The following is a 144,179-nucleotide window of genomic DNA, read 5'->3' on the forward strand; positions in this document are numbered from 1 at the left end:
CCTGGGAACGCTCCTGCAGAGTCAGCAAGTCTGCAAGAGTGGTGATGTCTAGACCTTTGGATTCAGCCAGACTGTGAGACTTTCTGTGATTGGAACTGGGACTTGAGACATCATGAACACTATTTTGTCAGCTTCGAAGCTGTATAAAACGTGATGAATTGTCCACTCATCACTACAAATGTATCCTGACTTTCTGTGCGCTGATGCCCCACTGCATACATCTGGCACCCTTTTTATTTTTTCGCCCCTGCCCTCAATCATCCTGAGTCTGCCACTGATCATGCGAAACACCAGGAGCAGCATTTCCACTGGTAACATTCATCATCTGATCCACTCCCTCAGTATATACATGGTCATTGTTGTTTGTTACTTTTACATTTGTTACCCTACCTGCAAGACCTGATCCACACAACCCTCTCCCCTAGGATAGGAAGAGAAAGTGAGATGGTGCCTGGACGCAGGTGACTGGTGACTCCTGACCAGATGATCATAGTTTTTAAAAATGCAGCGTAATGAGGATACAGCCAATTAATGCTCAAGACATAGCCTATATAAAAAGCTATAGACTCTAATATGTGCTAGCTGTCATTCTGTTTTTCTGTTGTAGAAAATCCAGTCCAGAGTTCACACATTTAATTGATAAACCAGTGACCTGTAGAGTAACACTGAGCTTAGAAGGTTTTGGTATCACATTGCACCTTCCCCTGTCTCTTGTCCACATGAGTGCTGCCTCTCTCTCTCTTTATCACTCTCTCTCCTCACCTACGCTCTCTGAGTGTACACAGCAGTAATAGCGGCTACCTTATGCACTCTCTCCAGAGGTCTGTCTGACCCTGTTGTCTGGTACTTGGAAAAACTTCCTCTAAAATGCCTTAATGTTTGATAAAGATCTCATCACAAGAGATCTAATAATGGACTAATATGTATGATAAACGGATAAAATACAAAGCAAATCCTCTTCCTTGTCTGTATCCCAGTAAGAAGGGGAACAGTTATAGTTATAAGACTTTTTGAAGACAGTTTGAATTTTTTGTTATTAATTAATGTTTTTTATATTTGGTTTTAGAAGGTGCTGCAGCCCCCCTTTGAAAAGTCATGGAAAATGACTTCCTCTTACAGCACTTTCTGACTTTATCATCTGCATTAAAACAAAACAGTGTTATGTCTGAAAAATTGTCCATCTGTGCCAAAGCATTTATCAGTAAGATTGAAAAAATATGGATGTATTACATTGCATGAGATTTAAATGGTGCTCCTAAATTTTTTCTTAGTGCTCCATAATTTCTGGTCCGAGGATCAGTGCAATTAGTGGAAACAGATCTGTGGCCTGGACATGCCTGTATTTATACTTTTACTTGTTACTCAACTCCTATTTTCAATATATACTTTTGTAGTCTAGGTAGGTCCTTTTTATGACTATGTTTAATTTAAGTAATTATTTTTACAAAAGTAACAGCACTTTTACTTAAGTGCGTTTTTTGGCTAATCTACCCATCTCTTGTGTCTAACAAGTGTGGGGTTTTCGAATTGTGGAGAAGTTGAAAAGGTTTTATTACTTTGTGGTGATTCTGAACTTTAGGACAGGAAAGTGTAACCCACTTGGCACAGGTAGCCAAGTTTAAAGGGTGGATCTAAGTGTCTAGGTTCTAAGAGGAGACTGGTGCATGATGAAACAGTGATGTACAAAATGACATATCTTAATCCCTCCCTTAATAATAACTCACACCAACAACTGAATACTTTTATGTTTAACTGTAGTGTATTATTTGTTCTTATTTCCTGTCAGTAGAACAATAACTTTGCATATGTTCGTTCAGTTATGGCAACACACACTCCGTTCTGTTACAGGAGTCATTGAAATAATACACCCATTGGGCTTGAAACAAAAAAACAACAACTGTAGCCAATTCCAAATTAAAATGATACAAAATAATCATTTTTGGCTCATTTATAAATCAGTTTTTTCAGAAAAAAACCTAATATGGCTTATTCATTCATTCAATAATGCAACAAATTTAGCTAGGCTATATGGTTCAAACCCAGTGTACTTCACACAGTTATGAAATGCTGTGATTCAACCAAACAACAAATTAACCAAAAGTTTCAAAATGAAATAGTCTCTCAATAAAATAAAAAAGTGTGTTCCAATATTGAATCAGTCTTTAGATGAGTTAAACCCTTTCATGAATCTCTTTTTGAGTGCAATGGAGTTCCTACCACCACCCTTAGTAGGGAAACTGTCCGTCCCGATTTCCACGAAGATGGAAAAGGATGAAGCAGGGGGAATCTGGTGAGTTATGGGAATGGGGAATGAAGATGAATAGAATGAATCCAATGAGCGGTGAGGAGGTGGAGATGATGGGTGAAGATCAGGAGGCAGTGGGATGACGGCGACTCGAGCAGCACAATTCTGTCCGTGGAATAGTCTCAACAAAAAACCAGCCTGCACAAAACGTGCAGACCAATCACTTAGTTATCCACTTCAACAGTTCACTAGTGTTTCTCCATCATTACAACTAACATTACATACATCTCAATAACCATACATTTTAACAACATTTCACTTACACATTTTAGATATGAACTTAACCTTGTCTGTCCGGTTTAATGAACTAGCTTACCGGGAACATAACAACAAAAGGATTGGCTATATGTAGTATTCATGTGATTCACCCTTAAGTTAGCTGAATAAGATATCAACTTCACATTTTTTAGGTGCACAGTATCCATAAAATCACACCATTATTATCTAAATCAGGTTATGAGCTTATACCGACTGTTTTTTTTTAACATAAAAAAATCAGCAATTGTCGAGGTTAGCAACAACCAGAGTGCTAATTAGTGGCTAAGCTAGAAGCTAACTCACCGGGACACACGATAAACATGCCGTTTAGACGGGTCGGCAGCTCCGTGGCTGTTGTATAACTCTTCTCTCCAGCTTCCAAGAATGTCTTCTTAGTTATTTTAGTTAGTTTCAACTCTATTAATTTATCGTCTTATTTCTAATTCTTTACACAGGAGCTGCCTGCTGGCACTGCCTTGTGATTGTGTCGGTCTCTCTTTCTCTCTCTCTCTCTCTCTCTTGACGAAAAAACACGTCAATATGAGGTCTTACTTCCCTCTCTCAATTACACCACTAGGGCGTGCCAATGGACTAGAATAACAGAGGGAGTAATTCTTCTAATACTATCATACCTTTTCTGATTAATTAGGTTTTACAATGACTGTTCAGACATACTGGTTACAAAAGCAAAGAGTAAATAGTCTTTGTTTGGTTTCACTGTCTCCTCTGTTGTAAGTCTCTGCTGTCTCCTCTGTATGGAGACTGACGAGCTGCCAGCCCTGTCTGCAAGCTGACTAGGAGGATGATTGAGTCCTGTGGTGAGCTAGTTGTTAGTGGAAAACGAGGCTGCGGGATTAACTATCTGACAGTTCACCTCCTTCCTGCATGTTGACAAATTAGCCTGCATCTGCTGCCTGCCAGTCTGACAGACACTGTCAGCTAGAAAAAGTGATTAGATAATAAAAAAAGAAGAAAGAGAATAAGCAAAGGCTGGTTGCGGACAGGATGAAACAACCAATATTTATTTTAAATAAGATAAAACATTAACTGTTTAGTGGAAGGACCAGGAGGTTTGCAAGTCCTATTTCAAGTGAGTTTAGGTTTAGAAAGGTTTAGGTTTGGGACAGTTTAGAAACGGTGCAGTTGTCCATCCTCACCAACACAAATCTCCCCTATATCAGTGGCTTGAAGCATTAGAGGAACAGAAACCACCGCCTGGAGTCAGAGGAGGCTGATGAGACCTCTGATATTGCTGTGTTGGTGTTATTCCACAAACATCTTAATTATCGTTGATCCAGGACTATCATTTGTAATTATGAAAACACGAGTCCACATTTCAAACAAACCATTGTGGCTTCATTGGTTGAGTATGGGATTTTCACCCAGGAGAGAGGGGTTTGTACCCTGATTGTTCACTTATTATTTTTACACACAAGTTATCTTTTTTTTTTTTTTTTTTTAATTATGTTTCTTTACTGTATTCTGTTGCTGTTTGGTTAGGTTTGGGCAACAATAAACTTGGTTAGGTTAAGGAAACAGAAGTACTTGGTTAGGTTAAGGAAAACATGCTTTGGGTTAAAATGTACCCTTTCAAAACATTAAACACATGTTACATAGGATAACTTCTCCCATGAGCATATTTTTCCAGTGTCCTTCTGGAGTCACAAAGCTGCAACAGGTGATTGGTGAGTTGCAATGATGGTTATGGAGCAACATTAAGAAGAAGCAGAAGAAGAAGAAGTGGCTGAGTTACAACAGAAAACCTGCAGTTTGGTTTAGTCAGGCCAAACCCATATATTCCACCTGTTGGTGTTGCTGGGGAGTGTTCTTCTTTCAGTTGATAGCAAACCCCAACCTGCGTAGATGTCGAATCAACTGGGTTGTGTGGAACATGGCCCGTTCTTTTGACTTGGGGAGGTCAAGGTCGTGGAGATAAAAGATCCTCGTGCCTTGGCTTCGCAGACTTACATGTCACTTCATCTGACTTTACTTGACTTGTCATTTTATGTCTGCTGAATGTGAAAATAGGAAAATGTTTGCTTATATGCTAACAACTTTATAAGGTGATAATACGTCAATCTCAGCAGGAAGAAATGAGTTTGAAACTGAGTACCACAGACATGGTAAGAAAATAAAATGAAACATCATATGATCTAGTATCTGATCAAAATATCTGTGTCCTAAAAAGAAAACGAAAAACTGATTTGTTTGTTGGATAATAGTTTAGGTTTCTTTATGTTTCAACTCCACGTTTCTTTTCAAGGTTCCGTTTTCCATTTTATCTTGTGACAATGCTGTGTGTATGCTCTGGTTAGCTTTAGGCACACAGATCACTAGGTTAGGTTTAGGAAAACATAATGTCTTGGCTTAAAGTGCCTGTGTTGGTCGGCACAAACACAACTGGAAATATCCTGGCCTCACTTCAAAAATATCAGTTTTTTGTTGCGACAAACACATCTGGAAATTGTCCCGACATCTCCTGAAAACTACCCAGCGGTGTCACACTTACAAATGTTAAAACATAGTCTTGAACTGTGGTCACTGGCTCGCTGGCCTTCTCTCCAATAACTCAACCACCATCCTCTCCATCTCCAGATATGAAAGTCAGGTCATTATTTAAAATTAATGTAAAATGACAAGTTGTAGCAAAGTCATTATGGGGTATAGCCTATAACACGTACAATTGGGAACGTATCAGTGGTTTGTAGAAATATTAACAGCCAACATTTTACCCTGGTGACTGGGCTGACCACTGGACATTTTTATTGACCAAGTGCACCTGAAATCAGCTGTTCTCATCATATTTGATGTGCATGATGTGAACATATTTTTAATGAAGTGCTTGTTATTGACATGAAAATATGCTTTAGCTTTTTGTAAAACACTGATACAGATTGCTTTTATGTTTTAAGTCAACATAACATATACACAGATCAGTCATAACATTATGACTAGTGATGGTATACTTGATTCCTTTTACTGACTCGAGTTTGTATGAGTCACTCACTAAAGTGAATCGGGTTTTTGAGTCACTTGAGTCAGTCCCCCCGAGTGTGCGCCATGGAATGCGAGTTTCTCAGGTAAGGGAGGGGCTCTACGAGCTGGGAGGGAGAGCGAGTTAGCTGTGAGCTACGAGTTGCAGCTACCGAGTCCTGAACGCTGCGGAGCAACAAGTTTCATGGGTAAGGGAGGGGCTCTACGAGCTGGGAGGGAGAGCGAGTGAGCTGTGAGCTACTGGGTCATTCAATCGTTCTTTTTCTGTATCAGCCTGTGATACAGCTCAGCTCGGGGCAGAAAGGAGAGGAGACAGGGGAGTTGAGTTAAAATAATGACCAGAGCCGTTGCTTCAGCCACGGAGCTAATACAGCAATTACCTTGATACATTTACGCAATTGCAGTTAGAATAACAGTTGTGTGGCATGTCTCCTTTTTGCAGTTAGCTGGCGGTAGCAGCGGTGAGTCAGTGAACTAGTTAATGGAGACAATGACTCGTAACTACCGAGTCAGTAAAAAGAATCTCGAGTTTTGAACGATTCGTTCTGACTCGCACATCACTAATTATGACCACCTGCCTAATATTGTGAAGGTTCCCCTTGTGCAGCCAAAACAGCTCTGACCTGTCAAGACATGGACTTAAGACCTCTGAGGGTGTCCTGTGGTGTCTGGTGGATCCTCTGGGTCCTGTATGTTGGGGTGTGGGGCCTCCATGGATCAGACCTGCTCCAGCATGTCTTACAGATACTCGATCAGATTGGGATCTGGGGAATTTGGAGGCCCAGTCAACCCCTTGGGCCCTTTATTGTGTTCCTCGAGCTGTTCCTGAGCAGTGTTTGCGGTGTGTCAGGGCACATTGTCCTGCGTGGGGGCCACTGCCATCGGGTAGCGTTGTTGTGATGAGGAGGTGTACTTGGTCCACAACAGTGTTTGGATGAGTGGTGGCACACAAAATGCATTCACATGAATGCCAGCACCCAAGGTTTCCCAGTAGAACATCGCATTGTGATGAGATGATCAATGTTATTCACGTCACCTGTCAGTGATTTTAATGTTTGGGTCCAGACAGAAAACCCTGACATAACATTTCAGCTCTCCTCTTGTTATGACTCTTGGCTTTTGCTCATCACCCTTTTTGGGCTCTCTGTGGAGAAGACCCCCTGCTAAGCCAATGCGGCCAACAGACATGTATGGGTGTCAGTGCTTGTTTTTCATTTTTTACTGAGAGCAAAGCAAAGCTCCAGAATGAACTCTGAATTAAGAAAAAAGATTGCAAAGATTCCTTCAAGCCATAAGTGAAGCCTGCCATTTGCTATATGAATAATCATTAATTTTGTAATGACTGTGACTATGACTGTAAGGCTGTGTGTCTCCTCTCCGGCCTTGTCTGAAGACCAAAAGTTTAATAACTACATTTACAATTCAGTCATGCCTTATCATTCATCCACTCTAGTTGTATATATGTACATATGTTTAGTGGTCCTTATTCTTCATCCATGTCCCTTAGTAGTTTTATACATATTTCGAATTAAGTCGTTGTATTTGTGTTTTCCCTTATGACAGAGATGGAGGTCAATGTAATCAGAATTTACAACTTTCAGATACAAGACTGATTCATTTGACGTGATTCATTTTCCTCATTTCCATCAATCGATTAATTAATCAATGGAGGTGGTGCCCCTTCCAACAAGTGCTTAATAATATCTCATATATGTGGTGAGGATACTACACATTATTGAGCCTGACAAGTACAACAGCATCAAACCAGGCTGCTGTAATTGGTGCGCTGGGAGTGAGGACAGACTGGCAATTATATTTACTCTGGTATTTGTATTCTTAGATGTCTTTAATGCCAACATTGTGTGTGTGTAGGTAGAGGATAGCCTAAATAAATAATCCTATAAATATAATAAATGTTTTGTGCATCTGTTGTCATGTGTTGGACCTCTGTTGATAAATGCATAAACACATCCAGCCTGATGGTCACCTTCACCAAAGTGGACTACCTATGTGGGCTGCCATGTGATGAAGAAAGAAACCGGAGCTGGCTTTTGCTTGTTTGAGTTTGCAATATCAAAACAAATGAAGGCAGGCTATTTCTTGTGCTCGTCTTACTCTATCTCCTACTCATTAAACAGAGCCGATGTCAAAAAAATACAGAAGGAGAAAGGAATATAGGAATGGAAACAGAGAGTAATTAAGAATGATAGGGATAGATATAGAAGATGACAAGAACAACCTATCAATAATCTAATTTCAGGAGTTTGTATAACAAAACAGGAATCACTTATTTTAACACATAAATCCATTGATTGTGTTTACATGAGTCATCATCTCTTGGCAACCAACGAGACAAGCCGCTGTCAATGAGCGACCGAAAAGCATCTCCACGCAGTGAAGAGTCTCTTCAGAGCAACATAGAGTGTGTGTGTGTGCATGTGTGTGTGTGTTTGTGTGTCTGTGTGGTTGTTTGTGAATGTTTTGGGTGCGTGGAGTTGGATTTGAAAACATAAAAGTAGTGTGTGTGTGCAGCACATTTGTGTGTGCACTTTTAACTCTACCTAGTTTTCTAACCTATATATATATAGTACGCGTGTTCTTCTATAGTGACCAGTATATAGTATCACCAAATACACACACTCACACATACAAATACAGTATATAGACATTGCAGACACTACCTTTGACTCGCTCTGACAGTCTCCTGACAGTCTCCTCCTGCCTCTTCATAGTCATGACAAAACATTTTTACTTTTACTTAAGCATTACAGCCTGCAGCAAAAAAAATGCTGTTATTAACCTGATTAATCTGATAGTATCCAGGACTGGCTTCAATAGATTGGGTAAATACTACACAGATGATTCTGGCTTTTTGTCGTGTCCAGATTCTCTGATCAATTACTCAAAGGATTTTGTAATTGTGAAAACCATAAAAACAATTTCACATGTTGGGCTACTGGTTAATACCAGTAGCCTACCCAGTAGATGATTTGCAGCGGTACAAGGGGGTACACCGCCTCCCTTGTTAGCAAAATGACCACAATTCGTCCGCTTCACCCGCCATCCGTCTCCATCCACCAGAGGTCACTAATAGGCTGACTGCTGTCTGGGTCTGGTTGCACCAGCCTGAGCCTAACCCTCCTTCACCGCAAGCCAGCTCAACATTATCAATAAATTCCTTATCTACTATCTCCCTGTTTGGTGACCACTTTTGGGTCCTACAAAACACTCTACTACCAATTGTAACACACTCATCCAATCAAATCTGTGGCCGTCCAGCATTGTGATTCAAGTCAGACATACACAGACCAGACAAGCCAAAAGACAATAGACAGCAAAATCAAGAATGGACTCATACATGTTCATTCTTCCCACAGACAGTTCACAGTTAGTATGACTCATATCTGAAATATTTGGCATGGCAATTATTAAAAGTGTTTGCTGTCTGTTTGTGTCTCTGTGCTTCTTCTCTTCTCTGCACTCAAGAGGAGAGATCAGGTCCTGACATGCACCATGTCCTTTGATCCTTTGACCTGATCTGGAGATAACAAGAGAGAGCCTCAAAGTCTGAGTATGACAGAGATTTGTTATTAAGTGTGTGTGTCTGGGTCTCATGCTGTGATATGAACTGGTGCAAATCGCCTCAGTCCAGCCCTGAAGTTAGTCTAAGTTATTGGAAACCACACACACACACACACACACACAAACACACACAGACAGCTCTTTCCCATGATGCCCTGCAGGGTGCCATTTCTAAACAGAAAATGAGCAGGCAGTCAAAGCGGCAGGAGCAGACAGGAAGTGCTCTGAGTGGAGAGTCAATACCGTCGCTTTTCTCCATCAGATCTGAGTTCAAACAGGGCAGAGAAATGTCACAGTTTAACCCTTTAATGAGATGAATGCTTGTACACTTTCTTAGTTCAACATTAGAAAATGAGCATGCAGCTTATTAATTACTACTAATTTGTTTTGAATTAAATTTATTTACGTTCAGTGGCAACATTTTTTTTCAAGTTCAGAAAGTCAGGAGCCCCTATGGGGACATGGGCAAAAACAAAAAATCATTGAGATTCTGAAGAGCACGCTATAATATTGCAAGAGCAGTAGAAAAGTATCTCGTGCTCAAGAGAAAAGTATGCTTAAAGGTCCCATATTATACTGTTTTTCATCAATTTCACACAGCTGTCAGAGGTCAAACAACACTGTATTCAAAATGTATTGCCCCAAACCCATCCGTGGTCCTGAATTTCAGCTGTCTAAAAGTTGCTCAAGTGAGCTCTACTGAGCTCTACTGAGAGCAGCCTGTTTCTGTGCCTGCACCTTTAATGCTAATGAGCTCCGTCCTGCTACGCGCCCCTCTCAGGGAGAGGATGCTGCTTACGCTCGCGGTAGTATGTGCTAATGTTTACGGTAGATGTATCACTGTCGTTCAACCATACCAGTTTGACCCAGAATCGGACTAAAAGGCTATTGGGGAAACCCTGACCCTAACCCTAACCCTATTGGGAAGTAATTTGAAGTTGAAAGTCGGAACAGCGTGTTTTCGGGGGAGGGTCGGAACAGCGGTGTTTCGGAGTGGGGTGTTTCGGAATGGAGGGGTTTCGCAATGGAGGTGTTTCGGAATGGAAGGCTGTCCCCAATATTATTAACATTAAACTCGCTTCAAACGCCACTGCATAGTGGGCCGAAGCAGAGCTAACTAATTAGCCAATTTCAAGCTGACTTCACCATGCTTGTAGGCAACTGTAAATACTATCAAAAGGTGGCGAAACTTACCTGTGGCTCGGGTGCAGTTGCTGGGTCCCGTATCGTTGGGACTGATCCTTTTACGAGGGTCAGTGTTGAGGCAAAGCCAGCTTTGTACTGACCTTCGTTACTGAAGCAGTCCAATGTGAATTGGTTAGCACACACAAACAAACTTACAGGAACCGTAGCCGTCACGTTGTCGTTAAAAATGAAACGCAACCACTGTCTCTTCTGTTCTTCTGTAGCTGGGACAGAATATAGGCACTTATGTTGATTTTTACAACCAACAACAGAACACTTCTCGTTGCGCTTTGACATGGTGTTTTCGATAGCGTAATGGCAGATCTCCGAGATGGTAATGCTGTACCTGGTGGGTGGACACTGTGGGTGGGAATATTCAAATGGTAGGTCAATGACGTCGGTGACCGACGCCGAATTTGACTCGTTCATCTGGAAACTGCAGGCAAGATACCGTCAGAAATCTGTATCTCACTCAAAAAAGCATGGATGGTCTTTTTTCAAAGTTTTTATGTGTGTGGCAGCACCATAGACCCAAAATAACACCCCAAATCCCAGAAAAAGTGAGTTTTTCATAATATGGGACCTTTAACCTCTAATTGCAAGCGATCAGAGGGAGTGATAAAGTCATGAAACGTATCAAAAATCATGAACAGAGCATTATGTATTAATCAAAGCATTTATAATAATCACTCTGACATCAGCAGGGAAAGGCCGTAAAAACAGCTGATTATAGCGCTCTCTCTCATTTGCTCTTTCCTTCTCTCTCCCTTTACTAAGGGTTAGGGTTAGGGGTGGAATTATGGAATTATAAGAAATGGAATTATCATTCAGAAAGTGGGGATTTGTGCTAAATTGTGAACTGAGTAGCATTTAGGTTGGTTCTTAGCCTACTGCTTTTTGTGGATGTAAATAGAACTGTCAGCCCTAATTCCATTTATCCCCTACATTGTAGCAAAACACAGGAAGGAAACAACAGGATAGTAAAGGGAGACAGAGAGAGTGCGCTATAATCAGCTGTTTTTACTAATCCGCTGAGTGATTATTCTGAATGCTCTGATTAATAAACAATGCTGTTTGTGATTTTTGATGTGTTTCATGACTTTATCTCTCCCTCTGATCACTGGAGCAGCTCCCTGTCTGTGTTCTGAGACCTCCCCATTTACAAATTAAGCACAAGATACTTTCTCTTGAGCACAAGATACTTTTTCATGCTCTTGTGATATTATCTGTGCACACCAGAAACTCAATGACTTTTTTTTTCACCCATGGAAAAAGGAACTCTGAGAAAATCATCTTATGGGACCTAGAAAATTATTTGTATGATACAATACAATCGGTCTTGGGTAAAACTTGATTAACTGAGGCATTATTCTACCTTTTGTCTGGTACATTTGCTGTTGACTTTATGTCATGATGTCAATGATGCATCTTCATGTAGAGGAATTAGTAAATTAGAGAAATTAATAAATCACTTATACTTACAGATTTTTTCTTGTAATAAATCCATATAAATAATTTAAAGTCTCAAAAAATGTTGTTTGTTTAAAGCTGGGGTTGGGAATTTGGTTCAGAAGCATTTTTTATTATATTTGTATAAAATCTCTTAACATCCAGACAACAATCAAAATATAAAATGCATTGGGGAAAAATATGAAAAAAATAATGGCCTGTGGCAGCAACAGGGCTGTAATAACTTCATCCAGTCAATTTTAGCAGCCTGAAGATATTGTATGGACAGCCTACGTGTCTATCAATCTGTCCTTACCTGCCCACCCTGCGCTGACTCTGCCCATCACTTATTGCGCGTGATCGGAGTCTGTTCACCGCTCTGCTGGAGCTGTGGTGGAGTGAGCTCATTGTTTACGGACAAGAATGTCAGAGAAAGTACGGACACATTTTTCATTACCAGCTGTACCTACAGCAGCTTGTACTGCCAGACAGAGCAAGAAAAGAAAGACTGAACTGAAGAAGGCTACAAACAAAAAGAAGTTGGAGAGCTCAAGAGGTGAAACGAGAGTCAACATTGGAGTGGCTGTTCAACGATGGAGACAACTGATGGAGTCAAAGGCCTGAAAACGGACGCCATGGTAGCTGTGTCTCTGTTGGACAGGTAATGAGCTGGTTTGTTATGGTTGGGGAAATGTATTATTACTCTGCATTATGTAGTCAATGCAGCTAACGTTAGCTCCTTATGTCACTGTTGTATGTATTAGCCCAACACTAACATTGTTAGTTAGCTAGCTATGATTGACTCCTGCCATATGAAACATATTTACATATAATATATATATACACCATTTACACGCAGGCCAACGTTTACATGTACTGTGGATCTAATCCATGTAGCAGTGTTCACACATGTACTGCTACCCTGGGCTGTTTGGACATGAGCCAGACAAGCTGTATGTGAGAGGCGGACTAATTCTTGTGTGCTACACGTGTGAAAGGCCAAGTCCACTGTTTGGAGGTCATGGGAAGATTGTGTATACCTGTGAATATTGTTTGTATTGCATTTGTAAGCCGATGTCGTTAGATGGTATTTATGTGGCATTCATTCATATAGCCTTTGAACTGGACGTTTTACAAATGTGCTGATGTATCTTATTTCTGTGTTCTAAGTGCTGTGTCGTAGGCAGCTAGACCTGTTTCAGTTTCTTGAAGATGTTTCACCTCTCATCCAAGAGGCTTCTTCAGTTCTAACTAAGTGGAAGGGAGTTGGCAGGCTTTTAAACTCTGTGTGGGAGTGTCCTTACAGAGTCGTTAAGGACACGTGTGAGTTCTGAGTTTCAGAGTGGGCCACTTGTGGGTCGTTGACCCAACCGACCTTCATGTGGGTTGCTAAGGCTATGTGAGCCCAGGTGTGAATGGTTGTTAAGCTGTCTGGGTAGGGAACTCAGTAAGGCATTGTAAGTGGGTGATAAATATTGTCTTAGGCCACCTTCTCTGTTCAAAGACGGTCGTTCCACTTTGACATAGATGGATTCCTTTACTCCTCTTTCAAACCATCTGTCTTCTCTGGACAAGATGTTTACATTGTTGTTATTGTCAAAGGAATGATTTTCCTCCTTCAGATGTAAGTGGACAGCAGAGTCTTGACCTGAGGAGTTGGCCCTCCTGTGTTGTGCCATTCGTTTATGGAGAGGTTGTTTTGTCTCCCCAATGTACAAATCTGTGCAGTCCTGGCTGCATTGAACAGCATAAACTACATTACTCTGTTTATGCCTGGTCCTTAGGATGGACAAGTTTCTGCCTCAGTGTATTGGTAGGTTTAAAGTGAACCGCAATATGATGTTTATTATATCCTCCTGAGTTTCTCAGATGTTCCCGCGAAATAGAGAATGACAATGTTGTTACGTATTCTTGTCTCCTCCTCTCTGTCTGCTCTGGATCTTTTAGTGGTTTTGACAAAGGTCCAGTTTGGGTAACCACAGGTTTTAAGTGCTCCCCTGATGTGCTTCTGTTCCTTCTCCTTCCCCTCTGACTTAGTGGGCATGGTCTCAGCCCGATGGTTTAAGGTTCTGATGACCCCCAGCTTGTGCTCCAGTGGGTGATGAGAGTCAAACAGCAAATATCGATCTGTGTGTAGGTTTTCTGTACAGCTCAATGTTGAGGCTTCTGTCTTCAATGTGTACTGCACAGTCCAAGAAGGGAAGACTGTCTCCTCTGACATCTTACCGTGTGACCTTGAGGTTATTGTCCACAGCGTTTATATGTTCTGTGAAGGCTTCCACTTCCCTTGCTCTGATTTTGACCCAGATATCATCCACATACCTGAGCCAGTGGCTAGGAACAGTTCCTGTGAAGGTTATCAAGGCTCTGCTCTCAACTTTTTCCATGTAGAGGTTGGCCACTATTGGGGACACCGGTGAGCACAGCCATGCTTCTGTCTGTAGAAACCTTCACTGTACTGGAAGTACATGGTCGTCAGACAGAGGTCAAGTAAGGCACAAATGTGGTCTGGGGTGAAGTTGGTTCTAACGAGTGGCCCTAACAACTCTGAAACTCAGAGCTCACACGTGTCCTTAACGACTCTGTGAGGACACTCCAACACAGAGTTTAAAAGCTTGCCAATGCCTCTCCAGTTAATTAGAATTGAAGAAGCCTCTTGGATGAGAGGTGAAACGTCTTCAAGAAACTGAAACAAGTCCAGTTGCCTACGATACAGCACTTAGATTTACCATGACCTGGATGACTGAGAACCTTCATCAACATCTTGTTTCTGTCTTCTATAGTTATGAGAGGGATGTCAGTTCACAACAGAACCATGCCCTGATGTTTCAACTATTTCTGCAGTCTCTCTCTGACAGCTGAGTGTAACTTGATGGTGATAGCAACATGGATCAGACAGCTGTTATTCATGTAATATGCATCTTTGATGGATATATTTCATACATGTCCTTCTTTCATATTATATTGGTTTGCTTAACGTGCATGAATATGCTCCTTAGCAGGGATACAAAACAAAAAGGAATGGCATCATTTCATTAGCTGCACCATGAAAATGCATCAAAGTAATGGTCCTTACAGTCACATGTTAGCCTACTGCTTGAGACTATTACATTTTAGTAACACATTTCTTTAAGAAAGTAGACTTTGCATTTCAATTCATGATCTGACTGTCTGCTGACCACAGTAGAATGTGGGAAACACACAATGCACCTACCAACCCCTTCAAATAATCACATGCCACCCATCACATAAGCTTCCCAGAAGTCAACCCCAGACTTCTTTTTTTTTTCACTTTTTTTTACATAGCAACAGTCCTGTGTTGTCTTTGAGAGAATCACATTTCAATAGCATTTTTGTGCCCAATAAACACATTCAGATGTAACTTTGTGTCCTGTAAACACATAGAAATATACCTTTATGTCCTTTAAATACATTAAGTTCTCCATCCTTATCCAGTTTTCTGTAATTATTATATTTTTTGCAGAGATGATGACTTTTCAGTCACAGGAGTTGAGGAGTTGGACAGGTAAAGTTGTAAAGTAATCTGTACTCAACCAGAAGAAGAGGGCTTTCAGAGGTGGCAACAGAGGTGGTCCCTTTCAGAGGGACCTGAATGCCAAGATCAAAGAGGCTAAGGACGTCTACAGAAGGAAGCTGGAGAGGAAACTCCAGCAGAATAACATGAGAGAGGTCTGGAGTGGTATGAGGACCATCAACGGTTTCAGACCAACTAGAATTGGAGCTGATGGTAGTGTGGCTAGGGCCAATGAGTTAAATCTGTTCTTCAGTAGGTTTGATACTGCAGCCCCGGCCCCTGCTGGCTCTCCTGTTGACTGTCTCCAGCCACCACCGCTTCTGACCCCCCCTCCTCCTCCTGATAGCACCCCATCCAACTTTATGAGCCCCTCACACCCATCCCCCACTCCTCACAACTCCTCTGGCTCCCATGCTACCTGCCCTCCTCTCACTACGGACTCCAACTCTCCCCCTCCTCGACCTGCACTGTTTACACCGCTTTATGTTAGGAGACAGCTGAGCAAACTCCCCGCCGGTAAGGCTGCAGGCCCTGATGGTGTCAGCCCACGGGTTCTCAGAGCCTGCGCCAAACAGCTCTGTGGAGTGCTTCATCGTGTCCTCAACATGAGCCTGAGCCTCCAGAGGGTCCCTGTGATATGGAAGACGTCCTGCCTCGTTCCAGTGCCAAAGATGCCGCAGCCCAATGGTTTCTTGGACTACCGACCGGTGGCACTGACGTCACATATCATGAAGACCCTGGAGAGACTCGTCCTGGAGCAGCTCAGGCCTATGTTCAGGCTGCACCTGGATCTCCTCCAGTTCGCCTACCAGCCCCGGATTGGAGTTGAGGATGCCATCATCTACCTGCTGAACCATGTCTACGCTCACCTGGACAAGCCGATGAGCACTGTGAGGGTCACATTCTTTGACTTCTCCCGTGCTTTCAATACCATCAGGCCTGCTCTACTGGGTGACAAGTTGACGGCGATGCTGGTGGATCCCCCCCTTGTGTCCTGGATTGTGGATTACCTCACTGGCCGACCACAGTACGTGCGCTTGCGGCACTGTGTGTCAGATGCAGTGGTCAGCAACACCGGGGGCCCACATGGGACTGTCCTCTCTCCTTTCCTCTTCACCCTTTACACCACGGACTTCAGCTACCAGACAGAAGTAGAGACAGAAGAGTCTTGCCATCTTCAGAAGTTTTCTGATGACTCTGCTGTCGTTGGATGTATCAGCAAGGGTGAGGAGGCTGTGGTGGACAACTTTGTCACATGGTGTGAGCTGAACCACCTGCAGCTCAACACAACAAAGACCAAAGAGCTGGTGGTGGATCTGAGGAGAACCAGGACACCAGTGACCCCAGTTTCCATCCTGGGGCATACTGGGACAGCGTTGAACACTACAAATATCTGGGGGTGTTCATTGACAATAAACTGGACTGGACTAAGAACACTGAAGTCCTTTACAAGAAGGGACAGAGCTGCCTCTATTTTCTGAGGAGGCTCCGCTCCTTTAACATCTGCCAGACTATGCTGAGGATGTTTTATGAGTCTGTGGTGGCAAGTGCTATTCTGTTTGCTGTTGTGTGCTGGGGCAGCAGACTGAGAGTAGCAGATGCCAACAGACTCAACAAGCTGATCAGGAAGGCCAGTGACATTGTGGGGGTGGAACTGGACACTTTGACAGCAGTGTCAGACAGGAGGATGCTGTCGAAGTTGCGGGCGACACTGCAGTATGGTTCTCACCCTCTCCACAATGCTCTGGTCAAACAGAGGAACACCTTCAGCGACTAATTGCTCCCAAATGCATCACTGAGCGCCACAGGAAGTCATTCCTACCTGTGGCCATTAAACTTTACAACTCCTCCCTCTGATGATCGGACTCAAATGGCTATATACATACATATACATACATACATATATATATATGTGTGTCTGTGTGTGTGTGTGTGTGTGTGTGTGTGTGTATCTATGTATATTTCCCATATCATATATATATTGCACTGTATATATGTAAATACTTGGAGTGGACATTGAACACTTGAGATTGTCTAGTTTATTATTTATTTTGTTGTCTACTTTACTATTTTATTTATATCATTATCTTCATCTCTTGTTTCCATTCATGCTATATTTCTATTTCTACTTTGCACGGAGCATCTGGAACAAAAACAATTTCCCCCTGGGGATTAATAAAGTATTATACAACACGTAGATCCGACCGAGCAATCTGATTGGTCAATCAGACATTATAGACTGTGCTCAAATGAGCATCACAGCACAGCTAGCCATGTTAAAATGAAAAATGCCTCATCACTGAAAATATCACTCCGCCTGTATTTTAAAGTACGCAGGAGCAGCTAGCAAGAAACACAGCTAGCTAACGATAGAGCTAAAATGGCTGTATTGACACAAAATGGATCATTTTGCTGTTAATTTTGATCTAACTCCTTCTTGATGAGTTACTGGATACTAAATGGTGTGTAAAAATGAGATAAAATATGATCCAGGACAACACACATGTACGACCACAAATAAGAATCTAAGACATAAGATAAAATAGTGAAGTTGCATACAGGAATGAGATGTGTGTACATAATAAAGTAGAAAATAAAAGTGTTATGTGGTTTAACAGTCTGGATGTTTCCTGGCTAATATTTTCACCTTGTGGTATATTAGTTCAGTAGAAGAACAGTAAGATTAATATAGCTATTGTAGCCTATGCAGAATAAGCAGAAGTAATAAATATTTAGATGTAAGAGACGATGTAGTAAATGTCGCTGTTAAAATAACTTCTTGATAATTTTGGATCAAGAGGAAGGAGATCGGAGCCAGCTCAAAGTTTAAAAAATTTAATCTTGTACAAGAGGAGAAATCACAAAGCAACAACACAGGATTGTTACAGAGGGAGAACTCAGCGCAGAATAGGAAATGCTTGGAATTTATTTTGTCATACACTGTTGGTGTGACTCTCGCTCTGTTTGTGTAGCTGTTGTCATGTCTTTTGCACATAAAGATACAGGTCAAGAAGGGGTGAGTGGAACATTCAGTGATTATTCACTTCCCTAAACTTAGATAGAAAAACAGTTATATAGAGGTGCAAGACTTCAATTTACATGTCTCGATATGTGAGTGCAAAATTTCCATTACATATCCCTCCTGTTTATGCTGATTCTAAGCATAATTATAACATAAATGCTGTGGCGTGTGAGAGTGACAACCCCATCAGGCAGATCAAAACATCCCAATTAACCATAGTCCTTCTAGATGGGGAAACTGTCTCACGGTTCCGCTGGGGGGGGCGCTCGTAGCGGTAGTTTCAGGTGGAGTAACCAATGGCTGTGGCCCAAGATACGGCGGAGGATCGGGATGGAGACCCAGAGGCATGTACTCGTTGTCTTCCTGTTTATCTCGGTGAGAGTACAAAACAGGATAAAGGTTATTACCTCCTGGATTCTTTTCTTTTTCTTTTTTCTCTTTATCTTCCTGTCTTTTTCTGTCTCTTTTCTCCCTTTCTTCTCTACACTGTTTCTCTTCCTTCTCTTTCTGCTTCTGCATTCCTCTCTTTCTTGCTTGTGCCTCAGTTAACCACGCTTTTGCCTGTGTGTAACCTTCCTTCTTCTGTCTTTTCTTATTCCCCTTTGACTTTGCCTCTATCTTTCCTACTAATTCTTTGCATCCTTCTACCTGCAATTATCCTCTAAATCCGTACTTCTTTTCCCACTTTTTAAGATATTTTACATATCTGGTGCTCTTTGGCCCATTCGTTTTGCATCTCCCTCATGCTGAACCTCGTTGGGTTCACAAAAACAACATTTACAACAGCTGTTACAGTTTCCCATTTTAATTCTACATGTAAGTTTTAGTGTTTTTTACTGATATTTTTATTTTAATGTTTTTATTTTTATTATTATTATTATTATTATTATTATTTATTTATTTATTTTTTATTTTATTTTCTATTTCTTTCCCTGTGAGTCCCTGACTCTTTCTTATGGGGACTCTAACCCTGACTTTTTCCTGTGGGGACTCTAACCCTCACTCTTTCCTGTGGGGACTCGAACCCTCACTTTTTCCTGTAGGGACTCTAACCCTGACTTTTTCCTGTCGGGACTCGAATCCTCACTTTTTCCTGTAGGGACTCTAACCCTGACGTCTTTTTGTTTACTCAGGCCTGAGGGATTAATTTAAACCTTGTCCTTCCAAAGACAGATTATTAGGTTCCAGCCCTAATTCTAAGAGATACCTGCTCTCCCAGGTCCCTGACTTGCTTTATTTATTTCTAGGAATGGTTGTTTCTTACCCTTTTGATGATTTGAGTCCCTGACTCAATGTTTGCCTGGCTGGTCAGTCTCCCCTCTTCTGGTTAGCCCCGTCACTGTCCCACTCTCCAGGGGACCTGGCCTCCCTGGCCAAACGAGGCTTTAGGAGCCCTGCGGTGGAGGTCTATTCAGGAGTCTTTAACTCTGCCTTGCAAGGTCTTCAGGTCCTCTAGTTTGGAGAGAGAGACAGATGTTGGGGCCCCATGTTGGTGCGCCAAAGTTTTGTTAAAATAACTTCTTGATAATTTGGATCAAGAGGAAGGAGATTGGAACCAGCTCAAAGTTTAACAAAGTTTAATCTTGTACAAGAGGAGAAATCACAAAGCAACAACACAGGATTGTTACAGAGGGAGAACTCAGTGCAGAATAGGAAATGCTTGGTATTTATTTTGTCTCTGTGGGTGTGTCTCTCGCTCTGTTTGTGTATCTGTTGTCATGTCTTTTGCACATAAAGATACAGGTCAAGAAGGGGTGAGTGGAACATTCAGTGATTATTCACTTCCCTAAACTTAGATAGAAAAACAGTTATATAAAGAGGTGCAAGACTTCAATTTACATGTCTCGATATGTGAGTGCAAAATTTCCATTACAGTCGCCTAAAAATGGGTCATATAAACTATCAAACTGCTGATTAATGAAAGCAGTATAACTGTTAATCATTGTAGATAAAGATCAGCTGTGCTGATGAGTCATTGACACGGCACCTGCTACCGTACAATAATAGCTTAAAATGACTGTAAAGTCGGCAGACGTAATAACTATATCAGTCCATGAAAAAAATATTTTTTCCAACGGATATCTTAGTTACAACATGATTGAGCTAGCAAAGCAGTTGTGTGTTGCTATGTATGGTATTTATTCAGTTTTGGGAAATTGCAATGTTTTGAAAGCATAAGCTGAAGTTGGCTGCAGCTGACAGGGACTAGTTAACGCCAGACGTCATGAAACGGGGGACAAACACTAGCAAAACACTTATACTTTGAGAGTGTATTGTTCCACATTATGGATACATTTTTCTAATATATTTTATTTTTATTGGTGGTTGTTGTATAATCACATTATTACACGAGAGTGTGTGCTTTTTTTACTTCAGTGATGCTAACGGAACTCGGCGCAAGTGCCTCATTCCTGACCGCATCACTGTCGTGACAGTAATGACGGTAAAGCACACCTTCTCGTGTAATAATGCTTAATTTTGATTCTGATTCTGAAGTTCCACAAAGCTGGAACTCCCTTCTCTTATGCCAGGTGCTCCAAGGTGTGCAACAAAAAGTCCAGAAAGTAGAGCTTGTTCACACCACTGTCAAAATGCATAGTAAAAATAATACAAATGTGAAACTATGTAAATTACTCTGAAAGTGAAATTTTGCTAACCCCCAAAAAAGTAGAATTGGCAAATATGACATGACTGTAAATGCCACAATTCTGATGTAACAGAGGCTATTTGGGGGTTTAACCCTTAACCCTAACCCTATATTGTCTAAACAATATAAGGTATACTATTTTTGTTGTGTTATTTATTTACATGAGTTCAAAAAATTTAATAAGCAAGAGTCTTACATTGTTATTATTAGTGCATCATGTAAAGTGTAAGAACCGTAATGGGTTGGTTGTTTATGCTGGAAGTGTAAAGAAAAGGCATTTATCATTTTCAAGACTTTATTCAAACAATTTAGAGCTAATGCAAAACAAAGAGTAAATACAGAACGACAAATAAATAGGTGTCAGGCAGAGTTCCAGCACTTGATGTGATTGCTCCAAACATAGTCCTTGAATTCTGGCCTGTAAAGCAACAGATGAGCAACATGGTTAGATATTTTTTAACAGAGCTCAACTGTCCTCAGCATACTGTGAACATATACACTTTCAATGGTGAATACCTTATACATTCCTGGACAAAACTGTACAGATGTCTTAGTTTATTTGACATTTTTTTAATTTTATCTATTCATGCTTTTGACTTGAAGTACCAGCCCTTATCTTGCTTTACATTTTTCTACTTACTTTGTTTATTGTTATGCACCAAAACACAAATTCAAATGGTGAAAAACTACTTGGCAAGAAATGTGATTCTGTTAGGGCACTTGTGTGTCCAAGTTACATGCCTGGTCAATATACTGTTCCAACACAAATACAAACACAAACACAAACCCTTTAGTTGTAGGTGGTGCTTATCAGAAAAAAGCACCAGTAATGTTCTACTTTAGATGCTGACCTGCTCATGTGCAATCCTTTGAGCTTGAAGATCTTCTCGACGTATGAACATCTGCTCCTTGACCTGTCGTACTCCCACGTCCATGGCCTCTGCCTCCACTTCCTCGGACACTGCTGGTTGTCCTCCTGTCGTCCTCTCTGACGTGATGATGTGCTTCGCTCTGGCGTGTACTCGTCATTAGAGTCAACGATGCTCTCATCGTGGAGGCTCTAACATGCAAAACATCATATCATCATGAGTCCAATACAATATTCACGTTCGTCTGTGAATCACTGAGGGAAACAAAAAAATAAAACAGGTAGCAGGCCCACCTCTAATCTTGATGCTTTAGCTTTGCCATATCTCACAGTACCATAGCCAGCTAACCAGCAATGAGTTACAACATCAAAATACACTTTCAAAAAATTTCTGAATGCTAACAAAGCTAGCTTTACAGCTATCAGTACTAGCAATGGCTATGTTGTTTGTTTATGCTCAATATAATAATATTAGGTGTTTACTTACAGGTGATTGAGACATGAGGTAGCTACTTGTAGTTAGATGTTGTGATGAAAAAGATGCACCGATACACTCTCCTTCCCACCAGTTGTGAGGACTCAGGACTCTGATGGCAGCATCTGGCAGTTGTTGGACAGTGCAAGTTCATGGTTTTGTAGGAGTGGCTTTGGAGAGAGGCCTGAGTGCAGGGTGTGGGATTTACTGGCTGGATACTTTCAAAATCTATCCTGAGCTTGACGTTTTTTCCATCTTACCAATGCCAGCTTTAAGTGTAGTTATGCCAGGACATTGAAATTAGTTCAACCGGGATTCCAAAACAGTTCAGACACTGAGAACATAAATAAAAACATAATGCAACCATTTTCAAACAAACTATGTTGACTAACAACAGTTTTACAAAGTTTTCCTGAGCCCATGTAGTAATATCCTTTATAGGGTCATATGTTTGACAAACTGGTGAACCTTGCTCCATCCTTGCTTGTGAACGATTGAGTCTTAAAGCTGAAGTCTGTAACTATTTTTTTGTTATATTTGATAAAATTGCCATTATGATCTGACAGTAGAATAAGATACAGATTAACTGTGAAAAAATCCACTGTCTGTGGGTCCACTCAGTGGCCATAATTTGGTTTGCAAGAATCCACCGCTCCCGAATCAACACAAGCAATCAAAGCCAAGGGGAGTGTCTGAGAAGTGTCAATCATGCTTTGTCTTTATGGCTACTGGTTAGCAAAAGTGTCTTTCAAGTGACCAGGCAGTTATAACGTTGGTGTTCAGTACGCTCTGAAGTGGTGGAATTAGTTTAGAGAAATAATGTTACTCATGCTTCAGAAAGGCAGCATGACAAAAATGTAAGGTAATGATTACCTGGTAACTCCGTCTACCGCGATGTAAGGAATATTGTTTGTTACTCGAGATATCTACAGTGACTTGGCATGAGGCACTAGTCATTGTAATTTAGTTGTATTGATCAGAAATAGAACAATCAGGACTTATTTTGTTGCCAATGCCCTAGCAAAGCAATGAGCATTCAACCCGATGTGTGAGCTATTTTAACCTGAACACCATTAGTTTTTGTTAGCGGGTTGTTTTTTCCGATTTATGTGTCCTTTTGCTCACTCCGCTAAATGAGCTCACAATCAGTGTTGTACTTATTATTTATGAGAGTGTTTGTTCTGTAATACCTAAGCACTGAACAATGTGTAGTAGTTCTTCTACCAAGTAGATAATTACATTACATGATTACTTCATGTTGAAATTTCATAAGAGCAATGTGTAGCCTTGTTAGCTTTGGCCACTTTCACCATGTGTAGTGGCAAAATAATCCTGGGTCTGCTTAACATTTTGTCTGTAAACCAGCTTTTTATAAGATATCAACAGGTATATGTTAGGAGGCTTTAACCCAAAGTTATGTATTTATAATTTTAAAACAGGCTGATGAAGTATGTTTTGCATGGTGTCTTGCAGATATCAGGCAGGTTCTTCCACCATTACGCCAACACCAGTCAAATGTTGGATGATCACACCTCCAATCTCTGACCTTTCCAGTGTTTTTGGCAGGTCATCCTCTGATGGGTAAGAAAATGATTGTTGACTGTGTTTTTACAGCCTCAGCTGTATGGTTTATTATTAGATGTCAGGTCAGAATCTGACCATGACCTTCTACTCAATTGAAATTAAAAACTAGAGGCAAAATGATAACAGACACAGCATATAAAGTCAATTTAGTCTTTGTGTTTTACTTAGGAATTTGTTAAATGGAAAAAAAATCTTAGTATGGTTTGACCTTATTTTATTTTTATGCAGAGATGATGACTTTGCTGAGAAGGATCTGGGTTTCAGAGAAGTTGAGGAGACTGACCCGCAGATTCCACCGGATACGTATCCGCTGCGTTACGGCTGCGTTACGGCCCTGCCACGGCAGCGGAGCTGATCGGTTTCACTCTAGTCTATGTGTTAACTTCCACCAGGTCCGCTGCGCTGCGTGTCTGTTGCGTCCCAGTTTCGGCAGTCCACAGCCCTGTGGAGCAGATACGCAGGACTTCTATTTCTGCCGGATGCTGCAGCACAACGCAGCAATTCAGCCAAATTTAGCACAAAGCAGACAGGAAGTCAGACACGAAACAACAACATGACATCCGGTTAATTTTCAAAATAAAAACACTCAAACCTCAAAGAAGAGACAAATACAAGCTCTTCGGTTGGTTGCTACATACATCTTGTGATGCAGTTTCTTGGACACATCCTCAGTGATAGTACCTGGGGTCACGGGGGGTTTCGGGTCTTTCAACTTCAGACCCCCTCACCCAGGCGACCCGACTGGGAGTGATCAGTTCCCGGCCTGTGTCCAAGAAGCTGTCGCCCACTGCTTGTCCCTCCTGATCCACAGCCATCGTGAGGCTCTCTCTGCAGCCTCGGATGCTGTACTGATGGCTTTTCTCTTGCGTGCTCCGGTGATGCCCAGGAGGCTGTAGGCCTTACAGAGTGACTTTCCTGCAAAGCCCCTTCCTCCAACTTCAACAGGAAAGCACCTCGCACGCCACCCCCATCTGCGGCACTCCTCCACCAGCTCCGCGTATTTCTCTCTCTTCCTCTCACTGGCTTCCTCCATCCTCTCCTCCCAGGGCACCGTTAGCTCCAACAAAATTACCTGCTTGGATGACTCTGAGAGCAGGACGATGTCTGGTCTAAGGCTGGTTTCCATGATGTTTTCAGGGAATCGAAGCTGTTTTCCCAGGTCCACCCTTAGCTGTCTAATCCTTTGGTCGGGAACACTTCGTGTTGTTGTGTTTATAACACATACGTATAACTGCGGTCATGCGTGATTATGTAATTATCACAGGAATTCCTCGGTTTCGTAACTCCAGCCGTTCGGTGGAGCTGTGCCGTGGCGGACTCAAAATGCAGCTGGTGGGGGTTGCCAGACGAGGACAATGGAGCAAAACCGTACTGGAGCCGTAATGCAGCGGACACGTGTCCAGTGGAATCTCAGGGTGAGATTCAAGTTTTGGAAACAAGGTAAGTGATCAAAGGTTTTCGTTATTTATTGCAAACTCTGGAGTGTACTATCATAGCTCTGACGGCAGTTGTGGTGACAGGACAGAACTTGATGGTATACTGTCCAGTGGGTAGGGTGTTGGTTTATTCAATGCTTTACATATAACAGATTTCAAACACACACAATGCACTATGGTAGATTGAGACAAGGGGCAAAGTATATATATATATATATATATATATATATATATATATATATATATATATATATATATATATATATATATATATACATATATATATATATATATACATTTATATATATACATACACACTTGCCCCTCCAGGTGAGGAAACAAGGGATATTTCACATTAAGAGGAAGAGGAAACCATCAAGGAGGACAGTGATGATGATGACAGTGATGATGATTACGTCCCCTGTTTATGTGTTCGGTAAGGTCCTAACCAAAAGTTCAGTTTAATGACAATCATTATCTTTTCTCATTGCTTTTTCTATTCTTATAGCACTGGTGGTGCCATGCAAAGTAGGATATGTTTGGATGCCCTTCAGCCAATCAGCATGGAAGACACTGTACATAACACAGAAGACACAGAGCCAACTGATGCACAAGTATTACCAGACAGAATTAAAGTCAACAGTAAGGATGACATCATTGGTCAACCAGCATCAATTGCCTATCATGTCTGCTTGCAACAACTTGCAGAGTATCTTTTACTTCCAATTCCACTTTGTACAGTCAAGGACCGACTGACATCTGTGGGATGTCGGGCTCCTGGACCATTCCAGATCCAGACTAAGTGCAGAGGAACAGGTGTCATCATACAATGGGTATGTTAAAACAATGCACACAACTTCGTCTTTGATTTACTACTTCTTTGTATCTTCATTAGTTTTATAGCTACAGTGTAATGCTAAATTTGATCTTGCCTTCTTACCTTATGTCTTCCAGATCTGTTCTAACAATCCCTGTGCCTGGCAGTGGAACTCCCAACCAACATTCAAATATGGGATGCAAGCTGGGGACTTCATGTTGGCATCAAATATAATCCTCTCTGGTAACAACTATGCAAAAGTTGCACTGTTGTTCAAGTTCATGAACGTCGGAATAGTGGCTCTGTCATCATTTTTCCAAATACAGGACACATACTGTGTTGATACAATAAAATACTTTTGGGAGGACAAAAGAGCAGAAATAGTGTCAAGGCTACAATCAAAGGACAATGTTGTAGCACTTGGTGAGTACAATAGTCAATTCTAGCTCCCCAGGTAATGTGCTCATGCATCTCTGCTGTCGCTGTTGTCTCAAGATTTGAAAACATGCCTTTGTTTCTTGTTAATCTGTTACTGTTCATAGCTGATGGCTGTATGGACAGTCCTGGGTTCTGTGCGGAATACTGCACTTACAAGGTTATGGTAAATGACACCAAAGAAATCATGTCCATAGTCAACATTGACAAGCGGGAGACACAGAGGAGCTCCGTGATCATGGAGAGGGAAGGCATCATCAGGAGTTTTGACAAGCTCCGCCAGGAGGTTAAACTTGCTGAAATATGCACAGATGCCCATTCACAGATATCTGCTCTCATCAGTAAGTCCTAGTTATTTTGCCTGACTCAGTAGCTTTACTGTTTTGCTTTACAACTCATATGTAACACAGCTGTAACATAATAACACTTTCTATAATTAACTATCAACCCTGTAGGTACCACACACAACTAATACTTGTAATAGTAAATGCTGGCTTGCCAGAAGTAGGATTTCATTTGATAATTAAACAGTATCCCCCATTACATTTCTGTTGAACTCTGATTCTACAGACCCACACAAAGGAAAATTCAAGGATAGTGGAGTGCTCCACACTCTAGATATGTGGCATGGGTCAAAAAACTTGGGCAAGAAGATACATGCAGTTAGTGTACTTATTAAAATTTTGACAACAGAAATCTCTAACACACTCTTAACACCTGTATGTTTTTTTTAATCTTTTTTAAAATTATTATTATTGTTATTTAGGCAGGCCAGCGAAGGGGTTGTTCCATCCTACTGCAGTGGTCTAAGGATATCTGCAATCATTTCTGGTTCTGCTGCAAGTTGGCTGAAAATTATGATTACTTTTTTGTGAGTAATACAATTATTCACTCATACATACTAGGTGTTTTTTTTTTTCTACTACTTTTTTTTTCTACTACTGAAAGTACCTTTGTGTGTCCAAGTGTTGCACACTTGGACACACAAAGGTACTTTCAGGCGTGCATGAGCTTAAAATAAATTCCTTTACTTGTCTTTCTTTCTGGAAATACAGAAACACAGGTACATCAGCACAACGTGGCTACATACTGCAGGCTGTTAATGTTGACATTTCTTCTAACATAAACGCAAATGTCCACTTTTAATACAATGCTCAAAATACATACGCACTGATGATATTCTGCACACTCACACAGCCGATATTTTAGCGGGCTACAGGTGGTTACACTCCTGCTTTCCTCATTAGCTAAGTACTCGGTGAAGCACTGTTTAACACTCATTTAATAATAATAATAATAATAATAATACATTTTATTTGTACAGCGCTTTTAAAAACTCTCAAAGACACTTTACAAGAATAGAATACATACAAGAATACATAAAATCAAGTGCATGGTGCATAAACACAGGTGCATGGTGCGATAGAGGAGAAATATGTAGTAAAAAGAGCAGTGTATGAGGATATGGATCTGTGTAGGTTTTTTGGGAGAACAAGTTGAGTACAGCAAACAGCTACAGGTGCAGATGAAAAGCGAGTTTGAAGAGGTGGGTTTTGAGTAATGACTTGAAGGTGGATGAGTCTGGGCAGTCACGGATGTGTTTGGGGAGGGAGTTCCAGAGGGAGGGGGCAGCAATGGAGAAGGCTCTATCCCCCCAGGTACGGTGCTTGGTCCTGAGGGGGGGTGAGAGAAGGTTAGCGTCTGAGGATCTGAGGTTTCGAGAAGGAGTGTGGTGGTGGAGCATGTCCGTGAGGTAGGGAGGGGCCTGGTTGTGGAGGGCTTTATGGGTGAGTAGGAGGAGCTTGAAGTTGATTCGGTGTGGGACAGGGAGCCAGTGAAGGTTTTGGAGTACGGGGGTGATATGTTCACGGGAGCGGGTCTGGGTGAGGAGGCGGGCAGCAGAGTTTTGGATGTATTGAAGTTTATTGAGGACTTTGGAAGATGAGCCATAGAGGATGCTGTTGCAGTAGTCCAGTCTTGAAGTGATAAATGCGTGGATGAGAGTCTCAGCTGCAGAGAAGGAGAGTAGTGGGCGGAGGCGGGCAATGTTTTTTAGATGGAAGAAAGCAGTTTGGGTGAGGCGGCTGATGTGCTGTTCGAATGAAAGAGTACTGTCCATGATGATGCCAAGGTTACGGATGGAGGGAGAGGGAGACAGGTTGATGTTGTCAAAGCTGAGGGTGAAGTTCTGGGTCGTTGTGGTGAGATGTTTTGGGCCAATGAGTATGATTTCAGATTTGTCACTGTTTAGTTTCAGAAAGTTTTTTTGCAGCCATGATTGTAGTTCTGACAGGCAGTTTGTGAGGGTAGAGTGGGTGGCAGGGGTGATGGATTTTGTGGAGATGTGGAGTTGGATGTCGTCGGCATAGCAGTGAAAACGGAGACCATGCCGACGGATAATGGAGCCAAGGGGGAGTAGATAGATGATGAAGAGGAGTGGGCCAAGCACTGAGCCCTGGGGGACGCCTTGAAGCAGGGGGGCAGTGGAGGAGGAGCAGTTGTTGACATGGATGAACTGTTGTCTGTCTGAGAGGTAGGATTTGAGCCAGGAAAGAGCGGAGCCGGTGATGTTGAGAAATGTTTGTAGGCGGGACAGGAGGATGGAGTGGTTGATGGTGTCGAAGGCTGCAGTGAGGTCAAGGAGGATGAGTATACTGAGGTGGCCGGAGTCTGCAGAGAGGAGGAGGTCGTTGGTAATTTTCAGGAGAGCGGTTTCGGTGCTGTGTTTGGGGCGAAATCCAGATTGAAAAGGTTCGTACAGTTCATGAGAGTGGAGGTGGGTTTGGATTTGTGAGGCGACAACACGTTCCAGAATCTTTGACAGGAAAGGGAGGTTTGAGATAGGACGGAAGTTTGAGATGATGTCAGGATCCAGGCCGGGTTTTTTGAGGATGGGGGTGACAGCGGCCAGTTTGAGGGATTCGGGGACAGAGCCAGAGGAGAGGGAGGAGTTAATAATGATGGCGATTAATGGGGAGATTGTAGGGAGGCAGGATTTCACGATGGAGGATGGGATAGGGTCCAGAACAGAAGTAGAGTTTTTTATCTTGGTGATAATGGGGAGGAGTTCCAGGGGAGAGACAGGGGTAAACTGTGACAGAGGTTGAGTAGTGGTGGTGGTGATGGGGGGGGTGAGAGGTGGAGAGGCTGTAATGGGGGGGGAAGTGCTTAGTTGATTGTAGATAGTGTCGATCTTAGACTGAAAGGATGCCAGGAAGGAGTTGCATTTGTTGACTGTGAAGGAGGCGAGGGTGTTGTCGCAGGGTTTGAGGAGTTTGTTGATGGTGGAGAAAAGAGTCTTGGGGTTGTTGGAGCCAGAGTGAATAAGCTGAGAGTAGTAGGTGGACCGTGCAGTGGTGAGGGCGTTTTTGTAGTCTGAGAGGTGGTCTGTGTAAATGTTGAGATGGACTGTGAGACCGGTTTTCTTGTAGAGTCTTTCAAGCTGGCGCTTACGGATTTTCATTTGACGGAGTTGGGGGGTGTACCAGGGAGCTGAGTGGGTGAAAGAGACTGATTTGGTTTTGAGGGGGGCCAGGTTATTGAGGCAGAGGGACAGTGTGTCATTGTAATGGTTGACCAGGTCAGTGGGGTTAAAAGTTAAAGGGGGGGTGGACAGTGTGTTGGCCAGCAAGTCAGAAAAAGCTGAGGGGGAGATGGATTTAATGTTCCTGAAGGTAATGTTGCGTTTGAGTTTTGGGGGACGCAGGGGGGTGATGAAATCCATGATGATGGCCAGGTGATCAGAGATCTGTAGGTTGAGGCTGGAGAGTTTATGAAGGGTGAAACCGGCAGAGCAGACTAGGTCCAGGATGTGGCCGCGACAGTGGGTGGGGAAGTTGACATGCTGGGTGAATTGAAGGCAATGAAGCAGTTCCAGGAGGTCTGTTGCACTTTTGGAGTTAGGGTCATCGATATGGATATTGAAATCACCCATCAGCAGAATTGCGGGGGATATGGCGGCTAGCTGGGTGCGGAATTCGGCGAGGTCTGAGAGGAAGGAGTGGTTTGGTTTGGGGGGACGGTAGATGATGGCGATGACCAGGGGGGTGGGACCAGGCAGTTTGAGGGCAATATGTTCGAAAGACTGAGCAGGAGGGATGGGGATAGTGGATGCAAGGAAATTTTTTTTTTAACTTGCAAAACTCCAATATAACCCTTGTATTTGCATTACCGACGGTCCGTTATTCTTACACACTCATTGTACTTGTGTCGCTACGTTTATACATCGTTTCATCACTTTTGCTCACCTGGAAATACAGAAACACAGGTACGTCAGCACAACGTGGCTACATACTGCAGGCTGTTAACATTGACTAAACAACATACATGCCCTCCTGAGCCACAAAGGACCCCTGGTGCCCAAAGTGCCTGCGTGAGCCTTACTTATTATAACCACAAATTTACCTACCAAAATATTATAGCTGTTATTGCACATGGACATATATCAGTTTATGAATGAACAAAATAAGAACAAAATAGTAAATCAGAATGGGGGTTTACACTGTCTATTGTCTATTACTATGCCCCACATTACTGTGGGTTCCACAGTAAGCATGCTAGCGTTGAATTTTATATTGGTCTCATTCTCACCTGCATGTTCATTAGTTTGTTTATTCATTCAACTTTTGTTATTCTTGGAAAACTACTGAGGGTAGCCCTCTTTTTCAATGACGGCAAGATAAATATAAACTAAAATCTTATATGTATTTGTTATTATCAATTTATTACACATATTCCAACAGTTAAAATTTATGGATGAAGTGTGACAACTACACAAATTATATATACTTAATAATTATAAAAGTAAATTCAACTCAGGCAAGTAGACTAGCCTCCTTTTTCGAAGTTTAAACTGCCATTTTTCTGTTCATGTTCTGCCTTAGGAAATGTGGATTGGCCTTCTGCACCATGTCACAGGAGAGCATGAGTGGTCACTGGGTGCCTGTCTACATGGTCGTTTGGAACAGGACAGAGAAAAGCAATGGATAGAGAAGGGGTCCTTGGCTCATGAGGTTTTATCAGAAATCATTCTCAATGAATGCTGGCTGAAGGAGCTACACAAGTTCTTGCACTTCAGGTATGATTGTGCATATTAATTTTCCCCTTGTCGCTTCTAAAACAGTATAAAGTGGTTTTACCTAGAGCACTCTTCTGAAATAAATGATATAATCTGGCTGTTCTCACTGAATTTGTAGGTCAACTGCAGAGCTGGAATCTTTCCACAACCATATATTGATGTATGTGAGCAAGAGCTTCAGCTTCAGCCCTCCTGTCTATCAAGCTCGAATTCTACTGGCTGGCTGACTCCACCAACCACCATGTCTACAGACCACCCAAGAGAAGCCCTGATGGCTCCATAGAGTATGTAATGTGCATTATAAATTGGGGGTAGGGTGAGAGATGATGGATGAAGAGACATCGGGGGCTGGGGTAGAGTGTAGGTAAGCACACAGAATGTTTTGAGTTTCACAGCAGCCATAATGCTAATTTACTGGTCAGAACCACCTTTTCTTTGAATGAAGAGGGGGCAAAGCACAGAAAAAAAAATTTGGATGAAATAATGCTGATAATACAAAATGACCAATCTCTAATTTCAGATACCGCTAACTCTACAATAAGAAGTCGAGGAAGTGGAGTTTGTATCCCATTAAGGAAGAGAAGGACTACAATTACATCCCTGATCTTCAGAGTGCAATCGCACGGTAACGGATGTCATAAGGACGTGGACTCCCTCAACTGATGACCATGAGGCCAGATGACCCACGTCAGCATGGTGTGCTGTCTGGTGTTCCAGCTCCAATCACCCTAGAGCTTTTGGAGACCCAAGTCAGCAGGGGCCAGGGTAAGAACTTATAACTGTATAAGAAGTAAACTGTTTATCACTTGATAAAAAAATACCAGTATTGTTAGTGGTTGCATTTTACACTATGGTCAGTGCTACATTCTGCCTTCCTAAGTTTTACTGAAAACTGGAAAATAATGTATTAAAAAAGACATGCCTCAGTTTTTTTCCTTCAAAATGTAATGATTTAAAAATCAAACTAATTAGAAATCCAATTCTTGAGACACTGCATGACTAATGTTGACTCTGTGATTCTACTTGTTCCAACTGAAGGTTATAGTGTTTTAAATTGGTCCAAAAGGTAATTCAATAATGTAATATGTAAAGTGGTGTATTTGTTTTCACATTTATGCAATTACAGAAAGAACACGCTTTATTGAATAATAAATAACAAAATAACAAATTTTGAAATATAACTGTAAGATATAAATGAGCAAAATGTCAACACAAAGCTATCAAAACTGTCAAACTATATACAATTAACAAGGGCAACAGCAGTTACACTCTGCGAGGAATGAACCCCCTATATTGTCCTTGAGGATCTGGAAAGCGGTCGCGAATGGAACACACAGCAGCTGGGGATGACCACTCTGTGACCAGGACCCAAAATGCCATACTGCCAAGCCACAAATTGTCTGTAGGCAGCATGTCTGAATTGTCTGTTGTCCTCCCCTGGATCTGGGAGGTCAGCAACTGCACGCAGGTCGTTCCAGATTCTCCTGGCCAGACACAAGACTCCACCCTGCAAAATGTATGCCTCCATGTGTGGCAGGGTTGAAATGCAATCAGGTGGCTGTTGGTTGCAACATGTTCTCTTCACCACAGTAGACATTTCTCTGCATCTCTGGCAGATACACCATGTGGGTTGCCCTGGGACAGGAGGTACTGTTGGTGGATCAGCAGGTCTCAACTGGCTGATGACATCAAAAATCAGGCTAGGGTCCCATGCCAAACATAGCTCCAACACTTGTTGTGCTTGGGGCAAATCCAACTGTTGGATTTGGTCCGAGTAACAATAAGATAAACAGAAAAATATGTTTACTGAGGCTCATTACAGAGAAAAAGCTGTCAACAACTAAGACAGGTGTAATGGGCATTGTTTGTGTTTACAATAAATGCAATTGAGGCTACTTACACGTTCATATGCAATCCTCTCTGACCCTAAATTTTCAACCCGTGTAATGTCCTGTGCGCTGAGGTCCTCTGCAATTTGTCCCATACTGCGCCCTCTGCCCCGTCTTCCACGGCCCCTGCCTTGCCCACGGCTTCCTCTTCTACCTGCCTGTCTGCTCGTAGAAGGAGATGTCGGCGTGTATTCTTCTTAGATTTTGCACAGCGACAATTGTAAGCTGCTAATGTAGTAGCTTTTCATGTAGCTGAAACAATGTGCTAGCAAACGTTACCTACAAATTTACCAATTCTTAGGGTGTTCCTAAATTCAACCTGGCAGTCTGAGGGTTTGACACTGAAAAACTAAACGGCAATTCTAGAAATATTCCCAATTTACGAATGGTTTCAAAGTGCCAGAGTAAGCCCAGAGTGGCAGTTTACCTTTACATCTAGAACCTATGTGAGCATACTAGCAATAACATTACTTTCACAGTAACGTTACTTTTATCAAAAAAGGTAAGATTATGTATTGCAAAATAAATAATGTAATTTCGTTCTTACCTGTGAATGCGCCATCTTGGTTATCTGGCTTCCTCTGTTACTGTAGTTACAAGCCTGCTTGTGCATGGCAGGCTCCTCTGTGGGGAGGGGATTTGAAGGCAGGCCTGCAGCGCAGCAGAGAGGAAGAAAGAGGGACCTGGGAGCTGTATTCATTCAAATTGTCTGACTAAGTCCACTTTTTTCTCATAACTACAGACTGCAGCTTTAATCACCAAGTATGGTCTAGACCTGCTCAATTTGGAAAATGTCATGAGATGACTTTTTTGTGAATTGACGCGATACAAATAAGATTGATTGATTCATTGATTGATGCCCCTTTCATACTCAATCATGAATCTGTTTACCTTTGGAATTTTCCAAACAGGTGTTTTTGGAGCATTGCACAACTTTCCCGGTCTTTTGTTGCTCCTCTTCCAAATTCACAACAACCACATATTTACAAAAAACAATGAAGTTGATTAAGGAAAATATTAGATTTATTATCTTTGTACTGTTTTTAATTGAGTATATGTGTTATGCTCCTAGAAATACGTTTGCCAATGCCATTAGAAACACAGTTCAGTGTGATTTGTTTATTTTCATAACCATAGCAACATAGAAGCAGTGCATCCTGGGAAAACAGGGAGCTGTGTTGAGACATTCACCGTTAGCGTTCATCAGCTCCTCGGTTGAGACGCTGCTCTTCATTTTCCCTCTTTGCTAAGGCAACGTCTGTGAGTATTATTCGCACAGTAAATGAGGCTGGAAAGTTTTTTATGTTGTGTGAATATTGAAACACAGTGGGACGCTAATTGTGTTGCTAAACTAAGTTAGCCCATGCTAATCGCTTAGATACTGCTGTAATATGTTTATTTGTTTGAAAACGTTGCTTAATAATGCAGATATTTCATTGTATTGTGCTTACAGTTTCACAAGATTCCCAGTAAACTTCAAAGAAATGAATCATCTGTGTCCTGGAGTTTTTTGAGAGTGTTTAAACTGATTGGAAAGATAGCCCATGATAGTGAAAAGACGGCAACATAGCCAACGGGGTACAGAAGGATAGGCTTCCTACGGATCTACTCAATATCAAGAGGTAAGTGGCTAATGCTACGGCTTCCAGACAACTTCACGGCAGCTTATTTCTTTTTCCGATACTGAAACCACGCTATGTCATAAAGTCACAAAATGGCAACAGTAACAAAGGAAATGGAGATAACGATTCTGTACACTCACGGAGCAGTCACTCATCTGGCTCGTCTTCCTGCTCAAAGACCAGCATGGCGATCGCCATGGCAAAGGCAAAAGCCGTAGCAGTGCAGGCTAGAGCGGCACATTCAAAAAGAGAAATTGAACTTAAAGTGGAGCAGGCACGCATTCAAGCCAGTTGAGATGCATTTAACGATGAAAAAGAAAAAGATGCTGCCATAGCTGAGGCGAACACACTTGTGGCTGGTTTATTAGATCTCGGCCTTGAAGTACGCAGTGAGGCTAACGACCCTGTCCCACAGTCTGTCTAAGATCAGCATATCGCTGCCTATGTGTCAGCGCAAGCCAGCCAACTTAGCAATAATTTGTCCATCATAATGGGGAGCAACAACGTTTCGCCAACATTCCATCCTTCGAGTCTTCAACCAACCAAAGTTGCCCCTTCAGTACTCCACCCACTCGATGTCAGCCAAAGCCAAGCTGCTGCTTCTGCTGCCATCACGCCTCACCACTCCTCTCGAGCTCCTCAAACTAGTGGACCACGGCGGCAACAGAGCATCAAAAAACATTCCCCATTTCCAGCGCAACCGCCCGTTCATGGGACGCCTAATGGAGCTAGCAAAGACCATTCAAAAACCACCAGTGACTTTGCCAAAAATCTTGCCCGCAGCCGCCTGGTGACCTCAGGTCTCACCACGTACGATGACCAGCCAATGAACTATTGGGCATGGAAAACATGCCAAAAATGCTATCGCTGACCTCAACCTGTCTGCTATAGAAGAACTCGACCTCCTAACCAAGTATCTTGGAAAAGAGTCAACAGAACAGGTAAGAAGAATAAAAATGTTCAACATCAGAAATCTGCCCACTGGAATGTTCATGGCATAGGAACGGCTCGATGAAATATACGGCTCGCCAGAGGCTGCCGAACAGGCTCTTTTCAACAAACTGGAAAACTTACCTAAAGTCACAATGAAGGATCCGCAGAAACTCAGAGATTTAGCGGACCTGTTTACAGAGCTACAAGCTGCCAAAGAAGATGGCTACCTCGCAGGCTTGTCATACTTGGACACCTCCAGAGGAGTAAATCCTATCATCGAGAAACTCCCACATAACATTCAAGAAAAGTGGATATACTTTGGGACAAAGTACAAACGTGAACATTTTGTCAGCTTCCCTCCTTTTTTCTGTGTTGGTAAACTTCATTCACACAGAAGCAAAGGCTTGCACAGACCCAAGCTTTAACCTCTTTATGCAAGCTTCAGCAGAGAAAAAGAACAAATGGGAGAGGCCCATGAAGACATCTGTATGTGTTTACAAGACACAGGTTTCCACAACCGACAAGTCTGAGTTTAAAGAAAGTAGGAAACCAGCTGACCCGAACAAACATTGCCCCCTGCACAAAAAGCCCCACCCTCTGAGAAGATGCTGAGGCTTTTGTGAAAAGAGCATAGAAGACCGCAAACAGCTTTTGAAAGAACATTACATCTGCTTTCGCTGTTGCTCCTCCACAGAGCATCTCGCCAAGAACTGCACCGTTGATGTAAAATGTACAGAATGTGAGAGCACTGCCCATGTGACCGCATTTCACCCCGGCCCACCAAACTGAAAATCTAAATCATCCCCTCTCGCTTCAGAGTATGGCGGGGAGGAGGACAAAGCGGACAACCAGGAGGTCTCTTATAGCTGCACACAAGTGTGTGGTGAAGGCTAAAGTGACCCTTGCACGGTCAGAGTTCTTTGATGTCTTCAAGATCTCCGGGTGCTCCTACTCATATATGCTTAAGACACATGCGGGACTTTGGAGACAGCAGGGAGGAGAGCCAGTGGTTACACCGAGGAGTCAGTTGACAAGAAAGTAAGCATTCATTTACCTACGCTCCTCGAGTGCAACCAAGTCCCTAACAACCGTACTGAGATTCCTATCCTGAACGCAGCCCACCATACAACCTCTTGATCCGAATGCCAACATACTCCTCCTACCATGCAGAGACATCCTGCAGGTACACAAGGTCAGAGAGCAGAGTCTTGACCTAGGATTAGAGCTTAGATCGGGCCAAAAAAATCAAGCTTAACCCTACCCGAGCCCATGCATGTTGTGTCCGAGCCCGGCCTGGCCTGGTACATTAACTGTAATTATGAGCCCGAGCCCGATTTAAACCCGACAATTTTTTAATACGTGGTGTAACAGTCAGAGTTATTCAATGTAGCGCCACTAGGTGGCCCCTCCTTTTGTTTAGTGGGTAATGTAACCTGTACGATGAAGAAGAGCAGGTGTACTTCCGCTCCCCATGAGAAAGGATACTGCAGACAGAGCGAAGACTCCCCATTTTATTTTGTCTTTATTTTGTAAAGTGTTGGTGCAAGAACCTCGGCCTGTGTTCGTTTGCGTGTATGCCTGTAACATCTAGTGCCGTAGAGACCTGGCATGGTATGGTCAGTATTATGAATAAAAGTGCCGTGCGGAAACCCACACATGTTGCCTGCCGTCTCTTGAGTAACCGGAGCTACCCGCACTAAAGTGGACCATCACCAGCTGTTATAACTGACGTTCTCAACTACAATTCTGAGTTGTTTGAACTACAGAAATCTGTTTAGAATTATCTTAATAAATAATGCAACAAGGACGAAGCATGTAAACTGCATTGTTTGTTTATTCAGAATAGAATGGATCGCAAATGAATAAAGTAATGATTAAAAAAAACAAAAAAAACTACAAATGTTTGATCAAGGGCCCAGCCCGGCCCGAGGATAGTGGCGGGAAATATCGACCCGACCCGACCCGGCCTGCATCAAGTTTGGGCTCAGGCTCGGGCAGAGAATCTAAATTCTACCTAGGATGGGTTGTCATCTGTGATGTATGTCTTGGAGGCGCTCACAGGCCACTGGAGGTGAACAGCTACAAAACAGCTATCCCAAAGAATGGTCGTGCAAGCCACCTCCAGGCATGCAATGACCAGATTAAAGTGAGAGAAGTGTTCAGTCCAGCACCTGAACATCAACACCATCTAACACCAACCTCCACATACAGCTCAACAACGCTCATTGAAGACCGCCTGGTTCAGACTGTCTTCACTCATACTCCTCATGACAACAGACTCGCACCATCCATTCAAGACCTGGACTTTCTCCAGATAATGGAAGCCGAGTGCCACCAGGACAGCTCCAAAAGTTGGGTTGTACCTTTACCTTTTCGGTCACCAAGACAACGGCTGCCCAACAACAGGAAACAGGCACACGACCGCCTTGTTTCACTCCGGCGCTCATTGGAAAAATGACCACAGATGCAGGCCCACTTCTTAGTGTTTATGGAGAAGATGCTCAAGAGAGGACACACAGAAGTCTCTCCACCACTGCAACCCGGACAGGAGTGCTGGTACCTGCCGTTGTTTGGGGTGTATCATCCCATAAAGCCATTTAAGATCCGTGTGGTCTTCGACAGCAGCGCGTTATGTGGAGGAGTATCGCTCAACAATGTTTTGCTCACTGGCCCTGACCTTAACAATAGCCTCCTAGGTGTTCGCTTTCTGTGGTATAGGAACAATGACCTCACCTCCGATGTTGTCAACTACAGGATGCGAGTTCACCTCTTCAGGAACAGTCCCTCACCCGCTGTGGCAAAGTACGGTTTACGACAAGCAGCTAAAGAAGCAGAAGCTGACTATGGCAGCGATGCAAGAAGATTCATCGACCATGAGTTCTATGTTGATGGCGTTTTAAAGTCCTTCGACACAGAGGAAGAAGCCATCAGCATTTTTGAGTGAGCACAGAAGATGCTTGCAGCTTCTAACCACAGATTGCATACACTTGCATCAAATCAACCTGCAGTCATCGAGGCATTCCCATCCGAAGATCGCTCCAAGGATGTAAATAGCCTAGATCTCTTTGTCAACGACCTGCCTATCCAACATAGTCTTGGATTGTTCTGGAACATGCGCACAGACACCTTCATGTTTCAGATCGAAGATGACCAAAAGCCATTCACTCGTAGCGGTGTGCTCTCAACAGTAAATAGCCTCTACGACCCCCTAGGGTTCCTAGCACCTATTACTGTTCATGGAAGACTGATACTCAGAAAGCTCACTGCCCAGGCAGAGGATTGGGACTCATCACTCCCCAAAGACATGGTGGTTGAGTGGATCAGATGGAAACTCCAAAACGTAGAAGGGCTCCAGATACCATGCCCTAAGTCAAAGTGATTGTTGCTGTGGGCTACATTAAGGTGACAAGCCACCAAGAACAAACTGACGTTAGATTTGTCTTCGGGAAAGCAAATTTGGCCCCTCAGCCTTGCCTAACAATCACAAGGCTTGAACTGTTCGCAGCTGTACTCGCTGTCGAGATCGCCAAGATGATGGTCACAGAGATGGACACAACATTCGACAACATCACCTACTACACAGATAGCAAGGTTGTTTTAGGATATATCCACAACCAGTCAAGGAGATTCTATGTCTACATACATAACAGGGTCCAGCGAATCTGCCAATCACCGTGTCCTGGCCAGTGGAAGTACGTCCCAACAGACCTCAATCCAGCTGACATTGGGTCAAGAACCATGACACCAGCCCTCCTTAGCAGCACAGCATGGCTTACAGGACCAGCCTTTCTCCATGACACATCTTTGCATCCACCTGAGCCTCAAGAGACTTACAATCTCATAGACCCTGACATGGACTCTGAAGTACATCCCCAGGTGATAACAAGTCTCACACATGTTACCAGAGATGTGGTATGCCCTCAACGTTTTGAACTCGCTCATTTGCCCGCTCTGTCCAGAATGAGTGTCAGGGATGGCACATCTGTTGTCCTACAGAGGAAGAGCTGCTGAAAGACAAAGTGTGCATTGTAAAGAGTGTTCAGAAAGAGTGCTATGCAAAGGAGTTCAGGTGCATCAACTCAGGATCCAACATCCCATCTTCCAGCAGCCTGTGGAAAATTGCACCCCATGCTAGACCAAGATGGACTTCTGAGGGTAGGAGGTTGAAGAGGACAGTCAAGTCTAAGCATGAATGAGACTCACCCCATCATCATTCCTGGCCGGCATCATCTCGCAACCCTGCTTGTGTCTCACCAAGAAGACCAAAGAGTCATTGTGGACTACAGAAAGTCAAATGGTTGAGCGTGTCACCAGCTTCAAGTTTCTGGGTGTCCACATCTCCGAGGACCTTTCTTGAACCCTCAACACCTCCCCCCTGATCAAGAAGGCTCACCAGTGTCTCTTTTTCCTGAGGAGACTAAAGAAGGTCCATCTGTCTCCTCAGATTCTGGTGAACTTCTACCGCTGCACCATCGAAAGCATCCTTACCAACTGTGTCACAGTATGGTATGGCAACTGCTCTGTCTCTGACCAGAAAGCACTGCAGAGGGTGGTGAAAACTGCCCAACGCATCACTGGTTCCTCACTCCCCTCCATCAAGGCTCTCCAGAGCAAGCAATGTCTGCGAAAGGCACGTAGCATCGTCAAGGACTGTTCTCACCGCAGCCACAGACTGTTCACCCTCCTCCCCTCTGGGAGGTGCTACAGGTCTCTCCGCACCCGGACCAGTAGGTTCAGGGGAAGTTTTTTCCCTGCGTCTGTCACCCTACTGAACTCCACACCCCGGTGACGACCAACTGTACCCCACCCCCCACCCCCTACTCCTTCCCCCAGTGACTGATCCCCTCTACCCCACCCTGCACTACTCTTCAGAAATCAGAATCAGAATCAGAATCAGAAACAGATTTATTGCCAAGAGGGATTTTACACCGACGAGGAATTTTTCTTGGTGAATAAGGTGCATGCATTGAAGACAATAAACAATAAACAAACAGTGACTATGATATATACAATATAAACAATATAAACACACAGAGGCAAAAAGTGTTGGAGAGCTGGTAAATAAAGACGGAAGATAAAATACAGAAGATATTAAAAATACAGGATGTACAAATTCTGCATTAATGTAATGCAAAGATTCAAGGGCAGAGGTGGGTTTGATTGCCAGAGTGCAACAGTGCAAGAGACAGTGTCAGTGTCAGTGGGGCTGGGGGACCCGGGACTTGTTGAAGATCCCAACTGCAGAGGGGAAAAAACTGTTCATGTGGCGGGCGGTTTTGGTCCTGATGGACCGCAGCCTCCTGCCAGAGGGGAGAGTGTCAAAAAGTCTGTGACCGGGATGGGAGGGGTCGGCCACAATCCTCCCTGCATGCCTCAGGGCCCTGGAGTTGTGCAGGTCCTGAAGGGATGGAAGGTTGCAGCCAATCACCTTCTCGGCAGAGCGTATGATACGCTGCAGTCTGCTCTTGTCCTTAGCAGTGGCAGCAGCGTACCAGACGGTGATGGAGGAGGTGAGGATGGACTCAATGATGGCAGTGTAGTGCACCATCATCGTCTTTGGCAGGTTGAACTTCTTCAGCTGCCGCAGGAAGAACATCCTCTGTTGGGCTCTTTTGGTGAGGGATCTGATGTTCAGCTCCCATTTTAGGTCCTGGGTGATGATGGTGCCCAGGAAACGGCAGGACTCCACAGAGTCGACTGGGGAGCCACACAGGTTGACGGAGGCGGGTGGGGTTGGGTTCTTCCTGAAGTCCACTACTATCTCCACTGTCTTTAGAGCATTAAGCTCCAGGTTGTTCTGGCTGCACCAGGTCACCAGATGGTCAATATCCCACCTGTAGGCGGACTCATCCCCGCCAGAGATGAGCCTCATGAGCGTGGTGTTGTCCGCGAACTTCAGGAGCTTGACGGACTGGTGACTGGAGGTGCAACCGTTGGTGTAAAGGGAGAAGAGCAGGGGAGAAAGAACGCAGCCTTGGGGGGATCCGGTGCTGATAGTCTGGGATTCAGAGACATGTTTCCCCAGCTTCACGCGCTGCTTCCTATCAGACAGGAAGTCTGTGATCCACCTGCAGGTGGAGTCAGGCACATGGAGCTCAGAGAGCTTGTTCTGTAGCAGAGCCGGGAGGATAGTGTTAAAAGCAGAGCTGAAGTCCACAAACAGGATCCTGGCATATGTTCCTGGGGAGTCCAGATGCTGGAGGGTGTAGTGCAGGGCCATGATTACTGCATCGTCTACAGACCTGTTGGCTCTGTAGGCAAACTGCAGTGGGTCCAGGAGAGGGTTGGTTAAGGATTTGAGGTGGGACAGCACAAGGCGCTCAAACGACTTCATGACCACAGAGGTCAGGGCGACGGGTCTGTAGTCGTTCAGTCCTGTGGTCCTTGGCTTTTTGGGGATGGGGATGATGGTGGAGACTTTGAAGCAGGCTGGCACATGACATATTTCCAGTGAGGTGTTGAAGATGTCTGTGAACACTGGAGAAAGCTGGTCAGCGCAGTGCTTCAGGGTGGATGGAGAGACAGAGTCTGGTCCAGCTGCTCTTGACTATTTTACACTTCATCTATACCCCACCTTTAGTACTGCTAATAACACTTTTATACTGTACAAACTGTATCTTCCTTTTGTACTGCCAGTGATATTTATATACTGTATATACTGTACCTAGACCTACTTACACTCTATTTATTTATATACTATACATACTGTAATATCTAGTTATACTGTACATACTTCTGGTTAGACGCTAACTGCATTTTGTTGTCTCTGTACTTGTACTGTGCACAGTGACAATAAAGTTGAATCTAATCTAATCTAAATTCTGGCTGGTTGGAGTCAAGCGCTGGATCAGCAGTCTGCTTACAGATGTATCACTTGTAGGAAACTGAGGGGAAAGACCGAACATCAGCAGATGGCAGCTCTGCCAGCAGAACGGCTACAAGAAGCACCTCTCTTCACCTATGTAGGTGTTGATGTCTTTGGACCATGGGACATCGTCTCACGCCACACAAGGGGAGGAGTCTCCAACTCCAAACGATGGGCCGTGATGTTCTCATGCATGTGTTCAAGGGCAGTTCATATTGAGGTAATTGAGGCAATTGTAGCACTTAAGATACAATCAGATTAAATTTATAGGTAGAAGAGAATACCAAAATGTATGTGGTGGACTAGTATGTAAAGGAGGTTCGGCTCAGGAGCTATGGAGAATTAACAACGCACACAACGACTGAGTTGCAAAGAGAGTTAAGTGTATTGACAAAAGATATATATATATATACACAGAAACGTTAAGTGCAGTAGTAATACTTGATACCCAAAATAATTAACCAAAATAATTAACCAAAATAAAGGCCTTTGGAAAAGAAAACTATGTACAAAGGTTCAATGTGATAAAGCATAAAGTGCTATCAAAAATGGAGATTGTACTCCACGCAGCTTTGACTTAGCTGAGGTTAATCAACTCTTCAACACACAATCATTCAGGTACACACAACATTTCCCAATACCATAAGCAGAAATGTACGCAGTGGTTTATAAAGACTTTAGACCTTGATTCAAGTATAGTAGTATTGCAGAATTAATTACTGTTAACCCATAAATAACGGGACCAGACTAAAGCTAGTGCTACCACACCACCTGGGGATCAGCCAGGCTTGCGGCCTGTGTGTGTCTTAGCTGCTCAGTCGTCTTTACTCTTCTGGTAGCTCGCCATCCGTGTTGTCTTCGTCTTTATCTTCCTCTTCATCATCATCATCAGGATTAAAAAGCCTGACCTGTTAATGAACAGGTATCATCATCATCAGTCATTTAATTCCTCCTGGTTGCATGAGTTAGCATCCACAATAATCACACAGTTCCTCACCAGTGTTAAGTCCAAATCCAGCACACATCCTCTTCAGCAGCAGCACAGCATCACATCATCCGAACAGGCAGGTAACTGTTAAATGACGGGGCATTATCAATTAGCATCAGAGCTTTAGAGCTAGCGATGTTAGCAATGCTAGGTAGCGTTAGCGGCGTCCCGCTAGCATTTAGCATTAGCATCTTCATGAATGAGTTGCACTCACCAGCTTCTTCTTCAGTTGGAACGTGACATAAGAGTTTGTCCGGCTTCCTCTTCAGTCACTGTCTTCCCACTGTTGCAGTGAAGCTCCGGCTTTCTGCTTCAGTCCTCTCGTGTCCGTATATCTCTCTGTAGTCGTGGATGTGTGAGTAGCAACGTGCCGTGAGTAGTGGACGGCTGCCTGGCTGGCGTGCTCTGTGAGCCAGGTGCGTTTTCTTCTGTCACCGGGGGAAAAGAGATGGCCCCTGAGTGACGTAAAGCGGCCTGATTGGCTCCGCCGGCTCAGCTGACCTGACCAGCTCCTGTGCTGGTGGGCCAACCATGATCTGCCAGGAGTTAACTTGTCACTGGCGTTACATCCTCCCCTCTTGAAGGATTGCACGTCCCGCTGCATCCTCCCTGTGGCTGAGAAGTTACAGGAGCATCCAAGCCAGCCCACATCGGCACAGAGGACATCACCACATCTGGACTGGGATCCACTAGAGAGCTGGTGACAGCATTGCTTAGGCCTTGAAACAATGACTGAATTACTGAAACAAGTGGATTTCCCAGGGTGGTGTATTGGAACCGCTCTGGTGGTTTCCTCTGTCTCGTGGGATATCTGACAGGTGGGTCAGGAGGCAACGGATTGCTTTCCGGCGGAGGTTCTTGAACATCATCACGTTGATTACTTTCAGTTAACACATCTGAGCTTACATCCTGGTCAACAGCATGCATATCAGGTAAGTTTCTTTCAGGTGATACATCACAAACAGTGTTAGGCTCAGGTGAGTTGTCTTTGTTAGAACCAGGTTCCATATTAAGAGCATTGTCTTGTCCAGGTGAAGCAGTATCAGGAGATAGATTGGAATTAGCGTGTGAGAATGAAGCAGGTTCAGATTCAGCACCAGCTCCAAGATCAACCTCATCGGGGATGTCAGCTGAGGTCGCTACAGCTGGGACAACCACGTCCCTTGTATCACTCTCAGAAGGATGAACAGAGAGTGGCAAGGGAGAGGAAGTCACTGCATGAGCTGGAGGATCTGCACACGTAGACTGCTGAACTGGATTCTTCTCGTACACTTTAATGAATGCAGATGGAGTGTTCTGCAGCTTTCGGGGAATAGGAATATCATAGTCAGAATCAGAATTAACATCCTCTTGTACCTGTGTGTCACTGCTGGGACTTGACTGGCTACGGGTTTGTGGCCGTCGAGGCAGATTGACAGTGCCAGGAAGTTCAGGGTCACAGCTAGGCAAAAACCCACATGGAAGCAGCAGGTCTCTGTGTACTGTGCGTAAAGGTCCATCTCGGTGTTCAGGTTTTACAGTATACACTGGAAGTTCTCCGGCCCGTTTCACGACAACATATATGTCTGACTCCCACTTATCCGCCAACTTGTGCTTTCCTCGCAGCCGAACATTTCTGACAAGCACCCGGTCATCCACATTGAGTGTAGATTCAGTGATCCGTTTGTCAAAGCGTGCCTTGTTCCGGCCTGCGCTCTTAGCAGAATTTCCACTGGCAAGTTTGTAACTCTCCTCCAGATGGCTCTTGAGATCTTTGACATATTGAGAATGTGAGGGCTGTGCAACATCAGAGGGAAGACCAAAAGCCAAATCTATTGGCAGACGAGGCTGTCGACCAAACATGAGCTCGTAGGGGCTAAAACCAGTAGTATCATTTTTGGTACAGTTATAAGCATGTACTAAAGGCTTAACAAAGTCCTTCCAATGACTTTTGTCCTTGTGACTTAAGGTTCCCAGCATCTGAAGCAGTGTTCGATTAAAACGTTCCACAGGATTTCCTCTTGGATGATATGGAGTGGTTTGGACTTTCCTTATGCCAGCGAGTTGACAGAGTTCCTTGATAGTTTTGGATTCAAAATCCGGCCCTTGGTCACTGTGAAGGCGTTCTGGGAAGCCATAATGGACGATGAAACTTTCCCATAATGCTTTGGCAACAGTGCGAGCCTTTTGATTGGGAGTCGGAATAGCCACAGCATACTTGGTGAAATGATCAGTTATTACCAATATGTCCTTTGTATTGCTGCGATCGGGTTCCAGAGACAAAAAATCCATACACACCAACTCTAATGGACGGCTGGTAAGTATGTTGACCAATGGAGCTGCTTTCTCGGGAGGGGTCTTTCGCCGAACACAGCGATTGCAGGTGTGGATTTTCTTTTCAACTGTAGCTGCCATTTTGGGCCAAAAAAATCGGGCTCGTACAAGATCAAGCACACGCTCCCCTCCCATATGTCCCATGTCATCATGGAGACTTTGTAACACCAGGCCTCTCAATTCTGCTGGTAACACCAATTGAAGAGTGGTACTTGAACCTTGTTGTCGTGATCTGTACAGAATGTCATTTTTCAGAACCAAGCGATTCCATTCCCGGAGCAACAGAGGAAGCTCAGGAAGTTCCGCTCGAACGGTAGGTGATGGACTCACTCCTGATTCCAATTGCTGAACAACTTCCCGGATACAGGGGTCCGCTCTTTGCTTTTCCTTTAACTCACTTTGTGTTAGATGAGGAATCACAGGGAACCCGCTCTCACCTCCCTCAAGGAAGGCACTTGGAATGGCTTCAGCATGACATGTAAGCGATTCAACCAAGGGTGAGTTGTGAGATCCACTTTCATCCACAGTCATAGTGTTACAAACAACATGCTTGTCACAAATGGCTTCAACTTCTGACTCAGACAGATGCTGTAAGGCAAACTGGCGGATTCGATCACTTTCTTTTTGGGAAGAATAGTCATTCAGCAGATCACCATGAGGACGTCGTGATAAAGCATCGGCATCTACATTCTGGCTGCCGGCTCGATACTGCAGCTTGAAAGTGAAAGTAGCAAGGTCAGATAGCCATCGATAGCTTATAGCATCCAGCTTGGCTGTAGTCAGAATGTAGGTGAGGGGGTTACTATCAGTGACCACTGTGAACTGAGCTCCATACAAGTAATCACTGAATTTATCCGTAACTGCCCATTTCAGAGCCAAAAACTCAAGCTTATGCGCTGGGTACTTTGATTCACTGCGGGTCAATCCTCGGCTCGCAAAAGCAATGGCTCGTAGCTTTCCTTCCTGCTCCTGGTACAATGCAGCACCCAATCCGGTGGTGCTAGCATCGGTGTGGAGGGTGTAAGGCAGTTTAGGATTAGCAAATCCGAGAACAAGGGCTGTAGAAAGAGTTTCAATGAGAGTTTCAAAGGCTTGCTGACAAGCGGGGGTCCATCGAGATCCAAAGGGCTCCTTTGGGTTGTGGTACTGAGGAGACTGACCAGTTTTCTTCCCTCGGTTGTGAAGGGGTGGATATCCTGCAGTGAGGTCGTTCAGAGGCTTAACGAGCTGGGAGTAACCTTTAATAAACCTCCGATAATAACCAGAGAAACCAAGGAATGATCTCAATTCTTTGAGTGTTCTGGGTTGTGGCCAGGTCTTCAGTGCTTGGATTTTATCAGGATCCGTCTCAACACCGTCAGCAGATACAATATGGCCAAGATATCTTACTGAAGTTTGGAAGAATTTACATTTTTCCACGGACAACTTGAGACCATATTCCTTCAGACGCTGCAACACTTTAAGCAGGCGGGATTCATGTTCCTCCAGAGTGTCAGAAAAGATGATGATGTCATCTATGAACACTAGCACCTCTTTCAGATTGAAGCCTCCCATACACTTCTCCATCAAGCGTTGAAATGTGCTAGGGGCGTTGGTAATGCCTTGGGGCATCCGGTTAAACTCCCAGAAGCCTAAAGGGCAGACAAAAGCAGTTTTTTCTTTATCCGATTCTTCCATTTCAATTTGATAATAACCAGACTTAAGGTCCAATACAGAAAACCATTTGGAACCAGCCAGAGCACGAAAAGCTTCTTCCATGTTTGGAAGGGCGTATGCATCTTTGATGGTCTGTATGTTAAGCTTTCTGTAGTCAATGCACAGGCGGACAGAGTTATCTTTCTTCCGAATGACAACAATCGGTGAAGAGAAGGGGGATTCGGACTCTCGGATAATCCCGGCCTCTGCCAGCTCTTGCAGGTGTTTGCGCACTGCATCCACATCATGCGGATGGATGGGTCTCGCCCACTGTTTAAAGGGAGTCTGGTCATTCAGTTTGATATGATGTTTTACTTTATCAGTGTTCCCAAAATCCAGATCATGCTGTGCAAAGACTTCAGGCATAGCGTTGAGGAGTTTGGTTATCCTTTCTTTCCATTCAGCTGATACAGGTGAGTCAGTGAAATCAAACTGAAAGCGTGGAGGTAGCGGGGATTCTGGGGGATTGGACAGGTTATTTTGAACAGAATCAGTCTGGGTTTTAATGATGCTCTGTACCACGCTCAATTCAGCCAACACAGTCTTCGGTGGAAGAATAATGTCGCGCCCAGTTTCATTGTGCACCACCACTGGAAGGCGACTGGAATGCTTGGAAGACACAGTAATAAGACAACTTGTCACCAAAACACCACAAGGTAAGGAAAAGTCAGATGGGGGTTCCATGAGGGCCCATTTCTCTGCATGGGGACCTCTATTGTTCATAACACCCTGTAATACCACAGTACTAAAGGCTGGAATCACTTCAGGGCTGTGTCCATGCAGCTTTATCAGCCCCAAGTTTCCATCATGAGAATGCTGGTGCCTCAATGCCATGATCTTCAACACAGCCCGATAACCATGATGTACAGGGATAAAACTGGGGTTGCACTGGCAATACTCAGCATAAAGGAGATCAAGCGTGTTGGTGCCAATTAACACTTGGTCACCTGTGGTTCCACCGTGACTGGGGACCACTAAAGCAAGAGTGGGGACATCCAGCTCCGCCCCAACAAACTCCGTCGGGAATGTCACACACAGCTCTACACACCCTAGATACGGTACCTCTTGTCCATTGGCTCCTTCTATTTCTAGTAGGGTGGTTAAAGGCTTAATTGGTTGATCTGCCAAAAACTGTGCATGATATGACAAAGGAATGGTTGTGACTTGAGACCCCGTGTCCAGTAGACAGGTTGTTGGATTACCGGAGATCTTAACCTGCACCGTACTCTTCTTTCCCACCAGTCTTTTTGAGGGTGCTGACAGGTGATTATTTGCTTTGGCTTGTTTCAACTGTACCCGCTTTGCAGTGGGACTCTGTTCCTCTTCACCAGCTCCTGAGTGTCCCTCCACAGGAGCTGATTCTAGTTTAAATCGCCAGAAGATGGAGGAGGTTTAAGTTGGCGACGCTTCTCTTGCAGCTGTGTTTTTTTGAATGCAACCAAAGAAGGGTTGGATGGTTGATCACAGTGAGACGAAATGTGGCCATCTTCTCCACATTTAAAGCAATATCCAGGGCGAAGCTGAAAATTTGGCTTGCTGCTTGCTTTAAACTGCTTTCCGGAGTATCCTGGGCTCTTTCGAAAAGTGGCTGAATCAGTGGACCTGGCATGGCTCATTGGTGTATTTCTAGAGCCTGTACCAAAAGAAGAGGTCAAAGTTGAAAGTTGATTCTGTATCTGCGTCACCATCTTCTTAAGCTGCTCAATTTCAGAGGACTGCTCAACCACTGCACAGGAGCAAGCACTGTGCACATGGGAGGCCGCATGTGACTTTGAAGCAAGAGATGTTGGTCTTACTGAACCCAAGTGATGTTTCATACGGGAAGCTTTAGCCACTTGCTTATCCTCTTCAACACGGAGCAACAAAAGCAACTCTGCAAAGGATGGAGGATTGTCCTTCTTTTGCTCCAACTGGAGATCACTGATCAAAGCGTTATCCCAACAGCCTCGACAAAATTGTTTCAAGAGATGGCGATTCAAGTCAGTGAAAGAAACACCACCTCGTTTCACAGCTGTGTTTAACACCACTTGAAGGCGGTGCAGATACTCAGAAGGCTTTTCTCCATTATTTTGCAATGTGCTCAGAAACTTGGCAAAACACTCATCTCCATCAGCCACTGTGCCATAAGCTGAGTTCAAAAGTTCAAGATATGCATTTGGTAGCGCTCGGGGCCCTAAATGCTTCACAATGTCGGCAGCAGGGGGCAGCAAACTATCAAAAATCTTGCGAGAGCGATCCAAATCAGACACAGAGGGATCAGTGAGAAACAAATCTACATTGGTTCGCCAAGTCTCATAATCAGCTTCATTACTGGGCCGTAGAGATTTTCCAGAAAAAGCCCGGAGTCGAGAAGAACCATGAAGATGGGACACAACACTGTCGGTCTTGACAATGTGTTCTACTACCACTTTCTGAATTTCAGGGGGATTTAGCACTTCCTCACTTGACAGGAGGGGCTGACGCTTAATAGTGGCAGGAGGGGCAAGGTAAGAAACAAAAGCACTGGTCAGGCTGGGCGATGATTTTCCAATTGGGAAACGGGAGACGCTTTAACAGGGCCTTTCTTCACTGTCTCTGTTGTAGTAAAGGGCACTTGATCATCGTGTGGGTCAGATTTCACTTCAGGCTCTTTTTCTGAGGTCAGGGAAGAAGAGACTTTGACTAGCTCCTCTTGTAATAACACTTCAAATGGCTTTGCACTTAGCTTAGCGATGGCCTGCAGCTCCTCCAGGTAGGTCTTGGTGGCGCTGCTGCATGCGAGGGGACTGTATATGCCGGCCAATGAGCATATCTTATAAGTGACCTCAGGTGTGGTAGGACTTATATAGTTTAACGGTAACAAAGGTGCAAGAGACTGCATTGCAGTTCCATGTGTAAACTCAACAATACCATGTCTTGGAAATTCAGCAGTATCAATACCAAAAACACGACTTACCGAACCAAATTGCTCAAGGTAAGTTTCAATTTCTTTGTCTCTGTCAGTGTTAGTTAAACCAACTATTACTACCGAATCTGGGATTTTTATTGACTCTTCCAACACGATTTCCATGATTTAAGTTGTTGATTTATACCCCCAAAAAAATGTATGTTCATCAATTCTCAACACAGCTCCTGGCTAGCTCGCCAAAATTATGTAGCACTTAAGATACAATCAGATTAAATTTATAGGTAGAAGAGAATACCAAAATGTATGTGGTGGACTAGTATGTAAAGGAGGTTCGGCTCAGGAGCTATGGAGAATTAACAACGCACACAACGACTGAGTTGCAAAGAGAGTAAAGTGTATTGACAAAAGATATATATATATATACACAGAAATGTTAAAGTGCAGTAGTAATACTTGATACCCAAAATAATTAACCAAAATAATTAACCAAAATAAAGGCCTTTGGAAAAGAAAACTATGTACAAAGGTTCAATGTGATAAAGCATAAAGTGCTATCAAAAATGGAGATTGTACTCCACGCAGCTTTGACTTAGCTGAGGTTAATCAACTCTTCAACACACAATCATTCAGGTACATACAACATTTCCCAATACCATAAGCAGAAATGTACGCAGTGGTTTATAAAGACTTTAGACCTTGATTCAAGTATAGTAGTATTGCAGAATTAATTACTGTTAACCCATAAATAACGGGACCAGACTAAAGCTAGTGCTACCACACCACCTGGGGATCAGCCAGGCTTGCGGCCTGTGTGTGTCTTAGCTGCTCAGTCGTCTTTACTCTTCTGGTAGCTCGCCATCCGTGTTGTCTTCGTCTTTATCTTCCTCTTCATCATCATCATCAGGATTAAAAAGCCTGACCTGTTAATGAACAGGTATCATCATCATCAGTCATTTAATTCCTCCTGGTTGCATGAGTTAGCATCCACAATAATCACACAGTTCCTCACCAGTGTTAAGTCCAAATCCAGCACACATCCTCTTCAGCAGCAGCACAGCATCACATCATCCGAACAGGCAGGTAACTGTTAAATGACGGGGCATTATCAATTAGCATCAGAGCTTTAGAGCTAGCGATGTTAGCAATGCTAGGTAGCGTTAGCGGCGTCCCGCTAGCATTTAGCATTAGCATCTTCATGAATGAGTTGCACTCACCAGCTTCTTCTTCAGTTGGAACGTGACATAAGAGTTTGTCCGGCTTCCTCTTCAGTCACTGTCTTCCCACTGTTGCAGTGAAGCTCCGGCTTTCTGCTTCAGTCCTCTCGTGTCCGTATATCTCTCTGTAGTCGTGGATGTGTGAGTAGCAACGTGCCGTGAGTAGTGGACGGCTGCCTGGCTGGCGTGCTCTGTGAGCCAGGTGCGTTTTCTTCTGTCACCGGGGGAAAAGAGACGGCCCCTGAGTGACGTAAAGCGGCCTGATTGGCTCCGCCGGCTCAGCTGACCTGACCAGCTCCTGTGCTGGTGGGCCAACCATGACTTGCCAGGAGTTAACTTGTCACTGGCGTTACACAATGAGCGCCAGCAGCTTCATCAATGCATTAAGAAGGTTCTTTGCAGTGAGGGGCCCAGCAAAGCAGATACGGTCCAACTGTGGAACAGACTTAGTTGGCGCCTCCCATGAGCTGGAGATGGACAAGAGAAAGTCCGGGCTTTAACAGTGTGGAGAAGTACCCGGGTACACAGAGTTGCACCTGGGTGTTTAATCCGCCCCAGAACAGGAACAGGTGGAAGTGCAAGTACCTCAAGACGTTGCAGCCTCGTCACAAGTGGCAAAGAAAACGGCTGAGGAGGAGGAGACATAGTTCTTCTGAAGGACAATCAGGCTAAGAGAAATGATTTGCCCATGGGCATCATCACAAAACGTGTCTAAAGGTGCGTTCACACCGGACCTTTTATTTTTGTTACTGGCAACAAGTTTACATATTAAGTCAATGCAAACGAGCGACTGAGCGATTAATCGCTCAGGCGAAAAATCGCTGGGGCTCCGAGCGACAGCGACCGAGTGACGGAGTGAAAAAGCGCTCAATCGCTCTGTCGCTCGAGATGAGAAATCCCAAGTCTCTGGCCGTCAGTCACTTGTCGCTCAGCGCTGATTGGCTGCCGTAATCTATGTGTAACTATGACAACTACTAAAACCATGGAAACGTAATACAACTCCACCGGTCCGGAAGTGCAAAGCAGGCTTTACGTTGACACACACACACACACACACACACACACACACACACACACACACACAGCCACTCTCCGGAGACAAATGGCCAGGCGCTCCTCAGCTAGGATGGAGCGCCTGTAGTTGGTGTCCAACCGGGCAATCCTGCCTCTGATTCTCGCCAACAGCTCATCAAACTGGGCCGTTGTCAGCCGCGTATACCGTTGAAAACGGTTGGCGTCCAGACGCAGCAGTGGTATTCACCGAGATCAGTGCGCATCTTGAGTATGTTGTGGACCCAAAACCGACGACGCTTGGTTGTACGACGCTTGTAGGACTTCCACAACAGGTAAACGGCGGTAACAGGTACAATGGACCAATACAAACGGGAAGAAATGAACGCCTCCTAGAGGTCGACCGATAGTGGATTTTTAAAGGCCGATATAATAACGATAGTTTGGAGCAGGAAAAAGCCGATAGCTGATTAATCGGCCGATATCACTCCCCCCCGCGAAAAAATTCAACACTGTTGGAAATGAACAATCTGACTTTATTAGCAAAATATAAAATATAAATATCCAATATCCAAATATATAAAATCTCAAATCTCACATCAAACTCAAACTAATAAATACCAAAATAAATATATAAATCTGGAACTGGACATAAAAGTAATAAATATCTAAATAAATAAAGAAATCTGGATAACTGAACATCAGTCTCAGAGTAATAAACACCTAAATGAATATATAAATCTAGAACTGAACATTAAACTCAAAGTGATTAATAAATAAATCTAGAACTGAACATCAAACTCAAAGTGATTAATAAATAAATCTGGAACTGAACATCAAACTAAAGAATCTAGTATGTAAAAGAAAAAGTCAGTGGGAGTGGGAGCTATTTCTTTCCCTCAAAGTCAGTAATCCCACTTGAGAAGCCTGATATTGTAATGGAGGAAACAGAGCTTGTCTGCATTCTCTCCAGAAAGGCGGCTCCTCCGCTTGTCGTGGAGGATCCCCACCTCGCTGAACACTCGCTCACTTGGGATGGTGGAGGGTGGCGGACAGAGATATTTTCTGGCCAGCACAGCAAGTCTTTGAAGTCTCTCCTCATCCCTCTTCCACCACTCCAAAGGCTGGGTACTCCTCTCAACCACTGGCAATTTCAGGTAACACTTCAGCTCAGTGTCGAAGCTGGACTGGGCTGCATCTGTGTGGTGAGCTGTTCCAAGAAGTTTAGCATACAGACTGTCCACAAGAGTTGGAGGGGGATCAGTCTGGACTTTCTGTCTTTTTGCTGGATCCTCTGCTTCACCAGTCTCTTCCACTGTTTTTGCCATGTCATGTGCAGCTTCTTCTTTCAGCCAGTCTTTTGCTTTCTCTACTGTCTCTGCTGAAGTGAAGGCCTTGTCCTTGTAACGGGGATCAAGAACAGTTGCCAACACCAAACACTTTGTGTCCTCTGCCTTGGAGAATCGCCTTGTCAGGCTGTTAAGCATGGTCTTCCGCAAGGTTTTGATGCCTGCTGAAGATGGACCCTCATGTTGCAGCATCAGTTTCAGAACAGATACACTGGGGATTACGCATGAGGCAGAAGACTCTGAGTGGCTCATTTCCAGTGTGACTTCCTCAAGTGGTTCCAGTGTCTCAATCAGGTTTGATACGATATCCCACTGTGCAGCAGATGGACAGCTGATATGGCCATGGTCACTTGCATACACATTCAGTGCACGCCGCTGCTCAAACATCCTCTGCAGCATGTGTAATGTTGAGTTCCAGCGAGTCTGAACAGCTTGGATGATGCTGTGTGTTGGGAGGCCAAGCTCCTCTTGAATTGCTCTCAGCCTTTGTTTGGCCAGTACGGAGTGACCAAAGTGACCTGCATAGCTCTTCAATGTGGCAATAATGTCCAGCACAGCTCTCTGACTGGAAAGGCCATCGTTGATTACAAGCTGTAGAGTGTGAGCAGTACAGCTTAAGTCTGGAAGCTCAGCTAGCTTCATTCCTTTTACCATGTTGGCTCCACCATCCCTTAGAACAAGAACCACATGGTCTGGGTTGATTTTCCAGGAGTCCAGCACTTCCAAAAATGTCTCTTGAATGTACTGTGCTGTATGTGATCCAGTCATAGTCTTTACATTTAGCACAACCTGCCGTCTGTTCCAGTCCTTTTGGATAAAATGTCCTGTGAGGCTCATCAGTGATTCAGTAGTGCCTGACCAGCAGTCAGTGGTGAAGGCCATGTATGGTGCCTCTTCTGGAGTGATCAGAGAATCAGAATCAGAATCAGAATCAGCTTTATTGGCCAAGTATGTGAAACACAAACAAGGAATTTGACTTGGTTTTTCTTCGCACACAATGTACATAGACATAAACATGAACATAAACAAACATAACAACATTCAACTAGAAGGAACAAGAACAACAAAGAACAGTAATGTCACGGTTTTTTAACGGGATATATTAAATAGGAGGAGAGGACCCAGATGCAGACTCACACAAATGCACAGGAGGCAGTATAGGGGAAAACAAAAAGCGAGCTTTTAATAAAAGCTGAATGCAAAAAACCAACAGAGTAAACACAGGGAACTAACTAGATAAAACAAAAGGCTAAGCAAAGTTTAAACAAAAGCAAAGTACAAAATTAACAGAAACCAAACTACAAAACATACCAAGACTGGAAACATGAGGACCTGGAGACACGAGGAGACACTGAGGACCAAGTTGGGAGGCAAACACGGGGGAAGACAGACCAAGACGGAGGGTGACGAACGAAGACGGACACAGGCTAACACAAGCTACAAACAAACATGAAGGCTAACATAACGAAGGTACGGGAACAGGAGCAGGACATCGATGAACAAGACATGGAGCACATGGACTATGGAGTGAAACGAAAACGATCAGACGAAGACATGAGGGTGAACAAAGGCTATATACACAGACACTAATGACGAGACGAGGTACAGGTGGAGTCAGCACGGACACGGACAGGTGAGGGAATCAGTGGGAAAAACACAGGAGGAAGTGACAAGTAACTGTGACACACAAGGGAACAATTTCAAAATAAAACAGGAAATAAACCAAACACTGAATCGGGACAGTAATAAATCAAACACTGAATCGTGACAGTAATAAACAAAACAGACAGCGAATCATGACAATAATAACCCAAAACACTGAATCATGACCATAATAAAACCAAAACAGACAGAGTCATGACAAGTAAGTTAAAAGGTGTTCAGAAGTCCGGACTATTATAAATATATAAATATATATTTAAGTATATTTATATTATATTATTTACTGTGTGGATATATATGTGTGTGTAAATATATATACATACATATATATATATATATATATATATATATATATATATATATATATATATATATATATATATATATACATATAAAGTGCAATTTGGTCTGTAAATGTAAAGACTATGAGTGGATGGTTTTGGAGTCAGGGGGGTTACTGACACTGGGTGACTGATCAAGTGTTCATCAGTGCGACGGCCTGGGGGAAGAAACTGTTCTTGTGTCTGGTTGTTTTGGCGAACAGTGTTCTGTAGCGCCTGCCAGAGGGGAGAAGTTCAAACAGATTGTGTCCAGGGTGTGATGGGTCTGCAGAGATGTTTCCTGCCCGTTTCCTGACTCTGGATGAGTATAGGGCCTGGATGGTGGGCAGTTTAGCACCAACGATTTTTTCTGCAGACCTTATTGTCCGTGTCAGTCTTTTCCTGTCCTGTTTGGTGGCTGATCCAAACCAGACGGTGATGGAGGTGCAGAGAACAGACTGAACTATTGCTGTGTAGAACTGGATCAGCAGCTCCTGGGGCAGGTTGAACTTCCTGAGCTGACGCAGGAAGTACATCCTCTGCTGGGCCTTTTTGATTATGGAGTCTACGTTGAGAGACCACTTTAGGTCCTGGGAGATGGAAGATCCCAGAAACCTGAAGGTTTCCACAGCAGACACGGAGTTATTTAAAATGGTGATGGGGGACAGTATAGGGGGGCTACTCCTGAAGTCCACTGTCATCTCCACAGTTTTGAGCGTGTTCAGCTCCAAATTGTTCTGACCACACCAGCGGGCCAGCTGTTCCACCTCCCGTCTGTAAGCAGACTCGTCACCGTCACGGATGAGGCCGATGACTGTTGTGTCGTCTGCAAACTTCAGGAGTTTGACAGATGGGTCTCTCGACGTGCAGTCGTTGGTATACAGGGAGAAGAGCAGTGGGGAGAGCACACATCCCTGGGGGGCGCCTGTGCTGATTGACCGGGTGCTGGATGTCTGGATGGCTGGGAGTCACCTTCACCTTTGTCCCAACTTCAGCATATGTTTCATCAAGCATCTGTGTACGGTAGAATTTCTCATCCTTAATATTGTAACGGGGCTCAGCAAGTCTCATAAGCTGCTGAAAACCAACGTCTGAGACCACTGTGAATGGCTGGTTATCTGTAGCTATCATCTCTATAATTGCCTTGTCCATCTTCTTGGTCCTTGGGTCTGAAGATGTCCATTTTGCCTGTTGATCAAATAGTTGAGTGACTGTGGCCTTTGTTTGAGACTTTTTTTGATTGGCCAACTTTTTTCTCAAGGCGTCAGAATGGGCCTCTGGATGGCAGTGCTTAAGGTGAGTCCACAAGTTGGAAGTATTTTTTGTTTTGGCTGTTGATGATCCCATACTTAAAACTTTATCGCACACTCCACATTGTGCTTTTCCTGGGGCAATTTCAACAAAATATTCCCATACAGGAACCTTTGGATCCTCCAGCTGCCATCTGTAATGTAAGAAACAAGAGGGGAATTAATGTAAATTAATTCAATATAGCTAATGGATAAAAATATATTAATATATTTTTTAAAATAATAAAATATAGCTATTAGCTATATGTTATTATATGTGATTAATATATAATTAATATTATATAATATTAATATATTTAATTTAAACTTGTATGTATTCAATATCTATTAAAATCTACATGGATGATTTAAGTTTAATATGGGGGGAAATTAAGTGATCCTTCACATTTTTGTGAGTGATGGCACTGTGTGCCATAAAAAATAATAATCACAAAATAACACTGGTTAAACAAGGCGTATAGTGAAGGGATTTGAACTGTGATTTTCTCATCCTCCCATAGTCAGGCTGTAACCACTAACCAGCTATAGGGATGGTATGTTAGGATTTTATCTTTATCTTATCCATACTCTTAACAGTCCTGTTCTTTATCAATACTAAAGAATGGTTTGTTTTTTTAATTGTCTTTTTTTGGTTTGTCTCAGCCAGCAGCTAAAGTTTACAAGAAATTGCCAAATTTTAAGATTCATGACAAACTAAGATGAACAGACTACACACAGACAGCTTTCATTTTAGCGTGTTCTTAACAAGCTGTTAATTGTTAGCTTAACAAGCACTGCGGTCATGTAGGCTAAAACATGCTGGTGGAAATGTCGCTGTTTATGCTGAAATATGATGCACGTTTATGCTTGTTGAACAAGTGGTACTTATTGCCTCCGCCAAGGAGGTTATGTTTGTTGACTTTCAACATGTGAAGGTTTTATTGCACTTACAATAACACGTGTCGTCGTCTCGACTTATCTTCTTCACTTCTCTCCTCTCTCTGCTGCCGCTGCATACGCCCGTCTCTCTCTCTCTCCCATGCTCTCTCTGTGTGAAGAGCAGCCCCGCCCCTCAGTGATCAGAGCGACAGGGTTTTTTTTTTTGGTTTTTTTTTAGAGAGACAGAGAGCAGCGCAGGGAAGAAGCAGTTTATGGCGCTGTGGAAAAAAACTGCAGCCATCGGCCACTATCGGAGCCAAGTTCTGCCGATTCCGATAGTTTGTAAAACGTCCTATCGGCCAAACCGATTAATTGGTTAGCAACTGGGTCTTGTCGGCGTAGCACTCGGTCACACCGCCTCTGCTTGCTCCTCTGTCGGCTTGTGATGCTAGTAGCGTCCATAGCAACTGGGTCTTGTCGGCGTAGCACTCGGTCACACCGCCTCTGCTTGCTCCTCTGTTGGCTTGTGATGCTAGTAGCGTCCATAGCAACTGGGTCTTGTCGGCGTATCACTCGGTCACACCGCCTCCGTCTTTCTATCACTCGGTGGCCAGTAAATGAACGCTGGCTCAATCACCTTTCATTGTTCCAGATAGAAATGTGGCCTATTGTGCGCTCAAAAGGCAGGAAAACAAACACTTCGATCCACAAGGTGGAGAAGCTCATCAGCTTGTGATGAGTACAAAGAAAGTCAAGCGGCAATCACAATGTTTTACTGTCTGAAACAGCAGCAAATCGGACACAGCGATCCACAAAGCTCTCAAATGCAGCTTAACCTGTTAAGAATTAGCCTCTATTTTGTGTCTCTGATATATAATTAACAGTTTATCTCTGCAACTACAAGGTAGTAGGTAGAGAGACGCCGGTCGACTGGACAGACTGGTGAGGAGAGCTGGCTCAGTAGTGGGCACAGAGCTGCACTCTCTGGTGACAGTGGCAGAAAGAAGGACCCTGGACAAACTGCTGTCCATACTGGACAACACCCACCACCCTCTGCACAACACCTTCACCAGGCAGAGGAGTGTGTTCAGTGGCAGACTCAAAAACTCTTTCGTCCCCCTGGCCATCAGACTGTACAACAGCTCTCAGTAAAGGCAGGGAGGACAATAGATAGACAATTTTTACCTCTATTTGCACATCCATTTGCACTGTTTACTGTTTGCGCTGTTTACTGTAGCTACTGTTAATTTTATATATATATATATGTGTAATGTATGTTCTGTATTTTGTATGCTACTGGACACTTGAATTTCCCTCGGGATAAATAAAGTATCTATCTATCTATCTATCTATCTATCTATCTATCTATCTATCTATCTATCTATCTATCTATCTATGTCTATTGGAATAATCAAGATAACATAATAAAGGGAACACTTGAAATATTTTTTCAAATGTGTAAGTGTGAGTCACTGGGTCCGAGTAAATTAAGTTGGCACACAGCATAAATGAGAGATTAAAAAAAAATAATTACAATTTTAGAATGAATATCCCTGAGGAATGGTGCATCTCTAGCATTCTCTCGCACAACACCAAATTAGCGTTACAGTGGACCTTTTTGTTCACTTAATGGGCCATCATCCAACAGGTCTTGTAGCCCCCACAGTGCATTGTCACACTGAGAGCAAGAGCCTGTATAACACAACATATTTGGTGTTTTGATATCTTTTTTTAAAAAAAACATTCCTCTGTGGTGAGCTTGAATAGCACGTACAGTAGAGACATGACAATACAAACAAAAACAAATTTTTAGTTTATTGACGCGAGATTCAATTAAAACTCATTTAGCTGAATAGATGTTCTAATGTTTCAGCATAATACCATTTTCAACTAACTGTACTAACTGTGTAACCCTAACCCTAACCCTATCCTAAACTGATGTCAGTTATAACAGTCAGTCAATCAAATTCACAAAACAATTGTCAATTGTCTCAGGTGGCTTTACAACCTGTGCAGGTAATGAGAGAGTTACAGGTTCTGAAAAACATGCTGTAACATTATGCATTATGTATGCTTAATTTCTTGAGTAATAGTAGTTTACTTTATTGTAACCTATAAATATACTTACAATGTTTTTTTTACTGTTATTGACTCACAATAAAACTTTTTATACACTGTCACTGTTTTTATTTCAGGATCCCAGCTCTGAAGACTATGCAGCAGTGCTATGGAACTGTATTGTCTAGATGATGGCATTCTGCATTTGGCTTGCCAAACCTGGAATGTCTTTCTAGCTCTCAATGACAGCCAGGACCCAGGGGCTGACAATAGAGCAGATCGTTACAGTGCATACCACCAGTTCACCATCTGGCAACATGGACGTCTGGGAGCCAGAAACCAGGTGGTGATACCAAGCTGCTGTGTCTGGCGGCTATGTGGCAAATTCCCTAACCCTTTTGGCAATTACATTGGATATAAAGAGGCACCCTTTAGGTGAAATCAAAAACTGTGTTCCTGTGTGACCTCATTACCTCAAGGGAAAAGTAAAAAAGTTTGTAGTGAAAGAAAAGAAAAAGTACTGTATGTTGTGTGAAAATGTGTTCAGTGTTCCAATGCGACTTCATTACCTACAAAGAAAAACTACCTTTTATTTTTTATCCTTTATTTATAAAACTAAAATGCATTTTTTTCAATGTCATATCTTTTTACAAGTTTAACAGTGTCTTTATGTATATACATACATATATATATATATATAAAGACACTGTATATGTATATATATTGAACAGTTTTGTTTTTATATACATTTGTCAAAAGTTATTAATAATAAAGAATGCTCTAAGCCATATTCTGAGGAATTCTTTTGCTCCCATTGTCATGTAGGTGAAGTAATTTCCTTTTTGGAGAGAGAGAAAGAAAGCAAGAATTAGAAACTACACAAATGGCAAGTGAACCAGTAGGTAAATTCATTTCATGAATATACATACGCAGAAATCTATGAAGTATAATCATGTGTGTCATATTGGCAGAAAAAATAAATCAGGTGGATGAAATTCAATGAAATGAAATTACAGTGGCATTTAATTCACAGAAAAGGAGACTGCATAGAAGAGCCATTACAGGCCATGATTTGTTGCCCTGAATTCTATATTGTTGCATTAACCATAATCCAACACTGTGGCTCCTTGTGGTAGACGATAGTGATGTGTGAGTCATGAACAAATTGTTCAAAACTCGAGATTCTTTTTACTGACTCGGGAGTTACGAGTCATTGTCTCCATTAACTCCTTCACTGACTCACCGCTGCTACCGCCAGCTAACTGCAAAGAGGAGACATGTTATGTTATTCTAACTGCAATTGCGTAAATATATCAAGCTAATTGCTGTATTAGCTCCGTGGCTGAAGCAACGGCTCTGGTCATTATTTCAACTCAACTCCCCTGTCTCCTCTCCTTTCTGCCCCGAGCTGAGCTGTATCACAGGCTGATACAGAAAAAGAACGATTGAATGACCCAGTAGCTCCAGCTCACTCGCTCTCCCTCCCAGCTCGTAGAGCCCCTCCCTTACCCGTGAAACTCATTGCTCCGCACCGTTCAGGACTGGGTAGCTGCAACTTGTAGCTCACAGCTCACTCGCTCTCCCTCCCAGCTCGTAGAGCCCCTCCCTTACCCGTGAAACTCATTGCTCCGCACCGTTCAGGACTCGGTAGCTGCAACTCGTAGCTCACAGCTCACTCGCTCTCCCTCCCAGCTCATAGAGCCCCTCCCTTACCTGAGAAACTCGCATTCCATGGCGCACACTCTGGGTGACTGACTCAAGTGACTCAAGTGACTCGAAAACCCAATTCACTTTAGTGAGTGACTCATACAAACTCGAGTCAGTAAAAGGAATCGAGTATACCATCACTAGTAGACGAGATAGGACCGTAGGCAGGTGGTTGACAAACCTGTCCTCTGTGGATTTGTGCCTCAACCAGTTCAGCTGTTGGTGTGGGCACAATTCCAGAAAGAAGTCCAAGAGCCCCTGGGTCGTCTGGCCTGAGACTTCTCCATTTTGGGAGTCCCCTTGTAAGCGTTTACCCAAGATAATATGCTGCAGCTGAGGGATGTAGTTGTAGTCCTTGGCAACTTTTATTCTGTGGACACAGTAACATTTCGACTTCTTGCTATACACTCTCTTTTGTCTGAAAGACAACATGTTTAACATTAGTCGACAGTGACATTTTACTGTGTGGTTTTTAATTCGTGTAGAGAGAGATTCTATCAAAAGCATTTCCATGTCAGTGGTGGCATCATTCTCGGGTGAACTTGTTGAACCCCCCTTAAAATTCCTCAGGCAGTTTCAAACTTTTAAATTACTAGTGCAGGCAGATCCATCTCTTGTGTTTGTGTGTCGCTCAGTTGCTCACAGCTGGATGTAAATACCGGTGTGTATCTATCGCGAGTTCTCATTGATCTTGTCTGGCGCGGCTTCCGTAGTGCAAGCGGCTGTGAGGGAGACTCGCGTGCACGCGGGAGCGTGCCTCCAGGCAAATATAGTATAGTGACTGTTTAGGCTAGAAAAATTTACTAAATGACGTCGTTTCGAATCAACTCTGGATGTTGCCACTTCAGGACACTTGGATTGCAGTGGACGAGCAGTATGGAGGAATATTACAAAGTTTTTGTGTAGTTTTATGGACCTTTCCATCTCGGACACCATTGACGCCCATTATATGGATTTTTGCTGCAGGAGGGTACCCCCGGGTCTCCAGCTGCACTTTGAGGAATAAGAAACTACACCGGACTTCTCATCAGCATGAGGGTGAGTCGATAATGACTGTATTTCGTTCTAGAGTGAACTATTCTTTTAAGTTGACTAATGCCCCTTTATATGTTACACATCTTTAGTTTATATAACTTAGTTGACAGAAGAGCTGTTAAAGTTAATTATCAGCTGAAACATTCATATTAACATAGCATTAGACTACATACATCCACTTCCAGTGTAGTCAACCAGCCAAAATACGGACAGCGCCACTCTGCCATTGCTGAGCACAGTGGTCAAACAGAGTACAAAGTCAAATCCTGTCATCAGGATTCAAGCACTTTGCTGCCACCTAGCATCTACAGTTGTCAAGTGCAGCCACAAATTCTCCATTGGATTGAAGTCTGGGGTTTGACTTGGCCACTTCAGAAGATTCACCATGTTGTCTTTAACCCATTTCTGTGTAGCTTTAGCTGTATGCTTCAGGTCATTGTCTTGCTGGAAAATAAATCTTCTCCCAAGGTGTAGTTCTCTTGTAGACTGAATCAGATTGTCCCCCAGGATTTCCCTATATTTTGCTGCATTCATGGTGGGGATGGTGTGTTTGTGGTGATGTGCAGTGTTTGGTGTCAGCCAAACATAGTGGCTAGACTGATGATTTTGGTCTCATCAGACCAAAGAACATTCTTCCAGTTGACCTTGGAGTCTCCCACATGCCTTTGGGTGAACTCTAGTTGAGATTTAATGAGCTTTCTTCAACAGTGGCTTTCACTTTGCCACTCTCCCATAAAGCTTTGACTGGTGAAGAACCCGGGCAAGAGATGGTTTCATGGCCCCCAAGTGGCAAAAAAATCAATTACTGCAGTTTTATGGAGGTCATAATTATGGTTAGTAAGATAAGTAAAGTTAACAGCAAGTCTTTGACTCGGCATGAACTCTGATCTGCTGCATCAAAGTCAGACATATGCTACATGCCCATCCACCTTACTTTCTACTTCAATACAAAAAGGGCACACCACTTCTTGCTTTGGCACTGAGTGTTGGCACCGGACGTAAATCCTTCAATGCAGAAGAGGGGATTCATTTTTTTGTGATACTGGACTGTAAGTACTGAATTAACTCTACAGTACTATGGTATATGTAGTAACCAAGTTACCATGTCATTTCTTTGAGGCAGAATACTTTTTTGTTGGGTGGATCCTTGTATAAACGGATCTTGTGCCAACCTGTGGCTAGGTTATAAAAGCTTAAGCTCCAGGAAAGATGATGGTTTTGGATAAATCTTTACAAAGTACAAAAACAGAATCCTGAACCAAGAACACCATCTGTCCCGAACATGAGCCAAGTGCCTTGAGTTGCCTAAACAGAACCATTAAAACATTAATTATACTTCAGTTGCTTTAATATAAAACTGATTATATACACTACATTGTCAGGTCAGTACCTTGAAATACCTTGTCGGTTGGTCAGCAGTGCCCCTTGCTTAACATTTCTCCCGTTTGACCTTCTGATCAAATAACTGAAAAGTTTTTTCGCTCATGTTGAAACTCATTTTGAACCTTGACAGAAAAAGCCATTAAACAAGCACAACCCTCACTCACATATACTCCTTGACCGTTAATGGTAATCTGAGGTTGAAGATGAAAAGCTTTTCACACATTATTCCTGTTAAATGTGTGTGTAAAGTGTGATGCGATCTGATGAGAGGTGAGAAACTCGCTCACAGCAGGCTTTCATTTTTTAATTTTCACAGTTAAACTGGATGGAGTTGCGAGCTTCATGCATGTTTCATGTGTGACTGTGCTACTTTGATGCTGTGAACCAAACCTGTAATGTAAAATTTGGATTACTGCTCGGTGTGTTTTATGAATGAGCAGCACACTCCCAACTCAACTGAGGGAACTATAGAGGAAACATCAAGCCAGCACATTTGTCCTGTTTCAGGAAACATGATGAACAATTAATAAACTTGATTCACCGCAACTTCAACATGATGTGACTCCTCAGAACAGTAATATGTTCATATATGTTGCATCAGTGACAGAAACTCAGGGTTTAGATTCATTTTTCAATGCTACAGTTATCTACTGAAGTCCCATTGTGGTTCAAAGACTTTTATTTTTTTAAGGGAGACCTTGTCAAGGTGGTACTCTAGAATTTAAAACCTACAATGCATAGCAAAACAATGCAAAAAGTGCTTTAGGACTGTCTACTGACTAGATTGACCTTTTTTACAATGGTTGACAAGGGCAAACTTACTGATACTTAAGAAAACCCATACAAACACCAACAAATTAGAAAAACATCATAAATTTGACAACACATGCAGCATTTAGGAAACCTGCTGCAAACAGGCCTACACCAGCACAAATACACAAACATGCTGTAACAGCCCAAATATTTACAAATACACAAATATCAGGAGAAACATAAAAACGCAGACACAATTCAAAGTCAAGAATACACAAATGCTGCATATTCAGTTGACACCAGTGACCATATAAATCGTGGACACTGTGATGTCACCCTAGGTTTGGGAGGCAAGCAGGATTACTGAAAAAAGTTCACTTAGCTCCAAGCTAGTGAAGGCTAACTGAGTTCACACAGACAGAAAAGCAAATCAATTCACATTATTCATGTTGGGATCCACAGATGAATTTGTTCATTGTAAGTTTCCAAACTCTGATCTGAACTCAGTCCCCCGGAATTCCCCAGGCCTTCACACCCAGGTGCAAAGACTGCTCAGAGACTGAGTTTTGAGCTACTATTGGTCGGGGTAAAAGACAACGCAATGAACACAACATGAGTAAGCACAGAGCAGGTAGTTAGTTGCATGCACGACCTTGAGTCTGTGTGAAGCATTACTTAACTAACATCAACTTAGCTGTGTGGCAAGGGTTAGGGCAGCCCTTTCTTAAGCTGGCACCAGTATCTCACACGCACTCTTTCCTCAGCCACTCTTTCCATATCACACCTATGTGGGATATCAGTGAGCACACTGTTTGATCACCACCATTCTTTCTTTGTTTCTCTCCAATCAAAGAAACATGCGGTGAGCCGCCGTCTTGGACCTGAGTCTCCCCCCCTTGTCACACATGTATAAAGTACATCTTTTGTTAGATCGTGTTTGTTGTTTGTGTTAAATAAAAGGCTTTTGAACCTACATGCTGTCTACTTAATGTTGTACAATAGTGAATGTCACCCCTACTCTGTTAAGAACTTCAAAATCCTTTGACTTTCATTAGCTGTTGACAGGGTACTTTTGGTTATAGTTAAGTAAATTATTAATCAGATTTCCAAATTCACAGGTAAATATTTATGAGACCGAATCAATGAATTGGCTATCATTTCCTTTCTTCAAGGGTTGTGCTCCCAAGGTGATCTAATGTAAATCAGAACATACTATTTAATATAATTAATGATTATCTCTGATAATCATTAATTATTATTAATAGCCAAATATAACCTAAATTCCCTATAAATGTTGCATAATGCCCCAAAATTAACATGCATTTGATTGTGGGATAATTTGTGTTTGTTCAAGTTGCAAGTTTGACCACCAGTTATTTGCCCCAAACAGCCAGAATACCTTACTGTACATTTGTCGTAAGATAGCAAGAAACAACAGGCACTAAAGGTTGGTGACCCTGCTTCTACAGCCTGCCAGCTCCAGCAGCTGTCTGCCAGTTAAAGCTAATGCAAACAGGGTCATTCGTTATTCCAAAACACCGGTACCTATCCCTCCACTGTGGTCTGGGGATTGACATGCTTTTGGAGCCGGCCTCAACTGACCATTCTGGAACTGCAGGAACTACAGTTTCAGTTGGCTCATTTTTTCAGCCCTGGGGGTTGCCGCTTTGCCAACACAACAGAAGTTCTCCAGGCCTCTAGTTTTTCGACCTGAGACAGAGAGACCAGACCATGAACCAGACAAGAGTGTAGGCTTGTTCGAGATAAACTGCGCCTCGCCTCAAAAGCAGACAAGATCAGGTGGCAGCGGCCGTTGGAAAAATGTCAAGCTGCAGGTTAATAGCAGCCTTCAGTCTATACGGGAAGTCACAGAAACTGTTACACTCAGTGGTAGGTTGTTGGACCCAAAAGCGGACACAAGGCAGGATCAGGAGAGCAAAGTTATTTATTTGACTGAACACGGTTATAGCAGGTAAAGTTGGAGAGCTGGACAGGCATGAGTCCCAGTCTGAGATGTGGAAGGAGGAGGAGAGGTAGCTCATGGTGGCTCTGGTGGGCTGTGTGGCGTGGGTACTCAGCATCATGTCAGTTTGTTACTGTATATAAATCAGCTGAGACGACATGTTCCTTCCAAGCCTCATTAAAAAAATAGAAACATTAATAGTCTATAACTGATAAATTACTGATAATGATTACATTTTTAGAGAGTGTGTCTATTTAAACCAGTTCAGCTTTTCTAGCTTTCATGGCACTAACTAAATATTGTGTAATTATATTGTATTTCATTTGCATGTATGCAGCTCAGAGTATGCAGAAAGAGAGCAGTCCACAGTTCCTCTGCACTGGGGTCTCTCCCTCTCCTCTTGTGCTGTGTGCAGGCTGTCAGTAGGTGTAGTGTGTGGGGCAGCATGAGGACTGTGCTCACTGCAGGAGTAGTTCAGTTGTGACTTTATATTGTTATGTCAAACATTCGCCCTGAATTCTTCACATTAATTGAACTTGTAAATGCGTTAATAGTTAGTTTGAACTTCTCTATCACACTTTCTTTTGAATTCAGGGTTTGACGGCTTGTAAATATGAAAATAGTTTGTTTCATATTTTCCCTCCCTTTGTAGATTTTTTTTAAAATTCAAATATATATTGTCCTCGTAATGAGTTTGTGATGATTTCTCTATCTTTTGTATGGCCCAAAGTGATCCCAAACTGCAACTGCCACTATCTTTATGCAAATTAGTACACAATAACATCATTGATATGTAAACTTTTAGCAACTTTTGGAGCTGGTGCGAGCTACTTTCAATGGAAAACAGTTGGCAACACTAATTCGAGTCAGACATACACACAGATAAGGGGCAAGATGGGAGACAACAGTCAGAGAGACAGCACAGTAGGTATTTTCTTAGCAAAGATACCCACTCAAATCCGAACTGAGGGCAAATGGGTGAAAGGAAACAAACAGACTAAATTAAATGAATGTCTTTTATTGCAGTCGTGTGTTTCTACTAGTGTCGTTTTGTCAGTCCGAACAGTCATAGAGAAAGGCAACAGTCTCTCAGCACTTAAAATCTTTAAAATGGGTTTGGTGAACACAAATCACTATTTTCATATTAACAATCAGTGTTGGGTAACGTTACTTTTAAAACTAACTCATTACGTTACAAGATTACTGCCATCAAAAAATAACTTGCGTTATGTTACTGTGTTATCTACTGAGAAAAGTAATGCATTAGAGTTACCAACAATCAGAGCCGGCCCAAGGCATAAGCGAACTAAGCGGCTGCTTGGGGCCCCCCTGGCCACCAGGGGGCCCCCAATCAAGAAAAAAAATTAGATTTTTTTTTTTTTTTTTATTATTTATTTTTTGCTTGTGTAGCCAGGTGAACAAGAGACCAAGACTGTTTTCAGACTGTTAAGACAGTGTTTTATTATTCTGTAGGGAATTATTACTGTGTTAGCAGTTTCTTTTTGTTTAGGTGACACTGTCACTTTAAGAGCGGCGCAGCAGTAGGTTGTGCGAGATCGCGGGAGATCATGGGGGATCACAGTGTTCCCGTGCAGAGTTAGTTACACGGAAGTAGCAGTAGCGGGAGTGAAAGACGGACTGCTGAGGTGTGTATTTTGATGTCGCGTGTGAAAAATATCCCCATAGATAAAGCACAAGAATAACTGTTTGCATAAACTGTGTCCATTTTTATGTGTTTGATGAATTTAGAGGGGAGATAGAGTGCATTGAGGTCAAGGTGTGTGACTTGGCGCACGAGCTGCACACAGGAGTGCCAGTGAGTTTAAGACTATTCACAAAATGTGTTTTAAGCTCATGCAAGAATGTTTACTTGAAAATGTATTTTGTTCATTAGTGTAATTTACAGTATGTTTTCTGTGAACTAAAGAATATGCTGTAATGTGACTATGAGTTATGTGGCTGGGAAAATGTATGTATTTGTTTTTCTGTTTTTTATTTTATTTATTCAGAAAGAGCCACTACTGTTGTCTAGTCAAGTCTAGAGTCACTTTTAACTGGAGCAAATGTCTAGGACACAGAGATAAGCTTTTGAAGTTCATAAGCTAACTGAGGTTTACCGTCAGTGTGACGTACAGTGAGCAAAAATATTTTGTTTGTTTGATACTGATTACCTCAAATTGCAGTGTTAATGCTGTTTCTTTTATAAATTGCAGTCGGAGAATAAAAGACCCACAATAATTATTCTACTGTGTCCGGTCTCCTCATTTATGACCTGACCACACTTATTTACAACAAATGCAATCTCTGCTGTTGTATTTTGTTATTTTTCAATTCAAGTTCAGTAAACCACACTTTTTCATTTGTGATTTTAGTACCCTCTAAGGTTAAAAGGTGACTGATTTGGTGTAAATAACAACTATATTAATACAGGGGTCTACCAAGCCCAGGGGGGCAGAGGTCTAGAGGGGCCAGGAGCCCCAAAACATTTGTGGCATGTGAGCAAGGATGGATTACTGAATGAGCCTACCGGGTCCAAGAGGTCAAGGGGCCCTGAAGCCCAAGTCGTTGCGTGAAGTCACTACCTCAATAAGTCAAAAAGCAAAAGGCCATGAATCTGAACGAATTTAGGTATTGCCATTCTCCAGCTGGCCATCCCAAAAATGCACCAGAATACAGGAAATCACATCTACCAAATTCAGAATTTTCTGGGGGAGGGCCCCCAGACCCCCCTTCCCCATTTGCTACCACTTTCATACAAATAAGGTAGGGGGGGTCGTTATGCATCTGTGCCCAGGAGGACAGTAGTTCATAATCTGTCACTGTATTAATACAATTTATAATGTAACATTATAGTGTGACATTTGTGTCAATAATTGTCAAGCACAGGTGACTCCGCGGTGGTGGGAGGAGGGCCCCAAATCAAATTCTGCTTAGGGCCCCCAAAAGGCTTGGGCCGGCACTGCCAACAATTACGGTAAAACCCCTTTGCAACTCGTTGAGCATGACAGTTAAATTGTCCAGACGCCATGTAGACAACTGAACATTTATCTTTGAATGTATTGATTGTACCGTAATTTTGTAGCCTTCTTTACAGCCCACAATTGTCAACTCTTCAAGTGCATGGGCTTTTTTTTCAAAACACAAACCTACATACAAATGATTTAACTTGGATTTCACCATGATGTTGTTCTCTTGCTTTTTGCCCAAAAATTCAAACAATGGGAATATTTCCACATTGTTAATGCTGTTCTCTCTGCCATCTCGCTACACTGACTTAGCTATCTATGCATGCGCACTGACAAAAATGTAGGTTTACCTCCTGCTGGCATGCAGCCACCTGCTGAGCAGCAGGCGAAAAAAACAAACAGTACAAATGCTTCAGGGATTTCATTTTATTTTTGTGGTGACAGAAGGAAAGGAATTTTTCCAGTAACGGTTTACTTTTGGGAAAAACTAACTAAATACTGGAGTACTTGAATTGCAGAACCAACGACCAATGTATCACATTAGTTCTGCAATTCAAGTAATCTGTTATTTAGTAGCCCAACAAAAATGTAATCCAAGTACTCTAACAGATTACTTTAACAAGCTACCCCCAACACTGTTAACAATAAATAAAATGACAAAATATGTTGTCAAAGGTGTAGCTGTTACCTACTCACCTAGAACTATTATAAATAAATGAATGCAGGCTAAAATAATAAGAAAAAAGTTGGCGACTCTTCTCTTAATTATGTCATTTTACAGTATACATTTGAAATCTTTCAGAAAAAATAACACCTGCTTTCGCTGTTTTTGCCTGAAACCTGTTAGCTTTAGCCTTCAGTGCTGATGGGATCATTACATAGTGCTGCTTTATGGTGATATCAGACCTAATGCAGACTTTTTTGCAGGTTCATCTTTTTTTATGTGTCAGCCAGGTGCATTACAATGTCAGTAGAGACTGAGTTTAGTAACAAAAAGATATGCTTAGTTGCATTGTTGGAAATACAGTGATTAGGGAGTGTGACTCAAACGGGGACTAAAATCCAGGATATCTCTGCCACTGCTGTTCAACTGTGAACCATTCATTCCATTTACATCCCATAACCATTCTTTTGTAAACACCAACATTATGGGAGTGCTATACTAAATAATTGGAGTACTCTTGAAATCAAGCAAATAATTGACAGGTGTGAGAAATTTAATAGTTTTCCATTCAGTAATCAATGTCCTGTAAAGACCATCAGGATGTGAGAGGAGGAGGGGAGAATCCTCCTTAGGTGTAAGGGTCTAAAAGTCACGTGAGGGGCAATTCTCTCTGTCTGAGGTGTTACAGGAAGGTAGATAAGATAACATTTACATTTCAATAGAACAGCAAACGGTCACTGCCCTGGGAAAGACATGATCAAAACAAACACTAGGGGGTCATTGTTTTGAAAAGAAGTGATTCATGACTGTCGTAAGGTATGCAACCACTGTATTTAAGTCAGAAACATTTGGAAGACTGCAGAGAACACTTTGGGTCTTCTCTCCATGCTGCATGTATTAAAGAGATCTGATTCATCAAGTCTAAAATTCTTCTGAGAATTAGCAACTCTCTACCTCACAAAGGAGAATTTCCACTACACAGGTTAACTGATAAAATTATTACTAGTTTCAAATTGTTCAATTTCTACAAATTGTTTCTGTGTAGGTTTCTGCACGTTTTTTGTATCTCTGTGTCTAATGTGTATGTATGTGTGTACAGTGTGTGTCCTTGCTCCCCTGTTTCCAATGGATGATTCATCACTTTCTCTAGCCCCATTCACACTGCCGTTTGCATGCGGGGATCCTGCGCCAATTCTCTGCATCTGCCTCTGTGTGACAGTTTCAGATGCGGCGAGGGGTGAAATTTCCCTCCACCTCTGATGCACCTTAGGAGGTAGTATCAGAGGTAGTATCAGAGGTAGTATCAGAGGCGCAGTATTGGCGAACCGAACCAGTGTGAACGGATAAGCTGGCGGCACGGAGCGAGGGCGTGTCGATCTGATGGTGTTCACTGTCTGATAACTAAACAGGTTCATCACTCAACAAAATATAGAGACATGTCCCACAAAGCAACGTTACAGGACCAAACAACAGTAACGTAGGAACTGGTCGTGTCTTTGGCAACTTATATGAGGGGAAAAAAATACCGCAGTTATACATGGAGAAGTGTCTGTCAGCCTGTCTGTCCTACCGACTCTTCGTCACACAGCGTCTGTCCCCGGCAAAAAACTTTAACTCACTAACTGTTTGTCGTGGTCAGCCCTCCACCGAGACTTCAGTGAATTTTCCCCCAGGAAACAGCCTCCCTCCCTGCGAGTGAAAGAGTCAGACAGCCTCCAGTTTACTGATGGCGATTATGTAATTATGTAATTTAGAGAAAAACGTAACTTTGTCACTTTCCAGGATGTTTGGTGGTTCAGGATCCCAATCACAACACATTATAACAGCATCCATATGATTATAAACACTCAGCAGGTACATGTTTAGATTAACAGGAGGACACCGGGGGAAACACGTTGAAAAAAACACACGTCATCACCATGACACGTATCGTCACGCCTCTTTTGGAACCGTGGCGCCGGCTTGCTGTGTGAATTACACTTGGGTTCGTCTTTACGCAGGAGCTGCTTGGCTCTGTGTGAATAACCAACGACAGAGAATTGGCGAACGGCCGCTGCAGCGATAATGCGGCGACTCTGTGTGAAAAGGGCTAGTGTGAGACTGACGGCTGTGGGCTGCATCCCAAATCAATAATGGAATGTGTGTGTGTGTGTGTGTGTGTGTGTAAGAGAGAGAGAGAGAGAGAGAGAGAGAGAGAGAGAGAGTTTTCAAGGTAAGGTTACAGAAACTTTTTAAAAATGTTGAGAAAAACAAGATTCAAATATTGAAAGCCATGTCAGCTTGTTTCTCAGGTTTTCCCCCAGATTGTGTGATTCATCCCACCAGTAGAGATTATAGTGTGGAAACAGTCTAAAGAGCTGCTTGTATCCACTTGACCCTGCAGTGTTCGTTAGAGCCACAATATGGAAGTGTAGGACAGAACAAACAACACACTGATGATTTAGCTATTTTTGGAAGCTTAATAGCAGTGGGAGAGAAAACTTACTAATGGTATGTCACTCTTGGTTCAGTGGCACAGGACAATTGGTGCTTCCAAACAGTGAGCTGTGACCCTGAGCAGCCTTTATTGTTCCCTGTGTAAACCTACGGCAGCCATGCGCTTGAGGTGTTGATGGTTGAACTTTTTAAGTCTGCAGAATGTGTGAACATGGCAACCACAGAAACCACACACTAATTGTATTGGTATCTGAAACAGCTCTTCACCAGCAGTAAACTACGGTTAACAAGCTTTATTATTCAGTCTGAGCCAACAAACAATGTTCATGATATTTATTAGCTAAAATCTATTAACTTTCCATATTGCTAACCTCTTTGTGTACTTAAAATGCCTTGAGTTAACTGTAGCTGGCTGTATGATACAAAACAAACCCCAAACCATTTAAAGGCCCTAAAAAAACCTGTTAACCAGTACTAACAAAGTACAAATAAACAACATAAACTGGACATAAACATTTAAATATTAATACCACCAAAAAAAACACAACAAAATGTCCACATGCTGCCATTCTTCAGGCTGACATAGCTCAGAAATGCCCCTCCTTGTTATCTTGCCATCCCTCTCCATCCCTCCTTTATCACTGATAGGCAGACCGCTTCCCTGAGTTCTCACAAGACCTGTCCTACTCTGCCTCTGATTGGTTGGCTTCATTGGTTGCATTCTCTATCCTTGACTCAAACGTTTAACTCACACAGTAGCTCTGATAATGTCTGTGTTTGGTGGATTTTGAGCTGTAGTTTTGTGGATAGACACCAATCTCTTCGGCCTCTGTCCTGGTCTTCTGCTGCTCCTCTTGGGGTCACTCATCCTCGGGAGCAAAGAGTGTCTCTGGGCTTGTTAGGTAGAGTGGACTGGCTGCCGGTGGGCTGCCCTACACCTCCCAGCCTGCGTGCTCTACCTAACAAGCCCAGAAACACTGCAGCTGTGGCAGCCAGTGTGACGTTGTGTTTATCGGGGGGTCAACTACGGCTCACAATCTGCTGTATCAGCTCTATCGCTGGCTGTTTTTACAAACCAAGAAAAGCACAAGCCATTAACACCAGACAACCACTGAACATACAGTGAGCAGACAAATCACCTACTGCCTAAAGTTAACGAAAACATGTGAACTCAAATTAGTATCATAAGGTAAACCAGAGTGATAATAAAAACATTTTAACCAAAAACTGTGTTTGGTGATTATTTGTCTTATTTACTGAACGGCAAAGAAAATACAAGCACTGTGTGGTTTCAGCCGTCGATGGCGCCATCACACAGAGATAGCCATAGCTATAGCCATGCATGTGTAGCTTGTTGGACAATTTGCAAGTTTGAATGATACAACCATAACATGTTAAACTGTACTTTATGTGAATTATTTTTATATGGAGTTACTAAACTGAACAAAAATATAAACGCAACACTTTTGTTTTTGCTCCCATTTGTCATGAGCTGAACTCAAAGATCTAAAACTTTTTCTATATACACAAAAGATCCATTTCTCTCAAATATTGTTCACAAATCTGTCTAAATCTGTGTTAGTGAGCACTTCTCCTTTGCCGAGATATTCCATCCCACCTCACAGGTGTGGCATATCAAGATGCTGATTAGACAGCATGAATATTGCACAGATGTGCCTTAGGCTGGCCACAATAAAAGGCCACTCTGAAATGTGCAGTTTTGCTTTATTGGGGGGGTCTGGGGGGGTCAGAAAATGAGTCAGTATCTGGTGTGACCACCATTTGCCTCACATCTCCTTCGCATAGAGTTGATCAGGTTGTTGATTGTTGGGTTAGGGTTAGGCACAGGTGTGCCTTAGGCTGGCCACAGTAAAAGTGAAATGAACATTCAATTCACGGAGGAGTGGACCAACATTCCACAGGCAACAATCAACAACCTGATCAACTCTATGCGAAGGAGATGTGAGGCAAATGGTGGTCACACCAGATACTGACTGGTTTTCTGACCCCCCCAGACCCCACCAATAAAGCAAAACTGCACATTTCAGAGTGGCCTTTTATTGTGGCCAGCCTAAGGCACACCTGTGCAATATTCATGCTGTCTAATCAGCATCTTGATATGCCACACCTGTTAGGTGGGATGGATTATCTCGGCAAAGGAGAAGTGCTCACTAACACAGATTTAGACAGATTTGTGAACAATATTTGAGAGAAATGGATCTTCTGTGTATATAGAAAAAGTTTTAGATCTTTGAGTTCAGCTCATGAAAAATGGGAGCAAAAACAAAAGTGTTGTGTTTATATTTTTGTTCAGTGTAGTTGACACACCGCTTACCAGAAACAGTGTTCAATGTGCAACACGCCACAGATTTGACCAATAGTAGTAGCTACATACCAATGGTCATTGTTAAAGGCAAGAAGTGGTATCTTGTTGTGAAACAGCTGTGATGCATTTATTTCAGACCCCTGAACACTGATTGTTGTAAGTATCCTCGGTTGTCAGTCAAAAAGATGTTTGTTAAATCAGACTGTATGTCAACTATCTAGTCAATGTAGTACTTCATAGACCAAAGACAGTGTACTTCAAAATTTTGACTACGCCACAGTATTTGTACCAAAGTCTCACAATAGCCCCTTTTAGTTAGAAAATGTGCCACATTTGCAGCCAGGTAAAGGCTGCAATCTGCCGCCTTGTCTATGTGAAATGGAGTTAATATTCCTCCTTTGCAAAAAAGCCGCCACTGGGGTAGGCGTAAACATGTGACGTGATGTGAAGCATGAAGTTGGGCGTGAACAGTGACGAGTGATCTGGTTATTGACGATTCTCTCGGCTGTGATGGTTAGCATCTCCCGGATCTCAGCGGCTTTCCAGTTGCTCATCTTGACGTCCGCGGATGAAGTGATGAACTGACAGCTGTGATCAGCTGTTTCCTGCTTTTAAAACTCCCGGCTGTGGGTCACACAACAGTGCACGTCATCGACACCTCTGCCCATGTCACGCAATTGCCGGCACATCGACGCCTTGGATTTACATAGCAATGGAGGTGGCAAAAAGTGTACCCTCCGAGGCGTCATATTGGCGGACCAAAACGGACCCCAAATATGCTGCAGTCTGTCTAAATTCGCGGACCTAGCTGCAAAAAGGACAGCCAAATTGGTGGGTTTCTGTCCAGTATAAAAACGCTTAGTGTGACTGGTGATACAAGACTCAAACCAGCCAACTGGAAAATCAACATTAAATGATGCAGTGCACACTGTCAAGCTAGCATAATGCTATGCATACTGCTAAAAAACTTTCTCAAAATATCTCAAATGAACTTAGCAGAGTTTACATTTCCAGTTGCCCTCTTTTCCCTGACCTCTACCTGCTTCACAGTATTACCTTTACAATCTGCCAGTGCTACTGCCAAAGCAAGTTGCTTTTTTTTTTATTTCATTCTCAAAACATGACACGCTCAAATAAATGACTCAACTGAATGAGCTCTTAATCGCGTCTGACAAGGGTCTTGTCTCTGTGCTAGTCTTATTAGATCTTAGTGCTGCTTTTGACACCATTGACCATCACACCCTATTACAAAGACTGGAACATTTAATTGGTAATAAAGGAACTGCATTGAGCTGGTTCAAGTCCTATTTATCAGACAAATCTCAGTTTGTACCAATTCACAACTAATCCTCATTGTATACAAGGATAAGGTCTGGACTCTGTGGTGGCCAATCCATGTGTGAAAATGATGTCTCATGCTCCCTGAACCAGTCTTTCACAGTTTGAGCCCAATGAATCGTGGCATTGTCATCTTGGAATATGCTCGTGCCATCAGGGAAGAAAAAAATCCATTGATGGAAAAACCTGTCATTCAGTATATTCAGGTAGTCCATCCACAAGCATCTGGTAGTCCTCCAGCTGAATTTTTTAACCATTCCTCTTAACAGAATTGGTGAAGTTCAACTACGTCTGCTCCCTGGCACAGACTTGTTTCTTCAGTACAGTCCACATGTTCACGATGGGGTTCAAGTCAGGACTTTGGGAAGGCCATTCCAAAACCTCAATTCTAGCCTGATTTAGCCATTCCTTTACCACTTTTGATGTGTGTTTTGGATCAGTGTCCTGTTGGAGCACCCAATTGCACCCAAGACCCAATCTTCTGGCTGTTGATTTTGGAGATAATCCTGCTCCTTCATTATTCCATACACTTTCTTCTACTTCACAGCCCCACAGCATAATACTACCAGCACCATGCTTGACAGTAGGTTTGGTGTTCTTGGGGTTAAAAGGCCTCACCTTCTCTCCTCCAAACATATTGCTGTTCATTGTGCCAAACAACTCAGTTTTTGTTTCATGTGACCACAGAGTTTTCCTCCTAAAGGGTTTTCCTTTGTCCATGTGATCTGCTGCAATCTTCAGTCAAGCTATAAGGTGCTGCGTCTGAATCAAGTATTTCTTTCTTGCATGGCAGTCTCTCAGCTCATGTTGATGCAAAACACGCTTGACTGTGGACACTGACACCTGTCTTCCAGCAGCTTCTAATTCACTGCAGACCTGCCTTTTGGTGGTAATTGGTCAACTCTTGACAGGGGTGGACTGGCCATCTGGCATACCGGGCACTGCCCGGTGGGCCGTTTTTCTCTAAATTCCCTCCCATTGGGCGGCCAATTGGCTACAGAGGGCTAGCAGTGTGTTACCAGCATCGACACCATTGGTCTATTGTTTGTCATTGTCAATCAATCATGGGCTGACAGGCTCAGAGAGCCCTGACAGTGCTGTCAATCACGACACGAACCAGGGTGGGGCAGGACCTCGATGGGCGGGCGGCGGGCGGGCCGGGCTGCTGCTGAGCCCGTAGTAACGTTAGTGTGTGGTAGTCGTGAGCGTCTTCCAAACTGTCGTGTCCGCTACTTGAAAATGGATAAGAGGAAGAAACGCCCGGGTGGTGCTGAGAAACAGCGATTAAAACAGTTGAAGTCTCTGGAGGTGGAGGCTTTTTGGTGCCGGGACCAGTGACACCGACCCGCCAGCAGCCACAGGTGCTGCTGCGCCGGGAGACGAGGGTGGAGGACCTGACGATGATGAGCGAGTGGAGGCAGACAGGGTCAGTACCGTCAGCCTGGGGCTGGCTCGGCTCAATGTTTGAGACACGTCCAAAACAAAGTAAAAAACGTTTTTACATTTAATGTGATGTGACCTCACTAACTGCATACTGATGAACGCAGCTGCCGCTAATGCTAACGCAGCTGTCGCTAATGCTAACGCAGCTGCCGCTAATGCTAACGCAGCTCCTCAGGGACTGAAGCCGTTATTGTTCTAACTTTGACAATCTAACATGTGGCAGCACATCAGCCCAGAGTTAAAGGGCTGTGACTGTTGGTAGCTGTGGTTGATTTTGTTCAAATACGCCGAATTGTGATATTATGGGTTATTATTGTTCAGATGATTTAGCTACGCTAGCTAACAGATGCTAACGTCAGCGGTCTCTTGTTGCCATAGCAACAGTAAACATTCACGTGGCCTGATGAGCTGCAAACAGAGATACAAAACACAAGTAAATCTGTAGGAAATAATAAGTTTAATTTGCAATATTTACCATTGAATTTATTGTAATCTTTTAATTCATTTATTGTTTACTGAGGTGATAACTATTTAATAGGTATAATTTGTGTGTAACTTTAATTTGTGTGTAAATGTGTTACTTTTACTGTAGTTTTCAAATGGCTGTGTATAGTGTTGTCTTGAGCATTTTCAGGTCACAAAGATCTGGCTGTTTTGCATTGGGAAACACTAGTAAAGTGTCCTAATGAAAACACGACAAAGCCATTTGACTATCTTGTTCATAAATGATGGTGTCAGGACTTTTTTTTTATGACACACACACTTTCATTGATATGATAAGTCCTTGAGTTCATAGCTACATGCTTTGTTTGTTAACTGCTATCAAGGAATATGACTCTGCTTTGTAGTATGTGTGAGAGAAGACGCCGCGAGATTTGTGGACTTCTACGTGGTGTCGCTGATAATGTAGTGGGCTGGTCTGGACAGAAAATGCCAGGGCTGAATTTTTGTCCCAGTCCACCCCTGACTCTTGACCATCCTGACCAGTTTTCTCTCAGCAGCAGGTGATAGTTTTCTTCTTGATTGTGGCAGTGCATTTTAAACTTATAAACAGTTGTTTGTACAGTTGATCTTGGGACCTGTAACTGCTTTGAAATAGCTCCAAGTGACTTTCCTGACTTTCAGAACAATGCTGAGCTCCTTAGACTTTCCCATTGTAGCGTTTGTGGATGAGTCTAATGACTGTATCAAACAAGCCCTATTAAAATGGGCACATAAGTAATCAGCAGTTATCAATTACAACCACTAAGAAGAAGTTAAGAGGCCATGCTACAAAGCAAATTTGATTGACATTACTTTCTCTAATCACCAAAATTGATCGATTAAGTTGATGTATGTATATTTTGGACCCCTCAGATTCTGTCACATTTTCAGAAGACCTATAATAAATTGTCAAAATTGCTAAAAGATCCAGAGCAGACAGAGAGGAGGAGACGAGAAAATGTAAAAACATTGTCATTCCTTATGTAGGAGGAACATTTGAGAAACTCGGGAGGATCTTTAATAAACATCATATCCCGGTTCACTTTAAACCTACCAACACACTGAGGCAGAAACTTGTCCATCATAAGGACAAAACACCCAGGCATAAACAGAGTAATGTAGTTTATGCTGTTCAATGCAGCCAGGACTGCATAGATTTGTATTGGGGAGACAAAACAACCTCTCCATAAACGAATGGGACAACTCCTCTGGTCAAGACTCTGCTGTCCACTTACATCTGAAGGAGAAAAATCATTCCTTTGAGGACAACAATGTAAACATCTTGTCCAGAGAAGACAGATGGTTTGAAAGAGGAGTAAAGGAATCCATCTATGTCAAACTGGAACGACCGTCTTTGAACAGAGGAGGTGGCCAAAGACATTACTTATCACCCACCTAAAATGCAGTGCTGAGTTCTCTACATATTTTTTTCTCTCTCTCTGAATCACAATGACTTACAACCTCTGAATGAACCTCATGTTCCTGGAACGCTGACCTTACAACAGTAAGAACATTCGTATTATATTTTTCATACTTCTGTGAAAAAACACACACGGGGGAATACAGTTAAAGTGACCTTTGATGGAGACAGTGTGTGGGGGGTTTTGGGGATAACATAGCCAAGGACAATGCAGGAAACAACTTAGATACATATTCCTCTTGCTCTTTTATAATGCACCTGTGTTCGAAAGTGTTCTGGTCATTTATTTCATTACTGTACCATATGCTGTTTTGTGATAAATAAATCTCTTCTTTAATCAGCAATGGTAAAAATTTAGGAGAGAAGCACTGATTTCATCCTGCTCAAATGGTTGTCTCTGTCTCCTGCCCGGGGACTGCAGATGTAAATTGGCTTCTAGCAAACTCTGCTACAGCTAAGAAGCTGCACTGTCCCTGTCAAATAAACAAATAAATAAATAATAAATAAATAAATCTGCATGGACAAAGTGATAACTTTGGCTTCATCTTCAGGGTGAACACAGTCAGTGTAATGAGTCTTGGCATTGTCCTCATCAATTGTCATATCATTTTCCTTTCTTGTTTCCTGACTTTCTACTGTCTGTCTGACAGAATCTTTCTTTGTTTTGTTTTTTTCAGAAAAAAATGTATTTCCACTTTTAAACCCTGCAGGGTTTCTTTGTGCCACCTGTAGTGGGTCTGAAATAGCCACATATAGTTATTATGTTAACAGACACCCCCTCTTTTTTCATTTTAATATTTGAACCTTTATAACAGTTTTGCAGAAAGCATTGCCACTTTGCACCAGTAGAGGGTGCTCAACACCAGTGGGTCCAAGCAAACAGTCTATTCTCTGCTTTGCTCTGCGCATGTGCAGAGAATAAAACACGCTGCGCAGCAGTAGCATGAGCTAACAACTCTCGTGTCGTGTGTTTGGATCCACAGGTATGTAAAATGTACTATTTGTACAGTTCTGTTCAGTTAAACTATGTAACAACATATAAGCGAAGGGGAGCTAAGCAGTGTAAGATGTTGAAATATGTACTTTATCGTCGTGGTTTATTAGCGGGCATTCCCGTCAGCAAAAGGTTAGTTAAACAAGAGTGAGTGTATATGTGTGTGTGTGCGTAGTTCCGACCATAAAAGTTGCTGGCTACTACTTATTGTTTGTTAATACTATTCTGAAAGTAACTGGTATGGTATTTGCCATGTTGTGTATATGAATGTGAACATTCAAGCACATGTGCAGAGAATAAAACATGCTGCGCAGCAGTAGCATGAGCTAACAACTCTCGTGTCGTGTGTTTGGATCTACAGGTAGTTATACCATAGCTCAGCCGCTCAGCGCCCGCCGCCTGAGTGGCTCATGCTGCCGGACCAGAGACCCCTAGCTCTGGCGCCGGTAACACACCCACTCCCTAAACATGTTTTGTTTTTCTTCTCTCTAATTCTTCTTTTCTTATATCCATTCCATTATATTATTTTTATTCCATTCTTTTTGTGTAAATAAAGCAAAATCCCTTTACTTTTTCTTTAAAAAAAAAAATGCATTAAAATACATGAATACTGCCTCTGGATAACTGACTGCCCCTTCTGTCAGACGTCCCTGTGTCATTGATTTTGGTCATAGACCTTATCTGTTGTGGTGGTGGTATGGGAACTCACTTTTTCATAGTACACCTCAATACTGCAAGCTCGCAGTTACTAACATTGTGTTTCTTCAAAAGAGAAAGAAAGAGAAGAAGAAGGCTCCTCTACTATGGCATTCGGAACATGATTTTACAAAAAGTTGATATGCTGCGTAAAAAAAAATATTGAAAATTAACTGTGTTTACTAACAACAGTTTTACAAAGTGTTCCTGAGCTCATGTAGTAATACCTTTATACAATCATGTGTTTGAAGTGTGAAGTAGTGAAACTCACCCCATCCTTGCTGGTGAAGGACTGAGCCTTTCGAGGATGTCTCATACCCTGGCAAAACCATTGTTTTCCTGTGGTACAGTGTACCGAGTAAGCGCTCCTCCTCTTTGCTGCACGTTAGATATTTCTCATTGTTTTAGAAGTTGAAATATGTTCAACTTTATAGCACAAGGCGCAGGAGACACACAGCGTTGCATTGCTAAACTTCCCCAGTCTATTGTTGCCCCTCTCCCAGCTTGTTTGAAATGTGTTGCTGCCATCAAATTCACAATAAGCAAATATTTACAAGATCAATGAAGATGATGAGGTAAAATTTAATATATATTGTTTTGTACTGTTTTCAATTGAGTATAATATGTCAAAAATGATTACAAAATTATCCCATTCTTATTTATTTATGTTTTACACAGTGATCCAACTTGTTTTTGAATCAGGGTTGTAGTTGCTTGTTTGAAAGGGCACATCTATGTTGTGACATCTACATTTAGTTCCTTTTGAGTTTGAACGCACTAATTATATTCCTTTCGAAGAAAAGCTTTTTTTTACTTGCATTTTAAGCAGCCACTGTTGGGTGGGTGGGATAAGGGGTGTTCATTTGGTTGCAACTGATCTGCAACCTCATTCTACACACTGGATCTTTAAAAATCAGCCCAGTACCAAGGGATACGTCAAAGACTTCCAAACTTTACAGTGTACATGTGTGAAGGTCTGGGTGGCAGATGGGTGTATGCTTTCATGCAGGAGACAAGGATTTGCGTCCAATCACAGTCCTGCAGTTAAAGCTAACCATTCTATTGACACTAAACACGTTCTCCAAAACATAACCAAGTGTTTTGGTTGCCACACAAAAATACTGATGAATTTTTTAAATGTTGGCACTGGATGTAAAAAACATTTTGAAAGTTTCGAAGAATTGTCCAACATCAGCATTCTTGTCTGACGTTAGTTAGACCGAACCCTGCAGCAGATTTAATTATTTAATATAAACCTCAGATATAATGGCCTCGCCATCATTTAGAGCATTTCTACAGGACATGGCAACTTGGCATAGACAAAAACCAAAGGTGCTGTTTAAAGAAGGCACAGCAATGGTATTAAAAGCTCATATGACTTTGTTCCAGATGACAGGTTTAAACCTAATGTAGCTTAGGTAAAGACAGAGCAACAGTCCCATTAATATTTGTTGTTGATTTTGTCAGTGTCACCAAAATCTGCTGTTTTAGATTTAATTTGATTCTTGAGATCTATCTGCTTAGCTCAGTGTAGAACGAACACACACACACACACACACACACAAACACAGAGCGAGAGAGAGAGAGAGAGAGAGAGAGAGAGAGAGAGAGAGAGAGGGAAACAGTTTATGTCCAATGGTTTTGCTGATATAATTGTGTTGCTGTTGTGTTGCATTTTCCATTTAAAACCAAAAACAAAAACAGGAGAGCTGGATGAATAATTCATTTAACATCTGTGTGTGTGTGTGTGTGTGTGTGTGTGTGTGTGTGTGTGTGTGTGTGTGTGTTTGTGTGTTAATCCCTTCAGTTTTGCTGCTGATTTCCTTCGTCAAGCGTGAGAGAGTAATTAATCAGATCTGAAATGAGATTCTGGAATTAAAACCATTGTGTGTGTGTGTGTGTGTGTGTGTCACTAGTTTAGCCCTAATGAATTCTGACAGGCAAATTATATCAGCTTCCTCCTCATCATATATCCTCTGCTACTGCATCCCCTTTCTGTCTTCTCTCCAAGCTTTCCTCTCTCCTCTCTTTCTTTCTTTTCCTCCCGTATCTTTTTATTCCTCTCTCGTTATCTTTATGATTTGAAAAAAAGACTGAGTGGAGGTTTATAACCCTGAACATTTAGATGATCTGGTTTTTATTTGGTGCTGATGCTAAGTTGAAGGTGTATTTAATTTAGACAGGAGCAGGAATTTATCTTCGCTTTGACTTTTTTTCATTGACACTGAAATATTTCCCACTGTTCCTGTGAAATGCAGTTGATCCATATCACAAGTATTATGGCAGGAAGTGATTATACTATACATATGACATAGAACCTCTGACCCCTCCTTACAGATCTCTTAAATTTATTGTAAAAATAGTTAGCTCCTCAGACTTGCTGTTTACAGTCTGACACATTTCCAGCTACAAGCTGTTAGTGTGTTATCAGTCATGTAATATCAGTGGATTGAGCTGTGAAATTACTTGTTATTGGAGGACATTCATTTATCCATCACGCCAATATGCAAATAATAGCATCTTCATTGCAACAACTGAAAATAAACAAACAACCAACATGAAATAAACAAACTTTCTCCTCGCCTTGCTACACCTCCACAACAGTCTCTTACTGTGGATATCATTAGTTTGTACCAGTTACACCTGACCACACCACATGAATAAACTGAAACCTGAACCCCTGCAAACTTCAGTACTGTGACAGGTTCACTGTCATCCCATGTACCAGAGAGTGAGACTGTAAGGCGATATTAGCCCCTGATAGATGGAACTAAAGACTACAATGATAAAAATGCATTTTGATTCCCTCTTTAGCCCATACTTCATATTTCTGTACCATGATGTGGTTGGATATTATTTATGGCCTAGATGAGTCAAATAATGTTATTGTAAATGTAACGCGTCGCAAGACACACCGGGAACAGTTAATAGAAAGTAATAACTCACGAGACCAGCAGGCAGGCAGGAAACTCAGGAAATAATCCGCCATCAGAAAAACCAGCCGAGTAAATCGATACTCCAGAGCAGACCTGGTGAGCGGTGAGAGAATATCACTCAGAGTCTCAAGTGAGAAGAAAACCACTGGAGCTTTAGCTGGAGCCTCCTTCTTGGTTGTCTGCAGATGTCTCCTCCCCTTCAGAAGACAGATCCTCTTCATCTGAGGGATCACGGGGAGGAGCAGGAGGAGCCACACACCGGGACATTCCCCGGACCTGGAGCTTCTGGTCGGTGGTCATCCGTTGAGATAAGACCGCTCCCACTCCCATGTCGGAGGCATCCACCTCCACCACGAACTGATGATCAGGGTCAGGAACTTGGAGGATGGGAGCGGAGGTGAACCGGGACTTGAGGGTCAGAAAGGCCTCCTCCGCGGCCTGAGTCCAGAGGAAGGGAACCTTGGAGGAGGTGAGAGCAGTGAGGGGAGCTGTGATGGAGCTGTAGTTGCGGATGAAGCAGCGATAGAAGTTAGCCAACCCCAAGAATCTTTGCAGCTGCTTGCAGGAGTCCAGAACGGGCCACAAGATGACCGCTGATACTTTAGTTGGGTCCATCTGTACGCTGCCCTGAGCCACGATGTACCCCAAGAAGGAGACAGAAGGGACATGAAACTCACACTTCTCAGCCTTGACGAAGAGGGAGTTCTCCAGGAGACATTGGAGGACGGTCTGGACGTGGTGTATATGCTCGTCAAGGGTCTTTGAGAAGATCAGGATGTCATCTAGGTAAACAAACACATGATGATTTAGCATGTCTCTTAAAACGTTGTTGACTAAGGCTTGGAATACTGCTGGTGCATTAGTGAGACCAAAAGGCATCACCAAATACTCATAATGTCCTGAGGGGGTGTTGAAGGCGGTCTTCCATTCTTCCTCCCAGATCCGAACCAGGTGGTAGGCGTTGCAGAGGTCGAGCTTAGTGAAGACGGTGGATCCCTGCAACAGTTCGAAAGCTGAGGAGATGAGAGGAAGGGGGTAGCTGTTCTTAACAGTAATGTCGTTGAGACCCCTGTAGTCAATGCAGGGCCTCAGAGTCTTATCCTTCTTCTCCACAAAGAAAAACCCCACCCCCACAGGAGAAAAGAAAGGGTGGATGAGGCCGGCAGCCAAAGAGTCATTTATATAAATGACTCCATGACCCCCCTTTCTGGAGCAGACAGGGAGTACAGGCAGCGCCGCCCCTCCCTACACGTAGGACACGCGCTGTGCGTAGGGCCCCATGATCCATGGGTGGCCCCATTTTGTGCAAGGGGACGCATTCTCTGCAAATGCGCAAAGGATGCGCATTGCTGCCGTGAGGCGCACGTAGAGCACCAAGTCAGCCTGAGGCAGGAGAGAAAAAAAAGAGACGAGTAGTCTGACACCGCACACGTTGCCGCAATGATTGACAGCATGCAGCATCTGACCAATCAGCAGTCAGATGTGCCGACAGGCAGTTGGATGCAGGTGGAGAGATGGCCTCCAAACTTCAATATGAATCGGGAGCTAGCAAAAGAAAGACAAAGTCAAAACAAGAGGAGGCTCGTGCTTCACTTGAAGGTGGGTATGTTGTTGAAATAAAAAAGAAAAACTTTGTGGCATAAACACCCCAGCTGTTAGCCTGCTAATCATGAGACAGAAGAGAGGGTAATTCTGTCTAGATGTGGACTGGAGATTAAATTTTCCAGCGGCCCTGATATCATTTATTGAATGTCTTGTTAACTGCATATACATTCACCTCTGTTGAAAAATGAGTGGTTAATTGACCAGTTGATGGTCGTATGTTGGCTCAGGTTTATAGCCTATCAATCTATGCTATCAATAGAAGTTTTGGGCTATTTTTATGGAGGTAAAATGTCACCATCTCTTGGTGAATTTAATTCATAACAGTCATATAAGATTAGATAAGATAAATTAAGATAATCCTTTATTTGACCCACAATGGAGAAATTTAAAGCGTTGCAGCAGCAAACAGCAGTGTAGGAATATAGAACCTAAGTACAAAATGTAAAAATAAGTATATAAAAATATTTAAATATAGAAATATCATCAAATCAAATCATAATGAATATTATTATTAGTTGTAGTCATATTTGCATTAATTGCATTTTAATTTTTGTGAGGCTAGTATTTACATTAATTTCATTGTGTAATTCACCATTAAGACCAAAACAAATCTTAATATTCTGCTTGTATGGTGGATTTCCTGTCATAACAGGGTCAATGCTGAAGTTTTTTACTAAGGCTGACACGGAGCCAGCGCCCAGTACGTCACAAGGGCCATCAAGCACCATATCTACTGAAGCAGCCTCACCCAGCACGTCACCAGGGCCATCAAACACCATGTCAACAGGTACAAATGCAGCAGCACCCAGCATATCACCAGGGCCATCAAGCAACATCTCTTCAGCTACAGATGCTACTATCACTACGTCGATCGGGTTGAATTTGTGCACCAAGGGCCTTTTAAGGTTGTGTCAGACTTCACTTTCCCTAAGACAGATGGAAGAAGTTTTCATAGTAGTCTGTCCTACAGGTCACTTGCAAATGGAGACAAGGTAACAAGAAGTTGGCTTGTGTATTCAAAGCACAACAACTCTGTATTTTGTTTTGCTTGCAAACTTTTTAGTGCTCAAGATATAAAGCTGACTACAGAGGGCCTTAGTGATTGGTAAAATATTAATGCTGCTTTAAAGAGTCATGACAACAACTCAGAACACACAAAATCAATGCTTAAATGGAGGGACCTTGAGCTTCGTCTGAGGAAGGGCAAGACAATTGACCAGCAGGAACTGAACACTTGAAAGTGAATTGTTAAGTCACTATCAAAACTATCACATGGTTGCCGTCAAGGCTTTGTTAAATGCCTGAGTTTCAGTGCTGCAGGTGGTTGTTCAGAAAAATCCAATTAACCATACCAACTCATTTGAAGGGAGTGGTATCGTGTTTTTGACTTTATATTGGCACAGGTAGCTGTTCTTGTACCTTGTGATTCCACTGTGCACACCAGGGATGCAAATTGAGGAATTTGAGGAATTTGAATTTGCACAAATGAATAATGTGACTGTTGTGTGTCCAATTTTAGCAAGTAGTGAAGAAGTAAGGCAAATGGAAGTCTGAAAACATTGTCGTAATTTAAATGCACTAACAGGACTAGACCTAGAATCACATCCTAAAAAGTCATCTATGCCAGTAATGACTACAAGTGATGGGCAGAGGTCATAGGTCATTGTGGAGTTTTGGTAAATTTGTACGGGGCCTTTTCATCATTCCAAGTGAACAGTAGTAGGTAAAAAATAATTGTGGACAACTTAAGCCAATGGTCTAGCACAGATTAAACACGATTAAATGATTTAACCTTTATCAACATGAGTGACAAATAGGTTGCCAGTGTAATTGTATCCCTATTGTACACTCACAGTATCTGTCATTGTTTTCTTCTAGCCCCTCTCTCTATTTTATTGTTGTATTTTGGCATTTTGCACTTGAAAAATGTTGGATAAACATGTTAAGACAAAGTTGCACAAATAAATGTTTACCTGCTGTACTTTTTATGCATGGTGATCTGTGACCCAATTTAAGTAAACTGTGGCACTAAGAAGGCATGATATGTTGAAAAATGATGGCAACAAAGTGACAATCAATATTGTTGAATAGATTTAAAGTCCTGTGATACCAATTAAAACTTGAATGTAAACAATTAATTGAGGTACAGATAAATAAGAATAGCAGTGTAAATTTGTTGAGTTAAGCAACAATGTGCTGAAATATGAGTTGATATAATTGTATCTAGTGAATCCAAATCATTTTTAGCCAGATACTTAGTAAATATAAATCAATTTCACCCAGATAATTAATAAATATAAATCAAGATATTTAGTAAATCTAAATTACTTTTGCTCAGATACTTAGTAAATATAAATCACTTTTCCTTCTGAAATTGATTTGGATTTACTAAATATTTTGGGGCTATGTAACTCATAATTTGGCATGCTATTACTAAATCCAACACATTTTAACTGTTGCTTTTATTACCATGTACTTAATTTTTTTGTTTAAATTTAGTTCATTTATTCAATACTTTTTAATCAAAGTTGTAGTACTTAAAATCTATTCAATTATATTACGTCTCACTTTGTTGCCATCATTTTTTTAAGTAACCATTGGTCACATTTTTTACGGTGTATGAATAATATATCATCCATCTTTGCCGCTACATCTTAGCCTTTTTACCCTCAGGGGTGCATAAACTAAAGGTTATGAACTTGGTGCTCTGCAAGCTCTGCAAATTAGAAGAGGCTTATCGCAGCAGTACTACCACCATGCTCGAGCACTTGAGGCAAAAGCATCCCGGGGTGATTTCTCAAGACGGCACCGTTCTGTTTACTTTTTGTCCTCACCCAAACGTAATATATATTAGGATTATAAACACAAGGAATGTGTTGCTGTTGGTAGTAATTGATTGTTAAACGTTTGTTCCCCTTGCATCACTTCTTGTAAGAGCCACAAGATGAGAATTTAAGTTAATTTAAAATATGATGCATAATTTATAATTTCATGTTATTTCATGTGAATACCAAGGAAACAATGTTAAAAGATTTAAAAACAAACTCATGTTAGTTAATATCATTTATGCTCCCTCCCTGATAAAACTTGCATATTAGACCTTTAATTTGGTGAGTCATGTGCGCAGTTGACTGATGCTTGGAGCTGCCGCAGGCACGGGAGCATATACAGTCCTGCTCACCATTATTGGCACCCCTTCATTTTTTGCATAACCTCTACAGTATCGTCAGAAATAAATGGAAATGTACCAAATTTATATCATCAGGATCTTTTAATTGGAGGTCCAAAGTAATTTAACAAAGAAAATTGTTTTTTCAACTTACATATTGTAATTTCAAAGAAGAAACAGAAAAAAACAGCATGTGCAGCAATAATGGCACCCCTCTTTAATATCTGGTTGCACACCCTTTGGCAGTGATGACAGCCTCCAAACGTTTCTTATACGCTTCTATAAGCTTCTTGCACTTCTCAGCTGGTATTTTCTCCCACTCTGTCTTTGCAAATTGTTCAAGCTCTTGAACGTTTGCAGGTTTCTTTTCCCCAATGGCAGATTTCAGCTCATACCAAAGATTTTCAATCGGATTGAGATCAGGACTCATGGCTGGCCATTTTAAAACAGTCCATTTTTTCCTTTTCAACCATTCCTGCGTGCTTTTGGATGTGTGCTTTGGGTCTTTGTCTTGCTGGAGGACCCATGATCTTCGACTCAAACCAAGTTTTCTTACACTGGGTAGGACATTTCGCTCTAAAATCTCTTGATAATTCTCTGATTTCATGATTCCTGTGATACGGTCAAGGCCTCCAGTACCAGATGCAGCAAAGCAGCCCCACAGCATTATGGATCCTCCACCATGCTTAACTGTTGGTAGGGTGTTCTTTTCCTTGTAGGCTTCATTGCGTCGTCTATAAAAAAACTGTTGGTGTGCATTGCCAAAAAGCTCTATTTTTGTTTCATCTGTCCACAGAACATTTTCCCAGAAGGATTGTGGTTTGTCCAGGTACTCTTTGGCAAAGATTAGTTGTTCCTTTTTATGTCTTTTCCTCAGCAGTGATGTCTTCCTTGGCCTTCGCCCATGAAGCCCTGTTTGGTTTAGTGTGCGGCGTATGGTACTTGTTGAAACCAGGACTCCAGACTGTTCCAGGTTGGCCTTCAGGTCTTTGGATGTTTGACGTGGTGTTTTTTCCACCATTCGCACCAACTTTCGAAGACTTCTCTCATCAATTTTTCTCTTCCCCCCACGCCCAGGGAGGTTCTTGACAGTTCCATGCTTGGCAAACTTCTTAATAACATTACGCACTGTTGAAACAGGGACACCAAGGTCTTTGGAGATGGCCTTATACCCTTTGGAGGTCTTGTGTTTGCCAATTATCGCACTTCTGATGTCCTCAGACAGCTCCTTTGTCTTCACCATTGTGACAAAGGAACAGGGGATAACAGATGGCTTTTTAAAACAGGGAAGTCATCATTCATTGGCTAATTCATGTCACATGGGCACAGACAATTTATCACAGATGATTCTCATTTGTGATTTACCACAGGTGAGTCACAATGTGTTTCCATACTGATTTACAACAAAGGGTGCCAATACCAGTGACACAGCAAGCTTTAAGTTTTTCTATTTTTTCCTCCCATTGTTAATTGTTTTATATTGTTGTTTATCATTTGCTCTTTTGTATCAAACACGAGTTCTCTATAGAAAAAAAATGTTTCACTTGATTCATTTTTTTCAGAAAATATTCCACATTATGTACTTAAACTTCATGGGTGCCAATAATGGTGAGCAGGACTGTAGTTTTTCTACCGTGTGACGGACTGTAATTTGATTTTTATTTTTTATTAAATGTTTTGAACCGGATTACATCTCCTGTCATTCGTGTCAGACTGAAGTTACTGTGCCTACAGCTCGGGAAGTGGCTTTTTTGAAGTCCAGAAGGAACGCCACTACACTGCTGCTGTTAAACATAGCTTTACACCACGTATCATCTCACATTGTTATTCGCCCGTTTCACATTTGCTCTTTACTCTATCAGCCAGGTTTAAGAAATGAAATGGCTCAAACTAACATTGTAGACTATTGTTACAGTGTCATGACTCTGTCTGTTTTGGTTTATTATTGTCATGATTCAGTGTTTTGTTTATTATTGTCATGATTCGCTGTCTGTTTTGTTTATTACTGTCACGATTCAGTGTTTGATTTATTACTGTCCCGATTCAGCGTTTGATTTATTACTGTCCCGATTCAGTGTTTGGTTTATTTCCTGTTTTATTTTGAAATTGTTCCCTTGTGTGTCACAGTTACTTGTCACTTCCTCCTGTGTTTTTCCCACTGATTCCCTCACCTGTCCGTGTCCGTGCTGACTCCACCTGTACCTCGTCTCGTCATTAGTGTCTGTGTATATAGCCTTTGTTCACCCTCATGTCTTAGTCTGATCGTTTCGTTTCCTCCATAGTCCATGTGCTCCATGTCTTGTTCATCGATGTCCCGCTCCTGTTCCCGTGCCTTCGTTATGTTAGCCTTCGTGTTTGTTTGTAGCTTGTGTTAGCTTGTGTCCGTCTACGTTCGTCACCCTCCGTCTTGGTCTGTCTTCCCCCGTGTTTGCCTCCCAACTTGGTCCTCTGTGTCTCCTCGTGTCTCCAGGTCCTCATGTTTCCAGTCTTGGTATGTTTTGTAGTTTGGTTTCTCTGTTAATTTTGTACTTTGCTTTTGTTTAAACTTTGCCTGCCTTTTTTTTTGTCTAGTTAGCTTCCGTGTTTACTCTGTTGGTTTTTTGCAATCAGCTTATATTAAAAGCTCGCTTTTTGTTTTCCCCCAATACTGCCTCCTGTGCGTGTATGTGTGTCTGCATCTGGGTCCTCTCCTCTATTTAATATATATCCGTTAAAAAACCGTGACATACAGTCTGTGAGTGTTGCTACAATCAACAACACTAATGGAAAAATATGACTCCAGTGACTAAATAAATCCGTGTCACGACCATTTAAATTTTTAAGTAAAGTATTTAAGTAAAAATAAATCGAATAATAAAAAAATAATAGTTCAATTAATCAAAAAAATAATCAATAGATTAATCAATAAAAAATAATCGTAAGATGCAGCCCTATATACTATTCGTATTATTATAATGATAAAGCTATTATTGTATCATTATAGCTTTAACACTGCTTTCTCTTTCTTTCTGCCACAAATACCATTCTCCTTGCTTCACACACCCGCCCAGAATAGCCATTCAGACACACATCTCATGCAAGCATCCAAACATGCACACACATATTACCCATTCACACCCTACTGAATCTTATCACATACATTATTTTAAATGCTTTGTTATTGTTTGTATGAGTGTTCATTATGTCTACCTTATTGTCTATATATATGTTCTATGTCACTCTTGTTTTGTCATGCTATTTCACCAAAAAATAAATCCATAAATTTTAAAAAATGAAGGAGTTCTCCATAATTATCTTGTGATCTCCAGAAAACGGGCTTTTGTTTTCTCAAGATAACAAGATAAATTAACCCGTTATCACAGGTATAATTAACTTTTGATCTCGAGAAAACAAATAAAATAAATGTGTTATCACAGGAAAACGGAAGAGATAAAACATTCAAATCCATGGCCATTTGTATTGCCAGTGGGGTATAAATGTCTTACAAATGTACTTTAATGAAATGAATAAAGCATACGTAATACTGCATATATTAACCACAATGTAAGGTTTGGAAATAGTGGTTAAATTGAGTAATATCTTGTCTTATATTCTGCAGTTGATTACTTAATAGTGCTGGACTTGATGGCCTCTTTGTTGGGTGCCTGTTCTCCCCCATAAACCTTGTTCCAATGCTTGATCTAAAAAATGTAATAAAGTTTTTTATCATTAGCAGTTATCAGTGTTAAAAAAGGGAATGTAAAAATGACTCAGAAAGAAACTAACACATACAGTGCATTCAGAAAGTATTCAGACCCCTTCATTTTTTCACATTTTGTTATGAGAAATTTTTGCAAATGTATTAAAAATAAGGAAAAACTTAAATATCATACTGACATAAGTATTCAGACCCTTTACTCAGTACTTACTTGTAGCACCTTTGGCAGCAATTACAGCCTCGAGTGTTCTTGGATATGAAGCGACAAGCTATGCACACCTGGATTTGAGGATTTTCTGCCATTCTTCTCTGCGGATCATCTGTCAGGTTGGATCAAGACTGTAGGTGGACAACCATTTTCAGATCATTAAAACAAGTGAACAGATTAAAGAGAAAATGTATTTTGTTTGGTGTGAACACAACATGAGAGAGGAGAGATGCAAACACTGGCACGGCTTTTGGGAGAAACGGGTTATGTATTTTAATTACATCACATTATATTGATATAAACGGTATTGTCTCATCCTATACCTTGTTTAAAAATATATTGATATACCGTAAAAAGTTGATATACCGCCCAGCCCTACTGAATCTCAAATACATATCGGAATGCCTCTCTCTTTCTCACACACACACGATGAATAGAAACTTGCATAAACCATTAATTGGGGCACTGAGAAACATTCTCCATGCATTATTAGTCAATCTCAAAATAATTTCAAGGCTTATACAAATATGATGCATACATTTAATCAAGACCAATTAAAGGACCAGTGTGTAGGATTTAGTGGCATCCAGTGATGATGTTGTAAATTGCAACCTGCTCCCCTAACCTCTCCCTTTCCAAGCTGTAGTAGAGCTACGGTGGCCGACATCTAGAGCTGTCTAGAGCCTGTGTTTGTCCGTTCTGGGCTACTGTCAGAACATGGTGATGCAACATGGCGGCCTCCGTGGATATTCACCTGCACCATATGTAGATAAACGGCTAATTCCAAGGTAACCCTAACCCTAACCCACTAATGAAAACATACTTATGAATATTATATATTTTGTTTTGGCCAATAACACTTGAAATATGATCAATAAAGAGGGAGATTTAGCTACTGGGGCTAAATGCTTGTGCTACTGGTTCATAGTTGAGTACAACCGATAGCTAGAAACAAGTGACAGACGCATATTTTCAGAACTAGCAGGTAGTCCTACTTCTTTGCTGACTTTTCTGCGTGGTTTTAGTCAGCATTCTCCAAAAACTGTTGGCGAGTGGAAAATCAGGGCTACAATCCTGTAGTGTGAACTCAGCACGAATCAGCGAAACTAATCGGCATATCAATAGAGTTGCAAATAGGGGGGTTGAATTTGCGCTGCCTGCTGCGCTCCAATGTCTCATGCTGTGTATAGCTGTATATTTCACTTATTTTGGATACTTTTCAAATGATAATGTTTTTTCATTAGATTTAGTCAAAAGAAAACACTTTGAGGTTTCTGTCAATGCTAATATGTTTATACACCAATGGGGCATGACACATTTACTCTGTGTTCAAGATGAAACTGAAAGTAAAAAAAATCTGCATCGCCGACTTCAGGGGCTTAAGAACAAACTAGGGGCGGGCGATATGGCAAAAATATCATATCACGATTTTTTAAAAATCAAATCACGATTTCGATTTTATCACGATCTTAAATTGAAAAAAGAAAAACAGACAAGTTAGGCCAAAGAACCTTTCTTACCAGGTTTTATTTTAAATAGTCACAGTTTTGCCTGCATGTGCAAATAAGGTAAAGTTTAAGGTAAGGCAAGGCAAGGCATCTTTATTTATATAGCGCATTTCATACCAAGGCAACTCAATGTGCTTTACATAAAAAAGGAAGCATAAGACAGAAAAAAAAAAAACAAACAAAACACTTAAAACAGAGTTAAAAGCAAGAGCAAATAAAAGTAAAATAAAAGAAAATAGATAAAGTTTTAAGTTCTCAGCTATAAGCACGTGAAAAGAGAAATGTTTTTAACCTGGATTTAAAAGTGCTTACAGTTGGGGCTGATCTCAGTTCTGCTGGTATTTTGTTCCACTTGTGTGCAGCATAGCAGCTAAATGCTGCTTCACCATGTCTGGTCTGAACTCTGAGCTCCACTATCTGACCTGAGTCAGTAGATCTCAGAGCTCTACTGGGTTTGTACTCTACTAACATGTCATTTATGTATTCTGGACCTAAACCATTCAGTGATTTGTAAACCAGTAGCAGAACTTTAAAATCTATTCTGTAGCTGACTGGGAGCCAGTGTAAGGTCTTAAGAACCGGGGTGATGTGATCTGATCTCTTTGTTCTGGTTAAAACTCGAGCTGCAGCGTTCTGAATGAGCTGCAGCTGTTTGATGCTTTTTTGGGGGAGACCAGTCAGAAGACCGTTACAGTAGTCTAGTCTACTGGAGATAAAAGCATGAATCAGCTTCTCCTGATCAGTTTGGGACATAAAACCCTTAATTCTGGATATGTTCTTAAGTTGATAAAAGGCTGATTTGGTGACTGATTTGATATGGCTGTTGAAGGTCAGATCTGAGTCTATCAGCACGCCAAGGTTTCGGACTTGGTCTTTAGTTTCTAGAGACAGTGACTCAAGATGTTTACTGACAGCAACCCTCTTCTCTTTATTTCCAAAAACAATAATCTCAGTTTTTTCTTGATTTAACTGAAGGAAATTTTGGCTCATCCAATTTTTGACTTGCTCTAAACAGTGACATAATGACTCTATTGGACTGCAGTCATCTGGAGACAGTGCAAGATATATCTGTGTGTCATCTGCATAACTATGATAGTTGACATTAGAGTTCTGTAGAATTTGACCCAAAGGCAGCATATACAGGTTAAACAGAAGGGGTCCAAGGACTGACCCCTGAGGAACTCCACACGTCATAGCCACTCGATCAGATTGATAACTACCAATGGTCACAAAATAACTCCGTTCCTCTAAGTAGGACCTGAACCATTTTAGGACTGTCCCGCTGAGTCCTGCCCAGGTTTCCAACCTGTCCAGCAGTATACTGTGATCCACAGTGTCAAACGCAGCACTGAGATCCAACATGACCAGAACTGACACCTTGCCTGAGTCAGTGTTCAGCCTTATGTCATTTAACACTCTAATAAGAGCTGTTTCTGTACTGTGGTGAGGTCGGAAGCCTGATTGAAATTTGTCGAAGAGTCCACTGGAGTTCAAGAAGTTGCTGAGTTGATTAAAAACCACTTTCTCAACGATCTTGGCTATAAAGGGAAGATTTGAGATGGGTCTGTAATTGGTTAAAATGGTATTATCCAATGTTCTCTTTTTTAAGAGTGGCTTGATGGCAGCTACTTTCAGGGGTTTAGGAAACGTGCCTGATTGAAGTGAGAAATTTATTATTTGTTGCAGATCTGTTTGGACAGAGCTTATAATAGTTTTAAAAAAGTCAGATGGTATTGTGTCAAGACAACATGTCGATGTTTTAAGATGCTGAACTGTTTCTTCTAAGGTTTTTTGGTCAACTGTATTAAACTCTGACATTACCGTTGATTTATTCCTAGGTGATTTTAGGGATTGCATCATTGTATTATTTTGCTGATTTGTGTTGATATTTAGCCTTATGGATTTGATTTTTTCATTGAAGAAGTAAGCAAATTCATTGCATTTTTCTGTGGAAAAGAGTTCTGAAGCTATCTCTTTTGGGGGGGTTGTAAGCTTATCAACCATAGCAAACAGAGCACGAGTGTTGTTGATGTTCTTATTAATCATTTCAGTAAAGTGTTGCTGTCTAGCCTTGAATAACCCATGTTTAAAATTACAAAGACTTTGTTTGTAGAGGTCATGGTGGATTTGAAGTTTAGTTTTTCTCCATTTACGCTCAGCTTTCCTGCATTCTGTTTTCAGAGCCTTTACCATCAAAGTGTTCCTCCATGGTGTTCTCTGTCTGGTCAAGGTCATCTTAGTTTTAAAAGGTGCAATGGTATCAATGACATTTGAGATTTTGCAGTTGAAATTATCCAGGAGTTCATCAACTGTCTCTGCACTCACAGTTGGTGACATGACTATAGCCTCCATAAACTTAACACTGGTATTCTCATTTATGAACCTTTTCCTAACAGATACAGAGGGTAACTGCATGTCCGGAGTTATCTGTAAGTCAAAGAACACACAGAAATGATCAGAAAGAGCCAAGTCCTTGATATCAACAGAAGTAATGTCAACACCTCTAGAGATAATCAGATCCAGAGTGTGGCCTCGGGTGTGTGTGGGCCCTTTCACATGTTGGGAGAGGCCAAAAGTGTCAAGAAGAGAGCAAAGTTCTTTGGCATTTGTGTCCATGTTATTGTCTATGTGAATGTTAAAATCCCCTGTTATGATAAAAAAGTTGTAGTCAGTGCAGATAACTGACAGCAGTTCGGCAAACTCATCAAAGAATTTTCCTGGGTATCTTGGTGGTCTGTAAATAATTAGGAAGAGAACTTTTGGATCCCCCTTTACTAAAAAACAGAGATATTCAAAAGAGCTAAAATCACCAAATATAGTTTCCTTGCACTGAAATACAGATTTAAAAATGGTAGCAACTCCCCCGCCTTTCTTACCACTTCGACACTTATTCATAAAACTGAAATTTGTTCGTGCAACCTCATTGAGGATGGTAGCACAGCTACATTCAGTCAGCCATGTTTCACTAAGAAGTAAGAAGTCTAGATTATAGGTCATAATGATGTCATTTACTAACAATGATTTGTTGGCTAGTGATCTTATATTAAGTAGAGCTAACCTTGTGGAGATAACAGGAGACACTGGTGAGTTTCGAGGTTGACAAGCTATACTCACTAGTTTGGTAGATTTAATTGAACCCTTTTTATTTCTCACCAGTTTGATCACTTTTCTGTTACCCATCACCACAGGGATTGAGAAAGCTGCCTGAACTCCATAGGGCCCTGACTTTTCCTTTACTCGGGGGTTCGATTCCAAAGTCTGTTCCAGAGTGATCGGTTGAGATCCGGCTGGTGTTGAAGACGGCTCCATTTTTGCTGGAGAGGAGACCACTATTTTCTGGGCAGCAGCTGGCACAGGACGGAGATTTAAAATGTTCACTCTGCCAGGATAGGGAGAGCCCTGCTGGGGTGATCGTCCTGCAGTGTGTCTGCGATGGGAGACGATGGTCGGTATGGGGAAGGAAACCGGTGAAGGTGGTAGTGACCGATAGGGCCTGTGGGGGGAGCCGGTAGAGGAGGAATTACCGTGAGCTGTCACCATAGGATCAGAAGAAGACATCTGGGCGTGAGAGTGAGATGTAAACAGTCATTCACGTGTGGCCGACTGAACGGCGTGCTGTATGTTAGCCGCTAGCATTTGGCTACCCCTCCAATTGGGATGGAGTCCGTCGGGTTTAAACAGGGAGGGACGGTTCCAAAAAAGATTAAAATTGTCAATGAAGCCTATGTTATGAGCTCTGCAGGCGGACTGGAGCCAGGTGTTGAGGCTGAGGATTCTGCTAAAACGCCCTGGTCCACGGGCGAGTGTTGGGAGAGGACCACTGATGAAAACAGCCTTCCCACAGTTGATCAAGCGGCTAAAAAGGACGTTGAAATCCTGTTTTGTCAGCTCAGATTGCTGACGGGATGTGTCATTTGACCCCACATGTACTAACACCCGGTTAATTGAAGATGGGAGTGAGTGCAGCAGACCGGGGAGCTTATCTAGGATGACCGGGACCGTGGCCCCGGGGAAGCAGTGAGTGGCTGCATTGAAGAAGCGGGTGTCCCTAATTATGGAATCACCTACCAGCAGTGTGGTTGGAGAGAAGAGGGGACGAGGAGATGAAGGCGGAGGATTCCCGACACTCTGCGTCCGTGCAGGCAAGTGCCGTGGTGAGGCAGCTGTATCAGACCCGGTAGAAGGACTCCTCGCTGGCACAGGGCGGGGGAGACCGCCGGAGCGTCGGAGCACGGCCTCCTTCAGGATCCAGCGCCGGGAAGAGGAGGTCGCAGACCGGGTTGAGGGCAATCCATTTGGCCTTGGGTTGGAGTGGCTCACCGTCCGGGCACTGCCAGCCACCAATGGAGGAAAAGTTGCAGTGTCTGCCGGCGCCGATTGCTGGTCCAGATCTGAGGGAGATGGAGCAGCGGGACCAGCGGGGGCATCAGGTGGATGGGCCGGAGTGTCATCGGAGAGAGCCGCGAAGCAGTTGGAGAGGCTCAGGCGAGGGGGAGAGACGGCCCCGCTCGAGTCCCTCTTGCGGTTTCGGACAACCACGTCGGCCCAGGACGACTGTTGATTAGGTGTCGAGCAGGAGGAGGGCCGCAGACAGGTGGCGGGATCCCACGCAACTGTGTCATGGAGGGTTGTGCTGAGCGAGGCCAACTTCTTGGACTGCTGGTGAGCCACATCCATGAAACTGGAAAGTAGTGAGTCCTTTTTTTGCAGTTCATCAGAGAGTCGTCGGATGTCATCCTTAAGGTCAGCGATTGTTTTATTTGCTTTTATCAGCAGTACCTCGTCCTCACAGGGTGTAGCTGGCATGATTTATTTGTCGTTGTTTGTTGTTCAAATACAGAAAATAATTTTTCAAAAAAACAAACAATACAACGCTTAAAACTGGATAAAAAAGTCAGAGCTGGGGTAGAGCGTCTTTCAAAACACGGAAAACGCCGACACATGCGCGCTTCACTGCTGCAACAACAACAACATTCTTATAAAGTGCACTCTTGCAACAGTAGTAGCAGAAAGTTAAATATCAATCAAAGACATTACTGACAGTCATTTAAACAGGATTTATATATCAAATAGCTTATTGAAAAAATACAAAACTATAGTGACTGTGGTTATCTCTTTTAGTGCAACAAAAATTATCAAACCTGAATATCCTGCAGTTTTAGAACATACTGCTGTTAATATATCTTAGAGTTACATAGAGTTTTTATCTCCTAAAAAGGAGACATCATGACAGATTCCTATCACAGATTTTTAGCCAGGAAAACCATTTTGTCAACTTTATCTGGCTTGAGAGTAGCCCTTTGGCAAGTTACAATGTTGCCACCTGTGCTGAAGACTCGTTCTGAGGGAGCGCTTGTTGCTGGAATGCACAGATACTTCTGAGCTACATGGCTAACTCGTGGAAAGTTTCCCTCATGGCATTTCCACCATTCAAGAGGATCCATCTCACTGTCTGCATTTGGTGTGGAAAGATAAGCTTTCATTTCCCCATCTATTGCCTCTCTTAGAGATGGGAGGGAAGCTGATGTGCCAGCTGCAGATACAGCACCAGAGGTTTTTAAAAAGCTGGCTAATGTTTTCTTTTTTGCTTTCTTTGGTGGTGCTTGTTCTGCTGCCTCAGGACTCTGTGATGTGGACGGAAGTGGATGCTGTGCTTGTACCTTCAACATGGACTCCAGCTCAGACACAACTCTGGCTTGTACTTCCTCTTTCTTGTCACTGTCAATGTACTGGTTTTTGAACCTTGGATCAAGGAGCGAAGCCATGTCCAGCAGGGCATCAGTGGTGGGATCCTGGTACTTTTCAGTGAGGTAGTTGAGGATAGTAGTCTTGATTGTGTTTGTTAGCTCACTGTCATCATCACTGAGTTGAAGGAGGTCGACTTTCAGCAGATGCAGGACTGGCTTGACATATGAAACGCTCACATAGTCCTCCCCTGAAAGTGCATCAGTAAAATCTCTCAGTGGACCAAGGGCCTTCTTCACACACTCCATTACATCAAGATCTTGCCATGATGGAACCAAGTGCCTTGTCTTCTTGTCAGCCTTCAGGACTTGTGAAATGGCCTTTTCTTGGTCCAACACTCTCTCTATCATGGCAAGTTTAGAACCCCATCTAGTTGGCGACTCTGTTATGAGTTTTTGTTGAGGTAGTTTAAGTTCTGTTTGTGCTTGACTCAGATCCCTTTTCTTCTTCCAGCTGAAGGAGAATGCACTCACCACTTTCTTGCAGACAGATGTCATGCGAACAACTCGAGGATCTTTGGCACTTTTTTCTAAAAGAATAAGATCAAGATATAGTATTAACCAGATGTAATGATACAATTTAACTAAAATCAGCAAAAAGTACATTTTAATGTGTGATGTTAATTTATTGTTAATATTATATGTTTATATTTCAGCATAAGTGATTCTATTCTAATGCTACATGTGTTGTTCATAAAGTAAATAAACAAAAACATTTCAATATATTTTTTAAGATCATAGACTAATGTCTGTGTCCCTAGTTTAATCTTAAGTTATGCAGCAAATCATCATTAATAAGGTGATTGTTTTAACCTATTGCTTTTTCTGTCTTTTTTTTAATCTGATCCAGCTTTGTCAAGCATCAAGCCCCATCTTTGAATTTTTTTTATTTGAAGTTCACTCACCAATGGCAAGGTGCAGTCTATGCCCAAAGCAGGGCAGACGAGTCCAGTTGTTTAGTTCCAGGGCCTTCACCATGTTAGTCCCACTGTCTGTGGTCATGCAGGTCATGTTATTCTCTTTGAGTCCCCAGCATTGAAGAGCGTCTCTCAGCCCCTGCGCTATGAGCTCCCCCGTGTGATCTTCTGGGAAGTATGTTGTTTGTAGAGTCGCACTGCAGAGCTTCCAGTCATCAATATAATGAATGGTCAGGCTCAAATACGGCTCTGAAGTGCGGCTGGACCACATGTCACTCGTTGTTGCGAAAAACTGGACCTTCTGAACTTTGCGTTCAATCTTTTCTCGGCATTCAGAGTAAAGATGTGGCATGGCAGTGTTGGAAAAGTACTTTCTGCTGGGCAGCTCGTACCGCGGGTCGGCTACTTTAAGCAGGCATTTGAACCCCTCGTTCTCTACCGTCTTGAACGGTACCATATCTTTGGCCAGATAAAACGTAACGGCTTCAGTTACCTCTTTCCACCGCTTGCTTGTCTTCTCATACGGGGTGCCTTTATCAAATGCCTGTGCCAGTGTTGTTTGCTTTGGTCTTACGCTAGTTGCTGCCGCTAGTTGCTGCCGCTGGCTGCGGTGCCACCGGGCCCCTCGCTGCTTGGCTCTCTGCATACTGTTTCGGGTGTTTTCTCTTCAGGTGATTAAACAGGTTCGTCGTGTTGCCACCTGACGTGCGAACCGTTTCTGTGCAAACTTTGCAAGCTACATTTGCTTGTGCTGTGTCAGTTGCGGAAAATCCAAACCAATTCCATATGATGGAAGTGGAATTTTTTTTAGGGACCAACTCCTCTTGGCTTTCAGCCATCGCTCTCCATGCGGCTACCGCTACACACACAAACAAGGGGGTGGGTAAGAAAGCGCGTCACTGCCCATAATTCGCTATGATTGGTCAGTCAGGTTGACGACGTAATACGTCGTGTGCGTTGGTGCATTAGCATAAAACTGCAGTTTATAGAGTGCAGAGCATAGATATATATGGTGCAGAGTGTGTCCCAGAGCGATAGTGTGCCCTAGACACGATCCTACGATCTCTGCACTTTGACAGATCGTCTTCACGTTGTAATCCTTCACGATTTAATATCGTCATATCGCCCACCCCTAGAACAAACCCAATCTCTGTATGTCTTGCCTCTGTTTGCCTACCTGTCCTTGGGTTTAATTCTGTACCCCACTGTCCGGTGATATCTGGTCATTCCTGGTTCTTCGGCCTTCTTGTGATCTCACAGGTGATGCACTGCTGTGGGTCCTTTGCTGTGTAAAGTACAGTTGGACACAGTGGCGAACATTGTCTATTATATCTCAGAGCTGTTACAGTACCTTGGAATATTGGAGATGCTTCTCATTAATTAATAACTAGAGTCTTTTACACAGAAATCAGTCCAGAGGCTGTTACAGGCAACCGAGAAAGTCGGGGAAGGTCTCATTTAAGTTACGTTACAATCCATTCACACATTGGCAATATATAGCGATTAAAAAGTGTCCAAAGATGGAAAAAGTTACATATAGAACCTTTAACTAGACATAAGAAAAATATCAAATTCAAAAAACAATTTTGGTTTTTGCACGTTTTTTCATGTTTCCTTGGAATGAAGTAAGGCAGACAAATGACCCAGAAGTAACAGTAAGTATATCAAAATAAAAGCCAAGAGGATGGCCATACGGACCCTGCTCTCTAATTTGTTATAACGTGACCTATCTAACGTTACCCTGATATAGATTCTGTGCTTGCATAATGTTACACTTACAGAATGGCCATGTAGGCCTATATATGTTTATGATTCTATCAGATAGAGCATCTTTGATTCTATCCTCTTGGCTTTTATTTTTGATATACTTAATTTGACTTGCGGTCACCTGTCTGCCTTTCTTCATTCAAGCCAATAGGAATTGAATCTGCCTATGCGCTGTCCCCCTCCCCCCTCCTCTGGCTCCGCTACAGTCACCCCACGAATCATCTGCAGAGAGAGCATGGCGCATATGATATTTCCTGCGACAGTGAAGAGGTTTTCCACTGTTTAACATTCATGTGTACTTCCCTAAGTTGAAAAGAAGGTAAGAAATAAGTCGAACTACAGTGCATATTTTGGAATGTTTATCTACGTGGTTTGATAAAACTAACATTAGCTTAACTAATGTTAAGTACCAGCATTGGCACATTTTGACCATGTGCACCAAGTGTTAGTAGTTTAAAGTAAATGTGTTAGTTTGTGGTTTATAAACTATTGTTTACCACATATTAAATTAAGCATTTCATTGTTGTGCCTATTTTTTTTTGTTGCTGGATTTCAAGTCCATACAGATGACTATTTTTTCCCACTGGCTACAGGTGACGATATTATCTACACAGCGGGCCACTCGCCACACGTGTTGCCTTTGATGACCAAGAGTTGGTCAACTACAGCCTTTGGTATGTCACATCTCACACATGCAACCTTAGCTTGAGGCGGTTTCTGAGTGTGTGCACAGTGGGCCTGTAGAGCTTTTACATACAGAGTTAAGAATTCAGTGTGAAGTTATTTCTTACAGAGTTACAAAGTTAGAGTTTTTAGACTTGTATTGTCCTTTTTTGCTGGCTAGAGTAGTTGAGAGATTTTCCAACAGTGGGCAACAATGGCATATGTTATGCAAAACTTTTCATGCCACTCATGTGGTATGTCATTGAAAAGTATTCAAAGCTATGTTGATCATCAGATTCTGCATAGACATGAGGCAAATAGTTACTATCCTTGTTGCTTCTCAGACTGCAGAAAAAAAAAAAAATCACATAAGTACACTGCCTTAACCCTCTGGACTCTATGCTGGCCATTTGTGTCCACCTCACTTCCTTTTTGTTGACCATTTTAGCTGTGTTAATGCATATGGAATGATATTTCCCAAGGGTCTGGATTTTTTTCTGATTTTTTAATTTTCAAAACCTGCTCTTTAAATATGTCAATATTATACTGTATATCTCCTATTGTACCTCATGGCTCTATCGTGGACACTTTTGGCCAATTGAAACCCATGAAAACTGCATTTTTTAATTCCTTGTGATTTACAGTATTAATTCATATAATTTAGGTAACATGGCTTTCATACTAAACACAACACTTGAAAATTTTAGTTTTAAATGTTTTCTACCAGATTATGTCATTTGTCCATTTTTGGCCAAGGGAGCATTTTTAGGTAATATTCTTAGTTTCCACTAGGGGTGTATGATGGCTTACTGCACTCCAATGGAGCAAATGAATGACACAATTTTGACATAGGTGTGATCTGAAGGATGTCAGGTAATGATGTGTGTTTGTGCATGAGAAAAATTGTGCCTGTAAATATGTATTTGCAAGATAGAGTGACATAAATTACAGTGTGTCATACCTCCAAGTTTCAGTGAATTTCTCTTGGGACAGGCTATTGAGCTTTGAGTTTCCAAGGCAAACTTGGCTTTGATGCACAGGTTGAAAAACCTGTAGCTTTGATCTTTTCATAAAAGAGTGCCACACACAACTACACAATAGCCCTTACATACTCAAATAGCTGCTCTCCAAAAAAAAGGATCACAGGTCATCTTGACCTCTGCCCTCAGGGGAAACAAAAACAAAGTCTGACACTGTTTATAAATCTGTCCTGGAGTTTATGCAGGTGCAGTCAGTACTAATGCTATAAGTGAGCCTAACAGCTCCCAAATCAGTCTTTCTCTGGCAAGATGGCGAGAAGGTCATATTCACTGACTGACGCACTTCAGTATGTGATGGGCTCGGAGAGTGAAGATGGGGAGAAGTGCTCTGCACTTGAGGAGGAGACATCTTCTGCCCAATATGTCCTCATCTTGGGCAGAAGATGTCTCCTCCTCAAGCGCAGGGCATTTCTCTGCGCCTTCCGCCTCCTGCGACACGTCCTCTCCTGAAGATGAGGGGACACCTTCCTCAGAGGATGACAGCAACACCACGGATGAGGAGTACCAGCCAGTGCCTGATTCCTCTTCCTCAGGGGAAGAGGACGATACAGACACAGCGGTGGAGGCCGAGCAGCTGATGGCAGAGACAGAGGAGCTGGCGGGTGAGTGGATGTCTCGTCATAGGAAAATTATGTGGTTTCCCACTCCTGAAGAGACCCTGCACTATAATCCAGTATCCACTGGTATCACCCCAGGGCCCACCCTGTATGCAGTTGCCCGCATCAGCAACCTGAGGTCTGCCTTTGACCTGTTTATAACAGAGGAGATCATTCAGCTGCTGTGCACCCACACAAACATGCATGGGAGGCGAAGGTGTGAGGATTGGAGGGATGTGGATGAAGTGGAGATGAGAGCCTACATTGGGATTCTGGTTCTGGCTGGCGTCTACTGCTCAAGACACGAAGCAACATGTGGCATGTGGGATGCCAAGACAGGACGGGCCATGTTTCGTGCTACGATGCCCCTCTACCGCTACACTCGGCCATGTCCCCCACGCTCGGCAGCTGCTGCTGCCATTGTTACCGGGATACAAGAGGGTGAATCAGAGTGTAAACCAGACCCCGCCAACAAAAGCAGGAGAAGGTGTGAACTGTGCACCCAAAGAGGAAGAAGAACGGCAACCACTTGCTCCAACTGTGGAAAGTGTGTCTGCAAGGACCACTCTGCTGTGGTTTGCACATCCTGCTGCCCTTGAGCATGCACACACACACACACACACACACACACACACACACACACACACACACACACACACACACACACACACACACACTGAAACACACTGTTTAACGTTCTGTCTCTCTCTGACACACAAACACGCACATGCTGTTGTTCTGTTGTTCTCTAAAAAAACAACAACAAATGGGCATTTTTGGCCATTCACATGCAACATTGGAGTTTTGTCTTTTTTGTCACTGCTAAAAAGTAATAATGCAAAAAAATAATAATCTTTGTTACTGTTACTGACCTGCAATGATAGAAAAATATTGGGTTGCATCAATCATATGGTGAAAAAATGACAACTTTCCCCCTGGAAAGTTAGTGGTAATATATAAATATATAGTCTAACTGGTATTTAAAGGGTTAAAATTCTGGAATTGATCAAAATTTTGGATTTCATGATCAGGACTGATGCCAAATTAAAAAAAATAACCAGTGAAAGAAGCAAATATTTTCAGTATATAGTGTTTTGTAGAAGCAAACAGGAGGTGGCCATTTTTGGCCACGAACAAGCTGAGAGGGAGTTTTTTTGTTTTTCTGTCACTGCACAAAAAACTAATGAAGCATAAAAATCATTGATACTGCTTATTGTTGACACACATTAAGCTGCAATGATGGTTAAAGAATAAATCAGGTAGCATGTATTATTTGGTAAAAACAATGTGATTTTATGCTTTTCTCCCTTATAAATCATCAGCATTATGTGATCTAACAGGCATTTAAAGGGTTAAAATTCAGAATTTGAATGAGATTTTGGTTTTCATGAGCAGGACTGATGCAAATTAAAAACATTAAGTCAGTAAAAGTGGATTTTAAAAAAAATATATATTAATTTTATAGCATTTTGGAAATGTAAACAGGAGGTGGACGTTTTTGGCCACGAACAAGCTGAGAGGGAGTTTTTATGTTTTTCTGTCACTGCACAAAAAACTAATGAAGCATAAAAATCATTGATACTGCTTATTGTTGACACACATTAAGCTGCAATGATGGTTAAAGAATAAATCAGGTAGCATGTATTATTTGGTAAAAACAATGTGATTTTATGCTTTTCTCCCTTATAAATCATCAGCATTATGTGATCTAACAGGCATTTAAAGGGTTAAAATTCAGAATTTGAATGAGATTTTGGTTTTCATGAGCAGGACTGATGCAAATTTAAAAAATAAAGTCAGTAAAAGTGGAATTTTCTTTATATATATATTAATTTTATAGCATTTTGGAAATGTAAACAGGAGGTGGCCATTTTTGGCCACGAACAAGCTGAGAGGGAGTTTTATCTACTTTGCCTTCCCTGCACAAAAATAACAATGCATAATAATCAGTGTTGTTGTTAATCAGTTACATATCTCAGACTGTGTTATTGATAATACAAGCAAAACCGGTAGCACTGAGAAGATAGGCAGTGGTCATTTTTGTGGTAGTTTTCCAACAAGCGCATTGTGCAAACTAATTGGCATTTGAGGGGTTAAAAAATTAAAAAGGAATGGATATTTTGTACTGGTGGCAAGAACTGATATTGATTAAAAACTTTATACAGTAAAAGCAGCAAAAAACACAAAAAATCTAAAAAATAACAGACTCAATCTGTTGGTGGCCATTTTTGGCCACGAACAAGCTGAGAGGGTAGTGATTTTGAACAAGGCCAGAGGGTTAAAAGCTCATGTCTATTGCTCCCACAGCCCTGTTTCACAGTTGGGTGACACACAAATGTCATTTGTATGTCATGATGTTAATTGTAAGAAGCAATGCATAGATCTGAGAGATCTTCTTGCACACCTCAAGGTACATTTGACTAAGAATGAGTTAGTCCATTGTCCATTCAGCAACTGTAACAAGGCATTTAAAGTGAAGTCATCCTTTACAGCCCAACACATAAACATGAAACTGATGTAAATACTAGAGTCACATACTCTGAGCCATCTGTGTCCTCTCAGATTGAGCCTAATGAAACTGAAATGGACCAAAGTGAAAATCAGTCTCAGATATTGATATTAGGTCTTTGTACATGGAAAACCTGTGCCTGTTTTACATGCAACTCCAGGCAAAGTATCTTGTTCCGTCACCAACGATTCAGATGATTGTTGAAGAGATCAATGGTTTGAATGATATTTGTCATCAGTACACATAAGACAAGATTAAATAGACACTGATTATTTATTTATAATCATAAAATATACTAAAATCTAAGGGAGAATCTAAAATGATCAGTGTTCAGGATTAACAAGGAGAAAGTCAGAGGCCAAGGTCAGCTGTGCTGCAGGTTGGTTGCTTCCTAGATTGATCCCACTTCTCAGTCTCTGACCTGATGGCTGTCTTTTGTCCCATCAAGGGGACTAGGCTGGCAGCGCCTTCAGCCTCAGGAAGCCCAACTCAGTCTTAAGACTGCAGCATCTGGAGCAGACCCTGGCCTGCACACAGAACAGATGAGAGATTAAGATGCTTACTACTAACTGTATGCTATACACACACCATACCTGCACACAGGACACAGAACAGATGAGAGATTAAGATGCTAACTACTAACTGTATGCTATTCACACACACCATACCTGGACACAGAACAGATGAGAGAGACAGTGTCTCCTGCATGTGGGCCTAAATAGACTTTTCAGTGGAGGTAATCAGATACACCTGCCCTCAATCAACAACTAACACAGCCACAGCCAACACACAAAATCACTCCCCCTCAGTGCCCAATACTGTGAAGTTGAGTGTGAATGATACAGGTCTACCCTGTTACATACTAGTTGAATTTCAATGTAGAAATGTTCGACTAGTTATGTCAGTGTGAAAAATGAAGTATATTAGCCAAGGTAACATTATGCAATTGTGGTGTAATGTGTAATCAGCAATCTGATGTCCACTAAACAAAAACCAACTATAATCTTTTGCTCCTTCTTGTACTAATGGATGAATGGGTGAGTCACCTAACCTCATCCCTCAGTTCTGTGTTCAACCAAGAGGATGTTATACAGCAACTAGTGAAGGAGATCAAAAGCCTTGGAGTCAGTTCAGCTGAGGACCTGAAGTACCTGGAGGCAGATGACCTTGCAGGAGTCCTGAAGCCAATAGAAATCAGAAAACTCATGGCCTGCATCAAACGTAAGTAAAATCACAGCCGTGAGCAGCAACACACAGACACACACAAACACACAGAGAGACAACACACACAGGCAGAGACACAAACACATAGACACACACACACAAACACAGAGAGACACAGAAGCCCCTTTTAGATAGAAAATGTGCCACATTTGCAGCCAGGTAAAGGCTGCAATCTGCCGCCTTGTCTTTGTGAAACGGAGGTGTAATATTCCTCCTTTGCAAAAAAGCCGCCACTGGGGTAGGCATAAACATGTGACGCAGAGCCGGCCCAAGGCATAAGCGAACTAAGCGGCTGCTTAGTTGCCCCCCCTGGCCACCAGGGGGCCCCCAATCAAGAAAAAAAATTAGATTTTTTTTATTTTTTTTTTATTTTTTATTTTTTTGCTTGTGTAGCCAGGTGAACAAGAGACCAAGACTGTTTTCAGACTGTTAAGACAGTGTTTTATTATTCTGTAGGGAATTATTACTGTGTTAGCAGTTTCTTTTTGTTTAGGTGACACTGTCACTTTAAGAGCGGCACAGCAGTAAGTTTCGCGAGATCGCGGGAGATCATGGGGGATCACAGTGTTCCCGTGCAGAGTTAGTTAGAGTAGTTACACGGAAGTAGCAGTAGCGGGAGTGAAAGACGGACTGCTGAGGTGTGTATTTTGATGTCGCGTGTGAAAAATATCCCCATAGATAAAGCACAAGAATAACTGTTTGCATAAACTGTGTCCATTTTTATGTGTTTGATGAATTTAGAGGGGATTGAGGTCAAGGTGTGTGACTTGGCGCACGAGCTGCACACAGGAGTGCCAGTGAGTTTAAGACTATTCACAAAATGTGTTTTTAAGCTCATGCAAGAATGTTTACTTGAAAATGTATTTTGTTCATTAGTGTAATTTACAGTATGTTTTCTGAGAACTAAAGAATATGCTGTAATGTGACTATGAGTTATGTGGCTGGGAAAATGTATGTATTTGTTTTTCTGTTTTTTATTTTATTTATTCAGAAAGAGCCACTACTGTTGTCTAGTCAAGTCTAGAGTCACTTTTAACTGGAGCAAATGTCTAGGACACAGAGATAAGCTTTTGAAGTTCATAAGCTAACTGAGGTTTACCGTCAGTGTGACGTACAGTGAGGAAAAATATTTTGTTTGTTTGATACTGATTACCTCAAATCCTCAAAATTGCAGTGTTAATGCTGTTTCTTTTATAAATTGCAGTCGGAGAATAAAAGACCCACAATAATTATTCTACTGTGTCCGGTCTCCTCATTTATGACCTGACCACACTTATTTACAACAAATGCAATCTCTGCTGTTGTATTTTGTTATTTTTCAATTCAAGTTCAGTAAACCACACTTTTTCATTTGTGATTTTAGTACCCTCTAAGGTTAAAAGGTGACTGATTTGGTGTAAATAACAACTATATTAATACAGGGGTCTACCAAGCCCAGGGGGCCAGAGGTCTAGAGGGGCCAGGAGCCCCAAAACATTTGTGGCATGTGAGCAAGGATGGATTACTGAATGAGCCTACCGGGTCCAAGAGGTCAAGGGGCCCTGAAGCCCAAGTCATTGCGTGAAGTCACTACCTCAATAAGTCAAAAAGCAAAAGGCCATGAATCTGAACGAATTTAGGTATTGCCCTTCTCGAGCTGGCCATCCCAAAAATGCACCAGAACACAGGAAATCACATCTACCAAATTCAGAATTTTCTGGGGGAGGGCCCCCAGACCCCCTTTCCCCATTTGCACCCACTTTCATACAAATAAGGTAGGGGGGGTCGTTATGCATCTGTGCCCAGGAGGACAGTAGTTCATAATCTGTCACTGTATTAATACAATTTATAATGTAACATTATAGTGTGACATTTGTGTCAATAATTGTCAAGCACAGGTGACTCCGCGGTGGTGGGAGGAGGGCCCCAAATCAAATTCTGCTTAGGGCCCCCAAAAGGCTTGGGCCGGCACTGATGTGACGTGACGTTAAGCACGAAGTTGGGCATGAACAGTGATGTAAAACAGCTACTTTTTCTCCCGCGAAAGCCACGTCGGCTAAGCTCCTCTGCGACCTTTTCGTACAAAATACCATCTTTCACAGTCCCCGTGATCTGGTTGTTAATGATTCTCTCGGCTGTGATGGTTAGCATCTCCCGAATCTAAGCGCTCATCTTGACGTCCGCGGATGACGTGATGAACTGACTGCTGTGATCAGCTGTTTCCTGCTTTTAAAACTCCCGGCTGTGGGTCGCACAACAGTGCACACGTCATCGACACCTCCGCCCATGTCACGCAATTGCCGGCACATCGACGCCTTGGATTTACATAGCAATGGAGGCGGCAAAAAGTGTACCCTCCGAGGCGTCATATTGGCGGACCAAAACAGACCCCCAATATGCCGCGCTCTGTCTAAATTTGCGGACCTAGCCGCAAAAAGGACAGCCAAATTGCCGGCTTGCTGTCCAGTATAAAAACGGCTAGAGAGACATACAGACGCACACACACACACACACACACAAACACAAACACGCACACACAAACATTTATGGCCTGCATTAAACGTAAGTAAAATAACAGCCATGAGCAGCTGGTAAATATGCAGTGTCATGTAAAGTATGCAGTTCTAAGCAGCATGTATGACATCTTTCAGAAACTTGCATGGTCTGTGTGTCCCATCTAGTTGTGTAGCATGACTGTCTTTATATAAAGCAAATATTCTCAAAGTAAGATTAGGATTGACTCACTACACAAAGGAATAAGTGAAAATGATATGTGAATGATATTGATTGACATAATTGTGTCTTTGTGTTGTTTAGGTTCATCTTCAGTGATGAGAGTAGAGGGTGATTCCTCCTCAATAGCTACAAGTGTATTTGAAGAGTCCAGCATTGGCGAAGACTCATTCTTTAGTGACATTTATGATTCTGTCACCAGTGATGACTCCTCGCCGAAGGCCACTGCCACAATGGGCTCAGCTTGGGTCGTAACCATGGGAAGTTGAGCCTCACCCAGTGTGCCAAGTCGAGCCTCATCCACTGCATCAGAGAGTGGGTCCTCACCTTTAGCAAGCATAGATAATAGCCGGCATTACAGCTTTGAAGTACCCTGGACTAAGATGCCTTCAAATACAAGAAAGTTATTGGATACTGAGAAGAGGCTGTCTGCTGCAGAGAGAGGGGAGGTTATTAGGATCGTGGTTGCTGAAATACTGACGGTATGCAAGAAACCTGACAAGAGGCATGTAACTGAAATCACCAGGAAGATGGTAAATCAATACCCAAAATCCTTCCGAGATGAAATTGAGGGCCAAATTGTTGGAACAGGATATGATTCACTTGTCAAACAATTTATGTGTCCAATAGATAACTATAGACGACTCCAAGCTCCTCCTGCCCAGAAAAGGCTTTCTGAAAGTGGCAGCCCTGACAACACAAAGAAAGGGCGTAAAGATGCATATGGCTGCATTAACCACGAGCCAGAGCTTCCTGCTGGTCAAACAAAACTACTGCAAAAACACGAAGAACTAATAAAGATGTTCCAGAACAAAGAAAGAAAGATATAAATAAAATGGAAAGAATAATGGTCGAGACGTTTCCCTCACAGAGGAGAGACATTGTCAGGAATGAAGGAGAGATCCTTAAGGAGTGGCCTTTCCTCTTCCAGGAAACTGGACTTAGGCTTCATTTCAGAGAACTTACAGGCATCCACATAGATGACAACTTTGAAGGATCCACATCCCCTTCAAGAGAATCCTGCAGTACTTTCAGTTTGTTCAAACTGAGCCATCCAGCAGGACAGGCTCTATTTTGAGCCAAACCCTGGAAGGCAGTGATGAAACTGCCGCCATACTCATGCTTCTTGCCCATTTCAAAGAGCAGCAAGACAAGATATTTGTATATGTTGATGACACTGCCATTGCCACTGATGTTGACACCACTAAACTTCCATGGATTCCCTGCATTGTGGTCTGCGGTACGTTGTGCCTAAAAATAATTTTCATCTTTAATTATTTTAACATTTTTATGTTTACACAGGTAATGGGTTAGTAGGAGTGCACTGAACACTGCAAGAACAAACATGTTTAGAGCTGAAGAAATCAAGTAACTTAAGTTTTTGCTGTCCTGTTTTCATTTAGTTTTACTTGGCACAGGTTTTGTTTTCCAGTATCGACACATTATGGGCTGTTCAAGAATGAAAGCAACTAAGAATTGTGCTGAAGCAAACTATTTACTGGCCATGGTAATCATACTCTACTTGCACTGTTCACAGGTAACAGCCCACTTGCTGCCAGGATGTTTATGGTTGCAGTGGACCAGGCCATAGTCAACATGCAGGTTCCCAGCTTCACCAAAACATTCCAGATGATGTTCTGCTCTTTTTACCTGCACAGCATAGACTACCCTGTGGAACTTGCAGCGACACTTGAGTTCTTGCGGAGGTACGTATTCAGTATGAATTACACATTGCTTTAACAGGTGGCAGAGTTTAAGGCCTTGAAGGTCATTTACACAGTATTTTTAGCCCTGTTGTGAAGGGGGTTCTAAGGATGGCAATGTCAGCGTCAGAAATCTTTTAGTGCAGCTTTGTATCTGTAATAAACCTTGTTTCTGATATAAGAAATGTAGAGAGCCCGTACACAGAATATTTCTACTGTGCACACAATTAAGGAGGAGGAAACCCAAAGGTACAGAAAGTAATAATCTTTATTAACACAAGTTTATAGATACAGCAACTAGCCTCGCACGCAAGTATGGGACACAGTGTGAATCATATAGCCTACTCCCCTTGGTGACACTCATGGGCGGGAAACAGGTGTATGGGCACTGCCAACATAGACCGCACCACACGGGAATTACACCCCCTTAGGGCACTGCAAATACTGCACGGCAAAACACACTGGAAACCCCACAGGGCACAACACACAATACTGCACTGCAACCAAACTCACTCTCCACTACAAACACGTGATAAGGGCACACATGCTGTGGCACCTATGGGAATCTGTCTATCTTCCCCCAGCTGCCCATTCCACCCCGGTACTGTGGCTAAGCTGCTTTATTAAAATTCATAACATTTTACATAAATCACACAAAGACAAAACAACTCAAAATGGATAAATCTATTTTAAAACCACTTAACTTTCCCGGGGTCGAGACCCTCCCCCAGGGTCTGAACTTCAGCCCCGGCCCGGCTTCAGTCAGAGTCTGCTGTGGGGCGACCGCCGGTCCAGCGCAGTGAGGCCTCTCCACATACAGCAGGAGAGCCTCGCCACCAAGCTGGAGAGCGGACAAAGGCACTCCTAAGTCTCCCCGCTGACACTATCTCAGCCTTGCCTCACACCGGAACCTCTTCCTAAACCCGCTGCCTATCTTTGCCACCGGCAGCCCTATACGGCATGCAAACGGCCACCACCCCCCAATACTGAGTGCAACAATGAATGCTCGGCTGCCAGGCTTCTACCCCGTAACGCTCACCAAGCTCTGCTCCCCAGAGACGCCAGCACCCACTCACTATCCTCCTTTCAGTACTCCTATTCCTCCAAAACATTCCCCTCGACAGGTGCAGTCACTCTCTTCAATTATCCCCTTGCAATCACTCCCTCAATCTCCCCGGCCCACAGGGTCATTCACTACATATCTAAAGATGCTGTTTCACTGGCTTCTCATGCCAGGGTTAGTTATCACTCGGAATGTCTTACATTTAAAGGAAAAATCTTTTTCCAACAGATGCATCTTCAAAATCAACCCAGACCAAGGGACCAAAGTCAGACAAAAAGAATTGCCAGTACGCTGTGAACCCTAGGGTGCTGAGCCTCATTTCCAAAATTGCCAATTTTGAGTGGAGAGAGTAAAGGGTAAGATCACTCCCTCACTAAACAAACACAATCATCATTCAAGCAATAAATCATGCATCATTCAGTCCCAAACCAGATCCTGTGTTAGTTTTGGGAACAATGGCAAACCAATGTGCAGATTTGAATTCTGGTTCTTGATTCTGGAGTTATTGATTGCTAAATCAATTATGAGTATTTGCTTTGCGCTGTCATCTGCTGAAGCTGCTTGGGTTAAGCTTGGGGGGCTGAAGGTGAGGTTCGCCTTGGGCATCATGCAAGCTAGGACCGCCACTGTTGATGCTCCTTGATGTCGCCCAGTTCGGCCAGGGGTATTAACACCAAGATGTGTTAATCTCAGTCAAGAAATGTTAATAAAAGAAGGCTTCTCTGTCATTTGTGCTTTTCGCCTTCCTGAAGCATTGCCTACACTATCACACTTTTAATAAGTTCACACTAAATCACGTGTGGTAAAACATTTATGCGGCACACTGCTCTCTTGAGGTTGAAGCTTCTTGCTTCCTGCCTAGACTGTTGGAATGCATTGTTTTCCTTACTTGGCATGTATCTGCTTTTACTCACTGCAACATCACTGATTGGGTTTGTTCAGAGACGCAACATGCCTGAAAGTTTCATTCCTTGAGAGCATTGTACTTATACCTTGTAGCTTTGTACTCCTCACCCACCCTTTTTGAAGGAATTTCCACCTATTTTGCATAACTGAATGGAAAAGCTTATAACAGAAGAACTGTAAGGTCAAAATGCAAGTATGATACTTCATTTGAAAGGTAATAACTTCCAGTTTCTGAAAATGCATTATTTAGCATATGGCTACAACACAGCCAAAACTACCTCAGTTCAAACATAGCTCAAAAACATTTTTTGTTGTCCTTGTCTATAAAAAGTCATATTTAAAATAACAATAACTAGGACATGCTTAAAGAGCTATGCCACATCACCACATACCTTCTCCTTATTGTTGGCTTCACCTGTGTAAAATTTGGAACGTCTAGGCCCAACTTTGTGGGAGCTAGGGACTTTTTAGTTTGTTGTGTCACTGGCGCCATCACGTGGCCAAAATATGAGAATTACCTTTACTGACTTCTGTGACACTGGAGGGACGGTGCACAGTGACACATTGAGAATAGTTCGCTAATAATAGGTCCATGGCTAATACAGCTTGGTTCAACTGCAACTAAACTTGTCATGCATACCATTGTTGGAAAGGTTAAATGATTTGCTACAAGCGTGAATGATTGAGGTGTTGATAGCCATTAATACCTTGTTCTAGCATGGCTATATTCACATTATTTAATGAGCTATTTAATTACAGATAATAGTTGTCATGTTACATACATTTGTATGTAATTAATGTACTCTTTAAAAAAAGAGTTCATTATGTTTGATGTAATGAAATTTTTTTGTTAAATTTGTGTTGTGGAATTACAGACTTTGAATGTTGCATGTGTACATACATCTACTGATGCCTCTGGACACATCGTCAGTTATGTGCCTGGAATCATCGGACGTTTCGGGTCTTTCAACACAAGACGCCCTCCTCCAGGTGACCCAGCCGGGGCTGATCAGGCCAACCTCCACTGGGAGACACCTCCATGGGAGACACCTCTCCATCCAGCCAGCTGACAGTCGCTGACCAGTCCCGCATACTTGGAGAGCTTTCCTTTCAAAAGCTTCTTCCAGGCGGTCTTCCCAAGGGATGGTCAGCTCCAGCAGCACCACTTGCTTGCTGGACTCAGACACAAGGACAATGTCTGGTCGCAGGGTGGTAACTGCAATGTGGCTGGGAAACTTCAGCTGATGTTCAAGGTCCACCAACAGCTGCCAGTCTTTTGCAGAGGTTAGGATTCCTGCAGATGTTCTTCTGGCAGGGGTTGGCTGCTCCCCATCTCTGACAAAGGCAATGGTTTCCTTGGAGGGTCGGGGCCACTTCGCCCACACCAGTCCTTCGCTGATAACTTCAGCAATGGTCTTCAGAACCTGGTCATGCCTCCAGCGGTACCGCCCATCTCCAAGTGCCCTGGTGCAGCAGCTGAGGATATGTTCCAGGGTTCCTCGCTTGGAGCACAGTGGGCATGCTGGTGTCTCGGCTACGCCCCATGTGTGCAGGTTTGATGGGCTTGGAAGCATGTTGTATACTGCCTGGATGAGGAACTTGATGCAGAGAGGCTCGGCTTTCCACAACTCGGCCCAGGTCACTTTCCTCTCGACCGCATGCTCCCATCTTGTCCAAGCTCCCTGTTGCTTCATTCCCACTGGTTGACGGTTCTTAATTCCTCCACTGCAGCTCTCACCTCCTCCTGGACAAGGCGGCGCCCTTCCTTCCCGCTGGTGTTTGTTTGGGGAGTTGGAAAGGAGCCTAGCCCAGCTCTGCCTCGTGTGACCACTCCCACCAGGCTCCTTTGACGCACCCTTGCCTCTGCCTCTTGCATAAAAAAAATTAAATTTAGTTTAAAACTACTAAGAAAAATGTTAAATTGTTAGTATAGACATAAACCTTTATATAATGAGCTACATACTTAATTACAGATAATTATTGTCCTTTTACATACATTTGTATGTAATTAAAGAAAGCAAAAAAATACTGTATAAATAATGTAGTAATTTTACTGTACAAAAATGAGAAATAAATGTAATTTTTTCATTGGCATAATCCTTAAAATAACAGTTGGTTTGTTAATTTACAGATATTGTCCATCATTTTACAGAGTTTTGTATACAATCTAAAAAAACAGAAAACTAATGTAAAAAATTATGAGTTATTTTCCGTAAAATTTAGATTTTTTTTTTTTTTTACAGTGTGGCGGCTTGGCTACGCAGGATTTGCCATCTTGTTAGTCTTTACCTCAAACTTGACTCAGGACTAGCCTATCTTGACTTTGGACTTGGAAGTCTTCATTTGTATATTGACTTCCAACATCATTACCAAGACTTAAGACTTGATTGTGAACAGCAAAACAAAACTTTCTCCCACCAGAGGACTATAAATACGAGTGGTTTCTTTTCTGATCTGATACCATGTATAATTAAAGCCAAGGCAGATATAAATCACTCTCCTACAGTAAGTGATAGTACAAAATAATCACTCATTTCTACACTGTCTTTCTTGCTGTACCTCGATGATACCTGCCAGTGCCAAAGGACTCAGTGACAGATGTCAGTCTCGCCTTATAGCAGCATTATTTAGCTCTTTTTCTTGAGCTCATTCTTGAGAACCTCATTACATTCTGTATTGCGATTAAATCTCAGATGTTGGCAATGTTTTTGGTGTTGCCTAAATACCTTACTGTCTTCCCACACACATTACATACAGCATCACTGCTGTTCTGAGAACTGAAAGTCATCATCAATAATGATCTGCACACCACTACATGAAACACTTGAGTGAGGCCAGTCTGGCGATGCATTAGCGGTGCCAACAAGAGTGCTCCGAAAAAAATTTGTGGGATCAATCAACTTTTGCCTTAACGAAACACAATGTCATCTGGGAAGTTGCTGCATTGGCCAATCAAACACACATTCCTTGTGGAAACAGTAACATGAGCATATTTTTACTGTTAACCTCACAATCGTCACCACCAAAGATTAAATAGATGCCACAGTGATAACTTTACAGAGTTGTAAAATCCTGTCTCAAAATAGTGTAAGTGTTTTGGCGTCTGTTGAGCCTTTAAACCCAGTAATCAGTTACATCATCTAGACTTCCTAGATCAGACTTGATTGTCTCATCTGTACCTGAAGCAATACAGCCGCAACAACACGGCTCTGTGCATTGTTCTTATGCAGTGTTGTTTTCAGTCTCAACACTCACTTAAAATGAGTCACAGACTCAAAGACACTGAAGTTACTTTGTTTTGTCTGATGAAGTAATCAATCATGACATCTGACAACACATAGATCCAAAACATGTCAGCCTCCATGCATTTTGTTCATGTTAGGAAATGATACAGCAGAATCTCTCTCTGCTCCTCCTTAGACTCTAATTAAAAACCAGTTTCTTGTTGCAGTGCAATTAAAATAAAACTGAGAGCTTTTCTAAGCAGTGCGACAGTGAAACATGTCAAGTCGATTCACAATCCAAGAATAGCGTCTGTTTAATTTCCGTGTGGAAACTGGGCTAATTGGCTGTCAGTTAGCAAACAGAGAGCTGTCAGATCCACACCCTGCTCATTTTGCAGGGATTAACAAACAACATGTTCATACTGCAGCAGGCGAAGAAACAACACACACAGATGATGCTTTAATCCACGACCTGCAGTGATTCAGGGAAATGCCGAGAAAATAGTAGTAAGTAGTAGTAGTAATAAGTACACTGTACAGGGTCAGTAAATATATATCTGATGGGGCTATTTACATGAAATTGTCACCAGATGTTGGTAACAACCCAAGTAATCCACACATACAAAGAAATGAAAACATATATGTCCATGAATTAAGTTATGTGTAATAAAGTGGAATGACATGGAATAAGTATTGAACACAAGAAAAGAAAAGGAGGTGCAAAAAGGCATGGAAAGCCAAGAAACCAGCTGGAATCTGTCAGTATCTAGAAAGCAATCCTGCCCCCTATCAGTGCAAATTAATATCAGCTGGTTTAGTCCTAATTGATGGCCTATAAAAAGGTTTCTCATTACCAAGGTGTTACACGATGGGCATCTCATGATGGGTAAAAGCAAAGAGCTCTCTCAAGACCTTCGCAACCTTATTGTTGCAAAACATACTGATGGCATTGGTTACTGATGTTGTTGTGAATTCCCTGCTGTGAGGAGTACGTCACAGCAAGCTGCTTCATGCAGAGACTGATGGACTGTTTGCGCATGCGCAGTGTGTTCGATTAAAACTTTCTGTGTAGTTAACTAGTTGGGTTAATCTTCCACCGATCGTCAGCGCTCTTCTTTATTCCTTTGTACAACAGTGTGCGTCGGTGATGATGTAAGTTACGTGATGAGTGGATATTGTTTATATTTCGTGACGAGAGCTATTAATATTACCAGGGTAATATGCTCGTTTTGCGTTGTTAGCTTACCATTTAGCATGTAACTCAGTTAATTATCATACATTTTATTTCCTTCTGCCATTGTTCATTTAGCTGTGTAGCTGTCTTTCATTGAGGCTGCTATCATATTGATGCTAGCGTGTCAAATGGACCGGACCGGTAGCCGACCGGGTTGTCTCAGTTTAGCTTGGTCACGTGACCTGCCTGTTACACCAAGCCGTTGTGTTGTTTAATGATCTTACACTGACCCCTATCGGTGATTTGCAGTATGGCACGTTATTCATGTCTATTGTAATTCATGTTATTCTATTATTAATGCCACTGTATAGTAGGTTAATTATTATTAATATTGTTTTATTATTGTTGTCCTCTGCAGACATCACAAACCACATACTACAGTGTACTACAGTGTCCTGTTCATTTGGATAGAGGTCAATAAATTCATCTAAAAGGAGAGAAGTTGCTGCGTCTTCTCTGACCGGAGGATTAGGCCAGTATATATACAGCCAGCATATCATCACCGAAGCTGTTCCGCTACAGACGTGTTTCTAAACTTATGAATGTTCCAGTGAGCACCGTTGGGGCCATTATCCGGAAGTGGAAAGAACATCATTTTACCATAAACCGGCCATGACCAGGTGCTCCTCACAAGATTTCTGACAGAGGAGTCAAAAGAATAATCAGAACAGTTGTCCAAGAGCCAAGGACCATTCGCAGAGAGCTTCAGAAAGACCTGGAATTAGCAGGTACAGTAATGCACTCAACCGCCATGGCCTCTATGCACGCTCGCCACGCAAGACTCCATTGTTGAAGAAAAAGCATGTTGAAGCTTGTTTAAAGTTTGATGCACAACATTTGGACAAGCCTATGAAATACTGGGAGAATACAGTCTGGTCAGATGAGACCAAAATTGAACTCTGTGTATGTCATAGCACACACCATGTCTGGAGGACCAATGGCACTGTACATCACCCCAAAAACACTATACCAACTGTGAAGTTTGGAGGTGGGAACATCATGGCGTGGGGCTGTTTTTCAGCATATGGTACAGGCAGACTTCATATAATTGAAGGAAGGATGAATGGAGAAATGTACCGAGACATTCTTGATAAGAATCTGCTGCCATCTACCAGGATGCTGAAGATGAAACGAGGGTGGACATTTCAGCAAGACAATGATCCCAAGCACAGCCAAGGAAACTCAATTGGTTTCAGAGAAATAAAATAAAGCTGCTAGAATGGCCAAGTCAATCACCCAGCCTGAATCCAATTGAAAATCTATGGAAAGAACTGAAGATCAGAGTTCATAGAAGAAGCCCCCAGAACCTTCAAGATTTGAAGACAGTTTGTGTGGAAGACTGGGCCAAAATCACACTTGAGCAATGCATGCAACTAGTTTCTCCATACAGGAGACATCTTGAAGCTGTCATTACCAACAAAAGGCTTTCCTACTAAGTATTAAATGCATTTCAGTAAGCGTGTTCAATACTTATTCCCTGTGTCATTCCACTTTATTACACATAACTTAATTTATGGACATATATGTTTTTATTTCTTTGTATGTGTGGATTACTTGGGTTGTTACAGACATCTGGTGACAATTTCATGTCAATAGCCCCATCAGATATATGTTTACTGAGAAAAATGTTGACACGTTCAATACTTATTTTCCCTGCTGTATATGGCCAAATTGGCCAACAAAAAAAGTCTGATTAACTCTTGTTGAGGGAATGCTTTTTCTGTGCTTGGCAACACCAGCTACTGCTGACAACGCAGAGGTAGAGAAGGCGGAGGTAGAGAGGGCAGGGCACATGGGGGGTGAAGGGAGAGGAAAGGTGTGGCCGACATGCTGGTTTGTTTTGGTCTAATATGCTAGATCATGATGACCAAACAGTTGGTACATTTTTTTGTAACTGGAAACCTGAGCCTCTAATTCCTGCTTCTTTTTCTCTCTAAGCTTTTTAGCTCCTCCTTTCCTTTTTGACATTTTCATCTGATCTGTCTTTTGTTGATGCACATCTCTAGATTGTTAATGCAACACAGGGAAAGCAAGGCCATTGGTCAAACAAATTTCCCGGCAAGCCTTCCTTTGTAACTTTAGGGAAGAAAACAACCAAATTCAATAAATGGTGGATAGCCTAAACCTATACATCGTGTTTTTTATTTGTAATAAACCAGTTTTCTGTCATTCCCATAGCCTAAGGCAAAATACAAATAGATAGAAAGTAGGTTGTAACTCAAAACCATCCATTATAGTGAAGTACAACCAGGGAAAGTGGTATATATAAATGCAGGCTTAACATTTTTGTTAGAGGTTGAATCATTCAGAACTTTCAACCCAGTTAATTAATGATGATGATTTATAGAAAGGTAGGGCCATTGAAGAGGGAGGTCAGGCTGGTATTAGCGAAAGCATCTGACCAGCCCAACAATATGGCGGCCCGCTGAGATTTGTCCTGGTGTGCCCAATGGCCAGTACACCACTGGAAAATAACATAGAACAAAATTCACATGTGTTGTAATTATGCTGAAGTTTAGACTAAGGTTTATCATGTGAATGTAGAGTGGCTGTAGTGAGGCAGAATGTTTGTTTTCTTCCGGTTGCTCTGGGGGGGTCGGCAAGAGAACGCCCCTCCAGCTGCTTCCTCAGAGGCAATTTGGAATGAGATAGAACACACCTCATCCTCATTGTTCATGCTTCTACCTGCTTTATACAGGTTGGTAAATGTAAATAAGCTGTGATGATCTACCTAAGAAAGCTAAGATTTACGAATGTGACCATCCACTAAGAGGTTAGACTGTGTGGTACCAGTTATATACTGTGAGTCAGGGTGATTCATTTACTAATGTTAATTGACTAAAAGTCAATGGGGAATATATTTATCACAACATTTACTGACTAGAGCGAAAATGTGTGTTTGGTGTGTGGGGTTTGGACTGAGTGCAGCAGACCACAAGTAGATCTCTGCCAAGCGGTCAGCCAGACCAGCGGGACAAAACATTGCCCCACAAAAAGAGGAAAGAGAGCCGGCATCAGAGCTAAGCTAACCCAACTTGGACCAACAGCTGTTCCTCTACCATGTCTAATTCTGGCAAATGTCCGATCGCAGGAGAATGAAGTGGATGAGGTGCGCCTGAGGCTCAGTCAGCATCAGGAAATCTTAGACTGCTGTGCCCACATCTTCACAGAGATGGGGGTTAAACCTTAACATCCCAGATCAAGCTATTGTACTGGATGGGCAGAACTTGTTTAGAGCCGACAGGACAAAGGACTCTGAGAAGAGGGGAGGAGGAGGGCTCTGTGTCTACATAAATAATGCTTGGTGCTCAAACACAGTTAAAGTGGATGAATGCAAATGTGGCGCATTTTCTAACTAAAAGGGGCTTCTGAAGCCAATAAGTACATTACTGATAATTGATGCTCTATCATAAGAAAGTAAACTGCAGTGTCTTTTTACATTTCAAATTGGTTTAATTGTAAGTGACTTGAACCAATGCTGCTACACGTTTAGTACAGTGTGCTACTTACGTGTAAACCTAGAACTGATGGCAAGCAAAAAATGCAAAAGCATGGTTTTGATGGGTTTCATTCCAAAACACAAACATTTCTTTCAGGAATAAAAGTCAACTGATGTTCACTGTTATACAACACAGACAACTGTATCCACAAAAATGTTCTGTTCTGTAAGAAAAAGGATTTAAGTTAGCTAATAACTCCAATGATATTTCATCATGAGTTTTATATTCATGCAAGGAATCATTTTTGTCACACAAAGAAAGGTGCCAATTTTCACAAATGGTAGATATCTTTTTGAACAAAACTGTTTTTAATATCACCAGTTTATGGATTTACAGTATATTTTAGATAATTTGGTAGCGATAGTGTTTTGCATTTAGCTGCTGTAGCTGTATATTTATATTGCAAAGCAAAATACAGTTAATAACTTTAAAAGGAAAGCTTTCACTGTGTTTTTTTTGTCATATTGTGTTGCAATAGCATGTTTAAAGTGATCTTATACCAAACAACTAATCAGTGCTGATAATACTCTATGCTAATAGATAAAAGGAGTGATGAGAATACAGTATATGCTTTGAATTCCTTAGATATAACTATGCAGTGTGCTAAGCAGACCGGGTGGCATACAGCAGATGATAGAATGCTCATTACAAGATACTTGGACTTGTGACCAAAGACTTGAGACTTGACAAAAATGACTTGAGAGCATCTCTGGCGTGACTCTGCAACTGGATATTGGACTTCCACACAGATTGGCAGTCACACCTCCTCGACATTGGTGCTCAACACCAGAGTCCCCCAGGGCTGTGTGGTCAGTCCCCTCCTGATCACACTGTATACCCATGACTGCACTCCCAGACATAAAGAAAACTATCTAAACACCTGTGGAGAAAAAAATGACAATAAATAAATAAATACAAATTTTGGTTTGGATTCCCGGCCACACCAACACAGTGAGAAGGACACAAATGTATATAAAAATTGTCACTTTATTATTGAATCTCATTAAAACACATGTGAGTTCATAGATAAATCATTTCTTTTAAAAAAAACTATATAATGCAGCATAAGAGCAATGTCCTCATTATAGGTAAGAAAATGGTTTTGTACAGACAGTCCAGTCGAGTTGGATTGACTCCTGGTTTCTCTTTACACCGGAGCGTCACCAAAGGCCGCCTACTTCAGTGATACGGTCGGCACAATGCAGTCCAGATCCGATCATCCAGCACCGGGACTTGTGCGGAGCCGGTGTCGGTTCCCACCGCGTCATCCAGTGCTGCCGCCCTCTGGATCCGGAGCAAGAGCAAGAGGTCACACGCACACCCCCGGTGAGGAGGGAAATTATCACTTTCCTTAACTCAGGAGATGGTGAGCGTTGAAACCAGCCTCTCCAGGTGAGGCAGGGCAGCAGTCACCTCCAGCAGCGCAGAAACACCTGCCGGCCTCTCCTGTTTCCTGTGCTCCTGTCCTCCCTTCGAAAATCTGGCGTCCTCCTTATAAAGAGCGGAAATCCTCTGCTGGCCAATGAGATCGCGAATTAAAGGGCTCAACAGGTGTGTCAATCAGCGACATGTGCTTTTGTTTTGACAGTTGAGGGAGGTAAGTAACCAGCACATGCCCACTAGGATTAAAACATGCAATTGTCCATCGCTCCTATAAAGCACAGCAACACATTATAAAACAACATCATTAAATACTATGTGCACAGCAAGCATTAAAGATCACACCATAATTATATAAGGATTCACAATAAAACATAAATCATGCTGCTTAACCCAGCAGTGTCCATAAGGTTAAGTCCATGTCACACTGTGTAAACAAAGTCATTTTGTAAGACTGACCTAAGCTAATCAAATCTAGTTATGAGGTAAATGCAGTGGCAAGACTATCATTATCAATGTCCACGTGAATATTAAAATCACCCACGATAACTTCTTAATCTGTTGTAACGACTGAACTTGATAAAAATTCAGAATAAGGACCAGGAGTATGGTACACTATAACAAAAAGAATTGGCTGTATTGTTTTCCAGGTTGGGTCAGAAAGACAGGCTTTTGAACAAGTTATAATTGAGTTTAGGTTTAGGACTGATTAATAGGCTTGTGTGAACTATGGCTGCAACTTCACCTCCACGACCAGTGTCTCAAGGAATGTGAGTATTAATAGGGTTGGATTCATTAAGGCTGACATATTCTTCATTACACAGCCAGGTCTGCTAGTTATCTACAAAGCCCACATTGTTTTCGGGACACCAGGGCCATAGCCAGGGTTTAGAAATTAGTGAGGTCCAGAATTTTTTTTTTTCTGTTTTGTTTTTAAATGGAGTTGTTTTTTTTATGGAGCTGTTTTTGGGTTAGGGTTAGCTGCTGACACACACACACCTGCAGCAGATTGGCAATCAGCGCCTGCTGATAAGCTCTGGTCAAGTCGCAGTGTGACCCCCCACAACTGCTCTGTCCAATCACATGAAGACGGTAAGATTGGAGATGTGTCAACATCAGTCTGCCATCTTTCTGAAAATGTCATGTATCAGATGACTCATTTGACTTCATGTCTTCACTTTTACCTGAAAACATTCTGTGTTTGAAACCTTACATCAGTAGTTTGTCTTTGTTTCGTGCGCATAATTTGGTCTCTGCTTTTCTCTTCAGATTACACCACTGAGCGTGACTAATTAAATGCACACGTTAGTTTTAATATTTAGCTACATTACCGCAGAAAGCAGGAGTAATAGTAGTTTTGAAGCATGTAAGTTGTGTATGCATTAAATTTATAAGTTTAAACATAACAGACACACTTGCTGCTCTCTGTCAGCCCGGTGCTCTAACTTCACAGCTGCAGCCTGCTATACAGACACTTAAAGGACTGACCAGACATTTCAACTCCTGATTATACAGTTACATAGTGCTGATTTCATTTTGATTTTAAGGAAATAATTCTTGAGGTCTGGACCTCGGTGACCTCATAGCTGGCTACGGCCATGCTGGACCTCAACTCGGCAGCCACTGATTGATTGATGACATGCGACTGAACATTTCATCACTGGTCAGATTTGGCAGGGGCCCAGAGAAAACTACAGGGTAGGACATTGTTTTTGCAAATATGAACACCAACTCAACATTAATAGTGACTTCTGAGTTAGTAATCAGGAGACATTAACAGCAACATGTATGACAATCTTACTGTTTTTACAGTTTTCCTTAGCCAGCAGATTCAAATTTGATTCAGTGATGCCTGCTCTGGCCCCCAGAAATGCATTTGATTATGGTAGCTGGTGTCGCTAGTTTCACAATTTTTACCATACAGCTGCCAATAACCAGAGTTGGTTTCTTAGTGGGGCAAAACATTGAAATGTGGTTGGTGGTGAACAGTGGGTTTTTTCTTCGTACTATTCCTCCTTCAGTCACCCAGCATACCTGGTTTCCTGGTTACTTGGGAGCTGCCGGGTGGACGGCTAGGAGGAACCACTTAAGGTCAATCCGCACCAGTGGGTGCGGACCGACCTAGCCGGTTAAAAATATGGACACGAAACTGGGAGTGTTGGCAGAATTCTTTTAAGTTAACCAGGATATAGTGTTACCTAACTATGAATGTACATAGAATGTATAACTTGCTGTGAGATCAGACTTGGTGTTGCTACTTTCTGCGCAAAACTGATAATAAATGCCCCAATAAATTTGTATATAACAAAGTCCAAAGTGGCCTTGCCTGAAAAAATGACTTAATTCCAGGCTTGTAATAGATAGATAACTTTCATAATTCATAACTTTCATTCATCTTTAAAGGAGAAACTAGATTGGTTGTGCATACACAGCAACAAATAACAAGACACACAAGTTATATAGGCCACAGCAGACAGCATAGAGATAGATAGAAAACAAGAAGGGTTAGGGTTAGTAAACTTGTAACAAGTTCAGCCTGACAACGTTACCCAACAGTGTTTTAAAAGTAACTCATTAGTTACATTTTTAAAAGTAATGTTATCCAACAAAGTAACTCATTAAAAAGTAACATTACCTAAAGTAAAGTTACTTAAAGTAACGTTACCTAACACTGTTGGTGAGCATGGCTGTAGCCAGCTATGAGGTCACTGTCTTTCTAACCCTAACCCTAAATATTAAAATCGGTGCTATATAACTGTATAATCAGGAGTTGAAACGACTGGTCAGACCTTTAAATGTATGTATGGCAGCTCTACTTTTATTTGTCTATTATTTTATAAAATCATGCACAGTACATGTAATGTAGCTAAATATTCAAGCTAACGGGTGCATTTAATTAGTCATGCTCAGTGGTGTAGTCTGAAGAGAAAAGCAGAGACCAAATTATGCGCACGAAACAAAGACAAACTATTGATGTAAGGTTTCAAACACGGAATGTCTTCAGGTAAAAGTGAAGACATGAAGTCAAATGAGTCATCTGATACAAGACATTTTCAGAAAGATGACAGACTGATGTTGACACATCTCCAATCTTACCGTCTTCATGTGATTGGACAGAGCAGTTGTGGGGGGTCACACTGCGACTTGGGACATCCTGACTGGATTCAAGTGTAAAGACACTGTAACATTTTGACACTCTTTATATTTATTTTTTTGGCATAACAGATACAATCTATTATGCACATACACACAATTTGCTAATTTATTTTCCTGATTATAATATAATATAGGAGATAACAAGCACATAATATTATTTTAACTTAATAGAGTTAAATAATAATGTAATATTTTGTTCACACTGGAGAGATACACAGCAAATTCTAAAGAGTTAATTTTTTGGTGTCAACGGTTTTTTAAGGAAAGTAGAGTTAATTTTACTCTGAATAGAGTAAAATTCCTCATATTCAACTCTCTACTGACATAGAGTTAGTGTAAAAACAAAGAGTTGTTTTATATTGACACTTTAAGTGTCATAATAATAGACTTCAACACTGCTTTGTCAACTCTGCAACTCTGAACGTGACTTTGACACTTTAAGTGTTAAGTCACCGTGACCCCGCCTCCATTATCTACACCGTGACCGACGGAGGAGCCATGTCTGTCTGTTTCCAAGCCGCGACCGCGATTTCGGTGCTCATCTTAACCTGTGCGTTGTTCGGTAAGTAGCCTAAATTAAAAATATTATGAGTTTGGTATGCATAATTTCTTTTGGTCATTTTTTTGTTTCATGGTAAAGTAGTTGTGACCACGCAACCGCAAGTTGTGTTGACAAATGTAAGTTACTGTAATGTTAATGTCATCTTGGTTCGCCACGATGCTACATTTGATGGAAATGATGAGTCTGCAACTTTGCAGGGGTTTTTTTCTTTTCGAGTTGATTAATAAAATAAGCAACACCATGCTAATTTGTTAGTATTTCGGATGAAGGCTTTGCTTGGCATTAGCTAGCGTTGACTCGTTAACTAGCCAGGTAAGCTAACTAGCGAGCCCTTTGTTCATTAAAAAATCGCCGGGACAATCGGCAGCAACTTGTGAAAATAACCACAGGTTAATTTTATATCTGTCTTGCTCGTAACGTTATATGTGGACTTGTTCGGGCGGGCAGCATCGTGCAACTCCGTGCTTGCTTATGCCGGGAAACAGTTTGCAGATTGTTAAAACTGGGGATGAAATCTACATTGTTAATTTACACGACGTTAGCGCATCCCGTTTTGAATCAACATGGGACAGTAGTGATCCGTCCCATTAACATTGTCAGTTCAGATGTAAAACAGCTTAATGAGGTCAACACTCTCATTCACAATGGAGCTGAAGTGATTTGGTTATGAAGGATGAGGTCTCAGATGCATAGGCATTTATGTAATATATCAAAATACAGCACTAGTGTTTAACAATCGTGATCTCATATTCATAACAAAAATATTAGTGTGTTCAAGGTTCCTGCCAAATCAGATGCATTGATGTCATCGCCTGACTTCTCTTGTGGTAAGATGGTTAATATGCAGAAGTTGCATGACATTAGTTTCCACTGACTACTATTGGATGGCTCTTAAATGTGCCATAGAAATGTGCATGTTGATTTGTTTATACATATCTTACAGAAAATGCTGGCCAAAGTTGAATATAGAGGAGTCCAAAAGTACATCAAAGTTCCACAAATGGAGGAAAATTTTGATTTCTTACAGTTTCTTCAAGCTGGTCTGTATCCATATATATTTTAAACTCAACAAAGTAATCACTTAGTAAAGGTAAAATCCAAACAGTTTGTTATAGCTCATTGTTATTTTTCTTTGTATTCTCCTAGTCACAGACAAATTTAGCCTGCAGGCTCAGTTGGATGAAGGAGTCCTCAGTTTGACCGATACATCTGGTACCGAGGTCGATGCAGATGCGTTTGATGAACTGATAAAGTCTGGGATTCAAAGTTTCAAGATTGGATGCATTCAGTACCCAGTATCAAGTAAGGTTATCCAAATGGATGATTATCAATGAGAGCTTATTTTAGAAATGGTTTTGAATATGTTCTTAACGCAGTTTCTTGCATTTTCCAAAAAGTGTATTAAACTCTGACCTTATTTTAAGTATCCTGACCTGAAATATTATTTTACTTCATTTAATTTTAGATATATTTTAGATAAGACATTTTCAATACTTCTCATTAATCATTATATGGAAATGTTCCTTTTCTTTTTTTACATTTTTAGATCTCGACATATGTCTCGTGGATGAGGAAATGCAATCCTCAGTTCTGTCAGACCTATCAGTGTCACCGGTACCATTGCCAGCAACACCTGTGTCAAGACCAGACACACCAGGATCACCAGCTTCTTCTGTCTCTTCAGATTCGACTATCATTCTGCCATCTACTAAGAACAGGAAAAGGGGCCTGCGTGACCTGGACCGTGATGAAGCAAGACAGGTGAAACAATGAAACATCACATTTTGAACTGTATATTACATTTGAAGATTATCAAGACTACATTACTAGCACTTAAACTATTATCATGCACCTCGTACCAGGTAATTGTTAAAAGTCAATCTAAAATGAATTTTACAGAAGCTACTGATATTTCAAAATTGTCTTTGCAGAAGGTTGAAGCGGCCCTGAGATCAAATCCAAAGGGAGAAGAAATCTTCAAAGAATATAACAAAATGAAAATGCTGTCGGATTCAACCCGTAGACAGATGGTCAACATTTTGATCGCAGATATGACTGAATCATATGGGTAAGAAGTCTTAGAAATGATCAATGATTGTGAGCTTATATTGGATGTAAATGTAACATATTTTTTCTTTTAAAAGGAGAATTCCACCCACGAGTGTGCGGACCACCTATGCACTTGGAATTGTGACCCTCTTTCCATATCTGCAAGATCCGTACTCAAAAAATGGATATGTAAGTTTTAGAGTATCTTTGAAGACCAAATCTGTGTTGTTGTAGAACTTAGTATTGCTTAATATTTGATTAGTGTTTGGTTGCGTTGATGTCAGATGTGTAAGTGTGTGTACATGTCTGTGCTTATGTGAACAGGAACATTACTATGATCCAGAGGCCAACACTGGCTACCTTGCTTGGAGACTCAAAACAGTCCAACGCAACAGCTTCGATGGATCAAACAGGCTTTCCAGGCCTGATTTGCAGGACAGTCCAACAACCTATCGAGAATCACTGTTAACTGGTCAACAGCTCTTTGCTGAAGAGTGTAGCGAGGCTCTCTCTGTCATCAGATACTCTACAGATCATTCTGTGGTTAAAGAAAAGATGAGGGCCACCTTTGATCATAGACAGAAGCTTGTTCATGACCATGATGCAACATCTTCAGTCTTGGATGTTTTCCCTCGTTTCCTTGATGTCCCTGGATTGGTAAGTATATAGATTGTCGCATGGTATTTTATTTTATTTCAAAGCCAAATCCCTCAAAATGAGATGCAATCTTGTTTTGACATGTACTATGTACATTGTGTTTCTGTTTTACAGATCGACCAAGATTTTTCCATGATGTTTGGAGATGAAGTATCTGGGAAATTCCTAGCAAAGTGGCCTTCATTTTTCAAGCAAAAAGTCATCAAAGAATGCCAGAGTCTTCCCCCAAATCAGTATGTTGAGGAACTTCTTGCAGCCTTGGACCCTGAAGCAGAGAATGACTTCGGTAAATATTAATATCTTTTGATTGTATATTTTTGAATAAATAACATGCACACTAAGCAAGAAGTAATTTATTAATTAATTCTCTACTTTTTTCCCAAGGCTGGGATAGTCATATTTCAGCTCACCTCCTGTTGTTGCATCTCCTGCCCCCTACATCAAGAGGCCATAAAAGAACAGCCAAGATCAGCTCAGCACAGGCAGCCCACCATCTTGTAAGATTTCTCAAAGTATGTACCTTCAGATATGTTGTACGACCAAAAGCACTTTCTGTTAGCTAGCAGATGTGTGAAATAAGTTTGTTTGCAAGTTAATATAGGACTGTAAGACTAATTCTTGATGTTTTGTCATTCAAACTACAGGAGGGTGCAAGCCTCACCACATTCCTGGAGAAAGTGGATACAAGACAGCCTTTCCTCCTCTGCATCGGTGAGCAAAAGAAGAAAACACAGAGGTTCTTCATTATTGTGGACCAGAAACCGATCCCAAGCAATGCTCAGACAACGGTAGCTGCTTTTGATGAGCTATTCAAAGCTCACTACGTCTTCAGCCTCTCTTACGATGAAGCGCTCACCAGCTTCTACACCTTCATTCAGACCACGGTGTACAATATTGATGTTGGAAAAGCAAAGGAAACCCCGCGAGTCAAGGAGCTGAGAGCACGACTATTGCGTGAGTGTTGAAAGGCCACAACTCATATTTTGAGTGCAGATTTGCCTAAAAAATGTTCACATGTTTTGTTTGCAAAACGCACCACCAAACTTGTTCAGTTCTTTGTAAGCATTTGAAGTTTCACCATGGACTATATCCAGCCAAGAACTTGCGTTTAAAATGTGGAGAGCAAGGGTGTGCTTCATCTTTTTGTACGTATAGTGGCTTAAGAAAGCATCTGAACAATGTACATAAGCTCTCGTGTGATGAACAGATCAATACACCCCAGGAAGTGGCATCACAGATACATTCTGAGGTGGGATTTTTAAGTGATCAGCCAACAACCTCTGCATCCATGTCGCAAGTCCCTCCTGTTGTCACACAGAAACCTCTTGCTAGCATGTGTGGCTCCATTGTGGCACATTTACAAGCCAGTGGTCTCTCTGAAAGCACTGTCCAAACAATAGTTTGTTCAATGGAGGAAGTGGTCAGTGATGTTCAAAGTCAAGCACGAGAAGCTGTTCTCCAAACATTTTCTCCTGAAACCAAAAAGTCAGAAATTTATAATAAAATAGAGCATACTTTAAATCAGTTAGACAATCCTTTTTCAACATTTAACACGGAGACAAAGAGACAAAAATATTATAATGAAAAATGGGAAATAGTTGAGCCCAAAGAATTTGTCCTTGGTGTGAGACTGGATGCGCGTAGAAGTAGAACTTCAGGTGTCTATAGCCAGATCCCTGTGACAGACAAGTTCATGTATGTACCTATCTTAGGCACACTAAAGTCCATTTTCAAAAATGATGAGATAAGGGAATGTTTTTTTCAAGATAAACATAGTCAAAAGGGAATATATAAGGACATAAATGATGGGTCATATTTCCAGAACCATCCTCTCTTTTCTCAAAACAGGTATGCTCTACAAATTTTGCTCTATTATGACGACTTTGAAACAGCCAACCCATTAGGTTCCAAGAAAGGTGTTCACAAACTGGGGTGTATTTATTTTACTTTAAAAAATCTCCCACCAAAATTGAACTCTGTATTAATGAATGTGCATCTTGCAGCTCTATTTTATACGGAAGATTTGAAGAAATACGGTTTTGATGCAATTTTAAAGCCCCTAATTGATGATTTAAAAATTTTAGAGACAAAGGGAATCCAAATTCCATGTATTCAAGACTCATTGTTTGGTTCTATAATTCAGGTGACTGGAGATAATCTTGCTTTGAATAGCTTGCTAGGGTTTGTTGAGTCTTTTAGTGCAACACACTGGTGTAGGTTTTGTCTGACAACCAAGGAAGAAATTCAGTCTGTATTCAATGAGGACAATCCTGGACTTGTTCTGCGCTTCAAAGCGCTTCACATTGAGCACTGTAATGCACTAAGTGAAGAACCTGCTCTACCTTCAGTTTATGGTGTTAAAAAGTCTTGTGTCCTCAATACATTGGAGTATTTTCATAGCACTGAGAATTTTGCTGTTGATATTATGCATGATTTGTTAGAGGGTGTTGTACAATATGAGCTGAAGTTGTTTTTTCAGTACTTGATAAAAAATGGTTACATTTCTTTGAACACACTTTTATACAGGATACAGAGTTTTAATTATGGTTTCACAGAACGTAAGAACAAACCAAGTGGATTAAAAATTGATGATAAAAGCAAGCACTTGGGTTTAAATGCCATCCAGTCATTGTGTGTTCTCCGCAATACCCCTCTCATCTTTGGTGATGTGGTTGAAAGGGACAATAGCTATTGGAACTTTGTGCTTCTTTTATTACAAATTGTTAACATAGTATTCTCCCCAATCCTTACTGATGGCATGATATGTTACCTAAAACATTTGATTTGCGACAACCATAACATGTTCAAAACCTTATTCCCCGATAAGAATTTGATCCCCAAGCACCACTTAATGATCCACTATCCAAGATGTATTAAAAAAATAGGCCCTTTAATCCATATGTGGTGCATGCGTTTTGAGGCAAAGCATTATTTTTTTAAAAAGTCTGTGAAGAATTTCAAAAATCTTACCAAATCTCTAGTAAAACAACACCAACGTCATTTGGCTTTTTACTATGAAAATTTTAGTTTTAGAAGGTTTGAAGTTGGTCCTTTTAAAAATTAAAACAATTGATAGCATGGAATGTGGAGAAATACTGTGTCAGTTACTCAAATTAGATTCATGTTCAAATGTGTCAACTACAAAGTGGGTTAAACATAATGGCACAGAGTACCAGATTGGTTTATTTATAGCCACTGAAACTTCCCATGATCTACCTGTGTTCAAGAAAATATGCTCTATTGTTGTACATGAACAGTCTGCTTTCATAGTAGGTTGTACAGTTAATACCTTGTACTTTGATGAACATTATCATGCATATTGTATAGAGGAGAAAAATGATGAGTATGGGGTGATATGCATTGATCAGCTCACTTACTTCAGACCCTTTGATAAACAGTGCTCTAATGACGGTGACAAAGCATACATTGTTCCATACTGTTATCTGTTTTAAAAAAAATTTTTAAATGTAAATGAGATGTTCATGTGGTGCGCGTCTTGAAATAAACGTGTTTTGACTAAAAACGGCTTCATTATTTTTAGCACACTTTATTTTGAAAATATTTTCGGAGTTAAAACAATCCAGAGAGTGAGAGTTGAAATTTAACACTACTCAAAGAGTAAAAAAAAGTAACACTGGTTAGTGTTAAGAAGTGTTAATTATTCTACTCCATATAGAGTCAATCAATAACACTTAACTAGTGTTAAAGTACCAACACTCCAAAAAGAGTTAAATTAACACTTTGTGGTGTGGACCCATATAGACACTTTAAAAGTGTTGAAATCAACTCTGACAGTGTTAATTTGGGTATGCAGAATTTGCTGTGTACAAACTGTAAATATTGCCCTTGTGTATATGAGGCATTTGGTCCAATCAGGAGATGATCATTTGTCATTTCATCACAAATAAATACAGACGTCTGTTCACCTCTTTACCTTAACCCATAGAAGACCATCTGTGGTTGAAATAATCAGATCAGTCAGATTCACATCAAATAAAAGACGGTATTTTTGAAATTACTCACAACTCAAGTCATTTTTAGTACTTTCGTACTCTACTTGAAGTAACTTTTTTGATCACTACCTTTATTTCTACCTGAGTAGGTCTACTTGTTTTTGTAAAGTAACAGTATTAATACTTGAGTACAGTTTTTGGCTACTCTACTCCAGTGTCTCTGCATATTAAACTGACACTAAAGTATAAGACAACAGAGTCTTAGCAGTTATTAATAGATAACAGCTCCATAAAAGACAACTCCAACAACAAAATCTGGACCTTACTAATTTCTAAACCCTGGCTACAGCCCTGTTGGTGAGTGACAGTTAAACATCTGTGTCATGTTCTGGTTTAGCAGAAATAGATTTTCTGTTCACTGTGTAATTTCAAAAACAGAATGATCTTTTTTCACTTACCTGAAAGGATGCTTGAAACCTTGAAGCTCTTTAGAACCTTTCTGAAGACAGATATCTAAAATCAGCATATTGAAGGAAGGAAGAGGATAACATAACACAGTAACATACATAAACTGTGTGCAGTATGGACAATACCTCACAATTCTTTGAGTCTATCACAAATTATGCACACATGGTCCTGTCAACTGTAAGCAAACAGGAAGCAAACTAGGATTCTGAGAGTGAATTTGAGGGTTTATTCATGACTTTATTGGGTGTGTGAACAGAGTGAACAGCTGCTCTGTTCTGTTTCACTGCTCAGCATTCATTAAAAGTGGTCTGAATGAAATCCACCAATGAGGTATGTCAGTGATGATGTGATATCTGGACAGAATGTCATATTAATTTCCTGCCTGATAAAAGAAAAATGCTAATTAGCTGCCAGTCAGACAGCATGGTCCTCTTTGTATTTTAGGGGCACAACTGCAGAATATAAAGAAAAAAATCTGTGTTCCATGTTTTAGGCTTTTATTGTACAAAGGTGAATCTTGGTCTTAGTGTTTGTTCTGGTCTTTCTCTCTATTATCATTTGTGTTGTGTTTGTTGTTGTTTTGGGTCTTTCTTTGCTGCTGTTGCCACTGCTGTTGTATGGATGTTGTACAGAGTAAAGATCCCAGAAACTGTCCAACTGTCAACACTTTTTGTAGCTCAGTTGGAACTCTGTTGAGTTTTAAAGTACTGACAGTGTGCTTGAGGGGGAATTTGAGGGATTTAGGGTCACTGCTGAGCACTTTAACCAAATTAGCTTTACTGTGTGAGAGCTTTAGTGTGTGAACAGGCTCCATAATAAGCTTCTGGGAGCTGCAGTCCTGAAAATCACAGAGCAAACAAAGTCACCGTGGAGGGGAGTCTGCCTGTTAAATTCAGCACTGATACGGATTACAGCAGATAATGTGGAAGAACCAGATGCTTTTGTCTCAGCAGTTCTCTGGATCTCAATACAGACACACCACTACAGACGGCTCACCACTGCCCCCTGCTAACTGTCACTCACACGGCTTCAGCTGCTCGTTCCAGCCTCATGATGACCAACTGTGGGAGTATAGTCACTCTTGTCTTCCTTCCACAAATAACTTTCAGGATATAACTTGGAGGAAGTGAGCAAGGTTCTTATCTATAGGTCGATCAGCTGTTGCACATGATGGACGGACCAAACACTCACCCCCATCCTGATGAAGTGCTTTTTGAAACTGGTTCGTCAGGACATTAAAGCAACATCCCAGCCAGCCTTGACCCTCACCAGTATGCAATCAGAACTAACAGATTTAGAGGGGAAGCCTTGTCCACTGTCTTCTTCTCAGTGGTAGAAATTCCTGAGTGAGTGGCATAAAGAGTGGAAGAAAGCGCCCTGACTGAAAACATTACAAATTGATATGGGCATGTGCATGGCCTAGCAAAGGAGGGCTCTCAAATGCATTGGAACATCATTGGTATCCATCTACAGAGCATCTGTGATATCATTGAGGTGTCTGCACAGAGCCCAAAGGATACTAAAAGACAACACCCACCCCAGACACAGTCTGTTCACCCTGCTCTCATCTGGCAAAAGATACAGAAGTATCCACTGCCATACCACAGGACTACAGAGCAGCTTCTTCCGTCAGGCTGTGAGACTCCTGACTCACCCTCAACATTCCATCATAAGTAATTGATTTTGTTTTTGTTTTGTGTGTAGCATTAAGGGACTCCAACATCATTGTACAAACTTGTGTTATAGAATGATGAATAAGTTAACTTTGTAATATTTCTAGTTGTTTTTGACCTCCAGATGATGAACCCTATTGAGTTTGGTGAATATTTGACATTTCCTCCTATGTCACCATGAGGTTGACGTTTGTGGTTTTAATAGAAACGTTTTAAAAGCTGAAGAGCACTACAAAGTAACATCTGCTAGGTGCTGTATTGTAGGCAACTGGATGTGTTTCAGTTTCTTGAAGAATTTTCACCTCTCATCCAAGAGGCTTCTTCAGTTCTAACTAACTGGAGAGGAGTTGCAGGCTTTTAAACTCTGTGTGTGAGTGTTTTGACAAAGGTCCAGTTTGGGTAACCACAGGTTTTAGGTGCTCCCCTGATGTGCTTCTCTTCCTTCTCCTTCCTCTCTGACTTAGTGGGCACGGTCTCAGGCACGGGTTCTGATGCCCCCCAGCTTGTGCTCCAGTGGGTGATGAGAGTCAAATAGCAAGTATTGATCTGTGTGTGTGTAGGTTTTCTGTACAGCTCAATGGTGAGGCTTCTGTCTTCTTCAATGTGTACTGCACAGTCCACGAAGGGCAGACTTCCCTGTTCCTGTGAAGGTAATCAAGGTTCTGCTCTCAACTTCTTCCATGTAGAGGCTAGTCACTATTGGTGACACCGGTGAGCCCATGGCACAGCCGTGCTTCTGTCTGTAGAAGCCTTCACTGTACTGAAACTAGGTGGTCATCAGACAGTGGTGAAGTAAGGCACAAATGTGGTCCGGGGTGAAGTTGGATCAGCTGGACCAGAGTGCCGTTTCTTCACCGTGTCTACCACTTCTTAAGTGCAAATACATGTAAAAAGTGATCTGATCTTGTTGTACCTCTCTCAGCAGCAGCAGAAGCTGGCAGCAATCAGAATCAAGTTAGTTTATGTTAGCATGTTAACTGACTGTCATCGTCATTAATTGTAATCTCAGAACACTTCTCCCAGTTTTTCCACTCTCTGTATTTTCAGCAGCAGCCATTGTGAGTCAGCTTGTTCCCTGCATCAGTGACGAGGTCAGTGTTTATATTTAGCAAATGATGTCCAGTCCCATCGAGTCACCAAGCCCTTTAAAACCTGCAGGTTTCTCACAGAGAACAACATCATTGTCTGCCAGTGATGCCACACACAATGTGAATTCCTCACCAGCACGAAGTACACAAAGTACATTAGCTGATCTGTCCACTGATAAATCCATTCCAAAATTATATGAAAAGAAAAAAGCAACTAAAGTCTTAATAGAAATGTCTCAAAAGCTGACAAGCACTACAAAGTAATGTCTTGTTGTACCCCTAAAACAGCAGCAGAAGCTGGCAATAATCACAGTCTTGTTAGTTTATGTTAGCATATAGATGCTAAACTAAGTTTGTGTACATGGTATAAACATAAAACCGGCTAAATATAAGCATGTTTGCATTGGCATTGTGATGCTCTCCCCTTAGTTGACCCCGTGCTATGGTGAGACGCAGTATCAAAACTCCATTGATGATTTCATTCATCATACATGTGCATAACTCAGAAGTTAAAATAGTCGGACTACCTCTGATCAGCTGTTCTTGACCTGAATACTTCAGGGTTTGGTTCACCTAGAAAACAGGTTTGTTAAACTTGTTTACTGGAACAGGCCCAAGTTCTCACTACCAGCAGGACAAAAACATCAACACCCCCATCACAACTGACCATGTTTAAATTCAAATTCTAACTTCATACATATATTACATTAACATTATATTTTACAAGTAAAAAGTCAAAGTGTGTTTTTCTTCTTCTACCTAAAGTTGAATGTTTGAACTTCACTGTGTAAAATTGATGTATGTGCAGAGTTTGACACTGGCAGACTCCATCTTTGGTGAATTGATCACAAGTGGACAACTCGTACTCCATCACTTCACACCTATTAGAATGCGCCTCGACGTGCGGCTGACCAATTATGATCAGATTTCACTTTCCCACTTTTATGCAAATAAACATGTACATTGTTTTTTACACAAAGAAAGAAAGAACTTAATGTATAACATTTGCAGAATGTACAAATAATTAAGCATTTTTTGATTATTTATAATTAAACATTTTTAAAGTTTCTCTAAACAACAACTTATAAAATTGCTCGATTTTTAAGGGAGTCTGGGGACTTTCTCCATAGACAACAAGAAACAGCCTATATTGGTAACTTTTAGGCTTTCGATTCATATAAGATGCTGAGCATTAAAACCTTGGATAAGCAGGTTCCTAGAATCCCTTTTGTAACTTACACACCTGTGATCTATAGATATCAAATCAACTTAAAATTGATGGCAGTAGTACTTCCCATACATAGTGCCAGCACAAATGAGGTTTTAGTCAGGAACAGTCACGGACCAAAATAGAAAATCAAGTTATTGGAAGATGAAATCATGGCGATGGCAGAACACACACTTTTCGGTAGACTAAATTGTGGGATGACAAATATAACTACAAAGCTTGGACTGTGCTGCTGCTGCACTTTGTTTATAAAGCGCATGCAAAGTTCACTGCAGGTTTAGACGCATATGTGTCCAGAACTGCAGTACCCCTACATAACCAGTCAAACTTCATCAATCGATCAAAATCGAATCCAAGCCTGTTTTTCCCATCAAAAGGTCTATAAGAGGCAGCAAGTTAATGAACTCGAGGCGAACGACTACAGTGAATTTGCATTGCTATTTTGCTTGATTCTAACAGAGGGTGTTGTCTACATTTCGATTGGACAATAGGCCTGAAGTTGACTCTTGCTCACTCACCTCAAGCCAGAGGTTACAACAGCGGTTGTCAAGACGGAGACATGATTGAACTTCAACAAGTCACTTTACAGATCACAACTGACTGATAAACACCTTTCCTTTGTGCTGCACATTTCAACATCATACATGACGTTTGACTTTGATGGTATTGCAAAGAGAGGTGACCGTCTCAACAGTTCAACATTAGGCTAAATTACATTGGTAGGCATTGCTTTTCATGTTGTCATTCATAAATATCTTAGTTATAATTCATTCTCATAGGTTAGTTGCAGCTATATCTGTCAAACAGAAAATAAGTTAATGTAGTCTTATACATGAAGTAGAGAACCACATGTTTGTTAGGGTTAACAACTATTAATTCTTAATAGTAGCCTAATCTTTTCTTTATTCAGTGCTGAAGGTGTGTTCGGCATTTGGTACTGAGAATATGTTAAACCTAATACAGCACTATGTGTTAAATTTTCTAATCAATTGTCCAATTTGTGGCCATTCACTTACATTTTGTAAGAGGAAAGGGTCAAACACAAACTGTTGACACAAAGTTGGGCACACTACTCCCAAAAATATCATTGTATGCTGTCAAATTAATGATTCCTCTCATTGACTCTAAGGAGACTCTAATTGGCTCTAGATTACTGCAACTCCCTTCTCTCCAGTATCAATCAGAAATCACTCTCTCGCCTCCAACAGGTACAGAATTCAGCAGCTAGGCTTCTAACTGGTTTTAACAGATGACATCACATTACCCCAGTCCTAGCTTCCCTTCATTGGCTCCCTGTCTGTTTTAGAATTGATTTAAAGATTTTACTGATCACTTTTAAAGCACTTTTGGGTCTGGCTCCGACCAATGTAGCATTTTAATTCCTTACGAGCCAGCTCGCAGCCTTAGATCCTCAGGCAGGATCGCAGGATCGGTAACTTCTTTTAAATCACTTCTTAAAACCCATTTTTATAGATTTGCCTTTCTGTGATGTCATTCTTTTGCATTTGTTCCTACCTTTTGAGTTTATTATATTAATTCATTTGTTTTGTTTATTTAATCTATTTGATTTATTCCATTTCTTTATTTTGCTTATTTTTTTTTTTTCATTATTTCTCTTCTTCAGTTATTTGCTTCTAATTGTTTAGCTATAAATGCCATTTATTTTGTTTGTCCTTTTTACACTAATGTGTTTGTTCTACTTGCTTCTGCTTTGTTTTGTCAAAGCATTTTGTAAACTGTGTTTTTAAAAAGTGCTATATAAATAAAGTTTATTATTATTATTATTATTATTATTATTATTATTATTATTATTATACAAAACAGACCAAACGTATGTGGAAAAGGCTGACGACACATCTTTGGCCATAATAAGAAGAAGATTCTGAACGTTTCTCATGGTGCTCCAGTTGCTGGCAGGATGTTTTACTGTATGTTGCTGCTTCCTGGTGGTCAAAAGAAGAAGTGCAGCATCTTTTAGGAGACCACATCCTCAATGTGTCCTTATTCCATAATAATTGCAGCATACACTGTGTACTGTTGTTGACTCTGCTGTGTTGTGGTACTTCCAAGAATTAGATATATTAACAGGAAATGATTATCTAATACGTGTTTACTCTGTTAGCTGCCTTTTCAAATGTGAGTCTTATGAGCAAAGTGTTTGTATTATAGTTCACTTGTTATGTTATCTTAGCATTGACCGGTTCTTACTCAGTTTACAGAATGGTGAGCCTCTCCATGGTGACATATAGTGGTGTGGAGCTCATAAAGATGTGACAGCTCAGCTGGTTGCTAACCAGAAGTTCCAGTCCTAACTGGACGTTATTGTCTAGCTTGTCTCTTGTATAAAAAGACATTTATTCTGCATTAGAGGCAAGCCTTTAATGAACATTGTCATTCTGAGCATTTATTTGTTCATTTAAATATATTAAATTTATCCAACGCTGATTTTTTTAAGGTCTGTTTTTTAAGCTGTACTGTGTGACTCACAGTTTCAGTGACATGTCTCTGTCTCAACACTGTTCATGTTAAGAGCCAATGGGTTACTAATGAGTAAATGCTATCCCATTATAAACAGCACAACACTCTCGGGGGTGAAGAACTGAACCTTTGGTTGAACCTTTTTTAAGGTTCAAATGTTTTTGTTTTGTTTAAATTGCCAGTAATTCTTGCTGTGTTCGTTGAATTGGTTCAAATGTATTTCTCTAGCACTTTTGGATTATACTGTATTCCACACATATTGTTTATTAAAGTTCTATATATCTTCTTATAACATACTAGTCTGGTCTTCATAGAAAAATGCCTCCTACCAGAAAACAAATCCACAGATGATGGAGCTAAAGCATATGTATTATCTTTTCAGCATAATAGCCTTGTGCGATAAGGAGAACAAGAAGAACAATGGCTAAGTATCGAGCTTTGTTTGCGCTGCTGACTCTACTGACTTAATTAAAGCTCCTTCAGCAAAGTGTAGATTTGCTGCATCATTACTTTGATGTGATGGCTCACTGACTCACTGCTCTGTGGTGTTAAATTGCAAATATTATACTGCCACCTACTCACCTGACATGCTTACTGCAGCATTTTCAATCAATTTGGCGACTCCGTGTGCACAACGATCGTTTTCACAACATTGTCGTATGAATGTGGAATTTCTTTGAAATGCAAATGAAAAACGTACACAAATCCATTTGCTTATAAAAGGACCAAAACATGAGAAAAGAAAAAAAACATTTCACATTTTCCGCAATTAACCCTCCTAAAATCCAGTCTTTTTTCCATTCCGAGAGTAAAGCTTAAAGCAACACTAGGTAGTTTTTCGACCTTAAAATAATGTTTCTAAACTCAGTTAAGTGGTAGAAAAACGGTTAATAGGATGAACGGTGACGTCTCTGCAGCCTGAGGTGGGTCATGCCGGCAGCAACCGCACTGTGTAACTTCTCAGAGCGGGTAGGAACCTATCTGACGTAAAGGCGTCTAGTGCAACCTGCTTTACGGCATACGTCACACGTTTATTTGTCGGTGGATTTAGCCAGCAGCTACTTGGATTTTTTGTAAACCAACGCCATTGCCGAGCCAGCGAAAAAAGCCAAGAAGGTATTGTCTGAGGAGACGAAGAAAAGAAAAAGAGAAAGTGATAGAACAGAGCCCGAACACGGATAAATATTAGACCAACTTACACTCGGTGGCGCGAGCTGAAAGAAGAAATGGTTTTCAAGACTGATGGCGACCTAGCCTTGATGTTACTGGATTTGTAAGTCATATATTACATATATACATATTTATTATCCTC

General features: G+C 41.9%; 1 protein-coding gene, 1 long non-coding RNA gene and 1 pseudogene across 2 annotated transcripts; 1 reads left to right on the top strand and 2 right to left on the bottom strand.

Moving 5' to 3' along the window:
* Window positions 1–24,655: 24,655 nt before the first annotated feature.
* Window positions 24,656–118,156, bottom strand: LOC141006234 (uncharacterized; annotated as a pseudogene).
* On the bottom strand, window positions 53,602–54,109 carry LOC141005977 (uncharacterized). The gene is made up of 2 exons (XR_012179899.1): window positions 54,014–54,109; window positions 53,602–53,672 (listed from the first exon to the last, which is right to left on the bottom strand). It is a non-coding gene; the product is annotated as an uncharacterized lncRNA (long non-coding RNA).
* Window positions 118,157–130,039: 11,883 nt separating the features above from the next.
* Window positions 130,040–132,276, top strand: LOC141006199 (uncharacterized). Its single transcript, XM_073478347.1, has 8 exons — window positions 130,040–130,100; window positions 130,217–130,313; window positions 130,420–130,575; window positions 130,820–131,034; window positions 131,205–131,341; window positions 131,418–131,511; window positions 131,647–131,979; window positions 132,094–132,276. Exons 2-8 carry the CDS (start codon window positions 130,220–130,222, stop codon window positions 132,274–132,276), a joined length of 1,212 nt encoding a protein of 403 aa, XP_073334448.1. The 5' UTR covers window positions 130,040–130,100; window positions 130,217–130,219.
* The last annotated feature ends 11,903 nt before the right edge of the window (window positions 132,277–144,179 follow it).

The sequence above is a fragment of the Pagrus major genome, chromosome 12, assembly GCF_040436345.1.
Source record: "Pagrus major chromosome 12, Pma_NU_1.0".
NCBI lineage: Eukaryota > Metazoa > Chordata > Actinopteri > Spariformes > Sparidae > Pagrus > Pagrus major.

Excerpts from the sequence above, each read along its gene's own strand:
- LOC141006199 (XM_073478347.1), top strand. The coding sequence starts at position 130,220 with ATGCTGGCCAAAGTTGAATATAGAGGAGTCCAAAAGTACATCAAAGTT. Across the intron at positions 130,576-130,819 it reads CATTCAGTACCCAGTATCAA|ATCTCGACATATGTCTCGTG; the intron begins GTAAGGTTATCC and ends TTACATTTTTAG. Across the intron at positions 131,980-132,093 it reads TCCTTGATGTCCCTGGATTG|ATCGACCAAGATTTTTCCAT; the intron begins GTAAGTATATAG and ends TCTGTTTTACAG.